Source organism: Gopherus evgoodei, chromosome 9, assembly GCF_007399415.2.
Source record: "Gopherus evgoodei ecotype Sinaloan lineage chromosome 9, rGopEvg1_v1.p, whole genome shotgun sequence".
NCBI lineage: Eukaryota > Metazoa > Chordata > Testudines > Testudinidae > Gopherus > Gopherus evgoodei.
The window spans coordinates 38,300,130-38,423,490 of record NC_044330.1 but is presented as its reverse complement, the minus strand read 5'-3'; the positions used below and the strand labels follow the sequence as shown (position 1 = coordinate 38,423,490).

At 41.3% G+C, this 123,361-nt stretch overlaps 1 protein-coding gene across 13 annotated transcripts; it reads left to right on the top strand.

Moving 5' to 3' along the window:
- The first annotated feature begins 1,946 nt into the window (after nucleotides 1-1,946).
- On the top strand, nucleotides 1,947-119,931 carry ACSL3 (acyl-CoA synthetase long chain family member 3). 13 transcript variants are annotated; one of them, XM_030575132.1, is made up of 18 exons: nucleotides 2,017-2,171; nucleotides 17,326-17,443; nucleotides 24,224-24,254; nucleotides 34,677-34,781; nucleotides 42,735-43,160; nucleotides 57,071-57,248; nucleotides 65,733-65,842; nucleotides 75,324-75,462; nucleotides 80,934-81,084; nucleotides 82,253-82,376; nucleotides 82,684-82,755; nucleotides 83,774-83,913; nucleotides 87,427-87,599; nucleotides 104,262-104,336; nucleotides 105,775-105,966; nucleotides 108,495-108,609; nucleotides 113,331-113,500; nucleotides 117,796-119,931. In XM_030575132.1, the coding sequence occupies exons 5-18, from the start codon at nucleotides 42,810-42,812 to the stop codon at nucleotides 117,954-117,956; spliced, it is 2,151 nt and encodes a 716-aa protein (XP_030430992.1). In that variant the 5' UTR covers nucleotides 2,017-2,171; nucleotides 17,326-17,443; nucleotides 24,224-24,254; nucleotides 34,677-34,781; nucleotides 42,735-42,809; the 3' UTR covers nucleotides 117,957-119,931. The 13 variants fall into 13 exon arrangements, 11 of the variants coding, with proteins under 11 accessions (XP_030430990.1, XP_030430995.1, XP_030430991.1 ...); XM_030575129.1 differs by lacking the exon at nucleotides 24,224-24,254 and adding an exon at nucleotides 8,471-8,545; XM_030575130.1 differs by lacking the exons at nucleotides 2,017-2,171; nucleotides 24,224-24,254 and adding an exon at nucleotides 1,947-2,006.
- The last annotated feature ends 3,430 nt before the right edge of the window (nucleotides 119,932-123,361 follow it).

The following is a 123,361-nucleotide window of genomic DNA, read 5'->3' as shown; positions in this document are numbered from 1 at the left end:
ACTTCAACTCCCTGCTTCTGAAATGATTAAATTTTTTTCCTTCCTTTGGACAAGAGGGTGACTGGTTCTTCCATTTCCAGGCACATAGCTTTTTATTGTTCCTTTTTCTTATCCCCATTAGAATAGAACTCTTGAATTTTTAATCTAATATTGTGATATTACCTATATTGCTGCTATCATCTGTATTGGCCTGTGATCCTTCATGCTGCTTATAGCTCACAAATCTCCCCTATACTATTTCCATCTTGCAGTATTTTTCTCCCTTTCTGAAGGAGATTCATGTAATTACAAGGACACCTCCACAAATCACATATGTCAGAAGAAGGAAACCATGAAGCAGGCAGACCAAGCCAAGTTATGAGTCTTTCTGGCGCCTATAAGTCACAGGAGAGAACAGGAACATTCCCCTCAGATCATCTAAGATTAAAGAGTCCTTGTACTCTGAGAAGACAGGAATACTAGATCAGGGTACTAGGATCATTTCAGTTGTTTGGTGTGGACTGTGCCCAGCTAAAAATTAATAGGCGCAACCAAAAAAAAAAATGGAGAAAGTGTCTTAAGATGAAGTGATTCTCTCCATATCTCTCCACACTTACTGCTTTTAAATAAGTATTTTGAAATAAGATGTTCGTATTATAGTGTATGCATGCCGTAGAAGTTAAAAAAAGCATTCTGCTTCATTTTGTGTTCTTCTGATTGCAACCTTGTTGCACTGATATTTATTTTCAAATAGCACAGCATCTGTAAACACAAAATGAATCTCCCTAATTTAAAATGTTGCTTCTTCCTTAAATTAGCTAAAATGACACAGTTTAACTGTTTGTATATCTTGGAGGTTTTTACAGCAGTTAGCATATGGGTTTACAAACTGATTTGGGATTATACTAGTATGTAAACTGGAAAATTATGCTACCCTGGCTGGCTCCCTGAGAACGAAGGGCTATGAGGTGCAGATGGACACTCTGATCGTCGGAGCCCTGGGCACATGGGACTCCTGCAATGAGCATGTGCTGTGGACCTGCGGGATCGGCGATGCTACGCAAGGCTCATGCGGCACCTCATGGTTTCAGACACCATCCGATGATCTAAAGACATCTACACTGAACACATCATTGGCCGCCAACAATATCAGGAGGCATGAGCTGGAGCAACATCCTGCATCGACTACAAGAAAGGGAACAAGAGACGTTATCTGTTGGACCACATGAACTGGAACTATAAACTCACTGAATGTTAAATCTCACCAAATGAGGGTCAATCCATCCTCATCATCGTACCCACTCATTATACTCTACACCTGAACATAGCCATTATATGAACAACATACCCTCATATCTCAACGTCTGTACTTTGACTTGTTAGCCTTTTACCCCCAATTGGGAATATTGCAGATTATGTATTCCTTATGCCATCTGATCTTAAACCAAATTTTGCACCTCTTGATCCTCTGTACGTTATTCCCTGATAACCAGATAACTAGGCTTAAACTCTGTACTGTTCACTTTTTTTTAAAAAAACATCTTAATAAAATTTTTAAATGTGGAAATAAATAATGTTTATATTGCAGTATTAAATGAGGGAGGCTGACTGCAAGGCAATAGTTGTTTATGTAATTATTTACACAATGTGCAGTAACATATTTGCCTAATACATGACACAGTTAACATCATTTGCATAATAAATTACTGCATGGTGACTGTTACTTGTAGCACGTTGTCAGTGAAAATCAGTTACTCGCACTCCCAGCCCCCCCATCATCCTAGTTCCTCGTTCCAGCCCCCCCCCCCGACTCTGGAGCGCTGCCCTGCGCACTACAGCGCCTGACCCCGGCAGCGAACGCCCTGTAGTAACCCCTGTGCAGCTCGCGCGCTCCCCTCCTCTGCGTGGCAGCCGTTTACAACGTTACAGAGCCGGCCCCTCGCGCGCCACCCCGCTCCGGCCAATCACTGAGCGCCGCTCATGAATGTGGAATGAGGATGCTCCGCAACTGCGTTGGCTGGTGCGAGGTGCGTGCGGTGAGGGGGAGCTAAGCGGAGTCTGGACAGGCTCCGCGGTGCCGGTACGCGGGGCTGCGGGGGGTGGGTAGCGAAGGCAGCCGGCTGCCATTGTGGGCACAGACCCTAGGCTGGACCCCTGCGTCGCGGCCTGGACACCGGATCCGGCAAGGCGCGGTGAGAGCGGCCGGGAGCTGCTGTTTTGCTTGGGTGCATTTGCGCTAGCGGGGGGCAGGGGTGAGTTGGTGGGAGGGGGCGACGATGCTGGGGGTGGGTGTGTGCGTGGGGGCTCCAGGAGGTGGGGGGGGGACAGGGGTGAGTTGGTTGGAGGGGACTTGTTTTGGGGGGGCAGCGATGCTGGGTGTGTGTGTGTGTATGTGTGTGTGGGGGCTCCAGCTCGGGTGGAGACGGGTGAATTGGGGAGGTGACGATGCTGAGTGTAAGTGTGTGCGTGGGGGCTCCAGGCGGGGGGGCAGGGTGAGTTGGTGGGAGGGGACTTATTGTGGGGGGTGACAATGCTGGGTGTGGGTGTATGCGTGAGGGCTCCAGGTGGTGTGTGTGGGGGAGACAGGGATGAGTTGGTGGGAGGGGCGTTGTGGCTACAGTGCTGGGGGGGGGGTGCTCCAGGAGCTGGAGAGTTAGATTTGGGGTGTGTGTGTGGTTGGGGGGTACTGGGGCTGGGATTGGCAGGTGTGGTAGAGCTCCAGGGAGAGGAGAGTGAGGATGGTGGGTGCGAAGGGGGCTGCACAGGGGTGTTTGGCGGATGTGGGAGATCAGTGGGGTGGGGAGTTGAGTGAGGTTGGTGCAGGTGAGGAGGGTGGATTGGGGGCTGGTTGAGGGTTTAGGTTAGCTGGGGCTCAAAGAAGTGGGGAATGAGGTTGGTAGGTGTAGGAAAGGGTTGGTGGGTGGCTGTGGGAGGGCTCGAGGGGGAGGGGAGTGAGGATGGGCTGGGAGGAGAAGTATGTGTGGCCCATGTGTGGGTAAGGTGTGGGGTTGATGGCGGGAAAGAGAAATGGCTGGATGGGGATGTTGAGGATGGTTGAATGTGGGAAGTTGTTAAAATTGGGCTACAGCTTCAGTGAAGGGCAAGCAAATAGGAATTTGGGAATGAGTTAGGGAGCTGGGATCATAATAATAAATAATAATAATTGGAGATATACCTGTCTCCTAGAACTGGAAGGGACCTCAAAAATTGAGTCCAGCCCCCTGCCTTCACTAGCAGGACCAAGGACTGATTTTTTTTGCCCCAGATCCCTAAGTGGCCCCCTCAAGGATGGAACTCAAAGCCTGAGTTTAGCAGGCTAATGCTCAAACCACTGAGTTATTCATCCCTGAGTTATCCCTCATGAATGGCTTCCTTTTGCCTTAGGATCTGCTTGCTGTAAGTTCCAAAGTATCCCTTCAGTTTCCTTCCCTGATCCTCCAGTGCAAAATAACAGTCTTAGGAAATTAAGCTACAGACACTGCTTCCCACATGGAATTGGTCTAATGACATGTGTGACTCTTTAAAGGGACAATAACTTAGGCCTTGTTTACACCTAAAAATTGGATTGACAGCTGCAGCACTCAGGGCTGTGAAAAACTTTGTGCCCTGTGCAACATAGTTAAATTGACCTAACCACAGCTGTAGATGCAGCTAGGTCAACAGGGGAATTCTTCTGTTGACCTAGTTACTGCCTTTTAGAGAGATGGACATGGACAAAAATACTCCTCCTCTTGATGTAGGAAGTATCTGTGCTACAGCGGCACAGGTGCAGTGCTATAGTGTAGAAATATCCTTAGCCTCAGAGTAAGTCTCAATCCCAGCTACAGGAGGTCTCCCAACAGGTCAAACCTAGTGGCGCTGAAATGGTGTTGCAAGAGTGAGACTTGGACTGTGTCTGCACTTGCAGAGTTTTTCCGCTGGCAATTTCACCGGTGATAAGGAATCGGTAAAAGAAATGCACTGGTTTGTGTTCTCACTTTTTTTGTCTGATTTTGTAAGCAACTGGTTTTTAAGTGAGGTGAAACTTGTGGGTACACAAGACAAATCAGACTCCTGAAATGGATACAGTAGTCGGGAAAGGTTGAGAGCCACTGGTGAAGACTAAGGGCATGTCTACACTTGAAAAAACCGAGGGAGTGTCTACACTTGCCAGTGACTTTTTGCGGTGAAACTCAGAAGTTTCATCACAAACAGAAAACTACCTACCTACACTGGTATTGAAAAATTGCTTACTTTCTCATTTTTACCATATAATAAATAAATTAGAATATAAATATTATACTTATTTTGATATATAGTATATAGAGCAGTATAAACAAGCCCTTGTCTGTATGAAATTTTCATTTGTACTGATTTCGCTAGTACTTTTTATGTAGCCTGTTGTAAAACTAGGCAAATATCTAGATGAGTTGATGTACCTCCTGGAAGACTTCTGTGTACCCCCAGGGGTATATGTATCTGTGGTTGAGAACTACTGATCTACACTACCAGTTTCTGTAGGTATATCTGCTTCACTCAGGGATGTGGAAATCCACACCCCCTGAGCAATGCAGTTATACTGACCTAACCCCCAGTGTAGACAGCACTATGTTAGTGGGAGGGCTTCTCCTGTTGACATAGCTATTGCTTTTCAGGGAGGTGGAGTACTTATGAGCTCTCCTCTCAGGCCTGGTCTACACTAGGGGGCGGAGTCAATGTAAGATACGCAACCTCAGCTACATGAATAGCGTAGCTGAAGTCGAAGTATCTTATTTTGACTTATGTCCTGTCCTCATGGCGCAGGATCGACGGCTGCGGCTCCCTCTGTCGACTCTGCTACCGCCGCTCGCCCTGGTGGAGTTCCGGAGTCGACAAATGAGACATGATATATCGATCCCTGATAAACTGATCGCTATCCGGCGAGTAGTGTAGACATACCCTCAGTGTAGGTAGTGTTTTCTTGAGGTGCTACAGCAGCGCAGCTGCACCGTAAGTGTAGACAATCCCTGAGAATTTTTTTTTAAAACTTCTAATTACACACAGAAGCCTTGAAGTAGAAGTAGTGAGAAGGGATGGGGATGCTCAATCATGTCTATTGTGGTGCTCTAGTTGTTCTTTTGAAACCTGTATTTGAGGTGAGTAGACTTTTTTTTTTTGTCTAGGCTGAGAGGATTTCAGGGGTGATTTTACTGGTGCTGTGTCTCCCTACACAGTGGGAGTGGTAAATATAATGTAGCTTATTTCAAGGAAAGCGTTTGGTGTTAATGACACATAAAAAGACAGACATGAAGCAGAAGGTTTTCTTCTGTCCTGAATATGCCCTGTCAGATGGTACATCTTGTTTTTTTCTGTTTTTGCAGGGTAGGAGAAGGAGAGCAATTGACTGGAGAAGAGAGATTCAGGGACTTGAAAGAGACAGGCCCCTAATTTGGTCCAGCATTTAGATTGTATTTAAAACAACAATGATGAAAACAAAACAAACTCAAAACACCTAACTATATGATTTCGCATTCCAGTGTAACTTTTTAACAAATAAATATTCCCAACCAGTGGCTAATGTAAACATTGCAGCATTGTACTAGTGCATGAGAACAAGGAAGTGAAACTCATTTGGCAGTGTCTAAAAAGAGAAACCAGATAGTCTATTTACATTGTCCAAATTGAAAAAATATAGAAAACAAAAAGTTTAAGTAAGTTATATGTGTAAAATTTTCAATTTTGCTAGTTCTTTACCTTTAGGTAAGGGAAAGGAAATTTGTAGATATTCTCCAGTCTTGTTGTGCCTTTCTAAGTACAAGTACAACTATGTGACACCCATAAAATGTACTAAAAATGATTTTTCATCAGCACTTTAAAATTGCATATTACTGTATTTCTAGTGGTCATCTGTTACTTAATTCAACACTAATTAAATTCTGTGAGGTAGCTCTTTTATAAAATTGAAAAATGTATAGATGATGGGGAATATACCAGATTGAAATAGCTAAAATACGGTTTCAGATAATTCCATAAAGGTGGTGCTACACTTCCAGACTTAGAAAATGGAGCTTTTGGTTTGCTTTTAACATTTTGATTTATTGGTCTGAACTTTTTTCACTCTTCGATCATGCACTGAGAGGCTTCGGTGAGAGTCAAAAGGGGCTTTGCATGAGCACGGGGTTCACTCACACAGTTATTAGTATAGGACTGGGGCCTTAAAATCAGTCTCTGCAGTTGCAGACAACACTACAAAAATCTGAAAGTTGTGACAAAGTTTGAGTTTCTGCATGCTCTGACATCTTCTTTAACTTGATGGGCATGGTAGCTGTGGAAACTATAGATCTGTTTTAGTTTAATATAGGCTTTCCCCTCAATTAGTTTTTTTAATTGGCAGTGTTACATCCTCATTAAAGAGTGTTAGGTTCTAGAATGTGTGTTCTGGCCATGGTGCATAGACCCCTAAAACAGTATGGTAGCTGATAATCTAAACATCGGTTTAAAACTTTTTGGATGGTGGTTTTCACTGGAGCTGCATGCACACCCTGCATTTATCCTCGCATCCAGTACCTGGGCGTTTAGAAGGAGCTACAGCACCAACTGCTACGTAATTCCTTCTTATTGCTTCTGGCGATGTAAGCAAGTACTCACTATTGTCTGTTGCTGCTCCTGTAGGTCCCTCTTCTTGGGAGGGGGTGGGTGGGTAGTAAACTGCTCTTTTGTTTTCCAGTTCATTTTAGGGTAATTAGTGCAGTTGAGATGCTTGGCCCAGATGGTTACTTTTTTGGTAACTTCACTGAGCCTTGGTTGTTCTGCCATGATTTTGTGCCTGTAGGAATGATTGAAGTTAAGCTCCAGGGCCTCAAGTCTTGCCACTTATGTGAAGGTACTATATACACCTCTACCCTGATATAACGTGGTTGTGGGGAGCCAAAAATTCCTACCACGTTATAGGTGAAATGCTGTTATATCAGGGTAGGAGTGGCAGGGCTGCAGAGGTGATTTAAAGAGCCTGGGGCTCCTGCTGCGGGGAGCCCCAGGCCCTTTAAATCACAGGCAGAGCTCCATTGCTGCAGCCTCAGGGTAGTGGTGATAGGGCTCCAGTGGTGATTTAAAGGGCCCGGGGCTCCCTGCAGCAGCCAGAGCCCCAGGCCCTTTAAATCGCCGGTGAGCCCTGCTGCTACCATGCTATATGTGAACCCGTGTTATATTGGGTCATGTTATAGCAGGGTAAAGGTGTACTTAATGGATCAGTGTATGAGTGCTTGCTATGACTTAGAGGGGTAATACTTAGGATCTGTTTTAGCCTCACAGAGAGCCATAGAATGCCAACTTGAGCTTAATCTTAATGACTCCATTACTAGACTGTGCTATTCACCCTATTACTTCTGGCTGTATTTGGCTCCATCACACATGCTGAAGCTCAAGAGCTCTGAAAAATGTCTAGAGTCACAATCAATGACATGGATCTGCATCCGTCCTGGTTGGTTGGTTAAAAGCAAGCAAAACCACAACTGTGCAAGTCAGTGCCTCCTTCAAAGATGCATACATACCAAATTCCTTGAAAAATACAAGGTCTCTTAGGGCTTGGCTACACTGGAGAGTTGCAGCGCTGGTGGTGGGTTTACAGCTCTGCAGCTTACTCACCGTCCACACTTGCAAGGCACATACAGCGCTGTATCTCCCTGGCTGCAGCACTGGCTGTACTCCTGCTCTGCCTGGGGTATAACGATTGCAGTGCTGGTGATACAGCGCTGCTCCGCCAGTGTGGCCACCAAAAGCGCTGTAATTGGCCTCCGGAGGTATTCGGAGGTATCAGAATGCCTGTTCAGCCACTCCCAACAGCGCTGCAAATGTGGCCACACTGCAGCGCTGGTAGCTGTCAGTGTGGCCACACTGCAGCGCTTTCCCTACACAGCTGTACGAAGACAGCTGTAACTCCCAGTGCTGTACAGCTGCAAGTGTAGTCACAGAGTTAGAGAGACTTGGCAACTTTGAACCTGAAATTGTTGGGGTTTGAAAAATCTCACTGACTTTTCAACATTGCCCAGTTCAAGCAATTGAGAAAGGGAAAGCCACTGTCTCAACAAATATATTTTGAAACTAGCCTTCAGTCCACCTTCCAAAAGTGCTGACCATTTTTACCTAATGCTCTAAAAAAGGATTAAAGTACTTTTATACAGATCCTGTTCCTGGTTTTTGTACTGAATCTGCAGCCCACAGTAGGTCAAGTTAGGCTGATTTCCGTTGCTTAGTCCTATAGAAGGAAGAGACAAAGTGCAAGATATGTAGGGGACGAAGTCATGCTCCTCAGCTATCCTCCATATGAACATAGTTAATTACCAAGCTGTAATAGTTCAGTAAAATATCTTGTTGTGGAACAAACTGACTCCTTTGCATGAAGAGGCACAGAAGGCCATCACAATGAATTGATGAATTCTGAATTTACAATTTATACAGCTTCAAACAGCGTCTAGAAAATGATTGTAGTTAATTGCTGCTTGTTTCACTTAAATTTAACCATGTTTTTGTGTAGTTGTATTGCAGTAGTGCCTAGAGACCACAACTGAGATCAGTGCATTGTTGGGCTAAGCACTACCAAAAAAAAAAGGTAAGACAGTCCCTGTCCCAAAGAGCTTACCATCTAAATAGACATGGTAGACAACAAATATGGAGGGGCAAAGGTGTGGGCAGTCCTTGGTGTGGTGCTGCAGGTGTCAGGGTGGATTTGATTTAAATCAAATGGATTTAAATCATGATTTAGGTCACTAGTCAAGAAGACTCAATTTAATCATGGATTTCTATAAAAAGTGCATTCTTGTTGGTAGTTATAACCTTAATACATATTCTCCACAACTCAGAGATAGATATAGGTTTAATTTTTAGAGGGTACACACTATGCATTTTTTAAATGATTTATTTTGAAAACTTTTCAGATTAGTTTTTCAGCTATATCAGAAAATGAATGACTGGTTATTTCATTTACCAATGGTAATTGAAGCAGATATTTATGAAATCACTGGGAGGTGAACTATCTCCAATTCAACAGGTTAATCATTAATATTTGGAGGATTTTCTTGCCATGCTGTATTAGGAGGAGAACATCACCAGACAGACATTTAAATTGTTTTATTTAACTAAAACAACAATGTTAGTATTCTGGATTTTTTTCTTCAACAGCAAACATATAATATTTTAACAAAACAAGTATATGAATTTTTGAATTTAGTTAAACATTCAAGTTTTTTGAAAATCAGGTTTGTTTTTGTTAAAATTCTTTTTAACTAAAATAGTTAAATGAAATTTAAAAAAAAAACAAAACAAAACAAAAATTAATTCGACATGTCAGCCAGGTCAATATGAGAAACTTAAAATATTGGCTTCTGCAGCTAACTCAGTGTCTTCACCTTCATTTTCATACCTCCACCTTTCATAATCTGGAAAAGAAAAACAAGATTTCCTGCTTTTTCAGGTCCCAAACGATTTCTCAATTTGGAATGAATTAGTCCCAAGGAAGAAAATATTCTTTCGACACTGCCAGAGGAAGCTACTTCTGTTAAAAGTGAGATTATCACTTCAACAGTCTCTGAATCCAAGTGCTTAATTGACTTCCACCAGTTCACTGGTGTGACTTTCTTTAAAACGTCATTAGAAAACATATTTCTTGAATGGTTCACTCTTAGCTCTGAAGTTTATTATAGTTGGCATTATGGAGGGATGGTTGCTGGCTGTCCATGTCATAGCCGACTCCTCTTCTTCAGCAGTTAAGGTTTGACCCTGGTACTGAGTATTGAGAAATCATTGCAAGAAAATGAGCTGGCAATAGTGCTTGTCTCATTCATTTGTTTTAATGCTTGTAATTTAACTCTGTCATTGCATAGTTCTCTTTTTAAGATCTCACTCCGTTCCTTCCAAATTTCAACAGGATCAGGAATCAAACAGCTATTTCCCTGCATTTTGTTCAAGGCTGCAGAAATAGGCTTCAGGGTACTCGACGTGTTCAACATTTCTCTTACGCCTAGCGTTGAGAACCATGGCTGTGACAGTGCCATCTATTTTTTCACGATTTTGTTCATGAACTGTCATCAGATTAGGCTAGTTCTTGATATAGTGTTCAAAACAGTCCGCTGCTGAGTTCTATCACACGTCTTGTGGAAGAGTTAGCTTGGTTCTTCCCCATTTTTTGGAGAACTGCTGCGAAGTGGTTGTTACAGAAGTATTTTGCAATTTCAGCAACATTAGCTTTTATTTCTGGAATGAGCACTGCACCCATATGTTATTAGCTTGGGACTCTCTTCTAAATAACATCTTCTCATCTTGGATATATTTGCAGCATCGTCTGTGACCAAGCTGCATACTAGACATTTGATTTTTTTTTTCAGTTTGTTATAGCTTTTACTGCTACTTCTTGTAAGTATTCTGCTGTGTGTGCATTTCCTGATATATAAATTGTTTCTGTAAGGAAGACATTCCCTTCTTCTTTTGTACACAAGCATATACAACAGGATCATTGTGGACATTGCTCCACCCATCAGGACTCAGGTTAACAATTTTTCCCTCTAGAGTCTAGACCTTTTGCACACTGCTCAATTTCTCTTTCATACACTTTATCCAGCAATTTGCTTGCGACATCTGCTCTGTTGGGTGGACTATATCCTGGTCTTATTGACTGAACCATGTTAATGAAGTGTGGGTTCTCAGTCATATGGAAAGGAGAGTTTGTTGCATAAACAACCCGGGCAGTTTTTTCATCAATTACCTCTTTTTGTAATCTGCTGATTCTTATCACAAATTTATCTATGGTTGTTTCTGGATGATGGAGATTTTTTTTTTCTTTTTGCTACAGGTGATATACTGTGGCTATGTGGTATAGGTGATGTGGCAGAAACATTATCACTGGCAGATAACTCTGAAACTATAGAAAATGATGGTGATCTTGAAGGTTGATAGTCTTCAGAATCCTGTATGTTGAGGATGGATTCTCCTAAACAAAATAAGTCAAAGCAGTTACCATATATACTCATTCATTAGCCCGTTCATTTTAAGCCGACCCCCCAAGATGATTAAGTAAAAATAGCAAAAACTGTATGACCTTTTAATAAGCCGACCCTATATTTCAGGGATTGGCAGACTTTGGCTCTTGGCCCGTTAAGGTAAACCGCTAGTGGGCCTGGACGTTTTGTTTACCTGGAGTGTCTGCAGGCATGGAGTCCCTCAGCTCCCAGTGCAAACTGCAGACACTGGGAACTGAGGGGCTCCATGCCTGCAGACGCTCCAGGTAAACAAAACGACAATGTATTAGATATTCAATTCAATGATTCTATAGAGTTTAAAATTGTCAGATTTTGGTGGAGACCCGTTTATAAGCCGACCCCCGCTCTTTGATGCATCACATTTTTACCAAAAATATTCTGCTTATGAATGAGTATAGTATTTAATTATTATTACCATACCGCTCATTTAGTATTACTCATTGCATTCACTGACAGTCAGTACTACTTTAAAGGTGAAATTGTAAAAGGAAGATCTGCCTATTTCAGCTATTTATTTTTCATTACAACTGCATCTAAAATGATGATAACAACTATTTTTTTTTGCTCAAACTTGAGAATTGAAGAATAGTCCAGAAGGAAGACAGGCAGTCCTTAAGAAAGAGGTATGAAATAAAAAAAAGTTTACCAACCTGAAGATCCTGCACGTTGATCATCTTCAGTGCAGCTTCCTCCTGAGAAGGAACACTTCTCATGATGTTTCATTCGGGCAACCAGGCCTTGCATTTCTTTGTTGCACTCTTTGCACACATGCCTGTCTTACCCACAGGTAGAGGAACTTCATTAAAATATTCCCAAACTGGGTCTCTCTTATGACCTGCTGCCATTATAGGTTTCCCCTTCTAGTGAGAGAATGGTACGATAGATCTCAAATCAATGAAGGCTACACTCAGAAAGACCTCAAGACTTCTGGAATATACTGCTCAAATAGTTTCACTTTTGTTTTTACTGCCTGTCCCTCCCTTCTCACATTTTTGTCCGGACCTCTTCTCCTTGTCAAGATCTATTCTACCCCCAACAATCTTCTGTTCATTGAACTTTTTGAAACTTTGCACTTCTAGAGAGAGGTAAGGGATTGACTCTGTGCACACAAATTTGAAGAGGGACAATAGGGTTGAGGTCTGTTATTTCTCACATCTATTTATTTATTTATTTATTTAATTTTATTTGTGTTAAAACATTTTTGCTGTTAACAAGCACGTTATCTCTGGAGACACAAATCCACAGCTTGAGAACTGCAAAACTAAGCATCTCTGATGGTATCTTCTAGACTGAACACTTCCCATTGGGTAGATAGAAATATTAACCTAAATAATCTATACAGAAGCCCCTGGAGCCCCATAAGATTGGGTCCATAATCCGTGAACTATTGGGACTCTTTTACAAAACTTTTCTTAAGCATTAAATGAATATATTCTCTCATACTATAGAATTAGAATTTATAATCCCTATTCCATGATGAGATATCTTTGAGCTGTAATGCATCTTAATTAAAACTATCTTTAGATAGGTTTTTTCCTCAAAAAGCATTTTATCAAAATAATCTGATTTAAATAAAAAAAAATACGATTTTTATCCACCCTGACAGGTGTGCACCATTTTAATTTCCCATAATTGGCAGCAATATGTTCAATTTAATAATATGGGCAAGGAGAAGTCAATACACATTAACAAAATAGCATATTCCCTTTTTAATAAGGCTTCAGGACAGGAAGAATTACAGTAGATGGTTCATAAGGTCCCCACATCAGGACCCAAACGTAACATCTGTAACACCAAATCTCTGAGGCCTTATATTGACCTAATTATGTGAGTGTACACACTACAGCCTTGCTCCTGCCAATGTAAGTGCCCTACTACACTGACATAATAATTTCCCCTCCACAAGAGGTATGGGACTTATGCCTGTGTAGTTAGGGCAATGCAGGGTAGACACTGCATTACTTACATCTATTGGCTGTCATTCTTATCAAACAGGAGCCGTGAAATTGACAAAAAAGCTGGCTCCCACCCAGGCTACTACCTGGTCTCCGCTCCAAGCTGGGCTGCCATGCAGGCTCCCGTCTCAGGCTCCCTCCTCCCAGTTGGGCTGCCGCCTGTGCTCTCGGTTCCCTGCTCCTCGCTGGGAGCATTGCAGCTGACTAGGCTCTGGGTGTGGAATTCGCTGCCAGGAGCCCGGCTGCCCCTCTACCCCTGGCTCTTGGCTCCCTGCTCCCCCCCCGGGAGCACAGCTGTGCCTGGCTGGGAGCTCCATTCCCAGAGTCTGGTTGGCTGCCCCGTTCTCAGCGGGGAGCAAAGTGTGTGGGGGGGCAAGTCAGGCTTCCGGTGGGGAGCTGCACGCGGAGCTGAAATTCCTGGCTCTCAACACCGCACACTGCCCCTCTTAAATCGATGGAAGTGCTCCTGGTGAGGACATGCAACACTGACAGAAAAAGGGCAGTGTGGACACGAACCTCTGTAGTAAGTTGATCTAACATAGGTCCACTTAAGTTTATAGTGTAGACATACCTCAAGGGTAAGTACACAGGGATAAAAAATCCACGACTGATCCTCTGAGAATTGAGGGTCCCAGAGCACAGGCTCCAGCCTGAGCCCAAATGGTCTATACAGCAATTTTTAGCCCCACAGCGCAAGTCCCATGAGCCCAAGTCAGCTGACTTAGGTCAGCTGCAGCTGTGCTGTTGATCGTTTATCCTTGTGTAGACATACTCTGATTACGCTTGTCTAAAGATGGAGAGAATACATTGCAGCTTGCATGTCCTTTCCTTCCCTCTTCCTGTTTATGTAACCCAGCCCTAGTTTGGGGCAGGGCCTCCTTGATTACACCCCAGGCTCTACTTAGCTGTAGGCTCCACTTTGTTCCTTAAAGGAGTAATGCATATCTTCAGAAGGGGAAATAGATGAGGAGCAGCCAAGTGATTTGCTCATGAAAACACAACAGGTTAGCATCAGAGCTGGATATAGGACCCATTTCTCTTGACTCCTGGATCAGTGCCCAATCCATTAGACCACACTGCCTCGCTTGGTATTCTGAGGGAGAAAATATTTGGAAAATTGAATTGAGCTATGTGTGTTGCAGAGAGAAGCTTTGTTTTGAAGGTAGTGATATCTTGTGATCAGTCTGTGTTCTGGAAGTGAGTTCCATGTTTGTGGGCCTGCTACCTTGAAAGTTCTGTCTTCAGCCCTTACTAGCTTCTCTCTTGTGAGTTAATGTTTCATTCTAGTACAGTGGTTCTCAAACTATTTTACTGGTGACCCCTTCCACATAGCAAATCTCTGAGTGCGGCCCCACCTAATAAATTAAAAGCACTTGTTTATATATTTAACACCATTATAAATGATGGCAGCAAAGTGGGGTTTGGGGTAGAGGCTAACAGCTTGCACCCCCTGCCTTGTAATAACCTCGTGAACCCCTGAAGGGTCCTGACCCCCAGTTTGAGAACTGTTCTAGTAAGTGCAACTGCGGAAGGCAATCATGTTCATGGAAATTGAGGTTGTCTGTTAAAGCTTGGGTCCTTATCATGGAAGACTTTTAAGAGCAGAGCTGGAACACTGAATATGTGCTGTTCAACAAGGAACCATTAAATGACAGGGGGTGGAACATTAGTCTGATATGATTTCAGATTCCTTGCTAAGTAGGTGGCTGCTTTCTTTGGTATTGGCTAGAGCCTTTTTAAGCTGAGTAATTTAAACACAACATACCTAAGGATGCAATAGTCAAGTTGAGGTAACAAACAGAGCTGGGTGGGAAATGGTTTTTCCATCATGCAAAAATGTTTGACATTTCAAAATTTTCCTGTTCTGAATTGGGATGAAGGTTTCACTTTTTGACATTTTTGTTATGAAAAACCACAGAGAGGCTTCCCCACCTCATTTCCCTTCTATGGAATAACATCCCAATGGTGATTAGGGCAATCAAGTGGGATGTGGGAGACCCAGGGTCAAGTCCTTGCTCTGACTGATTCAGAGGGATTTGAATCTGGGTTTCCCATATCCATGTAAGTGCCCTAACCACTGGGCTATTGGCTATTCTGGAGGCCAGGGTGGGGGTTGCACGACTCTTTTTTTTTATCAGAAATTCGATCCTGGACGTAAGAAAACTTATTGACTGAAGTTTTTTCAAAACTGATCAGTTCCTGTGAAAAGCTTTGGTTTTGGTGAATCTGCATTTTTGACAAAATGATTTGTCAAAAAATTCACAGCCAGCTTTCATTATAGATCACCATGGTCAGATCGGAGTGTGACAGGATGGAGCAGCATACTAATAAGGAGTAGAAGAGACCTATTTTTGTTTTGCATCCATAGCTATTGTGGATCCAACAATACTGAGGACTCTAAGAGAGCTATGGACAGACTTGAAGTAGATATTTTATTTACAACCTTACATATTGGTCCTGAAGGAAGTTAGATTGGGGTTTTCTTTCTTACGAAAGCCTTCTAAAAATTAAACAATATTACATGTTGAACATTATATTTAACATTCTAGCTTAATAGAGTCATAGATTTTTTTTTAAAGTCCAAATGAGGCATTATGATGATCTAATCTCCTGCTTATTGCAGGCCAAAGAACCATGTCCAATGTTTGCATCTGGCCCATAACTTCTGTTTGAACAATAGCATATCTTTTAAGAAGATTTCCAGTCTTGATTTAAAGATGTCAAGGGAAAGAGTATTCACAGCATCAGCGGTTAATTATTCTCACTGTTAAACATGTGTGCCATATTTCTAATCTGAATTTGTCTACTTCAGTTTCCAAATGTTGGATCTCATTGTACTTTTTTAAACATTAACTATATCTCGTAAAATAAATAGGAAGTGTTAGCACAGCCAAAACAATGCATCTTTAAGAACCTTACATTTTGTTTCCTGACTTTAATGTTTTACTCTTAATGTTATGTTAACAGACACTTTGTTCTAAGGTGAATATTTTTACTTTATAGAAGAACTGGGTTCCTTCATTCTGCAAGAAACCTCACCTTCCTGTTATCTTGTTAGTGAACAACATTGTATTCCATTTATATTATCTTTTAAAAATAGTTGGACACTTCTCATTCTTTCCTTCTCCCACCACCAGCAGTTATAGACAATAAGCATTATCTTCTTTGATTGGCCCTTTCCAGACATGCATGTGTGGTCTACAAAGGGGTAGTGGGGACAATTTTTGTTTTTAAATTTCTTTTTCATGAAGTATAAGAAGGTCTAAAACTATTTTAAAAGGTTTGTTCCTGTTACCCCCCTTGCCTCCTCCTTTGGTCATCTATAGAATTCCAGAGCAGACGAGGACTATTTTAACATTACCATGTAAACTGCCTTTCTGTGGAAGAGCCCTCCAGACTAGAATCTGAGCTGCTGCTCCTTTTTGCACTGTTTCAGAATAAAGAATGAGCACAGTCGCTAGGGCTTAGTGTATTGGGGCAGTTGAAACTGGTTAATGTGACAGTCTTGAGGGGACCTTCCAGAGAGTCCAGCTTGGGAACTGGGGCCTTTTGGACCAGCCTGATGGAAATGCTGACACTGCCAGTGCTGAGAACAGGGTTGAGAATGTGGTTGTAGATCTACAATTATGCTAGAGAAGTCCCCAGCCTTGCCTCAGGAGCTCGTGTGAAATTCCTAATTAATAGTTTAGTATGTGGAGTTTGAGATGTGTTATTTGCATGTATTCTACTTCTGGTGTGCGTGTGCGCCATGTGCTAGAGATTGGCCCTGAGTGTAGGGGGTTTTAAGTAACAATTATGATTCCACAGTTAAGTCTGTTAGAAAATATTCTGGCCTAAACCCTACTTGTAACACTTTACTATTCTCACAGTATATTAAGGTTATTATAAACAAAAACATATTTTGGCATGCAAATTCAAATGCTGTGCATCATTCCACAAATGCATTTTTTTAAGATTGAAGCAAATCAGCCAAGGAACTTCAGAGGTATAATGTATAAGGCTCTGAAAAATTACCAATTTTTCTATTTTCAGGGGGACAGTGACATCATTTTTGGTGTATTGTGATATAGCTAATTTATATATTGTTAGTGCTAAATGAGAGCTAGTATAGAGGACAGATTTGAAAAATATTTTTCTAAAAATAAGTTACTCAGACGTTAATTGTGGAGGACTGGTATTGGTTACTGTAGAGGTTAGTCTTCATAAATGACTGCAGTGTAATACAGATACTGATGTAAATTGGAGAAAACAGACTTTGTGAGCAGATTGTAATCTGTAGCACCAGATAACACAGATTATCACAAGCGCACAAGAATGTTGCATTTTCATGTGTCTGGATAAGACTCAGCTCCCCAGTCTTGCTAGGGTTATGACGCCACAAATTATTTCTGTTTACCTTTTAGGAGAAAAACTACCTGAATACTACTTCTCTAGTTCTTGTGAAGGGGTGAAAGTGTCCTCTTGGCTACCTGACTCAATGAGAAGGAAGAATTTTTCCATTCCACCCAGCCGGACCACTAGGTGGGTTGAGGAGTGCCTTGTGGCAATCTTCCATGTTTCTCATGAGAGAACTCCCAGCTCATGCCTTCGATTCTTTCAGATGAGATTTTCAACAAAATGGGGATGATAGTGCTATGGATGTCCTAATTCCTTTTGAAACTGGTTGTGAAATTCCTCCTCAGTTGGTCATTCATCTTGTCATTGTTATTCCTATATGGATCCTGGTGAGGCTGTTCTCTGCAAACCTTATGGAAAATATCCTTGATGTCTTATCTGAAGTACGTTAAAGCACTTTATCCATCCAGCTTGGTTTCTTTGCAGTTGCTGCTGCTCATTCTTATAGGGTTCTTAGGTAATGTATGATTAAGGCTACGTTTTAGTCACAGATATTTTTAGTAAAAGTCGTGGACGGGTCACAGGCTATAAACAAAAATTCATGGGCCCGTGACCTGTCCATGACTTTTACTAAAAATACCTACCCTGACTAAAACTTGGGCAGGGGGCCATGGGTGCTCTGCCAGAGGTGGGGTGGAATCTGGAGGTGCTGGGGGGGGTGGCCTGGGACCAGTGCTGATACTGGGGGAGGGGGAGTTGGGCTGTGGTGCGTGGCCCCGGACCCCTGGTGGTGCTGGGGGAGAGGGAGTTGGTGGGGCTGGCAAGGGCTTCCTACCTGGTTCTGTGTCCCTACAGCCCTTAGGTGGCTGAGGCAGGAGCCAGGGCAGGGGCTTCGCTGCTCTTGGCACAAGTGCTGGCTACCTCAGCTCCCATTGGCTAGGAACTGCAGCCAATGGGAGCTGTGAGGGTGGGTAGTGTGCAGTGCAGAGACCCCCCTCTGCCGTGTAGGAGCTGCTCAGGGGCTATGCCAGTGGGAGCTGGGGAGCCCCCTGCCCCGAAGTAAGTGACCCCCCTGCTCTCCTGCCCCTAGCCCTGAGCCCCCTCCCACACACCCAAACTGCTGCTTCTGGCAGCCTGAGACAGCACCAGCCGTTACGAAAGTCACAGAATCCGTGACCTCCGTGACAGACTTGCAGCCTTACGTATGATTATGCCAAAGCAAAAATTTTAAAATTAGTTGGTTTGTTTTTTTTTAAATATGCGCAATGAAAATACCTGAAACTTCTATTTCTTGCTGTGTTAACAAATGTTACAAAGTGGATGGCAAGATCTACAGATTTCCCAAACTCACTTGCACGCTTGGGAGTGCAAGATTTTGAAGTGGGTGAGTGGGCTATTTTTAAAAATACATAATTTAAAGAAGACAGTAATTAAATAGTTTTTATTCTTAAAAATGAGTCATAATTTGTCTAAAATAAGTAGAAATTCTCTTTAAATGCATTTAAAGAAAGTTTGTAATATTTAAATATGTGCACTGAAAAAAGAACAAACCCCTCAAAGCTGCACCCAAGATTTTAATAAGCTGTGTATCCATCCTTTCAGATCCTTCAGGACTAATATATGTTGCTGAATTTTTTTCAGTCTTCTAGTCTTTGCTTTTCAAGACTTAAGTAAATGTTTTGCTGATAAATTTTAAATCAATTTCTGTATTGACTCATTCCCTTCACCCACATTGTTTGTTTGTTTGTTCCCATCTCACTATCTTGACCATATGTTTTCAAATCTCCCTAAAGGACTGCTTCCTTTATCCTGGGGCTTCTAGAAAAAATGGGAGAGAGAGTTTGGAGAACTGATCAAATAATAAGTTGTATGACAGAAAAGTTCTTTAAACAATTGTTTTCCCCCTCTCAGTTCATGTGAAAGCAAAGTCTGCCACCCAGTGGAAATACTTGTAAGGAGACTCTTAGAATATGATGATGATAACAAAATCTCCATAATTCTTATCTTCATAGTTTTCAGAGAGGATGTATTCATTCTTTAGTTGTCTTTCCCTCTGCAGTGTGGCTCAAAGCCCTGGGGTGGCTTTCCCCCAGAACTCTTTCCTATTTTTTTTTTTTAAATTTTTTTTGGGGAAGGGAGTGTCTTCTAGTTGTAATTTGCTTCCATATGTTTCATTAATCACAATGATTCATAATCTCCTAATACTGTACACATCCATATTCTGATACTATATCATAAAGTACTTTCCTGCCACCTCACTTTATTTATGCAATAGTAGAGACTTTGTGCACTGTATTATTTGTGTTAGTATTTCAGTACCACAATGTACCTTGACCTTCTGTATGTCAAGGACATTGGGAGTTAGAATTCTGAGATATTACCAGAAAAAAAAGAAAAAAGAAATAACATACAGTGTAACCAATAATTTCTCAAATAGCGAGGTTCCCTCTGACTCAAAATGGTATTTCATGTTGACCATGAATCTGTTTTTCAGGATTTAAATTTGCATATCAAACTTAGCATCTCAATATTGATATACAACTTTAGCCCAAGTAATAAAACATGTTCCCCATGCCTTCAAGGTATAGATCATTAAACCTGTTAGAATTGTGTGACTTTCTTGAGTCTGTTATCCTGTTGAATTTTGTTTTACTTTTTTGTACTTTTCAGAGTTACCTGTAAATACTATTTTCTCTTTTGTTCAAAGTGTTTTAATAACTATTTTTAATAGGAAGTGTGGGGGGGCATGAATTAGTAAGGCTTGATAAACTCACTTACCTAATAACAGTGAATAATATGTTTTCCTTGTCTAAGAGGTAGTATGGCCTACTTTGGCGTAGGACTTGGGAGACCTGGGTTCTGTTCCTGGCTATGCCATTGCTGGGTGACCTTGGGCAGGTCACACCCCCTGTCTGTAAAATGGGGATAATGGTACTGACCTCCTTAGTAAAACACTTTGAAATCTACTGCTGAAAATCACTATATAAGAGCTCAGTATTAGGGAGCTTGTTTACCAATTTCTGCAAAATTAAACATTTTTTTTAAATGATCAAAGGTTTCTAGCCTTTTTAGTTTGGAGAAAAACCTTCCAAATGTACAATTGGTTGCAGTGTAGACCATACTGCAGAGTATAATTTTCAGATTGTGCATACTTATCTATGGTACCTTTAATCTAGTTAGTTTGGTAAAGAAAAGCACTGAGGATGTGTAGTGGCATAGGTTTCAATGTGATCTAGCAATGTAAGTATGCATCTACGGGGCTGCCTTCTATGCTGTCGTGTCCTTACTGCTATTTTGAGCAAGCTAGCTAGATTAAACCAATGCGGATATGTCCACATGAACTAAATATTACATCCAAGGTTGCAGTGTAGATGTAGCCTTAGTTGGCTGACAGAATCTTTGCCTACCTTAAGATATTTACCTATTGCAGTCAGTGGCTGTCAGTAACAGGTGCCAGTCTAACTGTCATTTCTGAAATGTTGCTGAACACAGTTTGATCTGATCTGTGCTTCCACTTGATGGGTGAGTGAGTGAATGCTGTTTTAAGTGCACAGTCAAAGGGTATGTCCAGACTACCCGCCGTATCGGCGGGTAGCGATGGATTTATTGGGGATCGATATATCGCGTCTTGTTGAGACGCGATATATCGATCCCCGAATGCGCTCTCCATTGACTCCAGAACTCCACCAGAGCGAGCGGCGTAGCGGAGTTGACGGGGAAGCCGCGGCCGTTGATCCCGCTCCATGAGGACGGGAGGTAAGTCAGAATAAGATACGTTGACTTCAGCTATGGTATCTTGTAGCAGAAGTTGCATATCTTACATCGACATTCCCTCCCCAGTGTAGACCAGGCCTAAGTAACTTGACTCTGCACTGGGGAGTTACTGTAGTGGGATGGGGACATTTTGCGGTTGTTGTTTTAGCCTTCTAGGTAAAGTAACCTCCACCACTTTTGCTGTGTCTGTGTGTGTGTGTGTGGAGAGAGAGAGAGAGAAATAAGACTTGTCTACATGGGAAAGCTTTTGCAAAAGAAACTAGGGTGTGAATTTAAAACACAATAGTTATTCCACACTAACTCAAAGGCCATGCGTACACTACAAAATTAAATTACTGCCTCAGTAAATTAGTGCCGCTTGTGTGTGACTACACTTTCCTCCTTTTGTCAGTAGTGCTCGTCCTTACCAGGAGCACTTGTATGAATTGTACTAACTATGTCGACCTTGACTCTACGCTGCTCTTGGAGGTAGAGTATTAAATTGGCATAGCAGGGCAGTTATGTGAGCGGGAGCAAAATTTAAGTATAGACACTTCCATAGTTAGGTCGATGTAAGTTGCCTTGCGTCGACCTATCTGTAGCGTAGACCAGACCTTACAGTGCACTAAGGGTGCCTTTTGTGTGGTTTAGTTTAATCCCACTTCCCAACAGGGTGGATTTATATAAATCAAAGTGATTTAAATCACCAAGCAGGAAACTTTACTTTAAATCATCAAATTGAATTATGTTTTGAAATTGTACTTTTAACATAAGAACGGCCATACTGGGTCAGACCAAAGGTCCATCTAGCCCAGTATCCTGTGTTCCGACAGTGACCAATGCCAGGTGCCCCAGAAGGAATTAACAGAACAGATAATCAACAAGTGATTCATTTCCTGTCGCTCATTCCCAGCTTCTGGCAAACTGAGGCTAGGGAAACCATCCCTGTCCATCCTGGCTAATAGCCATTGATGGACCTATCCCCTATGAATTTATCTAGTTCTTTTTTGAATCCTGTTATAGTCTTGGCCTTCACAACATCCTCTGGCAAAGAGTTCCACAGGTTGACTGTGCATTGTATGAAGAAATACTTTGTTTGTTTTTAAACCTGCTGCCTATTAATTTCATTTGGTGACCCCTAGTTCTTATATTATGAGAAGGGGTAAATAGCAATTCCTTATTTACTTTCTCTATGCCAGTCATGATTTTATAGACCTCAATCATATCCCCCCATAGTTGTTTCTTTTCCATGCTGAAAAGTCCCAGTCTTATTCATATGTAAGCCGTTTCATACCCCTAATCATTTTTGTTGCCCTTTTCTGAACCCTTTCCAATTCCAATATACCTTTTTTTGAGATTAGGCAACCACATCTGCACTCAATAGTCAAGATGTGGGCGTACCATGGATTTATATAGAGGCAGCATAATATTTCTGTCCCACTATCTATCTCTTTCTTAATGATTCCCAACATTCTGTTTGCTTTTTTGACTGCCCCTGCACATTGAGTGCATGTTTTCAGAGAACTATCCACAATAACTCCAAGATCTCTTTCTTGAGTGGTAACAGCTAATTTAGTCCCCATCATTTTATATGTATAGTTAGGATTATGTTTTCCAGTGTACATTACCTTGCATTTATCAACATTAAATTTCATCTGCAATTTTGTTGCCCAGTCACCCAGTTTTGAGAGATCCTTTTGTAGCTCTTCACAGTCTGCCTGGGCTTTAACTATGTTGAGTAGTTTTGTATCATCTGCAAAATTTGCCATCTAACTATTTACCCCTTTTCCCAGATCATTTATGAATATGTTGAATAGGATTGGTCCCAGTACAGACCCCTGGGGAATACCACTTTTACCTCTCTCTTTTCTGAAAACTAACCATTTAGATCTACCTTTTGTTTTCTGTCTTTTAACCAGTTACTAATCCATGAGAGGACCTTCCATCTTATTCCATGACAGCTTACTTTGCTTAAGAGCCTTTGATGAGAGACCTTGTCAAAGACTTTCTGAAAATCTAACTACGCTATATCTACTGGATTGTCCTTGTCCACGTGTTTGTTTGAGCCCCTCAAAGAATTCTAGTAGATTGGTGAGGCATGATTTCTCTTTACTAAAACCATGTTGACTCTTCCCCAGCAAATTATGGTCAACTATATGTCTGACAATATTGTTCTTTACTGTAGTTTCAACCAGTTTGCCTGGTACTGAAGTCAAGTTTACCGCCCTGTAATTGTAGGGATCACCTCTGGAACCCTTTTAAAAAATTGGCATCATGTTAGCTATCTTCCAGTCATTTGGTACAGAAGTTGATTTAAATGATAGGTTACAGACTACAGTCAGTAGTTCTGCAGTTTCATATTTGAGTTCCTTCAGAACTCTTGGGTGAATACCATCCGGTCCTGTTGACTTATTACTGTTTAATTTATCAATTTTTTCCAAAACCTCCCTCCTCTGACACCTCAGTCTAGGACAGTTCCTCAGATTTGTCACCTAAAAAGAATGGCTCAGGTTTGGGAATCTCCCTCACGTCCTCCACCATGAAGACTATTGCAGAGAATTCATTTAGTTTCTCTACAATGGCCTTATCATCCTTGAATGCTCCTTTAGCATCTTGATTGTCCAGTGGCCCTACTGATTGTTTAGCAGGCTTCCTGCTTCTGATGTACTTAAACATTTTTTTTGCTATTACTTTTTGAGTCTTTGGCTAGTTCTTCAAATTCTTTTTTGGCCTTCCCAGTTATGTTTTTACACTTCATTTGCCAGAGTTTCTGCTCCTTTCTGTTTCCCTCACTAGGATTTAACTTCCACTTTTTAAAGGATGTCTTTTTGCCTCTCACTGCTTCTTTTACTTTGTTTAGCCATGGTGGCACTTTTTTAGTTCTCTTATTATGTTTTTTAATTTGTGGTATACATTTAAGTTGAGCCTCTATTATGGTGTCTTTAAAAAGTTTCTATGCATCTTACATGAAATTTCACTTTTGGCACTTTTAATCTCTTTTTAACTACCCTCCTCGTTTTATGTACTTCCCTTTCTGAAATTAAATGCTACAGTGTTGGGCTGCTGTGGTGTTTTCCCTGCCACAGGGATGTTAAATTTAATTATATTATGGTCACTTTTACCAAATGATTCAGCTATATTAACTTCTTGGACCAGATCCTGTGCTCCATTCAGGACTAAATCAAGAATTGCCTCTCCTCTTGTTTGTTCCAGGTCCAGCTGCTCCAAGAAGCAGTCATTTAAGGTATCAAGAAACTTTATCTCTGCATCCCGTCCTGAGGTGATATGTACCCAGTCAACATGGGGATAGCTGAAATCCCCCATTATTATTGAGGTTTTTTTATTTTAATAGCCTCTTCAATCTCCCTGTGCATTTCACAGTCACTATCACCATTCTGGTCAGGTGGTCAGTAATGTATCCCTACTGCTATATTCTTATTAGAGCATGGAATTACTTACTATCCATAGAGATTCGGTGGTACAGTTTGGTTCATTTAAGATTTTTACTTCATTTTATTCTATGCGTTTCCTTCACATATAGTGTCACTCCCCCACCAGCATGACCTGTTCTGTCCTTCCGATATATTTTGTTCCCTGGTATTACTGTATCCCATTGATTATCCTCATTCCATCAAATTTCTGTGGTGCCTATTATATCAATATCCTCATTTAATATGAGGCACTCTAGTTCACCCATCTTATTATTTAGATTTATAGCATTGGTATATAAGCCCTTTAAAAACTTGTCCCTTTTTAGCTGTCTGCCATTACATGATGTAATCGAATGGGACTCTCTCCCATTTGACTGTTTCAGATCAGATTATACCTGTATTTTATCATTTTCCATCCCTTCCTCCTTACTAGGGCATAGAGAATCTCCATTAATAGATCCTCCCCTTAGGGATGCTTCTGTCTGAACCACATGCTCTTCCGCACATGTCAGCCTTCCCCCAGCCCTTAGTTTAAAAACTGCTGTATGACCTTTTTAATTTTAAGTGCCAACAATCTAGTTTCCTTTTTAGCTATTTTCCTGAAGCAAGTTGATTCTTGTTGGTTGGTAACCATTAAAACATTGTAAAGGCTACATTTATAACTAAATGTAGCCTTTACACTAAATTTGTTGTTCCTTTTTGGTAACCAGGAGGATACGCTATATCTTTTTTCATTTATTTAAGCAGTTCTATAGCTTAACTTGGATTTATTTAGATTCTTAACGTCTACATTTTTTATTATATTTACTAGGTTAATTTTTTTGCTTATTGTTTTCATTAAACTCTGTCTGGGTGGAAATTCAAATTCAATTAAGAATTAACAAAACCAGGCTTTTATTTTATTTTTTTTAAATTAACTAAATGTGCTGGATGCATAAGAGAAAAAAAAAGTTTACCAAAACATGTTTTGCATTTAAAACTAACTGGTCTATTAAACAAAAGAAGTATGATTTTGTAGCTAGTGAATTGAGATGGTTGCTTTTGGTCACTATATCCCTCAAGGATTTAGAACTAGTACTGTACATCATGTTGTCTCTCACTAGTGGAAGAAGAAAACGAGCGTTCCTGCTTTTTCTGCTCCCAATTGGTTTCTTAAATTTCAATAAACCAATCATTGAACTGAGCTAGTTGAATAAACTGAAATGAAGAAAATTATATTCTCTCTGTACCTGGAGAAGACATTACTATTGTCAAAAGCTGATTTAGTGTAATGCCGAGAGACCCCCCCCAGTTGGTGGGTGGGATTGAACTTGGGACCTCTGGAGCTTAGTGCAGGAGCCTCTACCATGAACTAAAAGCCAACTGGCTGTTAGCTAAGGCTGCAGAGCACACTCATTAATTGCTCTCTCTCTAAGTGGTCTCAGTGCCACTAGATCAGACAGTACACCAGACCCAGAACGTGTAGGGATTACATACTCCCCCTAACTGAGAAAGTGCATCCCGAACTTCAGAGACTTCCCAGTTGAAATCCCAGACAAGACCCACTTGTAACACCAACAGGCCCTGGTCATTGGTGGGCAGGATTGAACTGGGGACTTCTGGAGATTAGTGCATGAGCTTCTACCAGATGAGCTAAAAGCGAACTGCCTGTAGGGCAGACTCATTTTATTTCTCTCTTTCTCTCTAAGTGGTCTTGGTGCCATTAGATGGAACAGAACACCACACCCAGGAGGTGTGTAGGTTACATTAGCACTTAAGCAAACTCTGATTCAGTCCCATCCACCAGTTCAGTGGTTTGATTTTCTTTAAAACTTTGGCAGCAAACATGTACTGCTTAACATATTAATTTAAATGATTTAAATATGTTTAGACCTTAATGTAGATTGTCAGTTTTAAATGTAATTTTAAATAGATTTATTTAAAAACAAACAAAACTGTTTAATTTAAATTTAAAAAATCCCCTGCCCCTCCCCCCTTTTTAAAATCATCTATTTTTATCAGCCTTGCTTCCAGAGTGGAATAAGCTAAACACAGACACTCTTAGTGCAGAATAAGAGTATTTACAAGGGGAGCTATTCTCCAGTAGCTCTTCAGGTTTCCTCCCCCCCACCCCATGGATAGTAGATTTATAGATCCACATTTTCTGCTACACTGCAATATGGAGGTTTACTCCATGGAGCTGGGCTGTGCAGTGCACAGAGGATAAGATTTCCATGCATGGGTTGCCCAAATCCTTCTCTGTTTCCTATACTGTACAATTGAACTTCACTGACATGGTACAAGGGGCTGCACTCCCCTAAAGGAAGGAGCAGTATTTGCCTGTTAGAAATGTGAATTGCTTCCATTTATTTCATTGATGTGCTATCTGAAATTTTTTTGTCTCTGGAGTCCTGCCTATACTGGTGAAATTTTTTGCAATGTAGATGGGTCCAAAGTGCAATTGCACTAAGAAAAAAATACCAGTATTGTAGTAATGGTGTAGCTGGGTTCATGTATTTCTTACAAACATGCTATAAAAATGTCTTTGGAGAAAGAAGTGCTTAAAGCACTGCTACAACCAGTCCTGACACGCTGCTGGTAATTATGGTATGAATACAATTGGAACTGAGGCCTTTGCCAGAGGTTTAGGCTCTTTGCCTCATCTCTGCCCAGGCAGCTATAAAAAGTAGTGGCAGATCAACAGCATTTGATTACAAAGGTTAAGAGCCTGCTTTCTGCTGTCAGTGTTTGGGAAGTAAAGCTGTTGTGGTACTATAACTAGAGAGGGAAGCAGTGCTTCATTTTGCAGTCAGAGGGTAAGAGGTAATTGGAGGGAGGAGCAGACAGGAGAAAAAAGAAGCTGACCCAACAGAAAGAGGAGGGGGCACAAGTAGGGGAAGTGGTCAAGCAGGAAATGCACAGGGAAACAAAAACATTAGTAGATGAAAACCAGGATGGAGGAAAGCGATGCAGAGTAAAAATAGAAGCAAGCTACTTACTCTTAAGTTTGTTGGCTAGCTTAACTCATCCTATTAATTATTCAAAAAATTCAGAAATAAAACTTGCACCTTGCCCTAAAATGTTGCAGCACAATTTGGAGGTCTACCTTGTTTTCCAGCAAGTTAACTCCTTGCTTATCCTAGATGGCTTTCTCTCTACTTATATAGCCCCATACATTGTAATATCTGAATACCTTACAAATACTAATACACGTATCCTCAAAATACCGCTGCTGAAGTAGAGAAATATTAGCTTTATTTTAGATAAAGCCTCATTCAAAACCCATTGAGGTCAATAGGACTCCCTAAAGGATCAGGCCCTTTTGTCACTTTTGGAAGTGCAACTTAGCAGTCTTAGTCACTTAAACCTTGCAATGCTGAGCGTAGCAACACCTAAATACCTTTAAAAATCCTGGATCTTAGTGACTTGCCCAGGGTTACACATGTGCAGAATGTGCCAGAGCTGGAATTGAATCTAGATCTTTAGAGTTCCAGTCCAGTACCATAACCACAAGATCTTTCTTCTTGCAGACTGTTCTAAGCCCTTGTTGATGCTTTGAAATAGCACTATTTCAGTAGGGTTTTTTTGTCAGCAGTCAGTTCAATGAAATTTGAGCTGACCATGGATTTGTTCTTGTCTACACTTGGAGGTCGACACAGGTTCAGCTGAACAAATTGATCGAATGATGTTGTTTGTACACATAGGAAATCTCTCACTTGTTTTTTATGGCGTAAGTTCAAGGAGACCAACCAGAGTGGAACATGATAAAAGTAAATAAAATAATATAGAGAAAGTAGATCCAGGGCTTCTGTTCTCCCTATCTCATAACACAACACCCAGGGGCCATTTAATTAAATTTAAAGATAGCAAATTTAGAGCTGGTAAAAGGAAATACTTTTTCACAGGTCATTAGCACATTGAACTCATTGCTACAGGAAGTTGAGGCCAAAAACTAAGGAATATTTAATAAGAGATTGGACACATATATTGATGATATAACTTTGGATATTTGGTAACATTTTGAAAGAAAGACTTTATGTTTCAGGGCTTAAGCCAGTCTCTAGTGATTAGAAATTAGGATAAGAGCCTATATAGAGACCATGTTATCCCACAATTACCTGCTGCATGGTTCTTATATCAGAGGAAAGATAGTCCAGTGGTTAGACCATTAGCCTACCAGTTAGGTGACCTTAGTTCAGTTCCCTGTTTTGCCACAAACTTCCGTTGTGACCTTGGTCAAATTACTTAGCTTCCCAACGCATCAGTTCCCCATCTATAATATAGGATTAATAATACTTGCATATCTTACTGGGTGTTATGAGAATTAAACCCATTAAAAATTGTGAAGCACTTGAGATCTATTGAAGAAAAGTGCTATGTAAGAGCAAGTTATTCACTGAATCATATGGAATAGATGACTGTTAGACACAGATGACTGGATGGACTTGGGATCTGATCCAGTATGGGAGTTTGTATGTCCCTATGGATGCATTTGTTTCTATTATTGTGTCCAGTAGTTCTTCTGATAGTAAAAAATGTCTGTGCCCTTTCTACACAAGAGCTTACACAATAGTGAGAAATTTTCTGGTGCACCTGGCATACATGAAAGTTCCAAAACTTAATCACTGGAGTGTGAGTAAAAGTCAAACTGCCAGGCTGCGTTTTCTGGTCACATAAAACCATGTTATTTTCTTGTAATCAATACATTCATAAAAAAAATAGAGAATGAAGCCTTGAAGCTTAGAAATGTTGCTTGAATGGCTGTTTTGTTGCTGAACAAATTGTTCTGTTTCCTTGGTTAGAGGATCTGCACTTTACTTTCATGCAGAAATATATTAAAAGCTCTGATAAAGACTTAATACTCAGATTTATTTATATTTGTGTTTTTGGTGCTAGTTTTGGTGCTTGTTTCTGGTATTCCCATGATGATCCTACCAGTCCCACTCTTTCATTGCCTCTCTCTGTATGACGTGCTGGAGTTAGATATGGATTCATTGGCACCTGCAGCAGTTGATTGGGCTGAATAATGAAAATAGGGATCATGAGAAGTACTTTTTAGTGGGTTTTTTAAAATGTTAATATTAAGAAAATTATAGTTGATTACTGAAATACAAATGCAGGTACAGACATTAATCTTGCATCAAAATGAGCAAATATAATTGTTCTGTAAATGTCCTCAACTAGCAGAATATCTGTGCAAGACTTGTTTTAATGTCTTTAGGAAAACCAAGTTTGAAGTGCGTAGTAACTTTGTCATTTGTATGTACCTTTTCCAATGTAAACTAATAATTTCACACACATGCACACGGTGCTGGGGAGGGGTGGAAAGTCTTCTAACCATGTATTTAGTTCAGATCTTACAATGAGAAGGTAGGGGTGGAGGAGGGTGCAGAGAAATATTTCCATTGTGAAGGCCAGGTGATGGGGTTGGCAGGGATTGTGAAAGCCAGTTAGCTTCTTGACTGCAGATCACTTTCTCAGGCTTTCCTGCCCTTCAGAGCGAACTCTCCTTACTGAAAGGTTTTAATAAATTTTAATAACCTATGTATGGTCAAGTAGAATTGTTTAAAGCATTTGTTGTTGATTGGAAGTGACTTTGGCAGTCTTCCTAAGTTGATGATAGCGTAGGGTACGTTGCAACACTGATAGAAGCATCAAGACTGTAAACAGCAGATTTGTCCCAAACGCACTCAGTTGGGGAATTCATTTTAAAGCGATGTTTAATGTTTTATTGAGGCCGCGAAGAGTTTGTTCTGTGTTTCAGTGAGGCATTTATTACCCTCATCAGGTTCTGAAATCACTGAATCTATTTGTAATTTGTTATTGGAGGCACTGCGCAGAGCACAAGCCGAAGAGGAGAGAGAGAAATCGGGGTTCCTGTACATAAAGGATCTGGGAGTCGACAGCATTCTAGAAATTACACGGAAATGATTGAGGGGATGGGACCGCGGAGGGGTGGGGGCGCGAGCGCTAGGACTCCTGGGGAACGTGATGGGTCTGAAGAGAATTGGATAGACCTTAGCACCAGCGCAACTTGCGGCAACATGTAAGAAAGACCAGCTGCCTTTGTCTGGGTCACAGGTGGGGTGGGGGCCAGGGACAGGAGGGAAGCGGGCGCGTGTGAACGCGTCACAAAGCAGATTTTCCGTTGCTATGGAGACGCTGCCCGGCTCAGAGCCGCTTTTAACCCCGATCTCCATTACTTGAATGGCAGTTGTAGGAGCTGCCTGCCAGGCTTCGCGGGGTGTGTGCGGGAACGCGAGGGGGCTCCTCGGGAGAGGGCCGCAGGTAAGGTCAGTGGCTGAGGCGCCCAGACCTTTCAAGCGATTGCAGGGTAAAAGATCGTTGGGGAACGGTGGGAAAAGGGGGGCCGGGGTTCAGTTACCCCCTCTAGCGTTGAAGAGAAGCGTGGTTTGACGACCGCTGCCGTCTTCTAGTTCGGAGGTCTGCTCTGCTCCTTGCCTTCAATTTCCTTTCACTTCTCTAAGGCTGTGCTTGCGGCAGAATTCAGGAAAACGGACCCTGTGCCCCGGCCATCGTTTAAGGACAGTGACTAAATACTTCCTTCCATTTCCTGGGGAGAAGATTTTGCTGTGTGTCTCAGTGAAATGTTTTGACTTTGCTAGGTTTTTTTTAAAATAAGAAAACATTTAAAAACAGTTCTAGTTCATATTTCAAGACTGGGCATCAGTTCAGACCTGGTTATTTTGACAAAAAGATTCTTTCCTTAGGACATCCATCATACTAGAGGCCCTTTTTTACCTCATTGTATTTAGAGCAATTACCCTGGTGAAATGTAGCCTGATAGTCACTTTTGTATCTGTTTCCTCCTTGTATGTAGAGACTGGAAAATAGAGAGTGTATGAGATTTTTACCGTAAAGACAAACTGTGAGCTAAGCAAGAATATATTTTAAATCCCAAAAGAGGAATTTTAAACCAGGAATTAGACTAACAGATTTTGAAAAGTTCAGTAAAACAGTAAATTTCACTGCATGTTAATTGAAATTGGTTGGTTGGTTGGTTGGTTCGTTATTAAGAATTGCATTAGCAAATGTTATGGTGGTTATACCTTAAAACACTGGAAAAGTATACCCAATGCAGTTTGCTTCCCGCCCCCCCCAAACCCACAAAAAACAAAAAAAAACGTAAGCTGCTGACAGGTGACTGCAATCATCTCAAAATGTCAAACTCAATTTTTTCAAGTGTCTGTCCACTTAAAATAATAGTTTCCAAGTATTAAAATATGGTGCTGAAACTTCTTAATGTGGTTACTCTTAATATGTGAATTTAGTAATCAGGCTTAAGTAAAACAGATTTGAGTGAATTATCAAAGTAATCATAAATATGGTGTTTCTAATAGAAATCATGACTTAAATAGTATATCTTGTCTATCACTTCATCACCTCTTGGTAATAGTTGCTGGAAATCAACTAAGAAATATTTTGGCTAGCAGCTAGAATGGGGGATTTCTGCTGAAAAATAGTAGAATGAAATGCTGCAATAGGTCACTACTTTAAAAAGGGGTAGTGAAAATGAAAGTGAAAACTAGTAGAGACAAACTTTTTTACATTTAAATTTGTGTATTACAAGTGTTATGTTGACTTGGGTACCTTGGTTAATTATTTAAAAATAGATCTAGGTGACTAAATCAAAGTATTCAAATGCTCTTTTAAATAAAACCTATATTCTCAACTCCTTTTCTTTGTTTTGTGTGAACGTTCATAAAAAGCAAATTAATTTTTATTCACAAGGTTCACTGAATTTGAAAGCATTATGAATATTCATGCAAATGTATATTGGGACCAAAATTGTACGTGTGGCCATCTTGAAATCTTTCTGTGGGTTTGTGTTAGGTCATCTAATAAGGATGCAGAAACAAAACTATGTGAGTTAGGTAACCAGTGATCCATCTAGAACATTGAGTACTTTCAGCAAACAGTAAGCCACCCATAAGCTGAAATTCTTTTGTACAAAATAATTATTTCCACAGATATGGATAATGAACTAATCTGTAAACACTGTTACAGATGATTCACAAACAGGGAAAATGTCTACATTTGCTGACTAAATTAATTACAAATTTAAAGTTTAAAGCAAGGATCAATATTTACCTCAAGGGATAATAAATAAAAACTTCATGTTTACTGAAACAGTATTTATGCATTTATTATGTTCCAAACTCTTCCTTAGCAGTAGCTGGAAATATTTCCTTAGTTTCCGTAGACTGAAATGCAATGATATAGATAATTCTAAAAGATGAGGTGAAATAAAAGATTTGAGGGGGAATATAAAAAAGCTAATTTTGATTATCAAGGAGCCAGTGAGGCAGTAATCTGCATGCATATGGTTAATATTTCAAATCTCTTGACTCTCATGACTTTGTAGGTGACCATGAACTATGAGTATTTTTATTACATTACTTCCTCATTTTTATGAACTCAGATTTTGTTGGGCAGGTTTCTTGAAGAGTGAAGAAACATAGCATGGATGAAGTGAATACTTTACATTTGTAGTCAAATCATATTAGAAGTATACCTTTTTTTTTTTTTTACATGCACACCTGTGAAATGTACTTGATGTCCTGATTTTGAAAACATGTTCCTTCAAATATTTGTTGTTTTTTTTTTTTAAATGCATTTTAAAAAGTTTATCCTGCTTAAAAGGAAGAGAACCCCTTTTGATTTTAGTCTGTCAATGTGAAATTGCAGAATTTCTAACTGTTGATGTAATGTCTGTGTGGTAGGCAATGTCTTCAGTAATTACACACACTTCGTCATTGTTCTGTATCCATTTTACCCCAGGGTAAAGTGGGTGTAAGGTAAAATGCTTCCAAGTCAGCCTGGTGGTGTTTCTCTCTCACTATGTCCTGTCTGAACAACTACACTAGATGCAGGACAATGGTGAAAAATCTCCATGTTTCTTGGGCGTAGTCTACACTTAAAAAGTTTTGCCGGCAGAGCTATGTCAGTTATGGGTGAGATTCCCCTCTCTTCCTCAACATAGCTATGCTCGCAAAAACTACGATGTAGACACTTATACTTGCAAAACTCCTTTTGCTGGTATTGTTTATTTTGTTTGGGGAACTAGTGTAAGTTGTACCAGCAAAAGGAGTCCGCCGCAGGATTTTCTTTAAAAGTGCTCAGAATGAAGTACTGAAGAGGAGGGGATACAAATTTTACTGTCTAAGGCTCTTGCTACTTTGCTACTTTTTGGTGACAAAAAAGATTCAAGTAACAACTGCTGGGATTTCATTGTTCTAGTTCTTTAAAACAGTTGAATGAAACTTATTTTCCCATAGAAGTGTATTATTCACTCCAAATGAATTCAGAATTCCCTCACAATTTTCTTAGTGAGTGCTCAACTCTTTTGTTATCAGTCATCCTTGATTTCCACTCCCCCCCCCCAAGGCTATGTTTAAAAACAACCAACATTCATCATTATTTCTGTGGTGATTCCACCTAAGAACCTGCATGAAGCATTGGGATCCCATTGCAATAGGCACCATGCAGACTAACACCCAGAGTGAGTCTTTGAGAGTTCATTGCCTATAATTTGCAACTCAGTTGAACCATCTTGTCCCTGTGGCATTATCATCCCCCAACAGACTCACCAAAACGTGCTAGAGTAGAGAAACATTAGAACTGGGAAGAATCTGAGTTATAGTAAAAATAGAATAAACTTTCAGCGTAAGTGTCTTAAACTATTTTAAGAAATAAGTTCAATGACACTTGTAACTTGTTAAGCGGAGAAAAGTAGTCCTTGGTTTGGAGTCAGCAGTCCATGTGACTACTTTTTTTTTTTTTTTTTTTAAATTTCAAATTCAGTCAAATTCTTGAGAAAAGCATCACTGTCTTCATGATTCTTCAAGTCTCTCTGTAGAATTGATTGTAATCTAGGATTTCCTTGGTCTCTTATTACCACACAGAGCAATTGTACATTTCATTTTGTATTGCCATTGTGTTATCGCATCTGGCAATTAGCGTATTGAATCAAACAAGACTAATATGGTATTTTTAATACTTTTGTTTTTACCAAGGTACAACTTCTACTAGTAAATCATCTTGCTAAATTTTGAAAAAAATCTGATTTCTCAGTTGCTATTGTTATGTAACATATATATATATATATATATATATATAATTGCTTGGAAAATTACACATCTTAAGCTACATAAGTGATTTGGGTGAAAGTACAACAGTTAAAGTATATTATACTTTTATAATTTCCTTATTTAATTGGGATTTTTCTTCTGTAGATTTCACCACACTTGCCTGTGGCCGCTCCTGTGGGATAAGCTGAGACGGAAGCATCCAGCAGTGGCTTTCACATCTTTACCTGCCATGATGAAAAGTTGCATAAGGTTTCTTTTTTTTTTTTTGACACTGTGCATTTATTCTACTGTAATTGTCACAAGATTAATAGACTCACAGACTTTAAGGTCAGAAGGGACCATTATGATCTTCTAGTCTGACCTCCTGCACAACGCAGGCCACAGATTCTTACCCGCCCACTCCTGTAACAAACCCTGACCTATGTCTGAGCTATTGAAGTCCTCAACTTGTGGCTTAAAGACTTCAAGGTGCAGAGAATCCTCCAGCAAGTGACTCATGCCCCATGCTGCAGAGGAAAGTGAAAGCACCCAGGGCCTCTGCCAATCTGTCCTGGAAGAAGATTCCTTCCCAACCTCAAATATGTTGATCAGCTAACCCCTGAGCATGTGGGCAAGACTCACCAGCCAGACAACCAAGAAAGAATTCTCTGTAGTAAATCAGATCACACCCTATCTAGTGTCCCATCACAGGCAATTGGGCATATTTACCACTAATAGTCAAAGATCAGTTAATTGCCAAAATTAGGCTATCCCATCATACCATCCCTTCCATAAATGTATCAAGCTTAGTCCTGAAGCCAGATATGTCTTTTGCTTCCCCTGCTATCCTTGGAGGGCTGTTCCAGAACTTCACTCCTCTGATGGTTAGAAACCTTCCTCAAATTTCAAATCTAAACTTCCTGATGGACAGTTTATGTCCATTTGTTCTTCTGTCCGCATTTGTACTGGGTTTAAATAATTCCTCTCCCTCCCTGGTATTTATCTCTCTGATATATTTATAGAGAGCAATCATATCTCCCCTCAGCCTCCTTTTGGTTAGACTAAACATGCCAAACTCTTTGAATGTCTTTTTATAAGACAGGTTTTCCATTCCTCGGATCATCCTAGTAGCCCTTTTCTGTACCTGTTCCAGTTTGAATTCATCCTGCTCAAACATGGGAGACCAGAACTGAACACAATATTCCAGATGAGGTCTTACCAGTGCCTTGTATAACGGTACTAACACCTCCTTCTCTCTACTGGAAATACCTCACCTGATGCATCTCAAGACTGCATTAGTGTTTTTCACAGCCATATCGCATTGGTAGTTTATAGTCATCCTGTGATCAACCAATACTCCGAGGTCCTTCTCCTCCTCTATTACTTCCAAGTGGTGCGTCCCCAGTTTACCTTCTCAAAGAAGGAGATCAGATTGGTTTGGCACAATCTACCTTTTGTAAAACCATGTTGTGTTTTGTCCCAATTACCATTGACCTTAATGTCCTTAACTACTTTCTCCTTCAAAATTTTTCCGAAGGCCTTGCATACTACAGATGTCAAACTAAAAGGCCTGTAGTTACCTGGGTCACTTTTTTTTTGCTTTCTTAAAAATAGGAACTGTGTTAGCAATTCTCTAGTCATACAGTACAACCCCCGAGTTTATAGATTCATTAAAAATTCTTGCTAATGGGCTTGCAATTTCATGTGCCAGTTCTTTTAATATTCTTGGACGAAGATTATCTGGGCTCCCCAATTTAGTCCCATTAAGCTGTTTGAGTTTGGCTTCTACCTCGGATGTGGTAATATTAACCTCCATATCCTGATTCCCATTTGTCATCCTACCATTATCCCTAAGCTCATTAGCCTTTGTTTGTTTAGATATTGAGCCAGGCCTAAATTATCCTTAACCTCCACTCCATCCTCAATGTTTAGCAGTCCTACTTCTTTGTTTTCTTCTTATTTATATGGCTATAGAAACTTTTAGTATTGGGTTTAATTCTCTTTGCAAGGTCCAACTCTACATGGCTTTTAGCCTTTCTCACTTTATCCCTATGTGTCATAACTTCAATAAGGTAGCTTTCCTTGCTGATCCCTGCCATCTTCCACTCCTTGTAAGCTTTCTGCTTTTTCTTAATCACGTCTCTGAGATGCTTGCTCATCCAGCTTGGTCTGCAACTCCTGCCTATGAGTTTTGCCCCCTTTTTTGGGATACAGGCTTCTGATAGTTTTTGCAACTTTGACTTGAAGTAAATCCAGGCCTCCTCCGCCTTTGGATCCACAAGTTGTTCAGTCTGATCCACTTCCCTAACTAATTTCCTTAATTTTTTAGTTAACCCTTTTGAAATAAAAAACCCTAGTCACAGGTCTATTTTTATTTATCCTTCCATTTAGTTTGAACTGAATTAGCTCATGATCACTCGACCCAAGATAAGCAGATCAGTTAGTAAACACATTTTTGTAAGGATTTCTTTCTTTCATCACAAAAGTTTACTTTTGAAAGTAAAGGGTAGAATAGTATTAGCATGGTAAGTACATCACCAGGTCAAATCACAGATTATAGTCTAAGAAGGAAGGATCAGCGCTGGAAACTGCCAGTCACATTTCCCCAAGATCCAGAATAAATATGCCTGACTTGCATTGACTTGGAGAACTGAGGGAGAGAACAGAGAGGATTTCTTGTTTTCTCTCTCTCACATTTCAGTACTACTCCAACAAAAAGTATCATGTACAGCTGTTTAGTGATTGTGTGTGCATGTGCACGTGCACATAAGTCTGTTTATCTCTTTAACTTTTCTGCAGTGTTCTTGCATTGATTAGTAGCATCTTTTCCTCAAAGATTTTAACTGATGCTGCTGAGCTATCTTGCATCTCATACTTAATACAGGATCTGATTCCAGAAACAGTTCTACCACTCCAGGACCAATATGGCTTCTTGTTACTCCAAAGCCAAATGTTTGGAACCAGTCCTACACAAAATGAGACAGTCTGACTTGCATTTGGCCTTTATATTCAGCAACTGCTCACTATTTAGTTACATTTTCTTACTTTGAATTTCAGGAATATCTGATGTTACAGTCACTATCATGTAGTTCATATTAAAAAATTAGTCTGTTATATAGAACAAATTAATCTACAAACATTTGTATCTTAATGAAAATGATATTTTATTCATTTTTAAAAATGTCAATATAAAAGTATTTTTTGTAGAGAGGAGAGAAAGTGATTTTTCTGTGAAAACAACAATGTATGCCTCTGTGGTTGGCTGCATTGAGATAAGAATCATATTCATATAAGAATTGCTGAGTCTATACATAAAAAGATGTTTGTTTTTTTTGTAATTGCTACCCCTAGAAACTCAACTTGGCTTCTTCACAGTAAAGCTGGATTCTTTCCTTCTCCTACACCATTATCATTAATAAAGAACCTACAAGCATTTGGGGTCGCCTGAAAAATATTCTTACATGCTTGTTTGAAGATAGTGGACAGTGCTGTGTGCACTGAGCGTCTTTCAGAGTCTTGGTATCCCACAAATCGGTTTTGATTCAAATGAACAGTTAGACCATCACATTGTGAATAAATTATCAGGAAAGAATAGGCGCATATCTCCTCTTGCTGACAGTCCATCAGTTCTGAGATTGGATTGTGTTCTGTAAGGCCTTCTTAATTGCTATTAACCTGGCAAAAAGGGGAGCTGGCTCAATAATATACCCACATGAGTGGTCCCTGGGTTGGAGATAACAGTTCAGATATTTTTCCAGTGAGAAAAAACATAAATATCTGTTTACTTTACCTATAAATATGACCATCTACTCAAGAATCACTGTCCATCAATGGCTATTAGCCAGAATGGGCAGGAATGGTGTCCCTAGCCTTTGTTTGCCAGAAGCTGGGAATGAGCAACAGGGGATGGATCACTTGATGATTACTTAATATGCTGGGAGATCAGCTCAGCAAGGACTTCTCCTCTCGTCATGAGTGGTAACGCCATACAGAAGTAGCCTGCTTGATCTTCCAAAGGTGGGAAACTCCCCAAGTGGACCTGTTCGCTACCAGACAGAACAGGAAATGCCACTGGTTTTGTTCCCAACAGAGTCTGAGCAAGGTCTCCGATGCCTTCCTCCTGTGGTGGTCATGGAGCCTGATGTATGTGTTCCTTCCAATTCCACTCATCAGTAGAGCACTGGCAAAGATAAAGAGAGATGGGAGCAGATTTTCATGATCACCCTGGCATGGCATTGCGAGCATTGGTTGGGCATGCTCAAAATCCTGTCAGCGGCCCCTCCCTGGACCCTGCTCAACCGACTGGACCTGCTGTCGCAGGACCACTGTTAGCTCTAACACCCCAACCTCAGTTCCTTTCACCTCTTGGCATAGATGCCGTGTGGCTAAACCCGGAGGAGCAGACCTGTTCAGAAGGAGTCCAACAGGTCCTTCTGGAAAGTAGGGAGCCCTCAATTAGATTGCTTACCTGGCAAAGTTGTTGACGTATTCCTGCTGGGCGTCTGAATGGGGCAGCTCTCTCCCTCTTGCTCCTTCATATAGAGTGTCCTGAACTACCTGCTCCATTTGAGGAACCAGGGCCTGGGACATTCTTCCATTAGAGTGCATCTTGCGGCCATCTCCGCTTTTCAGCCACCGATCCAAGGACAGACAGTGTTCTCCCATGACATGACGATCAGATTCTTGAGAGGGCTGGAGAGACTCTTCCCACAGGTGTGGGCTTTCTTCCCCCAGTGGGGTCTTAACTTGGTCCTTTCTAGGCTCGTTGGCTCGCACTTTGAACTGCTGGAGTGCTGCTTCCTTTCCCATCTGTCATGGAAGGTCATGTTCCTGGTGGCAGTGACATTGGTGAGACGGGTCTTGGAAATTAAAGCCTTGATCTCATAACCACCGTATACGGTCTTCTACAAAGATAAGGTTCAGTTGCAGCCCCATCTGGCCTTCCTGCCAAAGGTAGTCTCCACCTTCCATATGAACCAGGACATCTTCCTTCTGGTGTTCTGTCCTAAACTGCACAAGACCACTGAAGAGAGTCATCTTCGCACTCTGGACATCCAGCCTTGGTTTTTTTTACTTAGAATGTACCAAGCCTTTCCGTAAATCGACCCATTTCTTCATCACTACAGTTGATAGGAAGAAAGGTCATCTGGTGTTCTTGCAGAGGATTTCCAATTGGATCACCTCATGCATAAGGACCTGTTATGATCTGTTGGGGATTCCGCAGCCTCTAATTGTCAGAGCTCATTTGACGAGAGCTCAGGCATCTTCGGCAGCCTTCCTGGTGCACAGGACATCTGTAGAGCTGCAACGTGGTCCTCTCTTCACACATTTACTGTGCATTGTGCCATCACTCAGCAAGCCAGGGATGATGCTGGGTTCGGCAGAGCTATGTTGCAATCTACACATCTGTGAACTCCTGTGTTGGCCTCCTCTAGGGGTAGTGTTTTGGTGTCACCTAATATGGAATGGACATGAGCACGCACTCGAAGAAAAGACAGTTACCTTTTCTGTAACAGTGTTCTTCAAGATGTGTTGCTCATGTCCAATCCATGACACGCCCTTCTTCCCCATTGTTGGTGTTTCTGGCAAGAAGGAACTGAGGGTGGGGGGGAGCCAGCGGTGCCACTTATACCGTGCCATGTGGGCACGATGTCAAATGGCGTCAGAGCTAGTCCCCTGTGGATACTGCTGAGGGAAAAACTTCTTGCACCGGTACATGTGGCGAACGTGCGCACACACCTAATATGGATTGGACTTGAGCAACACATCTTGAAGTACAGCAGTTATGGAAAACGTAACTGTCTTTTCTTGGCGTCATCAACATACAAGTTCCTCCACTTTGCTAGTGAAGGAATCTACTCCTGCATAATTTAATCTTGTTAATTCCATAAGATAATGGATAACTTGTGCTAGAAGAATAAAGTTTTTCATTAGGTTTTCAAAACATAAATGAGCACATTGATCAACTAGCAAAGAAAGCTGACATGTCCTGACTTGGACTACCTCTTCTGTGGCACCCTCACCACCTTTGGAGATTGAGTTATAAACATTATTGAGAGAGAATTATCTTATCTATGTAAAATAAATACATCTCTATATTTGCACACTTATTTTTTTGTTTCTGCATGATTAATCAGCCCTCCAAAACAACGCTGCAGAAATCTTAGGGCTAGCTTTGCAAAGGGGATTTAGATTCAGTGTTGCAATGGCTAATGTTTCGGCACTCTGCCACATAGTGGAATCCACAGTCCTATGTTAGGTGCCCAGGCTCTCTATACAATGCAGGGTTAGAGTTAGGTGCTCAAGTAGGTGATGTACAAAAAACAGCAAGCTGAACAGTCAGCTGTCTAAACTAGCCAATAGGAAATCCTAAGGAGAGGAGTGGGTTCTGAGCCCTGTCCCTCAAAGGGACTGAGTGCTTGTTTATACAGGACTTTAATCTGCACCACAGGGGTGTAAATTTATTCCATGCTAGCATGTCATGCACTAACTGACTTGGCTGGACTCTACTGCTGAGCACTAAAAGTTCTTTGGTGTGTTAATATAATATTGTTTGAAATAGGACTATATTAACATGCACTAGTGAACTTCTAGTGCACATCAGCAGGTTGAATATGGGCTAGTTAGTATGTGACATACTAGTGCGGACTAATATTTACATTCCTCTAGTGTGGACTAAAAAACCATGTAGACAAGCCCATAGGTGTCATTTCCACTTGGGATTCACAGCTCTGAACCTTCTCCTGGAGTTAGGTTCCTAAGCCTTTTCTTGCAAAAAACTGAAGAGGTGTTGGCCTCCCTATGACCTTTAGCCCAGAAGTTGGGGCACTCACTCAGGATATGTGTTCTTCTGCCTGATGTGGGGCAGGGACTTTTATCTGGGTATCCTACATTGCAGGTGAATGCCCTAACTACAGTGCTATGGGGTGTCTCTCTCTTTGTCTCCTGTTTGAAGCTGTTCTACTTTGTATGAATAATAAAATAGCCCTTGGACCAGATAGTGAGAATGATCCAGGGGGTAGGGTGTTGATGTTGGGTACCCAGCTGAAGGCCCTGCTCCACATCAGGGAGGAGGGAGGGATTTGAGCCCTGGTCTTCCACATCCTGGGTGAATGCTTTAACAACTGGGCTAAACGTAATAAAGACAACCATTTTTTGAGAGGCCTGATCCAGTAGGTAGCTTCCAAAAACTCCTACCAAATCGGGCTCCGCTGTAGAGATAGCCAGGGCAATGCCTACTTTGAAGATCATGCTGGAGTTCTGGCATGAGCTAAGTGTACAAGTGTCACACGCTCTTGGAACTTATATGTGTACCCTTTGCAAAGATTTAGGCACCATGGGGATTTCATTGATTGAAATTTAGGCACCATTGACTTCAACAAGGGCAGTATTTAATTTTGTCCATAATGATATGGTTAGAACCTTAATTCCTCTGTCATGGTTCCATGTCATTAAGTGTCATTACGGATGGTTGTGTTTATAGTAAAAATGCACTCTTTGCATACAAGTACCAAGGATGAAATCCTTTAGGCCATGTAATGCTCTCATGTAGAGGAAGCAATATAGTTCCACTGCATGAACTGTGCCATACAGAGGAATTGCATAGTTTCCTGTGTACCTTGGAATAAAGCTCTGCAATAGCCCAATTCAAGGTAATGTGTAGGGTTGTATAGGGACTTGACCAACATACTAATTTGATGGCATTACTGATGACTGTGTGAGGAGCAATGGGTGTGACTATTTTTTTCACAGGCTCTTAAGTAGGTTGATAGTTCAAAGGTGAAGGAATTAAAGATTGCAGGTTAACATCTATGCACAGAATCTTATGATATTCTCATGTGTAGGGTAGCATGTCTTCAGTTTTTGTGGGTGCATCTGTTTGAAAATTGGACCTGGAAATTTGATTAAATCAAGATATTATATTGAAAAATAAGATTGTTTAGTAAGTCATTGTAGATTTTGGGTGTTCCTGGATTTCTGCATAATTGCCAGAGTAATCAAAATAAACACTGCAAGTCATAGATTGGAAGAGAAGAATTATTATCCCCATTCCTATGCTGGTCCCTTGTGTGATGCTTGATCTTTGTACAAAGGAACTAGGATTTTAACCTAAACTCTTAAATGCATAAATCGACCTAATTACTTTGTTAAGTCTTAATCACAAAATGCGAAATACATACTTTTTTAATAGCACTGCAAACAGACATTTTCTTTCTCTTTCAGATCTTCCCTGATCTACATGTAATCAACAAATTTGTCAAACTCCTGTGTGATCTACAACCTTCACAAGTAGACAAAATGAAGCTAAAGCATACTATCAATCCTGTTCTTCTTCAGTTAATACACTTGATAATATTGGTATACTCATTTATAACATACATTCCATGGTACATACTATCTGGCTCAAGACAGACTGTAGCAAAATCAAAACAAATTAAAGCCAAACCTGTGAAAAACAAACCTGGTAGTCCATACAGGTCTGTTAACAGTTTGCATTGCTTAGCTTCAGTTTTATATCCTGGATGTGACACACTTGACAAAGTTTTCAAGTATGCTAAAACTAAATTTAAGGACAAAAAACTCTTAGGAACACGTGAAGTCCTAAAAGAGGAAGATGAAATCCAGCCCTCTGGAAAAATTTTTAAAAAGGTAAGTAATTTTGTTGTCTGCCTTTAACTAATTTTTTTTTTAACCAGTAAAGACTACTCTCCATTGCAGCAGTTCTAACTAGTGATACAGACTGAAAAACTAGGTTTCTTTCTGAGATTAAGTAGCGATGGCAAAGGTTATAATTCCCTCTTTCATTAATCGCTGTTTAAGACAAATCTAAACATCTCTTTTTGCATTCTTTAGATACCCTCATTTATGGTTCCAGTGAAACTGGAAAAAGTGATGGTGAAATTACTGTGCAAAATTGTTCTCTGATTTTTGGGGAATGTACTGCTTGTTGAAAATCTAGAGATGGAGGAGGAAATCGGTTTAAGTTTTGTATTGTGATATTTTTAGTCACTGAAAAATCTTACTCATGTTTCTCTAAACTTTCATAGACATATATGAAAAAATGAACTAGTATGCGCCTTTCTAATAAACTAAAGTGTAAATGAAGAGTCCAGTTATGCACCAAACATGCAAGATTTTAATGGGAGTTTTGTTTGCATAAGGACTTCCAATCTGGCATCACAGATCATAATTGCAAGGTCTAGTTTGTTTGGTTTTTGGTGTAGTCACCTTTAAAGGTGAACTACATATTTAAAAAAAAATGTAAATCATTCCAATAGTACATTTTGAACGACTCAAATACTATAAATGGATTGTTTCAGTACAGTAGCCTTTTCCGTAGTTTTGTAAATTCAGGCCTCCATTAATGATGATTGACTCTTGCTTTTTGTCAGCTCCTAGGAAGCATGCCACTGCTTAGGGGATAAGTCAATATTTGCTCCATTATTTCACATTATTTTAACTCTCTAATAACATAATTTTGTGATGGTATTATCGGGACTTGCATATATGTACATGAAATCTGCATGCTTCAGTGCAGTTCGTGGCAGATGTGGTATCCTCAATCAAGTGTGTGCTGATCAGGAACCAGTAGACGGCAGTATTGTGCTCTTTAGGACTTCCAGGAAGGGTAGAAAGGGCTGCTATTGTCCAATAAAAAGATTAATTTTGGTGATGATAATCTCTTTTGGTGGGGAACGTGCTTTACTTTGAATGTTAACAGGGATTTTTTTAACAATGCACATGTGGTGTTTTATTTATAAAAGCATGAAACATTGTTAAAATACCCTGTAGTAACGTGTGTGTATACATATGTGTATCTATAAACCAGGGGTAGGCAACATACGGCATGCATGCCAAAGGCAGCATGCAAGTTGATTTTCAGTGGCACTCTCACTGCCTGGGTCCTGGCCACCAGTCTGGGGGGCTCTGCATTTTAATTTAATTTTAAATGAAGCTTCTTAAACATTTTAAAAACCTTGTTTACTTTATATACCACAATAGTTTAGTTATATATTATAGATTTATAGAAAGAGACCTAAAAATGTTAAAATGTATTACTGGCACGCAAAACCTTAAATTAGAGTGAATAAATGAAGACTGTGCACACCACTTCTCGTTAGCATATATTAGTTTGGTTTTAAATTGTCTTACAGAGGAGCTCTAACCGATGGGGAACCTTTTCCCCAGCTCTGGAGATAATGTCCTGGTAAAAGGGAAATACTGTACAGAAACATTTGCTTTCATAAGGAGTGTGTACATATAATCTATCTTGATGCACAGTTCCCAACTTTGTTGGGCTGTAAAGTAAGCACAAGAGCAAGTTAATGTTTCATACAAACTGGGCCTGCTTCTGAGTACAGATTAACATTTTGGCCACAAGTAGTCTTTCTGGGTTTGTTTTCTAAGCATAATTAATGCCATAAAGTTTAAGCATCAGGAAGCTTTAGACTATTCTGTTATGCAAGTAAGTGTCTGGAAGTAGCGGAAAGCTGAAAAATGTGTAGAAATTGACCTACTTATTTGTTTTTCTCTCTAAATTTTCAATCAGGAAATTTTAACTAAACTTGAGACAACAGTTCTTTATGATAAGATTGCCATACTTGATGCTGTGCTGCTTTGGTCCATGAGGTGGCAGTGATGGATAAGATTCTTTGTTTTTAGAATTTCTTAGCATTTTCATTTTATGTTAAGAAATGCTGTCTTTTCTTTAAAATGTGGTATAAAATGTTTAGCAAACAAATCAGACTGTAAAAGTTTTACAAGGTACTTTGCACATTTTTCTAGTAAGACTCCTGTTTAAATCAGTGAGAGTTTTGACAATGAGTTTCACCAGGAAGGACAGCAGGAATTGGCTCGTACATTTTTTGAAATGGGACTTAGGCCTAATTATTGTCTCTGAAGTCAATAGTAAAACTTCCCATAGATTCTACTGTAATTCTCTGCAACTCTGCTGTAAAGAACAGATTCTGAAAATTGTTTGAAGACTAACATGCATCTGCCAGACATACTACAACAAATCTAGATGTAATGTCTTTATAGAAACCTTATTTTTCAACTAATTGATCTAAAGTCAGAAAGCCTATCCCCTACAACAGTAGTTCTCAAACTTTTGTACTTGTGACCCCATTCACATACCAAGCCTCTGAGTGCGACTCCTCTTATAGGTGAAAAACATAATTAAATATATTTAATACCATTATAAATGCTGGAGGCAAAGCAGAGTTTGGGGTGGAGGCTGACAACTTGCGGCCCCACACCCCCATGTAATAACCTTGCAACCCTCTGAGGGGTCCTGACCCCCAGTTTGAGAACCTCTGCCCTAGAACCTATCACTACTTTAGTTGAATAACTACTAACTCTCAGTGGTCTTTTTGCTAGTTTTCGTATTTAAAATCATTCTATATCATCTAGTTCTCTTTGTAAAGACAGCTTGTCACTGTTCAGAGTAAGCTTTTGAATATTTACATAATAATTTGTAACTTTTATGTAAGATTGATGAGTACATCATATAAATTACTTACAAAGGATAGTAATTATTATTGCCAGTTTGGAAGCTGAGTACAGACTGGTGAGAAATGACTTGCTTTGGGGTCACTCAGTAAGTCAGTGGCAGATCTAGGCATAGAATCTAGGTCTCCTGAAAGCCAGTCAAGAGCCCTGTCTACTGGACCATGCTCTCTCCCTGAAGAGGCATTTTGCTTGTGCAGATGTCAGTAAGTTGAGTTAGATCCTCTTTAAAAAGTAAAAAGTTATGCTTCTGATTTTCAGAAGCACTGAGTAGCCACGATTCCATTTGAAGTCACTAGGAACTGCAAGTGCTCAACATCTCTGAAAATCAGACCTAATATTAATTTGCTGTTTATTGTGAAGTGGACTGATGTCACTGATAGCACATGCAAATACTGATTATTAAACTGAGTGTAAAGGGATACTAAACAGAAAATCACATTTGTTTGAAAGATTTGTATATTCTGTAGCTGAGAACAATACCCAAGACTACTATAAATGAATGCAGTTAGAAAAAATATAATTTTTCTCTTTTTCTTTTTTTTGCGTTTGACAGTACTGGATCTGTATTCAGTTTTCCAGTTCCTTCTGTAGTGACAGGTGTTTTTTCTTTCCTGATGAAAATACCTTTTAAACATCGACAAGGGAACTGGCAAGCTTTTTCCCTTCTCCTGGAAGGATTTTTTCAAAAAGCCAGTATGTGATAATCTTGAAAATAGTTGAAAACTTAGCTGGAAGCCTAATTTAATTGGAAAGATTCAGTGAATTTAGGTTGTGAAAAGGACATTTAGGATTGGTTTTCTTCATCTTGTATGCTTTTGTGTTTGAAAAAAATAAATTGACAAATCTGAAGTGGAACAAAATGTGACGGTTAGTTCTAAACTGTAAATTGGACCACATATTTATGAGATTATAAACAAGGCATAAAATTCTGGCCTCGTTGAACTTAATCACAAAACTCATGTTGATTTTAACGGAGCAAGGATTTCACCCCATAAATTTATTTTTCATAGATCTTAAATGTTCCATTAGTGCAGAAAAGACATGGGGGAATATGTGATGGCATGTAAAAATATAAAGGTTTTATCAATATCGAATGGCCTCACTGCTCATCAGTGGTAAAGAGAACTATGCGGACCATCTAAAACAAGTGCTGACAAACTTTTATACCTCAAAACACCCATTTAATGTATTTATACCACAGAAATACTGTTTTACAAATGTATTAGAGAATTTTAAAAAGTTATATTGGGATACATTTGTTTCCATCCTCCTCCAGACACAGGCTCCCTTAGTTACTAGGAGTCGGTCTTCAGAAAATCAAAAATATTCAGAAGATGAACATAGCTTTTGTAGACTTAAAAATGTTGTGATTTTAAGGCCCATTATCTCAAAGACCTTCCAGGACTAGACGTAGATACAGGATCGTGTTCTAAGTTAGTGAGGCCAGTCCATCTGGTTGATCTAATATTGAGTCACATGCTTCAAAAGCAATAGTAATAGACTAAATCCTCTATTATTTGCCTACTGGTTTAGTCTCTCTAAATGTAAGAAAAACAAACAGAAGAGAATTTATTGCAAGATTTGAAATAAAAATGTAACGGTGGGAATCTTCAAACCCACCCAATGTTGGTCAGGCTCTGCTGCCATTAAAGTTAATGGTAAAAATCCCCTTGACTTCAGTGAGAATAGAGCTTGGCAAATTCTGAGTGTTTTTTTTTTTGTTTTTGTTTTTTTTTTTTTTTTTTTTTTTTGAAATTCACTTCACACAAAAGAACAAATAGGTCACCATATACATACAGTTATGGGAAATAGTACCTGTCAGTGGTCCTGTCTGGCAGACCTGCAGTTTGTGCTCTAGGCACTCTCTAGGGGTGACTTGGGTTTGAAATGATCTCATAGCCTAGAAAGAGAATGTAGAAAAATCCTAGAGGTGGTCCATGTTTGTGGGTCACTGGCTTCCATATGAAATTTGTCCAGCTTACAAGAGAACAGTGTTTTTTCAGTTTCTACTCCTGCAAATAACCTGGATTCTGAAAGTCAAACTAAGATCTTTCCTTTTCATGCATAATCAATAAAGCCATTGCAGCTCAGATTTTGCCATCAGTTACAGGTGTAACCACACTAGCCTTTAGTTTGGGGTTTCATAGGTATAACTCCATAAGTGTTTATTTTAACAAGTAATTCAAGTTTTTTTGTATGTTGGTAGTGTGTGTGTGCGTGCACGTTTTTTGAAGAAAGAACTGGCTTCAGATGAAATTGTTTTAACATTGGCAATAAATGATTGTGAAGACGGAAGGAATTTTTTTTTAATAAATAATTTGAAAGCAGCATTCTACCTTTTAAAATCAGAGAAATGCAAATTAACTTATTGTTCGTAACAGGGTTCTTGCTTGCATCTTTCAACCTCTGTTCATCTAGGTGCCAGCCCTGCCACAGACTTTTTACAGGCAGACCTGTTGGCCTAAGTGGAACTCTGCACAGATGAAGGGACTCTATTTGTGTGGAGCCATTTGCTCAAGATCAGGGCCATATTTATTAAAAGGCTTAAAGTCTCTTTTTGAGAATTGCCATGAAGTTGCTGTTTTGCTCTAGCTTTCAAAAGCCACACACAAGTGTTTTGGCAGAGTTTTTTTGTAACTTTATTGTATCACTGGCTGTTCATGTGGTTAGTCAGTAGAATTCAGTCTTTCTCAAAACTGTGAGCCAGATACATAATGACATTATGACTGTTTACACCATCTGAGGATCTGGCCCTTGTGTATTTAAAGTTAAGAGGAAATATGCACATGGGTTTTATATGTATACATTTGTGTTTTAATACTAATATAAATATGATGTGGCCCTTTTTATAGTGGTTAGATGATTTTCAAGTTTGTGAAAATCTCTTAATTCACCTTTGTGCCTCAATTTCCCCATCTTTAAAATTGCTTGGAGATCTGCAGATGAAAAGAGCTTAGTATTACTAATGAACAACTGAAAACAGATGTTTTGTATTTATGTATTTTCTAGTATCTCTGAACATATCAATTACTTAGTAGATTAAGGAGACCTGGTTGACATAATTTATTTAGATTTCCAAAAGGTCTTTGACAAAATCCTGCACAAGAGGTTACTAAAGAAGCTAAGTTGTCATGAGTAAAAGGCTAAGTATTGTCATGGATCAAAATTTGGCTAGGAAATAGAAATCCAAGAGTTTAAGTAAATGGTCAGTTTTCATCATGGCAATAGGTTAGTAGAGTGCTTCAAAGTTCTGTACTGGTCCAGAGTTTAATATGTTAATGATTTGGGAAGGGAGACGAGTAGTGGGATAAGAGTATTTGAAGATGATGCAAAGTTATTTAGATTTGACAAGTTCAGAGAGGGCTTTGAGGAACTGCAGAGGAATCTAACTAGGCTAGATGATTGGGCAGCACAATGGCAAATAAAGTTCAACATGCAAAAGTAAGGCACACATTGGAGAAGGAAAAAATCAAACAACTCATACATCTTACAAGGTGCTAAATTAACTATATCAACTCAGGAAAGGAATCTGGGTGTTATTTTGGAGGGTTCAACTAAGACCTTAGCCCACTGTGCAGCTGCAGTCATGAAAGCAATTTACATGTTACCATTCATAGATTCCAAGGCCAGAAGGAACCATTTTGATCATTTATTCTCACCACCTGTATAAAATCAGCCATCAAACTTCCCCAAAATAATTCCTGGAGCCTACCTTTTAGAAAAATATCCAATCTTGCTTTAAAGATCACCAGTGATGGAGAATCCACTGTGACCCTTGGTAAATTGTTCCAATGGTTAATTATTCTGACAGTTATAAATTTACTCCTTATTTCCAGTCTGAATTTACCTAGCTTCAGCTACCAGTCATTGGATCTTATTATACCTTTCCCTGCTAAATTAAAGAGCCCATTATTAAGTATTTTTCCCCATGTAGATACTTATATACTGTAATCAAGTTATCCCTTAACTTTCTCTTTGTTAAACTAAATAGATTGAGGTCTTTGAGTCTGATCTATAAGGCATGTTTTCTAATACTTTATTCATTTTTGTGGCTTTTCTGCAAACCCCTCCAATTTATCAACATCCTTCTTGAATTGTGGGCACCAGAACTGGACACAGTATTCCGGTGGCAGTTGTACCAGTGCCAAATTCAGGCATAAAATAACCTCTCTTCTCCTACTCGAGATTCCCTTGGTGGTGCATCCCAGGATCGCATTAGTTCTTTTGGCCATATCGTCACTCTTGGGGCTCATGTTCAACTCATTATCCATCACAACCCCAAAATCTTTTTTAGAGTCACTGCCTCCCAGGATAGTTTCCCATCTTGTAAGTATGGCCTGCATTCTTTGTTCCTAGTTGTATGCATTTACATTTAGCCATATTAAAACTCATATTGTTTAGTGGCTTCCAGGTTATCAAGCGATCCAGATTACTCTGAATCAGTAATGTGTCCTCTTCATTGTTTACTACTAGCCCACTTTTTGAGTCTTCTGCAAACGTTATCAATGATGGATTTTGTGTTTTCTCCCAGATAATTGTTAAAAATGTTAAATAGCATAAGACCAGGAACTGATCCCTGTGGGACCCCACTGGATACACACCCACTCAGTGATGATTTCCATTTACAGTTGACTTTTGAGACCTTTTGGTTAGCCAGTTTTTTAATCCATTTAATATATGTTAATTTTATATCATTCTAGTTTTTTAATTTTAATTTTAACAATTTAAAATGTTGTGTGGTATCAAGTAAAATGCCTTACAGAAGTCTTAGTGTATTATATCAACACAATTACATTTATTAACCAGATTTGTAATCTCATTTTAAAAAAAGAGAGTTTGACAGGGTCTATGTTCCATAAACCCATATTGATTTATATTAATTACACTACCCTCCTTTAATAATCAAGTCTCATATCAGCCACACCATTATCTTGCCCAGGATTGATGTCAGGCTGACAGGCCAATAATTACATGGGTCATCCTGTTTTCCCTTTTTTAAAAATTGGCACAACATTAGCTTTTATCCAGTCTTCTGGAATTTATCCAGTGTTCCAAGACTAATTGGAACTCATAATTAACGATCCAGCAAAATCCTCAGCCAGCTCTTGTAAAACTCTTAGATGCAAGTTGTCTGGACATACTGATTTAAAAATGTTTACGTAAGTAGTTGCTATTTAACATCATCCTGAAATACCATTCAAATGGAAAGAGTGTTATCACCATATAGTGAGACTGTCTCATCTGTTTTTTTCCCCAAACACAGAACAGAAATAATTATTGAATACTTCTGCCTTTTATGCATTATTATTGATAATTCTGCCATTTCCATGTAGTAATAGACCAATACCATTGTCAGGATTCTTTTTGTTCCTAATATATTTTAAAAGTTCCTTGTTGTCCTTTACTCTGCTGGTCCTAGATTTCTCCTTATATCCCTTTGCTTCCTTTAACTATTTTCTGTAGTTCCTCATTTCTGATTTATATTCATTACTATTATTTGTTATATATTATTTATTTTTATAGCTATTTTCACTTCCCTCTAAACCATATTATTTTTTAACTTGAACTTTGTTCTTTCTCGATTTTGTGGCTTTTTGGGCATCTGTTGAGGCTTTGTTAAATGGTTCCCAATTATTATTCACATTTTTCTGATTAAATTCTTTCTCTCAGCTGATTTGGCTCAAATTTGTTTTCAGCTTGGTGATATCGGTGCTATTAAAGCAACAAGTATATGTATTACTGGTCTGAATGTTATTCTGCTTGCACATTGTAAATGTGATTGTCATGATTAGGTGTACCTAAGCTATCATTAATTTTTAGTTCTGTGATCAGTTCCTCTTTATCAGTTAAGACAAGGTCTAAAAAAGAATTTCCCTGTGTTGTCTGCAAAACTTTTTGAGTTAGGAAATTGTCATCTATAATGAAATTGTGCAGCTATGTTCATGAAAGTGAACTAGATGTTAGGATGCATAAAGAATGAGATGGAGAATAATACAGAAAATATTTTAATTCCATTATAATCAGTGGCAGTTGCCTTATCTAAAATATTGCACATGGTATTGGTCAGCATGTCTCAAAAAGGATATTCCAGAATTAGAAACTGTTTGGCTGTTCATAAAAAGGCGACGAGACTGATTAGGGTAATGGAAAAACTCTCATATAAAAAAAGTAAAAAGATTGGAATTGGAAGACTGAGAGGTGACATGGTAGAAGTATATAAAATAATGAATAATATAGTTATTTGGTCCTGCCATGAGGGCAGGGGACTGGACTTGATGACCTCTCAAGGTCCCTTCCAGTTCTAGAGTCTATGAATCTATAGAAAAGGTAGCTCAGGAGCTTCTGTTCTCTCCATCTCATAACACAAACAGAGGGACATGCATTGAAATTAAAAAATGGGAAATTAAAAACTGCTAGTAAAAGGGAAATACAATTTTCACACAACGTGGGACTGTAGAACTCACTGCCACATGATATTATTGAGGCCAAAACCTTTGCATGATTCAAAGAAAGATTGGAGATTTGTATGAATAACAAAAATATCTGAAGTTGTAATAGTTCATGCTAACATAATTTTTGGAAGAGAGATTAAACCTCATTCTTCAGGATTTAAACTGATCTCTAATTATTAGGAAAAGACCTAATGTGGAGGGCAGATTAGCCTGCATGTGCCTGTTGTGGGGTTTCTTAAACCTTTTCTCTGAAGTATCTGATACTGACTACTGTCAGAAACAAGACATTGGATGAGAATGAGATGGACTATAGGTCTGATCCAGTATGGCAGTTCCTATGTTTTGGATATATGCGTGGTGCTTCTATCTGAGAGTGTATATATAAAAAACTGCATTTGGATTTGTAGCAATGAATGTGGAGAAGCAAGAGTTGGTTTTGTTTACTTGAGTTTTTTATTTATTTTTTATTTTTTTTAAATAAAATAATTATGTTGGAAAATATACTACTCTAATGTTTGTAGGATGATATTTTCAAAAGTGCTCAGACTTGGCTTAGCCCAGTTGACTTTAGTGAGAGTGGAGTTGTTCCAAGGCTGAGCACTTTTTAAAAAATCCCACTCCTAATATGTTAAATGTCTGGACAAATATGTAGAGAGGCAAGGTGTGTGAGGTAATAACTTTTATTGGACCAGTTTCTGTTGGTACCCTTTCCAGACCTGAATAATAGCTCTCTGTAGCTTGAAAGCTTGTCTCCCTCACCAACAGAAGCTGGTCCAATAAAAGCTGTTACCTCACCCACTTTGTGTCTCTAATATCCTGGGACCAGCCTGGCTACAACAACACTGAATGGACAAATGTGTGAAAGAGATTTGTCCAAGAACCACTAAATGGTTATTCTCTAATGTCATAAAACATTTCCAGATATTATTTGTATATGACATTTTTTTCTGTTTAACTAAAAGTATTAACATGTATATTAACTTTCCTAATCAGTATAATTTTAGCAATTATTTTGCTGTTTAGATAAATGAAAAAATGAGATGCACTAGAGGGCAGTATTTATTTTTTATTTTCCACTCTTAAGATTGACTGCTTCTTCAGGAGACCTTTAAACACTGCCTCAGCACCTAGTATTTCTGGCAATGTTTGGATATAAATATCGGATAAAAGAGAGATTCTTCTATTACTTTTGACCTCCTAGAGACTAACACAACCTGTGTGCACACTTAATTTTACATATATGAGTAGTCCCCATAGGGCCTACTGAAGTGTGTAAAGTTAAGCGTGTACGTAAGTGTTTGAAGGATTGGGATCTTTATACAGTAAACTGATTATTAAGTTTGGAGCTAAGTGCTGTACACTGGAAAGTACCTCTGTAAACATTCACACTTTGTTGTTGTTGTACTCTCTGTGGATTAAGAACCAAAGTTATTGTAAATTTGTTTTAAAAATCAGAAAACCCTTTTCTTAACAATGACTAAATTAATGACATGCATCTGAGGAAGTGGGTATTCACCCACGAAAGCTCATGCTCCAAAACGTCTGTTAGTCTATAAGGTGCCACAGGATTCTTTGCTGCTTTTACAGATCCAGACTAACACGGCTACCCTCTGATACTTAAATTAAAATGCAAACTAACCCATCATAATTTTAAAAATCCATTATAGGCATTACCTTACAAAGGTTCTGAAATATGGATTTCCAATTACTTTTTTTTTTCTGAACCATCAAGGTAAATGATGAGGAAGAAAGTATCATTCTACCCTACCCCATTTTAAAAAAATACTGAAGCAGTGCAAGGGAAATTCTACATTTTTTTTTTTAAAATTCCAAAATACTGTTTTGATAGGTAAATATCTATACAATATTTTTTGTATGCCTTGAGGAGGAAAAATGGCTTTAGTAATCTGAGTAGTGTTAACTGGTGTGTGTGTGTGTGTGTGTGTGTATATATATGTATATGTATATATTGGGGAGGGGAATAGGAGGGTCATAGTGCTAGAAAAAATATAAAGAGTTGTCTCCAAGTGGTTAAAGAACAACCTCTTATAAACTGATCTTCTAACTTAATCTGATGAAGTGTGGCAGTTTAGGTAGGAGTGTGAACATGAGGTCAGGTGATTGGAAGGGAAAGCTATTTGGAATTAGGGTACTTGGAGGCAGGGGTGGCAAAATTGGAAGGGCAGTGGAAATATTTTGTGGGTTCTGCTCCTACATAAATACACGGAGATGAGAATGGGATCTGGAGAGGCTGCTGCAGCACCCAGGATCAGGTCAAGGAGCAGGTAGGAACCACTGGGATCACGCTTCCCATCCTGGAGCAAGCAGCCTCTGTGCTACCGAGAATCTAATTCTCCTTGCTCTCCCTTCCTGTCACACACACACACACACACCCCAGCTGTCTTCTGCCACACTGTTTGGGAGCCTGGACGGGGGAGATGAGTCTTTGATTCACATCCTCAGAAAATGTGTGCTTGGGAAGGCAGGAGGAAGCAGTATATAGATGGTGGCAGGACATTGGCATTTCATGGAAAGAGAAACAAACAAGGATGCAGGGGACTGTGGGGTTTGGGATAAGGAAAATGAGTTCTTCATATGTGTATGTGCGGGGAGATTAAGGATATATCTGCATGGCAATCAGGTGGTGTGGTTTCAGTTCATGTATATGTACCCAAGCTAGCTTTGATCTAACCAGCTGAGGTACGATTTGTGAAGCCACAACAGCATGTGCTGTTACCCAGTGTTCCATGTGGGCTTGTACAACGTGTGCTGGGGTGTATGCTGCTGCATCTTCACTGCTTCCTGAGATAGCTAATAGAGGTAAAATTTCCTTTGTTAATAAAAGCTCGTCCCAACTCCCCAAACACACCTGTATCATGGCTAACCTCTGGTGGAGGAAAGCACTGATTTAGTTTGCATCATAAGATCTACTGAAGCAGGACTCCCCTTGTTCAGATGTTGTACACCAAATTAATTTAAACTTTAAATATAACATGTAAACAAATATCTGTGTTGAAGGGCTTAAGTTGAAATTCCATTGCTTATTTAAAAGATCCCTTTCCAGTCATCTAGTAATTTGTTGTTTTGACCTTCGCATGTATTTCTGCAAATTATATTGGCAAGTGTGTTAAGTTTGAGTGGATGGTGTAAATCACACAAGGAGATAGCGATAAATATTACATGGCAGTAGGCCCCTGCTTGGAGCCTTTAGTATAATAGGATGAGAGAAAAGTTTAGTGCTGATGATCCTGAATGAGTCCTGCTGCTCATTGCTCCAGGCAACTTTCTGGCAATGAAACTGATTTCCAGGTCTGCAAAGAATGCTGAGTCTTTTGGAAACTTTTTCATCCCAAAACAGAATGAAAATCCAAAAATTTGAAATTTTTTACAGATCAGCTAAATGCGTAATATTTTGTTTAAAAGACACAGACAGCCGGAATATTTTAGTGTTTCCAAAATGAAATAAGATTTATAGGCTCCTGGGCTCCCTGGCTTTGTGGCAACCAGTCAGGTGATCTGCTGGGAGTTTGGGAGCTAGAGCTACCAGGCTCCTGATTCCTTGGCTGCCCATTTTTTGTTGAGGTTGTTGTTTCTTTATGAATAACCCCAGTACCTGCCTCTACTATTGCTCACAGCTTTGTCGAAAAGCAGCCTCTAAATGAAGTTAACTAGAGTTAGGTCAGTTTCACAGCTGCTATTTAATGGTGGATAGTCATGAAACTGACAACCATCATGTCCATTTCAGTCAGCTTTCTGAGCTCCTAGGCTCTGTGGCTCTGCAGTAATCCAGGTTTCCTAGGTCAAGGCTGGGGAGCCCAGGCTTCTCAGCCAAATGGATGCTATAGAACTGGGGAGCCTAGATTTCCCAGAAGCCCTGAAGATAGGCTGCTGAGGTGCTGGGAAGGGTGGGTTGGCAGATGGGTGAATTGATAGGAAACCAGTAAAGCAAAAAGAATATTTGAAAACATTTTTTACTGCTAAGCTTTTATCCTTTTCTTAACATGGAATAAACTTTTTAAAATCTTAAATACGTAAGGGTTAATTACTGTGGTGTTTAGCATGGCCTCAGAAGACCCCAAGTGCGGTAGACATATCATGCTTCCCAAGTGGGGAAGCAGAAACAAAAACTGTGATACCTATTAGCAGATGTCACAGTCTTTGTAAATTGTGGAACAGAACTGTGTGCCAGTTCTCTGGGGTGGTAGTGGGGAAATGTTTTGGGAGGGACAGTAGAGGAGGAGAGGATGTCCTAGCATTTTGAACTACATCTATGTTGTGCTTCTTGTACATGGGGTTGTGGTCCACAGTATGCCACATCCACCCTACAGCCAATTTCTATGCGCTCAACAATCACATAGTTTCTGTTTACCAAGCCATTTAACTTGAACTTTGAGGGACAAAACGTGGAACTTCCACAATGCTATAATTTGTTTTAATTCAAGAATGATATCCTTTGGCAGACTTTGATAATTATATTTTTAGGCTTACATCGTTCATATTTTCACGTGGGTTAAGGCATAATAAGGATCTTCACTGAAGCCCGGGGGCCTACCCTTTTATAAATTACACTTATATAAATTTATATTGCTTTATTAGGTCATCCTTGGAAAATACGCTTGGCTCTCATATGATGAAGTCTATGTTAAAGCTACTAATTTTGGAAATGGCTTAGCAGTATTGGGGCAGCAATCGAAGACTAACATTGCCATCTTCTGTGAGACTAGAGCAGAGTGGATGATTGTTGCACAGGCCTGCTTTATGTGCAATTACCAACGTAAGTACTTTTTTTAATTGACCCTATGTTTTTAATTCCTTTTGGTCTCATAACACAATCTGAAAATTCAAATTGATTTTGAGATCACTTTATGTATTAGAGGTTTATTATTTTTACATATTCTATAAAATAAAATATTTTAATCTCAAATGAAATATAGCTATGATGCTAAACTAAGTCTGTCAGATTCTGTTCTGGTATGTTACATTACAAACTTCTAGATGCAGAAACTTGTGTATGTTCTATCAAGCCTGGATCCACAATTGTAGTCAAGTCTCAGTAAATATATAAAAGTTAAATAAGTATATCTTCCTCAGACCAGTTTGTACCCTGCTTCTCTGTAAGAGATGAGCTATGAGGAGAAACAATCTTCAATTTTTTTGCTGTTGAATCAATGCAGGTTCCTGTAGTTCCTTCACAATAAAATAAATACATTAAAAAAACTCTGTAAGAATTAATTGAATTAAGCGAGTCAGATGTATACCTACACTTTATATGGTTTTAGATTTCAGATTGGACACTTGCTATATTTTGCATTATAAGCTGACTTTTTCATTGTTATAAATTTGATTTGAATTAGGATTTATGTTCATTTTATTATATCAGACCAAAACTATATATCAGTGTATCTGAGATTACCTAATTTTCTTTCAACCTTATCTCTTATCCAGCACTTCACTGTCATGAATTGACCTGTCAAATTAAGTTTCCTGGTGTAAGTAAAGTTAACTAGATTTAAATCACATGCACTTTAATTAGCTACATTGTTCTGGTTAGGACTAATAGTGTTTGTTCAGGAACCCATTTTGTTGGCCATGTAGGTCTCCTAAACCTCATTTATCTGTCTTAATTCTCAAGTTTCTTCATCTTTTCGTCTCCTGCTGCATTTATATTCCCACTGGTCTCTTTCATTTCCATCCACCACTTTTCCTCAATCCGTCGAAGAAATGGCTGCTCTGCCTCAAGTGATCATATTGGTCTAGCCATTTCTTGAGATGAATTTTTCACACACTCCAGTAAAAGCAGAATTTGAAAGATCTATCTAAGTGAAAACAAAAGAAAAACTAAATAAGAAGAAATATTACAAATGTTGATTCTGTTTGGAGATCTGTCCGCACTATACTATAGGATTTGCAGAAGGTCTGTATTGGCACCAAAACTCTACACCAGAGACCAGCCATTTCAGAGTCAAGGCAATGTCAGGAGCTGTCATGAGTCACTGCAGCCTCATTGCTTACATTTCACATTTAATATAGTGATAATGTAGGCTTTATGGCACTGTATTTAAATTTGTTTTCTTAATTCTTTAAGGATGTCTGTTAGTTACTTATGGTGTCCTAGTAGTGGTTAGCTTCATTTGAAGGCGTGTGGTAACATTTGTTAGGATGTATACATTTTTTAAGGGCAATTGTAAGTACACTGTTTTATTTGACGTGCAAGAGGAGACTTTCTAAGGCACTGTTATAAACTGAGCACCTACGTCTCCTTTTTGCCTTTTCACAATATTCCTCCATAATGATGATGTTCCTGTTCTGTTGCCTGTTTCACTGCAACAATTGTTACAAGGTGAGCCTCTTGAGTGAAGGTGTAATCCTGGACTCAGAATCTTTCATTCGGGAGACCTCATCCAGAAGAGATTAGACATTGTAAGAACTCAAGAACACACTTTTTTCATTGTGAAATCTGTGTTGGTGGTTAAGTATGATTTGCTGGCCCCAGCAGGATGAAATTCAGGCTCTATTGAACACACAGCAAGGTATTGTAGATTCCCTGCCATGATGGACTTTTCTGGACAGCTGTTGTCAGGGAGCACCATTTTCTCTTCCTACCTGAGCTGTACATGTAACAGATACATCCAGATTTGGCTGGTGGCTCACCTGAGTCCAACTGTTCATTTAGCAGGAAGAGGCCAGACTCATTTTATTGGAATAAAGGGCAGTGGAGGGCCATACACATCTCTCCATCTGCTAGGCAAAGAAAGCATCCTAGCAGATCACCTGACTCATGCTCATCAGAGACTGTGGTCTCTGAAAGATGCTATAATCAAGTCCATATTTCAGAAATGGGGGACCCCCCAAATAGATTTATTTTTCCATTAGACACAACACTCTCTTCAATTCTCTAGATTCTTGTGTCAGAATTTCCTGTCATCCCTCTTATGCTTCTACTCCTCAGTGTTATCAGGAAGATAAAAGCAAGAAAGAATCCATGTGATTTTTTCACAGCTCCACAGTTGAAATAGCAAATATAGTTCACAGACTTGTTGTCTTATGAAAACAAAACCCTCCATATCATCTATAACCTTTCCAATATCTTGGTCTTAGAAATGGGGTCAAATCTTGCATCCAGAAGATTGGAACATGTTTCCTCAGTAGAAATAGAAAGCAGTTGTTTGTTGGAGATGCAGCAGGTATTAGTGGACAGTCAAAAGGCCTCAACCAAGCCCAATTCTTTTGAAATGGTAGAGAATTTTCAACCTGGGTGTACAGAAGGAGAAACAACATGGTCCAGTGGATAGGTCACTGCATTGGACTGTAACTTGGGAAACATGGTTTGTTGGTGCGGCCATTGAACTGCTTGATGACCCTGGATAAATTGCTTATCCCTCTTTGTGCCATCCCATCCCCAGTCTTTAATGTTTGGATTGTAATCTCTTTGAGACACAGTCCCTTCATCCCTAAATATCTGTACAGTGCCTAACACAATGGGGCCTTGATCTCAGTTAAGATCTCTAGGCACTATTATAATACAAATTATAACAATATTAGCTAAAATTGGGCAATTCAGTTGACTTATCTGATATTTTTATGCAGTATTCTTTTGCTTTTAAGGTTTGAGTCTACACTGTCTAGGGAAGCAATCGTGTAATCTTTAAATATCCCTGTTGCTAGATAACAATAAATATGCCTATTGTTAGGTAATCTCCCAAGGATAGGGATCTGCACAGGCAATTCTCCAATGAATAGGGTTACTCACCTCTAACTGGAGACCTCTGATTATGTTACCTGTGCAGATCCATATTCCTCCACTTCTGTTGAATCCATTATTTTCTGAATGAACACCCAAGGAAATAAGATACACATGCACAGTTCATTTATTTTGTCCTTGGAAATGAAATAGATTTACAAATTTTAAAAAGTCTTTAAAAAATTCTAACATAGTGAAATGTCCCAGTGGATGGTGTAGCGCAGGGATCGGCAACATTTTGGCATGCGGCCCGCCAGGGTAAGCACCCTGGTGGGCCGGGCCGTTTTTTTTTACCTGCTGCATCTGCACATTCAGCCGATTGTGGCTCCCACTGGCCGCGGTTCGCCACGCCAGGCCAATGGGAGCTGCGGGAAGCAGCGCTGGCTGAGGATGTGCTGGCCACCACTTCCCGCAGCCCCCATTGGCCTGGAGCGGCGATCTGCGGTCAGTGGGAGCTGCGATTGGCCGAACTCACGAATATGGCAGGTAAACAAACCAACCCGGCCGGGCAGGGTGCTTACCTTGGCGTTCCACATGCCAAAGGTTGCTGATCCCTAGTGTAGAGTGGTGTGTGGAATTATTTCATTTGGCTTAATGTTTTAAATTCTCTCATTGAGACGTGCTTCAGCTCACTGTCTGACATATTATTTAGTGTCTAAGCAGTATGTGATCTTGTGTGAACTTGGCTGACTTTTTTGTTGGCAGATGATATTATCATACACTGTTCACGTAGTCACTTAGAACAGAATGAATTATATTTTAACTGACTTTAGCAATATGGTAAATGATTCACTTATTGTACCGCTGCTAAATTATACATACAAGAATTAGTATTTTCCCAATTTGCAGATATGGAAAGGAAGACTTATTCTTTCAGTACTGTGCCATGCACTTGGAATGTAAAATTTAATATCTTTTATGGCACAGTATGAACAAAATAGGCTAATGAACGCAAGCTTTATACTCACTGACAGTCTGATGATGGATACATTGTTTTTATGGATTTACTTCTATATTTTGGGGTATTTTATATATTTCATGAGTTGCAGAAAATTAAGATGATTTGATAATTAGAAAAATCCTACATATTCAATTTTTTATACTTATCTTTTATTTCAAGATCTGTAAATTGTTTAAAGTTTCAAAGAAGTTGTGTGTATGTGAGAGAGTGATTTACACAACTAGTTTAAATTGATAATGTAGCAGTTGCATTGAACTTTTTCCCTCTTTCAAAATCTTTTCATGCACAAAACCTCTTACCCAACCACTTGGAACAACTGAAAGACCTGAGTCAGAGTTAAGTAATACCACAAAAACATAAGGTCATGTATTGCATTTTCCCTAATAGCCTCCTAATACATTGATAATCTGAGGTTGGGTGTCTCTGGGTTTTTCTTTTAGGATGGATTTGACTCCCTCACAGAAGTCTTTTTAGTGAAAAATATACGTTTAAAAAAAAATCTGTTTGACACATAGTAGGGAGTGAATGAGTCTAATTTTAATATGTGTGAAATCTTAGTCTCATGGAAATCAATGAAAAAAATTCCCATTGACCTCAATGGAGTGAGGATTTCACCCTATATCATTAGCTGAGAAATTTAGTGCTTGGAAGTTTGTTTTTGTTTTCTGACTATACCAAAAGCAAATATACAAATAGAAGTTAAATGTCAGACTTAATATTGTATATGTAATGCAGTCTCAGGTGTGCCTCAGAAAGTGTTAGGTATCTTTCTTTGCTGAGAAGCGATGACTTTGCAGATCAGCATTGGTGACAGTGGTTAGCAGCTGTCATAGCTCACTTTTTCTTTCTGCATGACGTCAGTGCAGCATCTTGTAAACTATGTAAACCTCTCAGCCTAGTCAGCTCTCTCACATAACTAATTTGTTTTTCACTTGTTTGCTTTGTAGGTGAATAATTATACAAATTATTATTCAAGAGATTATACTTTTCTCTCCAAGTACTGTGGAGTTTCAGTACGCTAGCTGGCTTGGGGAAACTTAATTTTTGCTAAGTTGTTTGTATAACAGGGGTCACTGGACTAAGTGGAGAGAGCTCGTGGGAACTAGAGGCACTCTTGTGTACTTTTCTCCCACCAAATTAAAGAAAACAATGTGCATGTGCATTTGCCCTGCAACAGTTCTAAACTATGATAGACTTTTTTAACAAGAAAAAAATAAAGGTCAACGATTAACTTTTTTGATTAAAAGAAACTGGCTGTTTTGGCATTTTCCACTGATAGGCTGAGACTTTTTCTTTGGTGGTATTGGGAACTAATTCTACTAAAATAAAGCTAATGCAATAATATAATAATATAATTAAATTGTAATGGGTTTTTCAGCAAACTAAATCCAGATAAAAGCCCAAGTGAAATTTAAAAATAAATAAGAGTCCTGTGGTACCTTATAGACTATAACAGATGTATTGGATCATAAGCTTGCGTATGACAAAGTGGGTATTCGCCCACGAAAGCTTATGCCCCAATATATCTGTTAGTCTGTAAGGTGCCAGAGGACTTTTTGTTGCTTTTTACAGATCCAGACTGACAATGGCTACCCCTCTGATACTTAAAAATATCTGATTCTGATAATGGTGCAAACCTTCTGTGCTTGAACTTGTCATTGTAAATAAGTGAATAATTGTGCCAAAGGTGAAAAGAATTAGTGATCTTGCAACTTGTTGAAGAGGTGAACTGCACTAAACTCTCTTCACTCTTCAGTTGGTATTCCATTTTGGAAAAGTAAAGTTAGCTTTGCTTTTAGAGTTATACTGTAGATTTTTTTTTTCTTTCTCTCTGACTGGTTCTTTCCGCCCTTTCTCCTCTTCTGTTCTCTTCCTACCCAAATTGTAAGTATGAAGTAATTTCTGAGGTTTCCTACTCATGAGCTACTCTGGCCCCCAACCTAGGGACCCTCTAGTGACTGCAACTTACTGTCCTTCTCCAACTCTCCTCTTCTGCCTACTTTCCTGGGTCACTTCCCTGTAGCCCCAGCATCTTCTCTCCCCCTTTGTGTCAGGGTCCCAGTCTGGCAGTCATCAGTCTAGAGCTCTCCCAGCCTCTGCTGACCCTGCCCAGTGCTGCTCTGTTTTAGGTGCTTCTCAAAGAGCCAGTTCTTATCCCTTTGCCCTCCAGAGAGAGACTGCGCTCCTCTCTGCCCTGCATCCTTCTTGTAGGGCCCAGCCTGGCCCTGACTGGCTTTCAAGCCTCTACTTGATTGGCTTCTAATAAGCCCTTTCAGGGTTGGCGGGGGCTCTGTGCAACCTCTCTGGCTTGCTTGAGCCCCATCCATGCCAGAGTGGGGTAGTTGCCCCACTACACAAGGACAAAAAATAGTATATTGTTTTGCTCATACACATTCAAAAATACCCATCTTCCCCTCCCTCCTTCCTCCTCCAGGATTGGTGTTTCGTGCATTCTTTTATTAGCGTTCTTCCTACCATATGAAAAAACAATTCTTCTCTGATCATGCTGTTGGATCGCCACATATGAAACCAGAGAGTCCTTTTGACTTCATTGGGTCTACCACAGAAGCACAAGAGTCTGCATAATGCAGATCTGATTGCAGAATTGGAATCAATGTTTGAAAAGACCAGCAGTAGTCATTCAGATCTGTAGTTTTTAATGTCATCTACTAAACACAGCAAAAATAAAAAAGATAACTGATTTGTTATCTACTTGTTATCTAAGTCGTAGTTGCGGTTTCGAAGAACAAACATATCAAATAATTACTTTTTATAAAGTGTCACATCCTATATATTCTACAGCATGCAAATCAGGAAATAAAAAAATATATATTTTTTCCACTTCATTAGCAGATAACTGAATTAGACTTTCAATATTAAACATTTATTTACTTATGTAATTTATAAGTAAAAGCAATGATGTTTATGCAAATTTTTATACTTTGTTCAGTGAGCCCTATTTGAAAGACACAAATCTGCGGTGAGTTAATTTAAATAAAATAATACTTGAATTTGGCACTTAGCGAATGAGAAAACTTTTACCTTTTAACTACTAATACCTCTGAAGACTACAGTTATGCATATTATAATTTAACTGAATGTTGCATGTAATTAAAAATCAGTGTAGAGTCTTGTTTAATAGTAATAATATCAGTATATGAATTTACTATACCATTTGTATAATTGCAACCAGTGCTGATCCTCCCACTCAGACTTCTATTTCCTCATTACAGCTGGAACTGATTTGGGGCAAACTCACACAAAGTGTGGGTTTAAAGACTGTGAATCAGGCTTGTTTCCATTTAATTGTTTTCAGATGTTTAGCTATATATCATGTACATGGATAGTAGTAATGGGAATCATTAGGAGTACATCATGTGATAGAGCTTTATAACTTGACCCAATATAACACAAATTTGGATATAACGCAGTAAAGCAGTGCTCCGGGGGGAAGGGGGCTGTGCACTCTGGTGGATCAAAGCAAGTTCAATATAAGGCGGTAAGATTTTTTAGCTCCTGAAGCCAGCATTATATTGAGGTAGAGGTATATGTATATATATAGAGAGAGACTGACTGACTTGATGTATACCTGACTAGGTAAGTAGGGTTTGCCATACAGAATCAGACTCCTTGTGTATCTAATATGGCAATGCTCTCTGGTAGGAGAGATTTCCTGTTGCTTCAGAGGAATGCAAAAAAATTCCCCAAATTCTTCTATCCATCTGTGTAAAATTGTATCCAGGAGAATCAGGATTTTGTACCTCATAGACAATCAATATGCACCTTAAAAGTTAAATTGAAAAATGAGCGTTGGTGTCAGTGTCATAAACTGGTCAAGTGTGCATAAGTTTTATTACCTGGTGCAAGAGGTTCAAACCTACATTCAGAGCCTCCCAGGTGCAGTTTTTTTTCACCTATACCAGCCATACACAGAGAAAATCTGTATATTTGACAGAAATTATAAGTGCTGTTTGTCAAAATAGTTTGAAGGGAAATTCTGGACCCATTCTTAAACTAAGATAAGTTCAACCTTGTATTAATTACAACTTACAAATAGCTTCTGATCAGTCACCAGTTCAAAAAGTCTAATAATGGAATGTATGATTTTTTGGAACAAGAATTGATCAATTAAACTTAGTCTTCTTCTATGGAGAAAGATGAAGTACAGTGTAAAATGTTAAAAATTAAGAACAGATTCCTGAATTTAGAATGATAAAAGCCAGGAAGATTGAGGAGCAAGTCAAGAGAGGGTTGCACAGGCTGGTATGATTTTTGGAATATTCAGTTATTGCTTGTTTAATTACAAATACTCATGTAAGCAACATTTGTTCTCGATTCTCTCATAAGCAAACTAAAACTTGCATTCACTTCTTTTAAATGCATATAACATACTTTGTTGTAAGACTACATATCTTCTTGGCCGTTACCTTAGCTGGCAACGTGGGTTCTGATTCCCTTGCCAGAGTTGGTTAATCTGAGGCCCCTTTTTTTTTCCTCTTTGAAGACCTTTGAAATATCTTGAATAAAGGATTCATCAAGTTTATTTTTCCCCACAGTTGTTACACTGTATGCTACGTTAGGAGGCCCAGCAATAGTACATGGACTAAATGAAAGTGAGGTGACAACCATCATTACTAGTAAAGAACTGATGCAAACAAAATTGAAGGTAAGGAATATGCCTTTTCTTTTTGAATAAATCTGTTGTAGTGTATGTGATCTGGTGTTTCTGGAGACTAAAGGCCGATGTTGATGGCCCAATTTATTGATTTATTTGTCTTTCATAATGCATGTATGTAACGTATTACAGATTTGTTTCTTTTTTCACAATATAAGAGAAAAGAAACATCAAACATTTTCTAAAGCAAAATGTAGGGCGTGATTTTACACTCCATGACTCTTGTGCATTATCTGTACCATTACCAAGTAAGGCTTTAATCTTTTTAATGTACAATGCCTGGGTGGAATGGTGAGCCCATACACAACCCCACTGAAACTAGAAGGGCTGCTGCTTCTTCCAGAGATGTCTCTTTGGGTGCTCCACTCCAGGGGTTCGTGCGTCCCTGCGCCTTTGCTCAGCGATTTTTACAGCAGTACTCCTACCAGTTGCGCACTCGCAGAGTCTGCCTCCCAGCTCTGAGTGTACCTTAATAGTACGCGTGCGTGACCGGTCTCCTCAGTTCCTTCTCTACTGTCCCTAGCTTGAGATGGAGCTCAGCAGACTCATTAGAGAATTTCTTCTCTCCCTTGTTCAACTTTTTTCCCTCTTAGTTTAGCTTACCTGTAATAGTTAGGTACCCTTTTCCTGTCTCGTCTCTTCTCTTTAAAGCAAAAAAAAAACAAAAACAAAAAACTTTTTTTTTTTCCTGTCAGCGCTGCCGCTTCCGACATGCCTGGCTCTCCAGGTTTTAAGCGCTGCTTTAACTGTAATGACGCCATCCCTCTTTCAGATGGCCACTCTAAATGTATTAAATGTTTGGGGGAGTCCCACATGCCCCAAAAATGTGCCCACTGCAGCAAGTTGAAATCAGGGCACACAAAGACAGGGAGCTGCGGCTAAAACTGCTTCTGCTGCAAAAATCTCTCGAACCAGCCTCAGACCTGAGCTCTGATTCTACTGTACATCGCAGCCCCCCTGCTTCAAAGAGACAAAAGAAAACTTCAAAAAAACTTCAGTCTCTCACCCGCAATGGGTATTTGCAGGGACAAGCCTTCTCTGGGTACTTGTCCCCTCCCTGTGCTCCCGTGGCTGAGTACCTTTGTCGTGTTGGGCTCCTCCAGTGCCATGCAAAACCTGCCTGCAACTATGGTGGTCGTGCTAACCTCTGGTGCTAAGGCTTCAGGCTTTCAGTTGCCTGCCTGTCACAAGGCACCGTTCGGCACCGCAATGGAAGTGGTGTCGATGCATACTAGCCTGCCTGACCCACCTCAGGCTCCTCTCACTCTCCTGGCACCATCAGCCTTTGAGCTAGCCAGTAGTGACAGAACACTCAGGACATCCATGCAGAGGAATCCCTCCTCACAACAAATTCCTCTCGGTCAGCCCTCCCCTCACAGAGGCACTGTGGCACCGCAGTTCACACACTCAAGGAATCTCCTGGTGTAACCTATCTTGCAATCACCCTTACTTAACACTGATTTCTCTCCGGACCCTCAGGCAAGATCTACCCAGTTTTCCTCCAGTGATGAGGAACCTGGGCTGCAGGGAGAATTTTCACCTTATCAGATCTCCTGTCCATAGACCCCAGTCAAGAGAGGTCATAGAAAAGCTGCCTTGTCCTACTCTGAGGGTCCTGCCCCATTGTTCATGAATCCCTGGATGGCACCACCCATGCCCTTCCCACCACAGTGGCAATATTGGGCTCCATGGGCTCCTTATACTCGGCACCACACTCGTTATACCAGTGTAGCTAGGCATGAGACGTAAGTACCAGCAGCTGACGACCCTGCCACTGACTCCAGACACCAGGCAGCCCTGTCACAACCGCAAGTGCAAATATGGCCTGCCTCTAACCCGGTAGAACCGGTTGTTCTGCCTGATGAAGCATTGCGTCCTCCTCCTCCGACGTCTTTGGATGACTTCTTAAAATTTCAAGACCTGTTTAAAAGAGTTGTCATTGAGCTACGAATTAACCTGGAGGAAGTTCCTGAATAGCAGCATGAGCTAACTGACATCCTGCAGCCGTCTTCTCCTTCTAGAATTGCATTACTTATCAACACAGCCCTTTTAGAACCTGCCAAAGCCATTTGGCAAACCCCGACAGCAAGCCTGCCTACCTGTAAGAGACCAGGCCGAAAGTACTTTATTCCTTCCAAGGGCTCGGAATTCCTTTTTACTCACTCAGCACCAAACTCACTGGTAATAGACGCAGGTAACCAAACACCAGTTTCTCTGCTCCACCCCTTCTGACAGGGACAGTAAGCGATTAGATCTGCTCGGACACAAGGTATATGCTTCTCCCACATTGCAGTTTCGCATTTCTAATTATACAGCCGTTCTAGCAAAGTATGATGACAAAAATTACAGTAAATTCATGGATTTTATTGATCACATTCCAGAATAAAAGACACAACAATTTACAGCCACAGTTCCTGTGGGACAAATTTTCTCCTGCACTGCTCTTCAAGCTGCCCTTGATGTGACCAATACTGCGGCACGGTCCACTGCCAGTTGTGATGCGCCAAGGGTCATGTCTCTTGTCCTCTTCCTTTCCCCGAGAGGTCCAGAGTACCATTGAAGATCCCTTTGACAGTGACAAACTATTCACCTCCACCACAAATGACATACTCCATTCCATGAAGGACTCCAGGGCAACTCTCCGATCTCTAGAAATTCAAACCCCTATGACCAGAAGGCGACAATATAGATACCATCCTTACCAGCGACCACGCTACCCCACATACACCCAGCAATTCCATAGGTCTCACGAGCAACAGCAACAACAGCAGCGCCAGAGATCCAGATACCAATACCACCGTCGCAACTCCTCAGCAGTGTTTCAACCCCCTACGACCAATAAGCAAATTTCAAGCCTTGGTCGAGGGTATAGAAAACAATATTCCCCCTTCAGTGCTTACACCACCTGCCTCTATATTTGGACACTGCCTATGCCCATTCTCCCTGTGACAGGTTGGGTCACAGAAACCCCCTTGGAAACTGCCAACTGATGTGCCAAGACTGCTTCTGCCCCTGCTTTCCCTGCCAGCCTGGGACTCCAGCATCCTGTCTTGTTGAGCAAGACATGCCAGTCCGCTCCAACACAGATTCAGGATCTGAACCACGTGCCCCAAAGCTGCAGACTTAACTGAAAGCAACTTACAAGAAGTGTTCCTGTCTTTAACACTCAGATGCCCAACTCCCAATGGGGTCCAAACCCCAAATGAATCTGTTATACCCTGTATAAAGCTTAGACAGAGTAAACTCATAAATTGTTCACCCTCTATAACGCTGATAAAGAGATATGCACAGCTGTTCCCACTCCCCACCCCCTGGTATTAATACATACTCTGGATTAATTAATAAGTAAAAAGTGATTTTTATTAAATACAGAAAGTAGGATTTAAGTGGTTCCAAGTAGTGACAGACAGAACAAAGTGAATTACCAAGTAAAATAAAATAAAACATGCACATCTAAGCCTAATACAGTAATAAAGCTGAATACAGAATCTCATCCTCAGAGATGTTTCAATAAGTTTCTTTCACGGACTGGACACCTTCCTAGTCTGGGCACAATTCTTTCCCCTGGTACAGCCTTTGTTCCAACTCAGGTGGTAGCTGGAGGATTTCTCATGATGGCTGCCCTCTTTTCTCTGGTCCATCCACTTATATATCTTTTGCATAAGGTGGGAATCCTTTGTCCCTCTGGGTTCTTCCCCCCCTCTCCCCCCAAATGGAAAAACACCTGGTTAAAGATGGATTCCAGTTCAGGTGACATGATCACATGTCACTGTAAGACTTCATTACCCATTTGCTGGCACACACGTATACAGGAAGACTCACAGGTAAAACAGAGCCATCTACAGTCAATTGTCCTGGTTGATGGGAGCCATCTAGATTCCAAACCACCATTAATGGCCCACACTTTGCATAATTACAGTAGGCCCTCAGAGTTGTATTTCATATTCCCATTACTTCTTAACAGAAAAGAAAACCGGGGGATGCTAACCGATCCTTGACATCAGGCAGCTAAACAAATTTATCAAAAAGCAAAAGTTCAAAATGGTTACCCTAACCACCATAATCCCAGTGCTGGAGCAGGGCAATTGGTTTTCAGCTCTTGACCTACAAGACGCTTATTTTCATGTGACTATTCACCCAGCCCTCGATTTGACGTATTTTCAATACAGAGTGTTGCCCTTCGGCCTATCTACTGCTCCCCTGAATTTTCTCCAAACTCCTAGCCGTGGTTACTGCCCAGCTCAGGAAGCAGGATTATAATACTTCCTTACCTCGATGATTGTCTCCTCAAGCCCTCAACGTTCAGCAAAGCTCTTGGATCTACGCAGCTTACCGTCATCGCTTGCTTCCTTTTCCTTGGACTGCAAATAAAAACAAATCCACCTGATCTCCTACCCAACAACTGGAGTTCATAGGAGCGCACCTCAATTCCCAAACAGGAATAGCATCTCTCCTGCTCGACCATTTCAACACCATAAAACTCTTGGTTACAAAACTCCACAACAGTCCCCAGGTCACTGCATGAGACTGCCTGCAACTGTTAGACCACATGACCTCATGTACTTTCTTGGTAAAAAATGCACGCCTATACATGAGGTGCTTCCAAGCTTGGTTGGCCACAGTTTACAGACCAAACATACACGCTCTAAACAAGCCTCTATCCATATCTTTCAGAGTCAAAGACTCCCTTCTATGGTGGACCATTCCTTCCAACCTCTACTCAGGAGTCTCTCTTCTCCAGGACTCCTCATCACTCATAATGACTACTGATGCATCCCTCAAAGGATGGGGAGCGCACATGTCCCACCACACCCCCCAAGGCCTATGGTCTTCCACCGAAGCCTCCCTGTGCATAAACGTCCTAGAACTGTGAGCCGTACACAGTGCCTGCTGTCACTTCCTCCCATTTTTTCAGAGCCAACATGTTTGGATAATGACAGACAACATCACATGTGTGTTCTTTGTCAACAGGCAGGGAGGGGCTCGATCTTACTCACTTTGCACAGAAGCCATGAAGCTCTGGAATTGGTGCCTTTTGAACAACAACTATATATCAGCCGCCTGTCTTCCTGGAGCCCTGAATGCCACTGTGGACGAACTAAGGAGACTTTTCTCCTGGGATCACAAGTGGGAGCTAAATGGCACGATCATACGCAATATATTCCGTGTTTGGGGCTATTCAACCCTGAACCTCTTTGTGACTGTGAAGAACAAGAAATGTCCCAAATTTTGCTCCAAAGTGGTATTGGGCAAACATTCCCTAGGAGATGCGTTCTCATGGGCTCAGCACTTAATGTATGCTTTTCTCCCAATACTGGTTCTTCACAGAGCTCTGAGAAAGATATGAACAGATCATGCCACAATAATTCTGATTGCCCCGTCGTGGCCCAGACAACTGTGGTTTCTGTTCCTCACCAGAATGTCACTTTGCCCACCGATTTTGTTCCCCCTCACTCCGAACCTTGTATCACAGCAACAGGCCGATTTCTTCACCCCAGCCTGTCCATGCTCCACCTCAAAGCTTGAGTCCTACATGGTTCTACCAGAACAAACTAGCATGCTCTGAGGAGGTTCAAAGAGTGCTCCTACATAGCAGAACACAATCTACTCACATCACTTATCTCTGAAAGTGGAAGCGATTCACACAATGGTGTTCAACTAAACTTCCTCCTACTTCTGCAGCTCTTCCACCCATACTTGACTACCTATTAGACCTTAAGCAATCTGGTCTTTCTTTCAGCTCCATCAAAGTCCACTTAGCTGCTATTAGAGCTTTTCATGACAAGATCGACCATACCCCTGTTTTTGCTCATCCAATCACCAAGCTTTTTCTCAAAGGGCTCGAGTCCCTATACCTGGACATTAAACCTTCTACCCCTCCATGGGACCTTCACTTAGTATTACCCTACTTAACTCAATAACCATTCGAGCTCCTAGCCGCTTGCACCCTCTTACACCTCTCCATGAAAATAGCATTCTTAGTGGCAATCACCTCCACCAGATGTACAGGAGAAATAGCAGCTCTCATGGAGGACCCATGGTACACGCTATTTTTTAAGGACAAGGTTACCCTCAAACTACACCCCAAATTTCTTCCAAAGGTGCATTCGTCATTCCACATCAATGAGCCAAAACACTTACCAACCTTCTTTCCTAAACCACATGCAAACTCTCTTGAATCCACAATGCATACGTTAAATGTACTCAGGACTTTGTCCTTCAGTTTGGCTAAAACCAAACCCTTTAGAAACTCTTCTAGACTCTTTGTCTCCATTGCAAAGCACTCCAAAGGGACACTTATTTCTACCCAGAGACTTTCAAACTGGATTTCTGAGTGTATCCGACTGTGCTATCAGATAAAGAAAGTTACGCCTCCAGCCGGCATCAGAAGTCACTCCACTAGATCTGTGGCTACCCCCCGTGGCTTTTCTATGCAAAGTTCCTCTGGCTGACATCTGTAAAGCAACCACTTGGACTTCTGAACACAAATTTGTTGAGTGTTATGCCCTTGCTCAAGGCCCTCGCTCTGATACACAATTAGGCAGATCTGTATTATCTGCTGCATTCCTACCAAATCTGAAGTCCCTACCTCCTTGAGATACACTGCTTTTAAGTCACCTGGAGTGGAGCACCCACAGGGACATCTCTCTCTTGAAGAGGAGGTTATTCACCTGTGCAGTAACTTGTGTTCTTCGAGCTGAGTGTCCCTGTGGGTGCTCCACTACCCACCCTCTTTCCCTCTACATCGGAGTTGCAGTAGCCTCCATTGTAGAGAAGGAACTGAGGAGACTGGCCGCGCACGCGTACTATTAAGGTACACTGAGAGTGCGGGGACAGGCTCTGCGCGAGCGCAACTGTTACGAATGCTGCTGTAAAAATCTCCGAGAGATGGCGCAAGGATGCACCAACACCTGGAGCGGAGCACCCACCGGGACACTCATCTCAAAGAACATCAGTTACTGCACAGGGTAAGTAACCTCCTCTTACAGATAGCAGGAATCTGCCTACCTACTGTATGTTGCAGGGTTGAGGTATAAAAAGCTACCAGTCTGATTTGTTAGGGGTTTACACATACTTTATAAGCCCATTACCCTTTTGCAAAGCAGTGCAGTGCAGAATCAGACTCATAAGTTATATAAGTAAGCAAGAAAGCATGTTAATTTATCCATCTACTAACATCTAAAGTAACCTAACAAGACATAAGAAAGTGTTACCCCAATGATTTAACACTTACTAGTGTTGAGGCATTCAGATCCTAAGTTGATGGTTTCAGAAGAATTTGGATGGGATAGTGCCACTACACTGGGAGTATTAATAATAATTTTACTTGCACTGGTGCAGCTATCCTGGTCCTACAAATTGAGGATGCTATTATGTAGACAAGGTGCAGGCATTTTTAATATCTTATTTAACCTTACTGAGCTTGGTAACTAAAATACCTCAATACAGAAGAGCTGGATTGGTGCAGAAAAATGCTCACATTTGTCTTGTGAAAACAATGCCAAAGAAAGTAAAAAAGTTAGTCTTGAATCTGTCACCTTTAGCAGAAAACGGGGCAGGTAAGGTTAGATCTATTTGTGTTCTGTAGAGCATTCTAGGATCATCGTTATGTACTTTTAGTATTCTGAGTGATCAGAAATGAAGCAAATGGCAGAGCAGAATAATGCATAAAGTACAAATGCAATAATAAATGTGACAAAATTCAGCACTCCTAGTTCATTATTGTTTTCCCAGCAGACAATGGATTGTGCAACGTGGCAGCCCTTGTGTTTGAGTCAGTGTCATTTTTAGAAATGGGAGATCAACCTATGCATTTTTATTAAAATAGCTTAAAGGTTAAACCGCTCAAGTCTAATAGCATCCTTTTTAATTACAAATAAGAATATGTTAAATTTAGCATGGTAGCTGGAAAAATAAGTAAATTTGATGAGAAAATTTTCCCCAGCTTAAAAATGGCCACACTCAGCATGGAATCAATTTTACATAAACAAAAGTCAGAGTGTTTTGTCATTAATTCATGGATTCAGTTTGAAATCTTAAATAATTTAAGTTCCAAAAACTGTCTAATGCATATATGCAGAAATGTAACTACCTTTTTATAAATTCTAAAGTAGTATAACTAACTACTGTATTTTTGTAACTATTTCCACAAAGAGGTTTGGATAAAATTAAAAAGGAAAGCATTTTTCAGAGGCTTAGTGAAAGCTATTTGTGAAATAGTTAATTCCTCCCACTCAGAAATGAATCTAACCCTGGATTGTATTATTAAGACTGGTTCTTAATATATACCTAAGAGTTTGTTAGTCATTAGGACTATTGGATTGGTCTTTAAATTACATTTTTCTCCAGAAGCTGAATGCAGAATATTCAGTGTTCCGAGACCTTACTGACTCAGAAGATATGATGAAGGGACTTCTAATTTGCATTGCACACTTAGTAGCACATTGTGCAGCCATTAGACCCCTGAGCTGGCGTAACACTTTTTTTTTTTTTTTTTAAAGCCAAAAATTGTGGTGTTCCATTTAGAGTCAGGAATCCCTAAACTGTATTTTTAAATTTCCTTTTGGATAGTTACAAGAATTTGTCCTGAACAAATTAAAACTAGAATGAATGGAGTGTTTATGTGCGCATGTGTGTTAGACTTTTCTCTGATCAGCATTTTACATTTTGTCTTGGATCCTTAGAATTATGGTAAGTATTCTTAGTTGCACTAAAACTTAGATTTTTTTTTTTTAGTAATAAAGGCTATTTGACTATTCATTTTGCTAGATTTCTATTTGTTGCAGAGCATATTTTAAATACTGTACTAAACATTGCATTACAACAGTGTTTCCCAAACTTGGGACGCAGCTTGTGTAGGGAAAGCCTGTGGCGGGCTGGGCTGGTTTGTTTACCTACTGCGTCCGCAAGTCCAGCTGATTGCAGCTCCTGCTGGCCGCTATTCGCTGCTTCACGTCAATGGGAGCTGCTGGAAGTAGCGTGGGCCGAGGAACGTAAGCCAGGGGCTTTCCCTAAACAAGCAGCGTCCCAAGTTTGGGAAACACTGCATTACAAGAAATAGCAGAGAAGACAAACTGAGTCATCCATTCTGAGCTCAGTGTTACATATGAATTTACAAAGTGATCCTTTTCATCAGTATTCGGTGGGAGTGGCAGGTGGCCAGCACATCTGAAAATCAGACTTCTAGTTTCAACAAGAGCACACAAAAATGAAGGCACCCAAAATTAGCGGAAGGTTGTGAAAATTTTGGCCTTAATTTTATGTTTAAAGAAAAGCTTAGATTAACCCTAATGTCCCAGAAATCTGACAGTGGGAAGCTGCAGTTTTTACCCAAAGACTGACTTTATTACAATTTAGTCGTTTACATCATTAATATTGTAACGTGCAGTAAAAATATTTTGTTTCTTTCCTGGCACAAACTTTTGCACTAGCTTTCTGTGCAAAATGAAACATATGTATCCATTTTCCACAGGAAATTGTTTCTCAGGTTCCACTATTGAGGCATATTATTACTGTGGATGGCAAACCAACAACATGGTCAGAATTCCCGAAGGGTATCATTGTTCACACTATGGCTTCCGTGCAAGCAATGGGGGCCAAGGCAGATAATGGTATGTACTTTTAAAATATTTCAGTTGGAGAAACTATAGTCCAACTTCCAGGAGAGGAAGATTATAGCTCTTTACTGCTGAAAATCTTGTTAAATAATTTATGTATAAATTATATATCTAACAAATTGCTTTTTGATGCAACTTATTATTGAAAAGTTTTAATTTGAAAAACACAGAAATATACAGATTTTCACATTTTATTTATTTATTTATTTTTGACCATATGGCTTGTTTTTTGACATATTGGGTGTTTCAAAAAAGCAGGGTGGAAAGACTTGCATTAAAGCTGTTTTTTTTCCTGTCCTTAAATTTCATATCAATTGAACAATACTTTGTAGTATGGTCATTTTTCCAACATTGATGAAGAATCATGCATTAATTTGTAGCATTCAAAGTATTTTGAGACCATACAGTGTAAATATAGTCTATTTTATTTACCCTTTGGTATATTACTAAATTTGGACATAAATACACACTTGAAGTAACATGTAAAATCTATTTTAAATCTAGAGCCATTATAACTTTGTTTAAATTATTTTTACTGTATTTTAGAACAGAGGTGGGCAAACTTTTTGGCCTGTGGGCCACATTGGGGTTGCAGAACTGTATGGAGGGCTGGGTAGGGAAGGCTGTGCTTCCCCAAACAGCTTGGCCCCCACCCCCTGTACGCCCCCACCCCTCACAACCCCTGACCCATCCAACCCCCCCTCACTCCTTGTCCCCTAACCGTCCCCTCCTGGGAACCCCACCCCAACGCCCCCCCGGGACCCTACCCCATATCCAACCCTACTGTTCGCTGTCCCCTGACTGCCCCAATCCCTATCCACACCCCCACCCCCTGACAGGCCCACCAGGACTCCCACACTTATCCAACCCCCCGTTCTCTGTCCCTTGGCCTCCACCCCCTCTCAGAACCTCCGCCCCATCCAACTGTCCCCTGCTCCCTGTCCCCTGACTGCTCCCTGGGATCCTTTGCCCCTTATCCAATCCCCTGGCCCTTGCCCCCTTACCATGCTGCTCAGAGCAGCATGTCTGGCAGCTGCGCCACCTGGCTGGCGCTAGACATGCTGCCGCGCTGCCCTGCAGGAGCACGCTGCCCTGCAGGAGCACACAGCTCCACTGCCCAGAGCGCTGCCCATGTGGCTGCGAGGGAGGGGAGACAGCAGGGGAGGAGCCGGGGGCTAGCCTCCCAGGCCAGGAGCTCAAGGGCCAGGCAGGATGGTTCTGCAGGCTGTAGTTTGCCCACCTCTGTTTTAGAAGGTATCAAAGTATATTGTGCCAATTTCTTGAATTCTAGTTTTAATTTCTTTAACACCTTCAAAAATCTGAATTTCCTTGACATTAAATGTTTTAATGCATCTCACTAAGTAGCAGAAAATTCTCACTTTTAGTGCTAAAAAGTTGGTTAATCTGATTTCTTCAGATGTCATGCATTGAGTTCCTCTGAATCCCTCCCCACCCCATTCCGAGTATTGTGTGAGGTTTTTTATTTGTGTTACAGAATCCTTTTAATCATTAGGTCATGTGAATGTTAGATGGAATATGTTTTAGGAGGAGGGGTATGTGATTAGTACATCTACTGTTGATTATGTGGGAATAATATTTTGGGCAGTTTTGTTCCCAGTATTACAGGTGCTTAATTTCTCCATTTAAGGAGAGATTGTGTTCCTTTTTGATTAGCTAGCTCTATGTGCTATTAAAATTTTAAGCCCTCTACCAGCAGAACTTAATATAGCTATACTTCATATTGAATCAGTTGAATATTGTTCAAAGTACAATAGAACCTCAGAGTTAAAAACATCTTGGGAATACTCTGAAATGTTTGTAATGTTATGGTTATTCTTTCAAAAGTTTACAACTGAACATTGACTTAATAAGGCTTTGAAACTTTACTCTGCAGAAGAAAAATGCTGCTTTTAACCATCTTAATTTAAATGAAACAAATACAGAAACAGTTTCCTTACCTTGTCAAATCTTTGTTAACTTTCCCTTTATTTTTTTTAGTCGTTTACAGTTAACACAATACTGTACAGTATTTGCTTTTTTCATTTTGTCTCTGCTGCTGCCTGATTGTGTACTTCTGGTCAATGAGGGGTGTGGTTGACTGGTCAGTTTGTAACTCTGGTGTTCATAACTCTGTGGTTCTACTTGACTAAATAAAAGGCCTTATGTTTTACCTTGCTTTATTCTGTTTAATATTGCATACAAAAAACTCCATTAAAAGAATGATAATGTTGCAAAGTAAAGCTTTCAGAAGTTGGAACCTTAATTATGGCATTTTCTTTGTGCAACCTTAATTCAACCCCTTTGGTCGTATGCATTATGATATGCTCTTTAATTACATGAACACCTTCTTTTTTCCATTGTACCCTGTTTTATTTATTGCCCATGATGGACAATATTCACTGATTGGGTAGTTATGCAATACTTCTTTTTATACTCCTCAGTGCTCCATTCCATATTTACTGCACACAATGCAAACCCTTCTCTGAATAGAGAATTATAATTTTCCTCATGGTCTTTTCTGTAGTACTCATCACTGTAATATTTGAGCATTTAAAAACATAAATGGGCTTTCCTTAATAACACTAAGGTTTTGTAGAGATTAAGACCACGATTGTCAAAAGTACATGCTAATTTTGGGTGTCTAATTGGAGATGCTTAAGGCCTGATTTTGGTTTTTTAGAGTGCTTAGCGTTTGTATAGCAGTTCATATGTTCAGTGCACAGCCTTGCGTAGATTACAGTTGCAATTTTAAGTGTTCAGTACTCTTGCAAATCTGAACCTGTGTGTTCCAAGTGGAGCATCCATAAAATAAGGAACACACAGTTAGTGGGCACTTGTGAAAAGTTTTGGTTTAAGGTCCAGATTTTTAAAGGTATGTAGGTATTGCTATGCTCAGCATTGCAACACTTAAACAGATTTAGGAATCTAAATCTCATTTTCAAACCAGATTTAGGCACTAGGAAACCAAAATCCCAGTATCCGAGGGGTAGCCCTGTTAGTCTGGATCTGTAAAAAGCAATAAAGAGTCCTGTGGCACCTTATAGACTAACAGACGTATTGGAGCATAAGCTTTCGTGGGTGAATATCTACGAAAGCTTATGCTCCAATACGTCTTTTAGTCTATAAGGTGCCACAGGACTCTTTTGTTGCTTTTTACAAAATCCCATTGACAGTTTTAGTCCCTTTTGAAAATGACCTTTAGGCTCCTTAATCAGTTAGGCATTGCAATAGTGACACCTAAATATCTTTAAAAATCTGGTCTAAGTGACTTGCTAAATACATAGGAATGTGTGACAGTCAGGGATAGTATTCAGTTCTCCAAGGAGCCGTTCAGCTGCCTGAATCACAAGAATATCCCTTTTCTCCCTGCAATCCCTTGCATTGTTCACTACGCACCTTGCAGCCTCTCGAGCAGATAAGTCAGGGTCCTGCAGAGGGCTGTCTCATTTACTACAGAACCCTGATTTATTCCCTGAGCAACATCTATCCTGGGCACTGAATAAGACACAAGTTCTGTAGAAAAAATATTGTGTAATTAGATAACTAAAGAGTGTGTCATAATGCATACATGCAAGGGGACTGAGATATGGTTGTGTCGGCAACCTTAATACTGCTATTTCCTAACTTTTGAGTGTTTGACTTTGCAATCTTAGCATTATTTAAATGCAGTATTTATTTTTTTTAATGTAATTTCTTAGGTTTAAAAAAAAACTCTCTAAAAACCCCCACAGAAATTCTACCATGTGGGGACAATATTGACCCTCCATATGGGTCATCAGCAGGGTTAGTGCCTTTTGATCTACAGTACGGACCTCTACCCATTCAGCTAATGGATTAATGGATAGTGTGGAGTAATCCCTAGAGAGTGATGAGAGACACGCTCTGCCAATGTGTTTTGTAGCCATTTGCTGTGCAGCAGAAGAATATATTGACTCTGAAATCCCGGGTTCTATTCCAGGTTCTGGAAGGGAGTGATAGCTACTGATTACAGGCCCTTCTTTCCCTAGCTACTCAGCCTCTGTTTTCCCCTTTGCTCACCCAACAGATATTTCTGTCACACCTGCTCCTAACTACTCTTCATTCCAGTCAGGCAGTTTCCTCTTTTGCTTGTATGTCAGTAGTAGGAGCATTGAGAGCATGTGTCCTTGCTTTATCCCTGTGCCTAACACCACAGTGGCCCTGGCTGCCAGAATGAGCAGTTACAGGTATAGCCCTGTTCTGCATAGATGGGATCTTCTGAGATGTTAATTGCCAGATTCTAACAGTAGCTTAGAAATGGCACAAGTTTTTTCATGGTGGCAGAAAAAGATACACCTCTGACACCAGGGAGATTGCTTGCCCATATTTCAGATTCCTGCTCCAAGATATATAGGCACTGAGCTGCTCTACGAAATGGTTGTAAGACTTTTTTTTAACATATGCAAAACAGTGTATTTTCCATCATCTCATTCTTAGAAACAGCTGAACCGTTTTTTCATAAACATTAAAAATATAGTCAACCTCCATTAGACACCTGGCATGGAGCATTTGGTAAAGTTATAAGCAACTGAAAATAGGGTCTTATAATGGAAAGTGACTTACTGTTACCAACTCTGCCTATAAAACAGAACTCCGGACAGTATGCAAGGGCAGAAGAATAAACAAAAGGTGAATTAGTCTGCCCAATACTAGTAAACTTACAAATATAGCAAATATAATTTTATATACAAATAGGGGCCCTAATTCTACAAACACTTATGCATGTGTTTAACTTAATGCATTGGAGTCAACAAACTACTCAAGCAAAAAGATAATTTACAGGAAATAAATTGCAGGATTAGGGCCTAAATTCCTACGGTTTAGTGTGGATTACTTATTTCAAATGAATTACACCATCTTCATAGAAGTTATAGTAGGTGAACAGAACATGGTTTCGAGAACTGACATTGTCTCAATTTTGGCTCTCCTGAGCCCTGTGCATGGGGCAGTGTGTTGCTATGCCCCAGGAGCACACAGAAGCAGACTGATTCAGTCACACTCCTGGTTCCTCACCCTGCTCTGGTGGGAATATAGCCTTCCCTATATCTGATGCAGCAGACATCTCCTCCAGGCCAGTGCAGCTGTGCTGTCCAGCACATTGAGGGTGGGAACAAAAACTTTGTTCATTCCCCATTCTTTCTACCCGCTTCTATCCAGGTGTGTAGTTGAGATGTAGTAAACTCGCAAAGTCTGATTTTTACCCTACTGTAGCTCCACAATATTCATAGATGATGCAGAGAAGTTAGGGGGCACTTTAAATTTTCTTTCTCCCTGTGAAGGTGTCTGGGATTGGCCACAGTTTGGCCCACTGAATGTAAATTGTCGCAGAAGTAGTAATGTCTAGTTCCTTATCAGAATAATCACTATAATATGTTTTAGTATTTAAGATATTAAATTTTATATGCTTTCTATACATTGTGCATAATTTTTTTTAATAAAAATTACAGTAAGCAAACAGCAGGCCAGGCCTGTACCCTCAGATATTGCAGTAATCATGTATACAAGTGGATCTACAGGACTTCCAAAAGGAGTCATGATTTCTCATTGCAACCTTATTGCTGGTATAACTGGGATGGCTGAAAGAATTCCTCATTTGGGGTATGTACCAATAGAAATTTTAATTAAAAATGGCTTGTAATTGCATGCAATCATAGATTAATTGTTGTGTAACTAGTTATTCTATATAAAGTGTTATACTGCACTCATTAGTACCATAGTATCTTGAGCATTTTCCAGTAGTGCATTATTATTCTGACTAACATCTGTCATGTTGGTGTTTTTCACATACTTGTGTTAGGGATGGCAAGGTCAAAGAATGGGGACTTGCGCTTGGAATAGAAAGTGGTGAGGTTTGTGGTGGTCTTTAGTTCCATTGGGAGTTCATTCCACAGTCTTGGACTGACCCCCAAGTAAGTTGTAGGTCCCACATGGATGATCTTTCCCCTTAATGTGGAGAGTTTCATTGTATCAGCAGCGAAGTTGTTGACCACAAGCATGCATACAACTATTTTCTCCAAGTTTTTCAAAGTGCTGTTGATTATTTGTCCATTTACTATGTGGTAGATCTTAACTTTAAGTTAAGAGAATGACATCTCACTGAAATGTAAGTTAAAGCATTTACTGGGAATATTCTGAATAGAGTGACTTATTTTTATTTATTTATTTTTTAAAAAAATCCAAATGACTAGCAAAAATCTAAATAGCAAGCCAGGGCAGGAGAGGCTTATGAGGGTCAGAGTTGTAGCATGCAGTGCTGCAGAGATTCTGGGAAGCACTACGGCTCAAAGGGCAGTCTGTGGAAGCTGATGTAAGTTAGTCCCTTAGAGCTATCTATATTATTTTTCGGGATTGTTGAAGCCCTGAGCACCCCAGAATCAGGAGAGCACAAAGGCAGGGTAAAGCCCCCTTCTCCTCTTTTCCCCTCTAGCTGTAAATTCTATGTTGCACCTTTAGTAGGTATAGCATAGACTCTTCCCTCTGGAGAAGTCTTTGTGGTCTTAATTATAAGTGATCACTTTTTGAATCTTTTGTTCCCTGATAAGTAAATAACATTCTTTCCTCAGTGCCCCTAAAATTAAAGTGAACATTTCACAACTTTTGAAACCACACACACATGGTCAAGAATACTGAGGTTGGGTCTCAGGCGCACATACATTCTTTAACCTTTTCTGGTTCTTTGGAGGCTGTAAATACAGTTTGGCTTTAAATGATTGTCCTGAAGACACTAAAAAGTATAATATGAATGTATCTTTTCAAAACTTTTCAGGGAAAAAGACATTTATATTGGATATTTGCCTCTTGCTCATGTTCTGGAATTAAGCGCTGAACTTGTTTGTCTGTCTCATGGATGCCGTATTGGCTACTCATCGCCCCAGACGTTAGCTGATCAGGTACATAAGTTTTGTATATGTCATACCATAACAATAAAAGATCAACTTTTGATGGATATCTTAATAGCTGTTTAAAAATTTTTAATAGGAAAGCAGTAAGAAAATCATTGTATACCAAAATATAAATAGGTATATTTTTTGTTACATATCAATACATTAGACTAGTTTCTAAGCAATTTTTAAGGTGAAGGATCTATAAACTGACATCACTAATTAATTTTCTAATTAAATAAACTGTAACCTGTCTGTTTACATATTAAAACCTTGCACAAATCCTCCATTTAACTTTATTTTCCTCCCTATTTAGTCCTCTAAAATAAAGAAAGGAAGCAAAGGAGATGTTACTATTCTCAGACCTACACTAATGGCATCTGTACCGGTAAGTTTAATGCTTTCTTTTAAAGATATTTCATCATTCACGACAAAGAGGAATAATATCTTGATAGTTACTGTAAATTACAAGGATCAGAAGACCTTTAGCTTTGATAGTTTACATAATGTACTCTGTATTAAAAAAAATTGTATAAATATTTACATGGTGTGAACATTCTTACATACTGGATAACTAACACTATTTGAAAATGTGAAACCAGCTGCAGAAATTACACATCTTGGCATTTCAACTTTTATCACACTGTCGCTAATAGTAGGTAGTATAAATACAATTTAAGTAAAATTAGCTAAATATGCTCTGTAGAAGGCATTTTATTCTATTGGTCATCAGTGTGCTATACTATTGTTTCCTATTAAGAAATGTTCCTTATAGAGCAATGAGTCTGCCAGCATCATGTAAAAAGAATGTGGAAAATTGGCTTTGGCATAAACGTTCATTCATTTGTTGATTTAAAGGGAAAAAATGTACAAGCTAGTTAGGCCTTTTGTGGGCAAAGAATGTAGTGGGTATGCTTTGCACCTTGAGGTATATTACTTACGAAACATTTGAAAGGTGGTATTTAGCAGTAATTAGGTTTTATAGGAAAGGGATCTGGGGGGGGACCACATCCTTGGATAAACAGAAGAAGTAAACTCCATAGCATTTAAGAACACTGAGAGTTAACAAACATGTCAGCTTGCACACCATAGCCAGTGCAGCATAAGATGCTGGTTAGGAGATGTCTAGGCTTCCAGCTATGTAGCACTTAAGCTGCAGGCAGCAGGTAAATTAGGATTGCACATGCACCTGCTCAGACTGCGAGTTCATTTTACTGCTGCTCTTTCACCTTGGTCCATCCTAGAGATTCTGTCCCAATTACAGGTATCCTGTAGAAGTGGGAGCAATATGCAAGGATTTGTGCCTTGAAATGTACTAGCATTTCTTTGTCTCGTGTAACTTATTGCACTAAATTTAGTATTGCTATTCACTTGCTTATCGGTATTTAATCCTTTAATGTAACTAGGAAATCATGGATCGGATCTACAAAAATGTCATGAATAAAGTGAATGAAATGTCCAGTTTCCAAAGGAATCTGTTTATATTGGCCTACAATTACAAAATGGAACAGATTTCAAAAGGCTATACTACGCCTCTTTGTGACAGGTAGATTTTCAATTCTGTTTTTATTGGGATCTTTTTAAACTTTCATCAAAATGTTGCTATACGTGCAATATCTGGTCTTCAGTGAAGTCATACTTTTGTTTAGTTTTAAAGCTTACTGTTTGATTGGGGCACAAGTAAGTCCATTGACTTGCCTAAAGTCACATGATGAGTCAGTAGTTCAGATGAGATTACTTCAGCTTTATTAATATAAATATAATATATGTATTAAGTTAATTATTTTTCTTTCAGTAATTTGCAAGCTTAGATATATTTTCCTATTCAAGGTATTGTGTTGCTCCTTTTAGCTTTTAATCAGGGGTTTATACATACCTGGAGGGAAAAATCTATTTCTGTAAACTTGCAAGATTTATCATATTTTCATTTTTAACGTAATGTGAACCTTATCATAAAACTGGTCTGTAAGTGTAACCCACACACCTGGGTGTGGTGTTCTGTCCTATCTAGTGGCACCGAGACCACCTAGAGAGAGAGAAATCGAGTCTGCTCTACAGCCTTAGCCAACAGCCAGTTGGCTTTTAGCCCATGTGGTAGAGACTCATGAACTAAGCTCCAGAAGTCCCTCGTTCGATCCCGCCCACTGACAACCGGGGTCTGTCAGCTTTACGTAAGGTCATGGGAAGAAGATCTAAGGGAAAAAAGAATTGAGGGCAGCAGTTTCTCAACGAGACAGTATTAAAAGCATAACTGCAAACTATCCCAAAAGTAAGGAAATATACAAAGAACAGTAAGAGGCCCATATGGCTACATGAGGAGCTCTTTAATAACCTGAAAAGCAAAAAGAAATCCTATAAAAAGTAGAAACATATACAAACTCCCAAGGAAACTCAAAAGAATAGCAAAAGCATATAGGAATAAAAGTAGAAAGGCTAAGGCATGAAATGAGTTACACCTTGCAAGGAATATAAAAGGCAGTAAGAAGTTGTTCTTTAAAAACATTAGGAACAAGAGAAAGATGAAGGAAAGTATAGGTCCTCTATTTAGTGGGGAAGGAGAGCCAATAACTGAAGACATCAAGAAAGCTAAGGTGTACAATGCCTATTTTGCTTCAGTTTTCCACTAAAAATGTTAATGGTGACCAGATACTTAACATTATTAATGTTAACAACAAGGGGGAAGGAATGCAAGTCAGAAAAAGGAAAGAAAAGGTTAAAGAACATTTAGGTAAGTTAGATGTGTTCAGGTTGGTAGGAAGCAATCTTTGAACTGTTAGCAATTATTTTTGAGAACTCCTGAAGAATGGGGGAGGTCTCAGAAGGATGGAGAAGAGCAAATATAGTACTTGTCTTTAAAAAGAGGAACAGAAAAGATTTGAGGAATTATAGAGCAGGCAGACTAATTTCGATACCTAGAAAGATACTGGAACCAATTATTAAACAATCAGCTTGTAAGCACCTAATAGCCATTATGGATTTGTCAAGAACAAATCATACCAGACCTACCCAATTTCCTACTTTGACAGGGTTCTGGCCTAGTGGATATTGAGGAAGCAGTAGATGTGATATATTGTGATTTGTTTTAATAAGGCTTCTGACACAATCCCACATGACGTTCTCAAAAGCACAGTAGGGAAATGTGGTCTAAATGACTATAAAGTAGGAGCAGAACCGGTTGAAAGACCACGCTCAAAGAGTAGTAATAAATGGTTCATCATCAACCTGGGGGGACATATTTAATGGGGTCTTGCAGAAGTCAGTCCTGGATTCAGTACTGTTCAATAATTTCATTAATGTCTTAGATAATGGAGTGGAGAGTATGTTTATAAAATGTTCAGATGACACCAAACTGGAAGGAGTTGCTAGGACAGCATAAGAATTCAAAATGGCCTTAGTGGAAAGTATTTCACTTAGGAAAGAAAAATCAAATGTGCAACTACAAAACAGGGAATAATTGGCTAGGTCATAGTACTTCTGAAAAGGATCAGGGGGTTATAATGGTTCACAAATGGAATATGAGTCAATAATGTGATGCAGGTGCAAAAAAGGCTGTTGTCATTCTGGGATGTAGTAACAGTAATGATGTTAGAAAGGCCTTAGCTGAAGTACTATGTCCAGTTCTGGGCACTGCTCTTTAAGAAAGAGGTGGTTAAATTGGAGAGTCCAGAGGAAATCAGCAAAAATGGTAAAAGGTTTAGAAAACGTCACATACGGGAAAAGATTAAAAAAATTGGACGTTTAGTCTTGAGAAAAAAAGACTGAAAGGCGACCTGATAAGTTTTCAGTTATGTTAAGAGCTGTTGTAAAGAGGACTGTGATCAATTGTTCTCTCTGTCCACTGAAGATAGGGCAATGAGTTTAACCTGCAACAAGGGAGACATAGGTTAGATCAGTGTTTCTCAAATTTGGGACACCGCTTGTGAAGGGAAAGCCCCTGGCGGGCCAGGCCAGTTGGTTTACCTGCCCTGTCCGTAGGTTCGGCCGATCATGGCTCCCACTGGCTGCAGTTCGCTGCTCCAGGCCAATGGGAGCTGCTGGAAGCGGTGCAGACTGAGGGGCATACTGGCCGCCACTTCCAGCAGCTCCCATTGGCCAGTAGCCGTGATTGGCCGGACCTGCGGACACGGCAGGTAAACAAACTGGACCGGCCGACCAGAGGCTTTCCCTACATAAGCGGCATTCCCAGTTTGGGAAACACTGGGTTAGATATTGGGAAAAACTTTCCAACTCTAAGGGTAGTTAAGCTCTGAAATAGGTTTCCAAGGGAGGTTGTGGAATCCCCATGACTAGATGTTTTAAAAAACATACTGAGAAACACCTGTCAGGCATGGTCTAGGTTTACTTGGTCCTGCCACAGTGCAGGGGACTGGACTTAATGACTTGTTGAGGTCCCTTCCAGCCCTACATTTCTGTGATAAGTTCTGATGGGATCAGGGCCATCAAGATTCGGGGGGAAAAGTAGTCACTCACAAATGCAGACAAAAAGATAGTCACATCAAGCTAATTCAAATCCTCTTGTAAACCTCAATTAAAACGAACATACAAATATTTACACACTACTGCTAATGTTTTCTGAGCCTTTTACATACACAAGATACATGGATAATTCAGATTTAACTCTGCAAGAGTGCTTAAATCATACAACTTATCTCCAAGCTCAAGTCACTTGTAGGATTTAAATGATTTCAGACCTGGATGAGACTAAAAGATACAGTATAATTAAACAGATTTCTGCAGTTTGTTTTCCTTTTCAATAATGTGGGCAAATAGACATTAGAACTTTGCTGTCTCAGTAAAGAATATTCAAAAGACTTTTGCATTTTACTCTGCAGGATAAATAAGTCAAAGTAAAACCTGAAAATTTTCTACATAAACATTGTTTTGAAAAACTTTAAATTTTAAGTGTAGTGTTTGTGGATCTAATCCTGCATTTCCTGCACATCTAAAAATCTCTGAAGTTAGTGGAAGTTTTTGATGCCCATGCAAAACAAGATAATTCCCTTGGTCTTCTATTTTTTAGCAACAAAAACATCCTCTTTTCTTAACTTTGCATTTTTAGCCTTATTTTCCGGAAAGTACGAATGCTGCTAGGTGGTAAAATTCGCACCCTACTTTGTGGAGGAGCTCCACTTTCTGCTGCAACTCAGAGATTTATGAACATCTGTTTCTGTTGCCCTGTGGGACAGGGATATGGACTAACTGAGTCAGCTGGGGCTGGAACAATCACTGAAGGTTAGTATTGGCATGTCCAAATGGATGCAGTGATCTGTGTTTGTATAAACTTCAGCAGAGTATTCATTTAGGTTCATGTCCACAAACTGGCAAGTGAGTAAATACTGAGAGTAATTTAATTTTAGAAGGCATAATCTGGAGATTTTGTGCTAAAACATAGGAATATATAAATTGATGTTCTTATTGTAGCAAATAAAGGTGAAATGGTCTGAACTGAATTTTGGAAATGTTTGTGTATACTAGCTGAACTGAATTTGATCCAAGAAGCCCACAGAGCAGGGAGGCCAGCATTATGATGGGAATAATGCACTCATCAATGACCTGGAATCTTTCTTGGGTGTGCACAGGCTCCAGAATTTGATTTTCTACTTTTTGATAGAGAACATATAGTAATTAAGTTAAATATATAAGTCAAATATGTGAATGCACATTGCTGTGAATGTGCAGTCACATTTTTTTCAAGATCTGCAGTAACTCATCCAGTGTTTCTGAGATTTGAATCAAGCCAATAGTATTGACTTGGATAGGAAAAAAACAGATCTACTTAAAAATATATATTACGTACAGTAGATAACTCACTTGAATCGTCAGTATATACTGCACTTGACAACGGGATTCTTGAAATACCTTAAGTTACAGTGAGTGCTGGTTAAAAAAGCCTTAACATATATTCTTGAAGAATATAGAAAGTGTGCACTACGAAGGCTAGTTCTTCTTTGAGAGATGTCCCTGTGGGTGCTCCAGTCTAGGTGTCGGTGCGCCCCTGCGCCTTTGATCGGAGATTTCTGCAGCAGTACTTGTAGCGGCCACGCATGCTCAGAGCCTGGCCCCCGCTCTGAGTATACCTCTAATGAGCATGCACGGCCGGTTCCCTCAGTTCCTTCTCTACCGTCCCTGGCTTGAGATGGAGCTCAGCAGACTCCTTAAAGAATTCCTTTCCTCATCTTAAAATAACTTGTAGTTAGACAGTTTCTTGTTAGTTAGTTATTAGTGTTACCTACCTTTTTTCTACTGTGAAAAAAAATAAAAAATAAAAAATTTGTTCTCTCAGCCGCTTCAAATATGCCTGGCTCCACAGGCTTTAAGCGCTGCTCCTCCTATAAGGACGCTATCCCTCTCTCCGATGGACATTCACAATGCATAAAACGTTTGGGGGAGCCCCATGTTCCCCAAAAATGTGCTCACTGCACTAAACTAAGCTCCAGAGTGAGAAAGGACAGGGAGATAAAACTTAAACTTTTATTTTACTTCAAAAATCCCTAGGGTCTGCCTCATACCCTGGCATGGACTCTGCCTCCGCTCACCGACACAGCTCTCCCACTTCTAAAAAGCAGAAGAAAGCAGCAAAACGAGGACACCTTCTGTCAAATTCAAAAGAAGCCCTTAGACACTAACCTTCTCCAGTCAGATCCACAGTCTCCTTACCGGTGCTCCCTCGCCTGAGCACTTTTGACGCGCCGGGCTCCTCCGGCACCGTGTTAAACCCGCCTGTGCTTTCGGCAGCAGTGCGAGGCTCCGGTGCTGAGGCAACAGGATTTCAGTTGCCTGCCTCAATTATGGCACCTATCGCGATGCCGACAAATCAGGCCCCCCCGAGGCACCGCAGCTTGCTATTAATAGCGCAGCACCAACTACGGCACCGGCATTAACAGTGCTACTTGGCCCGGAGCCAAGACTTAGAACTCCGGTGCAAGCCTGGGTTTCCTCACAGCAATTCTATCAGCCTTCACCTTCAGCTGCCTCAGGGCTGCCGTTTACCCAGTCAAGTGACCTCCTAGTGTCACTTACGCTGCAATCGCCCTTCCTTAAAGACTGCGTCTCCTTTACGAATGATTCAGGGTCTGAACAGCCTTCCTCCAGTGAGGAGGAGTCTGAACTACAGGGTGATGTTTCAATACAATCAGAATTCCACCCTCGGAGTCCTGTCACCCGCGGGCACAGGAAAATTGTCTCAGACCACCCTCAGGACCCTACTTCCTGGTGTGTTAACCCCTGGATGGCACCACCTATGCCTTTTCCACCACCATGGCAGTATTGGGCCCCATGGGCATCTTTCCCTCGGCCGCACACCCGCTATTCCAATCTGACGAGACGCGAACATCCAAATCATATGACTCACTTGGCGGCACCCTGCCATTCTCAGGATCAATTAACTCCTGCTCCTGACCCAGTACTAACTGAAGTACCAACTGAAGCAATGCCTGAAGAAGCTTTACTTCCCTCCCCTCTACTGCCCTCAGACGATTTTTTGAAATTCCAAGGTCTCTTTAAAAGGGTTGCCAGTGAGCTTAGACTCAATCTAGAGGAAGTACCGGACCAACAGCATGAGTTAACGGACATCCTGCAACCCTCTTCTTCATCCAGACTGGCATTACCAATTAATGCAGCCCTTCTGGAACCTGCTAAGTCCATCTGGCAGGCTCCAGCCACAAGCCAGCCTACCTGCAAACAAGCGGACCTTAAATACTTCATTCCCTCTAAGGGCTCCAAATTCCTTTTCTCACATCCTGCGCCAAACTCCTTGGTAGTGGACGCAGCCAATCAAAGGAACAAACAACAATGTTTCCACTCCGCCCCAGCCAACAAGGAAAGCAAACACTTGGACCTCCTTGCTCGCATAGTGTATGCCTCTTCAACCTTACAATTTTGAATTGCCAATTATACTGCAGTTCTTGCAAAGTATGACCACAGAAACGATAACAAGTTCATGGACCTTATTGAAGACATTCCAGATCAAAAGAAACAGCAATTCACAGCTTTAGTTTCCAAGGGCCAAATCATATCACGCACGGCTCTTCAAGCAGCTCTGGATTCAGCCAATACCGCAGCAAGATTCACCGCTGCGGCGGTGGTCATGCGCTGAGGTTCATGGCTCTTCTCTTCCCTCTTTCCTTGTGAGGTTCAGAGCACCATAGAGGATCTCCCTTTTGATGGTGATAAACTCTTTGCTTCCATCACTAATGAGATGCTCCACTCAATGAAGGACTCAAGGGCAACTCTTTGATCCTTAGGCATCCAAACCCCTACAACCAGAAGGCGACAGTAGAGATATCAACCTTACCACTGTCCACACTACTCCCCATATACTCATAGACTCATAGACTTCAGGGTCAGAAGGGACCAATATGATCATCTAGTCTGACCTCCTGCACAAAGCAGGCCTCAGAACCCTACCCATCCACTTCTATAACAAACCCCTAACCTATGTCCGAGTTATTGAAGTCTTCAAATTGTGGTTTGAAGACCTCAAGCTGCAGAGAATCCACCAGCAAGTGACCCATGCCCCACGCTGCAGAGGAAGGCGAAAAACCTCCGCATTTCCCAAGATCTCATGATCAACAACAACAACACCACCAACGCCAGAGATCCAGATACCAGCGACGCCGCCCCAATTCTTCCGGGATGCCCCAACTTCCTCCAACTAATAAGCAGATTTGAACCTTTGGTCGAGGGTCTCGTAAACATCGTCCCAACTTCAACGTATGCACTGCCTACAACTATCTTTGGACATTGCCTACAGCCATTTTTGCACCAATGGCAGAATATTACCACTGACAAGTGGGTTCTAGAGGTCATCACAACTGGGTATTCTATCCCCTTCCTCTCCTTACCTCCCACCCACCCACCCTCCCCGTCCCTCTTTAGGGACACCTCTCATGAGCCACACGTCCAGCAAGAAGTACATCATCTTCACCAGGGTGCTATAGAACTTGTGCCCGAATGCCACAAGGGGAAAGGGTTCTACTCCCCTTATTTCTTAACAGAAAAGAAAACTGGAGGATGGCGACTGATCCTCGACCTCAGGAGGCCCAACAAATTTGTCAAAAAGCAAAAGTTCAAGATGGTTACTCTCACCACCATAATTCCAGCCCTGGAGCAGGGCGATTGGTTTTCAACCCTCGACCTACAAGACGCCTTCTTTGACGTCACTATCCACCCGGCCCGCAGACGTTTTCTTCGGTTTACCCTCGGCTCAATGCATTTGCAATACAGAGTTCTACCATTCGGCCTTTCCACTGCCCCTCGAGTTTTCTCCAAGCTCCTAGCGGTAGTCACTGCCTACCTCAGGAAAAAAGGAGTCATAATATTCCCTTACCTCGACGATTGCCTCCTGAAGGTCTCCACATTCGACGAGGCCCTCTGCTTCACACAAATCACCATGGAGCGAGCCTCGACTCCACAACCGGACTGGCATCTCTCCCACCCTACCGATTCAATACCATAGAACTGCTGGCTACAAGACTTCGCAACAGCCCCCGGGTCACTGCCCGAGACTGCCTCCAGCTACTAGGGAACATGTCCTCGTGCACTTTCGTGGTCCAGAACGCACGTCTCCACATGAGATGCTTCCAAGCTTGGCTGGCCACGGTTTATAAACCAAACGTGCACTCACTAAACAAACAATTGGCCATACCTTACCGAGTCAAAGACTCTCTCATATGGTGGACAGTCCCCTACAACCTCTGCTCTGGAGTCCCCTTCCTCCAGACCCCCCCAACTCTGATGATGGCGACCGATGCATCCCTCACTGGTTGGAGGGGCCCACATCTCTCACCAAACAGTCCATGGGCTATGGTCTCATTCCAAGACCTCCCTGCACATAAACATTCTAGAACTTTGAGCTATACGGAATGCTTTGCCGCTGCTTCCTTCCACTAATCAAGAATCAGCATGTACGCATAATGACAGACAACATTGCCTGCATGTTCTACATAAACAGACAAGGAGGGACTCGTTCCCACTCTCTTTGCTCAGAGGCCATAAAACTCTGGAATTGGTGCCTTGCGAACCGCACCCGCATATCAGCTGCTTATCTCCCAGGTGTGATGAACACCACTGCCGATGAGTTAAGCAGACATTTCACTTCGGAGCACGAATGGGAGATAGATGAGGGAATCATTTACAACATATTTCGAACTTGTGGTCACCCAACCATAGATCTCTTCGCAATCGCAAAAAACACAAAATGCCTCAATTTCTGCTCCAGGGCGGGACTGGCAAACACTCCCTTGGAGACGCATTCATGATCTCATGGCACCGGGACTTAGCTTATGCATTTCCCCCAATACCATTGCTCAACAGGGTCCTCATAAAGATACGAATGGATCTTGCCAGCGAGATCTTTGATTGCACCTTCATGGCTGAGACAACCGTGGTTCCCTTTCCTCACCAGAATGTCAGTTCAACCACTGATCTCCCTGCTTCTCATCCCGAACCTTTTATCACAGCAACACGGCCAGCTTCTTCACCCCAATCTCTCCATGCTTCATCTCAAAGCAAGCCTGGTACCTGCATGGTTCTCCCAACGAGAACTAGACTGTTCCGACCAAGTTCAGAGGGTACTTCTACACAGCAGAACACAATCCACCCATACCACCTATCTTCGAAAGCGGAAACGATTCAGAAAATGGTGCTCAACTAAACAACTGTCTCCTACCTCGGCACCTCTTCCCTGCATACTCGACTATCAGTTGGACATTAAGCAATGCGACCTTTCCTTCAGCTCCATCAGAGTCCACTTAGCTGCCATCACAACCTTTCATGGTACAGTTGACAATACCTCGGTCTTCACTCATCCCATCATCAAGCGTTTCCTGAAGGGACTCCAAACCCTATAGCCAGACATTAAGCCACCTACTCCTCCATGGGATCTTCACCTAGTATTGTCCTATTTAACTCATCAACCCTTTGAGCCCTTAGCCACCTGCTCCCTCTTGCACCTCTCCATGAAAACAGCCTTTTTGGTGGCCATCACCTCTGCCAGACGGGCAGGCAAGGTAGCAGCCCTTATGGCAGATCCACCATATACGCTCTTCTTCAAGGACAAAGTTACTCTACGCCTACACCCAAAATTCCTTCCAAAAGTTCACGCTTCATTTCACATCAATGAACCAATACATCTACCAACTTTCTTTCCGAAACCACATGCAAACTCCTTCGAAGCCACAATGCACACATTTGATGTGCGCAGGGCCTTATCCTTCTATTTGGACAGAACCAAACCCTTCAGAAACTCTCCTAGACTTTGTCTCCATTGCGGAGCGCTCCAAAGGCATGGCTGTCTCTACCCAGAGACTTTCGAACTGGATCTCCGATTGCATACGACTCTGCTATCAGATAAAAAATGTTATACCTCCAGCATTGATGAGAACACATTCCACTAGATCTGTATCTACCTCTGTAGCCTTCTTACGTAAAGTACCTTTGTCTGACATTTGTAGAGCAGCCACTTGGTCCTCCAAGCACACATTTGTCAAACACTATGCCCTTACTCAGGGCCCTCTCTCTCTGACACTCGATTAGGCAGGGCAGTATTATCTACTGCATTCCTGCCAGACCTGAAGTCCCTACCTCCTTGAGATACACTGCTTCGAAGTCACCTAGAGTGGAGCACCCACAGGGACATCTCTCGAAGAAGAAGAGGAGGTTACTCACCTTGTGCAGTAACTGACATTCTTTGAGATGAGTGTCCCTGTGGGTGCTCCGCTACCCACCCTCCTCCTCTTTACTTTGGAGTTGGGGTAGCCTCCGTTGTAGAGAAGGAACTGAGGGAACCGGCTGCACATGCTCACTAGAGGTATACTCAGAGCGGGGGCCAGGCTCTGAGCATGCGTGGCCGCTACGAGTACTGCTGCAGAAATCTCCGATCAAAGGCGCAGGGGCGCACCGACACCTAGAGTGGAGCACCCACAGGGACATTCATCTCGAAGAACGTCAGTTAATGCACAAGGTGAGTAATCTCCTCTTTTTTCAAAAAAGCTAAAACTTATAAAATTTGTTACTATGAATGAACTGACATTCATGCTACAGTTGTGTGAAAGGCTTATTTAATAGGTTATGCTGCTTTATGTATAGTATGCGTGTACTTAATAAACAGGGAACACACAATGATGTGGTGTAAAGACTTCATTGGCATACTGTTGGAATGTCTACATTACTCATGAGTGGCAAAGTTGTTTTGAGTTGTGCTGGTCATTCCAAAAAAGCGTTACATAAAATTTAAGGCCAGAAGGGACCAGCATATCCTCTAGTCTGACCTGTATATCATAGACCATTACATTTTACCCAGTTACCCATATACTGAGGCCCCTGCAGTAAATTGTTCTTTGAGTGATGGTCCCTATGTGTACTCTACTTGATGTGCACATGTGCGACGCGTGCCTGAAACTGGAAGATGCTTGCTAGCAGTATCCATTTGTCCACTCATGTGCCTCTAGCCTCCTTATACTCCAAACTGGAGGGAGAAGAGGTGTCATAGACCGACCATCTTGCCAATTCCTTTCTACTGCCTGTGTTCTGAGACTGAACTTCTTCAGTATCTGTCTGCAGTGTTAGTTAGCATTCTTCAGAATTTTTAGTTCTTCGAGTGATTGCTCACATCCATTCCAGTTAGGTGTACGCGCCGCGCGTGCACGTTCGTCGGAAACCTTTTTACCCTAGCAACTCCAGCGGGCCGGCAGGTCGCCCCCTGGAGTGGCGCCGCCATGGCGCTCTATATATACCCCTGCCGGCCCGCCCGCTCCTCAGTTCCTTCTTACCGCCGTGTCGGTCGTTGGAACTGTGGAGCGCGGCATAGCTGTCCTCCACGTCCCTAGCTCTCCTAGTTATCTATCGTTTATCTCTAGCACTATCGTAGTTGTTAATTAGATTGTTAAATAGTAGTTAAGTTAAGTAGTTTGTAAATAGTTCTTCGCCGGGGGCTTAGCCCTTCCCGGCACCCGGCGCCAGGCTCATGCCTGTTTCGCCGGGCTTCAAGCAGTGTGCGGCCTGCAAGAAGCCCATGCCCACCAGCGATCCCCACGAAGCGTGCCTGAAGTGCCTGGGGGAATCGCACAGATCCGACAAGTGCTGCATCTGCAAGGCTTTTAAGCCAAGGACAAAGAAGGAGAGGGATCAAAGACTCCGAACTCTCCTTATGGAGGCGGCACTTGACCCGACGGCTTCGCAGGCCGTGATCTCGGCACCGGCACCGGGTCGCACCGGCACAGAGAAGACTCCCCGGCACCGACCTTCTCCGGCACCGGAGACAGAGCCAAGGCCGTCGAAGTCCACTACTCCGGCCAGGCAGACCCGGCTAGAGCGCCCGGCCTCGACATCGGCCGCGGCGCCACCGGCACCGTCGACTCCGGGCCCGGCGGGTCCGTCGAGTCCGGTGCCGCCGAGCTCCCCCATGAGATCTGGGGTTGAGATAGTGGTCCCATCCACACCGGAGACCTTCGCCTCGGCTCGGGACCTAATAGCCCTGACTGAGCCCACTCGGCTGCCACCCCCAGTACCTCCGGTGTGGGTCGTGTCCAGAGGCAAGCCCATGATGTCGGCACCGTCTCGGGACTCTCGTTCACAATCCAGGTCCCGACGTCATGGTCGCTCCAGATCCCACCGCCGCTCGCAGTCCCGGCACCGCTCCCCTCAGCGGTACCGGTCGCACTCGCGGCACCGGTCGACATCAAGACGATCGCGGTCAGACTCCAGCCGCCGATACTGGCACTGCGATTCCAGGAGCAGGTCCCGACGTTACTCGCCGCACCGGTCGACCTCCCGGCACCGAGCTGGTGGCAGGTCCCGATCCCGGCAGCGAAGCGGCGCCCGGTACCGATCCGGATCCCGGCACCGTGACAGAACCCGGTCCCGATCCCGGCACCGATATGACTCCCGGCACCGGTCCCCGGCACCGAGACGATCCTCCGTGCCGACCCGCGCAGACCCTTACCATCCAGGGTCGGCCCCACCATGGCCCTCTAGACAGCCGTCCGTATCCTCGCAAACGGACAGCAGATATGCGCTGGGCACCGACCGGCAGGCGGCGCTGTTCGGTGATCCGCCGCAGCAGGACCAAGGCCCGCAACAATGGGGATTCTGGACACCCTGGGCATACCATCAGGCCCAGGGCCCCCAACAGCTCCCTGCTAGGCCGGCGACTGCGGAGCGTAGGGCTCCTGAAGCCTCGTTGTCTCGCCCCCCTCCCTCCCCGGATGGGGAGGAAGGGTCCAAGCAACAAGACTCCGCTTTGGCTCCTGAGGCAGAGGCGAGGGCTGAGGAAGACCCACAGTTAGACACTCTCTTGCCTGGGGTCTCCTCATCCTCCTCCCCGGATGAAGCGGTGGCTGGTACCTCCTCCAACAGCCCCCCCCCCCCCCCGCTGGATCTCAGGGCGCACCAAGACCTCCTCAGGCGATTAGCTCAAAATCTGAGTCTGCAAGCCGAGGAGGTCTCGGAGATAGAGCATCCAATTGTTACCATCCTCTCATCTGATGCTCCCACCAGGATCGCCCTGCCCTTCATACGAACCATCCAGGCCAACGCCAACACCATCTGGCAGTCTCCGGCCTCCATCCCCCCTACTGCGAAGGGCGTCGAGAGGAAGTACATGGCCCCTTCTAAAGGCTATGAGTACCTCCATGTGCACCCGACACCGGGTTCCCTGGTGGTTCAATCCGTGAATGATAGAGAGCGTCATGGCCAGGAGGCTCCAGCCCCCAAATCCAGAGAAGCCAGGCGGATGGACCTCCTCGGCCGTAAGGTGTACTCGGCTGGGGCGCTGCAGCTCAGGGTCTCCAACCAGCAAGCCCTGCTGAGCAGATACGCCTTCAATTCCTGGGTGGCAGCAGACAAATTTAAGGAGCTGCTGCCACAAGATGCTCGCCAAGAGTGGGCGGCCATCTCGGATGAAGGCAAGAAGGTCGCACGCACGGCCTTGCAAGCCTCTTTGGACGCTGCAGACTCGGCTGCCCGCACCCTCGCGTCGGGAGTAACGATGCGTCGCATCTCCTGGCTGCAGGTTTCCGGCCTTCCGCCGGAGCTCCAGCATAGTTTACAGGACCTTCCTTTCGAGGGCCAGGGCTTGTTCTCTGAAAAGACAGACCCCAGACTCAAGAGTCTGAAAGATAACCGAGTCATTATGCGGTCCCTCGGGATGCACACTCCCGTGACGCAGCGTAGACCCTTCCGGCCACAGCATCAACAACAGCGCAGGCCGTATTCCCAATTCCGCCAGCGGCAGGACCTTAACAGGCGCCGCGGCAGGAATGGAAGGCGCAGGCATTCGGGGAACCAAGGGGGGCAGAACCAAGGCTCCTCTAAGCCCCCGCCTGGACCTAAGCCTTCATTTTGAAGGTGCGCCCGAGGGCGCAGTAACAGTTTTCCAAATGGATCCTTCCCCCCCGTTTTCCAACCACCTTTCGTTTTTCTTCCCGGCGTGGTCCCAAATAACATCGGACCGCTGGGTCTTAAGCACGGTGCGGACGGGATACCGCCTGCAGTTTGTTTCATTTCCTCCTTCCCGCCCCCCTTCCTCGTCCCTTTTCAGGGACCCCTCTCACGAGCAATTCCTTCGGCAGGAGGTGCAGACGCTCCTCAGCAAAGGAGCTATAGAGGCGGTTCCGGAAAACGAGAAAGGCAAGGGGTTTTATTCCCGCTACTTTCTGATCCCCAAGGCCAAGGGAGGCCTCAGGCCTATCCTCGACCTGCGAGAGCTCAACAAATACCTGGTGAAGTTGAAGTTCCGCATGGTATCCCTGGGGACCATTATCCCATCCCTGGATCCGGGAGACTGGTACGCCGCCCTCGACATGCAGGACGCGTATTTTCACATTGCCATTTGGCCACGCCACAGACGCTTCCTCCGCTTCGTTGTGGGGCCTCTTCATTATCAATTTGCAGTCCTCCCATTTGGCCTGTCCACGGCCCCGAGAGTGTTTACAAAATGCATGGCAGTTGTTGTGGCGCATCTTCGGCGCAATCGTGTCCACGTGTTTCCTTATCTGGACGATTGGTTGATTCGGGGCACGTCGGAACAACAAGTCTACAGCCATGTCCGCGTGATCACCGGCATGTTCGCAAGTCTGGGCCTCTTGGTAAACGCAGACAAGTCCACCCTGATTCCCACACAGAGGGTGGAGTTCATCGGGGCCATCCTGGACGCCAATGTAGGCAGGGCCTTGCTGCCTCAGCAGCGGTTCCAGACCATGTCGGCGATCGTTCAGTGTTTGCGGACGGCCCCATTGACATCAGTGCGGACATGTCTAACCCTGTTAGGCCACATGGCGGCTTGCACCTTTGTGGCCGATTACGCGCGGCTCCGCATGAGGCCCCTCCAGTTGTGGCTCATCAATCATTACAGGCCGACAAGGCAGCCGCTAGACATGTTAGTCACAATCCCCCAGAGGGTATTAGATTCTCTCGGCTGGTGGCTAGACCAGTCCGTGTTATGTGCGGGTCTCCCTTTCCACTCCCCTCAGCCCTCGGTGTCCCTAACAACGGATGCCTCAGATCTAGGCTGGGGGGCCCACCTAGGGACCCTGAGGACGCAGGGCCTGTGGTCCCAGGAGGAGGTGGGACTACACATCAACATGCGGGAGTTGAGAGCGGTCCGCCTTGCTTGTCAAATGTTCTGTCATCAGCTTCAGGGTCGTTGTGTCGCGGTGTTTACCGACAACACGACGACCATGTACTATATCAACAAGCAGGGCGGCACCAGATCCTCCTCCCTGTGCCACGAGGCGATACGACTCTGGGACTTTTGTGTAGCCCACTCCATTCACCTCACGGCTTCCTTCCTCCCTGGAGTACGGAACACGCTGGCGGATCGATTGAGCAGATCCTTCCTGTCACACGAGTGGTCCCTTCGCCCGGACGTCGCCCTCTCCATTTTCCGGAGGTGGGGTTATCCCCGGGTGGACCTCTTCGCGTCCAAGAGGAACAGGAAGTGCCAAGCGTTCTGCTCCTTTCAGGGCAGGGAGCCCGGGTCGATAGCGGATGCCTTCCTCATCCAGTGGTCGACCCACCTGTACTATGCATTTCCCCCGTTCCCTCTGGTCCACAGGGTCCTGCTGAAGGTGCGCAGGGACAGGGCTCACATGATCATGGTGGCCCCCGCATGGCCCAGGCAGCACTGGTACACCATGATGCTGGACCTGTCCGTAGCCGACCCAGTTCCCCTGCCCCTTCATCCGGACCTGATTACCCAGGAACACGGGACCCTCTGTCACCCAGACCTGCAGTCGCTGCACCTAGCGGCGTGGCTCCTGCGTGGCTGACGGGCTCTGAGCTGCGCTGCTCCACGCCGGTGAGGCAGGTGCTCTTGAGCAGCAGGAAACCGTCCACAAGAGCGACATATTCAGCCAAGTGGAAGCGCTTCTCCTGTTGGTGCGTGGAGAGAAATCTCCGCCCTATGGAAGTTTCGGTAACCGACATCTTAGACTACATTTGGTCCCTCAAAGGGCAAGGTCTGGCCATATCATCATTGCGAGTCCACCTAGCAGCTATCTCCACCTTTCACCCGGGTGTGGATGGTCGCTCTGTTTTTTCTCACCCAACGGTGTCTAGATTCCTTAAGGGGCTGGAACGTTTATTCCCTAACGTCCGTCCCCCTGCTCCAACCTGGGATCTTAACCTGGTGTTGTCCCGGCTCATGGGGCCCCCCTTTGAGCCGTTAGCTACTTGCTCCCTGCTTTACCTCTCTTGGAAGACTGCCTTTCTAGTAGCTATCACCTCAGCTAGACGGGTGTCGGAACTCCGGGCTCTTGTGGTAGACCCCCCATATACGGTCTTCCACAAGGACAAGGTGCAGCTGAGACCACACCCTGCCTTTCTCCCCAACGTGGTCTCAGCCTTCCACATCAACCAAGAGATATTCCTCCCGGTTTTTTTCCCGAAACCTCACTCCTCAGGCAGGGAGCAGCAGCTCCACTCGCTTGATGTCCGTAGGGCTCTCGCGTTCTACGTGGAGAGGACTAAGCCCTTCCGCAAATCCCCCCAGCTTTTCGTAGCAGTAGCGGACCGCATGAAAGGGCTTCCTATCTCCTCCCAGAGGTTATCCTCTTGGGTAACGTCCTGCATCAGGACCTGTTATGACTTGGCCCATATCCCTACGGGCCGTGTGACTGCGCATTCTACCAGAGCGCAGGCGTCGTCGCTGGCTTTCCTCGCCCGTGTGCCCATCCAGGAAATCTGTCAGGCAGCGACCTGGTCATCGGTCCACACCTTTGCTGCCCACTACGCCCTGGTCCAGCAGTCGAGAGAGGATGCGGCCTTTGGAACTGCAGTGCTCCATGCCGCGACTTCTCACTCCGACCCCACCGCCTAGGTATGGCTTGGGAGTCACCTAACTGGAATGGATGTGAGCAATCACTCGAAGAAGAAAAGACGGTTACTCACCTTTGTAACTGTTGTTCTTCGAGATGTGTTGCTCACATCCATTCCGCACCCGCCCTCCTTCCCCACTGTCGGAGTAGCCGGCAAGAAGGAACTGAGGAGCAGGCGGGCCGGCAGGGGTATATATAGAGCGCCATGGCGGCGCCACTCCAGGGGGCGACCTGCCGGCCCGCTGGAGTTGCTAGGGTAAAAAGGTTTCCGATGAACGTGCACGCGCGGCGCGTACACCTAACTGGAATGGATGTGAGCAACACATCTCGAAGAACAACAGTTACAAAGGTGAGTAACCGTCTTTTAGTTGTACATAGTTTTAAAACATATTTTTAGATAGTTTGAGTTAGTGGCAGTAGTTTAGTAGTCTTTAGGGCTTTGCCTCTCTACCCCACTGGAAACCCCCTCTACGGCTGCCTAGTATGTCCAGGATGCCAGGATTCAAGATCTTTATGTCTTGTCTGTGGGCTTTCCCAGCTAGCAACACCCATGACTTGTGTTGTTGCTTCAGAGAAGCTCATATTCCCTGGACTGTTCCCAGACAAACTTGTCAAGTCCGTGCGTACAGGCTTAAAAAGTTACAAAGGTTCATGTGATGAGGCCCCGGTCTGATTCTGGCGTGTCACCCCCACCACCACTGCTGCCCTTCCCCCATCCAGTATATCAGGCAGCAGCACCAAGAAGTGTCCCTCTGAGCATGGTGGTCTCTGAATTCAAGGATAATCTGAGCAGAGCTAACTATCCTGCCAAGCAGAGACCCGAGGAGGGTAAGAGAGAGAACTTCCTCACAAGAAATGTGAGAAATCTCACTCAAGCTCACCTTCCAAATAGATGACCTTCTCTACAGCACCTTTAAGTTGGGTGAGATTCTGTGCCCCAGTATAAAAGTGTCAGAAGCGCACCAGGAGCATGGAATCAGTTTCAAGTCACTGAGAGGCAAGAGTATCTCTCTCAAAACCATCCTTAGCCAAAGGGGTGGGGCCGTCCTCAGTCCTACACGGATGCTTCCTATGCTGTCAGTACTGACAGTAAGAGAAAAGGAATTGGTACCACCAGCACCACAAAGGGACAGAAGCCCAGTTCATTGTCCAGTGTCAGGCGTTAGATACACTGCCCTGGAGGACACTTCTATCTAAACAGATTCAGAATTGCCAATGCTGTTGTACCTTGCCCTGAGCATCAGTTCAAAATTCACTGGTACCATAAAACAGGCAAGATGTAAAAAGACTTTTTTAATATTGACAGCACTACACATCAGTATAAAAGTCTTCTTTTCGGCTACCCAGCATCTCCCACAATTCTTAACATCTGGGCTACTCTTCCCTCTCTGCAAGCTATGCAGGCAGATCAGGGTTTTGGAGCCACATGATCTGGTCATGCTCCTTCAGCCACTGCTTGCTTCCAGGTTCTCTGCCTATGTTGCAATGGTGTGGCTAGCAATTTTTACAGCTCCTGCTTTCACATATACCTAAGGGTTTTTTTGGTCAGATTTAGGGTAGTGGAGAGCAGTTATCTCCCTCCCAGCCCCTGTTTCTTCCCCCTCCCCTTAGTCCCCCAAACCTCCGGGCCAGTTTTTTAGCCAGGTGTTGGAACTCTTTTTGTCTGCAGCCCCCTTTGTCTTTACAGTGATGATGGTGGTAATCATATTCAGACTCAGGTCACAAGGAATCCACCTATATTCCTTCTTGGATGACATTAATCAGAGCTCTTATCCCCAACAATAGCCCATAGACATCCCTGACCTTGAATCTCCTTCAGATGCATGGTTTTATTATCAATATCAAAAAAAGCTTGATTCTGTTCCCCCAAATAACTCACTTGGGAAGGGACATAGATATATTTTTGCTATCAAGGTGTCTATCTTTAAGAGGTTCCAGAAAATACAAAACCTCCTTGGGTTGTTTTGGAACTTCAAAAGGCATGCTATTGCATTGAGCCTTCAACTGCTAGGCCTCCTAGTATTGTGCATAGGGATCACTCCATGGATGCAATCACATATCATGTGCATTCTAGGCTTCGTTTAAAAAATATGCATCCACTCCCTGGAACTCATGAAAGTTTAGCTGAGGGTTCCAGTGCAGGTGATCAACTACTTAAAATGGTGGCCATCGCAGAGCAGTGTCAACAGCTTGTTCATGGGTACACCATATAAATTCTGGATGACAACTCTGATTCTGCTCAGATTCCTACACTCCTCAGGACTCCAAGTAAACATAAAGAAGTACATTTTAGCTTCCACACAAACTATAGACTTTATTGGAGCAACCCTAGATTCAATCAGAGCTAAAGCGTACCTACCCAGGTATAGATTCCAAGCTATAAAGGACATCATCACTCAGCTTTGACTGAGCCCTCAGACAACAGTTTGAACCTCTCCCAACCTGTGTATGTATATAACACTCTTCGTGAGACTTGGACTTCGATGTCTACAGGCTTGATTATGGACAGTGCTGAACAAACACAGTCCAGACAAACTGATCTTGCTCTCCCCCCCTCACATTCTGAGAGTTCTGTGTTCTCTCTCTTGATGTGAAGAAAGGAAAACTGTACATGAGGCTTCCCTTTCCCTCAGAAAGATTGACTACAGACCCCTCCCTTACAGATCCCTCCCATCTGTGCAAACATGTTGGACAGGGTACCTGGACCCAACAAAAATCCCAGCTGCACATAAACCTTCTGGAGCTGTGTGCAGTGCACAAAGCCTGCAAGTGATTCCTACTTTTTATTCAGACCTTGCATGTTCAAGTCCTGTTGGATAACATGACAAGAGATTATTACACCTCTACTCCAATATAACGCAACCCGATATAACATGAATTTGGATATAACGTGGTAAAGCAGCACTCCAGCAGATCAAAGCAAGTTCGATATAACGTAGTTTCCCTTATAACGCAGTAAGAATTTTTGGCTCCTGAGGACAGCATTCTAGCGGGGTAGAGGTGTATATCAACAAACAAGGGGGAGCAAAGTTCACTCCTCTTTGCACAGAAGCAGTCAATCTCTGGAACTCCTGTATTTGCAACCAGATCACCCGCTCAAGTAGTGCACCTTCCTGGAGTGCACAGTGCACAGCCAGAGCAGACATTTTCTCTGGAGATCGCAAGTGGGAACTACTTGGTAGAGAGCATCATTTGGCAGTGGGGATTCCCATCTTGGGATCTCATGTCTGTTCAAAGGTAATTCAGAAAATAAATTCAATATTGATAAATTATTGTGAATTTTTTTTATTTACTGTTGACTTAATCAGCAGGCACACAAGCATCCCATTTACAGGTGTAGGCCCTGGTCCTGTAATGTGATTCATGAGGGTGGACTGCTGTGACTACCCAGAGCCATATTGACTTAATTTGAGCTTTCCACCTTGCTCCCCCATTGTAGGACCAAGGTCCTAATCAGTATGCTTGTATGTTAATTGCACATTTTGAAAGCTGTGTTATTGTTCAGTTTTGATAAATAAAATTTATTTCTAATGACTACTTGCACATTTTTAATTGAAAATTAATTTATTTTTAATTTTAGTTTGGGACTACACTACAGGGAGAGTAGGGGCTCCTTTGGTTTGCTGTGAAATCAAATTAATGAACTGGGAAGAAGGTAAGAAAATTCTTATGTAATGAGACTCAAATGCATGTAAGAACTTTGTCAGTATTTATTTATTTGGCTGCACTATGCCCGATCCTCCACCATGTAAGTTTAAGCTGTTCCCTGGGTGGCACAGGATCAGTGAGCTGCAACCAAGCTCACTTACAGAGCTTGCTCAAGCAGGATTGAGAAAAAATCTGCTTCAAGAAGTACAGTGCATGTGCTATTTACTGAAGAGGAAATAAATAAGAGTGTTTAAATAAATTAAATGTAGACAATAGACAATTATTGATATTTGCTTAAATAGGTGACGGTTAGTATATTAAAACAATGGAATTAGTCTATTTTTGTTGTTTCACAATGAAAGGAAACCTACTGTGTTTCAATAATTGTTTGTTTTTTATCTTGTTGCACACAAGTTTGATTTTTAAAAAATCAGCTCCTAAGCTGATGTAAAGTTTCATGAATATTTACAGATTTGGTTATTAGCACACACACACTATTTTTGAACAGTTCTGATTTACAGCTTGTGTTTGTACAGTGCCTGCCACAATGAGATGCTGGTCCATGACTGGAACTCCTAGGCAATAGGATGATATAAATAATAATAATCTACTATACTATTTTTCTTTTTGTTAGTCACATGATACATGAACATATATCTTGTGTGTTTGTGTGTGCGCATTATTTAATGTCAACACACTGGAATGAGAGACAACGCTCTGAATGTGCCAAACCAGGGGTATTGGATTTACTACAGTTCAAGCTAAACTAAAAGTGCATATTTTCTCTTCTCGGTAGATGTTAGAAAATTTCACAAAAGGCATAGTGCAGTTTACTAGCATTAATGTAATAAGAAAGAAAGAGAAAGAAAGCAAGCAAGCAATGGCCAGTGAAATGGAAGCCTATTAAGTTAGATGCCCAATCTAATGGGTCTAATTAGATGTTTAAAGTACCTCTTTCAGTCCTTTGCCTCCCTTCACAGTCTCTTCTGATTTGGATGGTGGAGCTTTTTTCTCACAACATTGAATGAAATTCACCTTTTGTTGTGGGCCAGTGTAAGACTTATGTCTAACTTAAGTCCCCTGAACGGGGCTGAGTGATACATATGCCTTGAGTTGGCCCTCTGCACACATAGGAATTTCACTATTAATGAACAATGCCTACCTACCTCTCTAACTAGATGCTAAAAGTGGTTTGGATACACTTATACTCTAGTTAAATTATTCAGAAATTTATTGTAAAAAAAGATATCTCCGAAAGTAATGATTCTAATCTAAACTAATGATCTGCTCTATAAAACCTAATTTGAATAAAAAACCAAACACATTGAATCCATTGAAAACTGTATATATTTGCTTGGAATAGTTTCTATTTTGTAGGGTTTTTTTGTTTAACTTCAGTTTTTTTAAATCAACATCATATTTAGAAAATAATTATCTGTTTTCAGGTGGATATTATAATACTGATAAACCATATCCTAGAGGTGAGATTCTTATTGGAGGCCAAAATGTGACCGTGGGCTACTACAAAAACGAAGAACGAACCAAAAAAGATTTCACTGTGGATGAGAATGGACAGAGGTGGCTCCATACTGGAGACATTGGGGAGTTCCATGCAGATGGATGTCTAAAAATAATTGGTGAGTTACCTAAGGAATTTGATTAATTTACTTATATCAATTGACACAGTTCAGGTAAACAACATACTTGAACTGCTGTACAGTGTTGTTACCTACAATTCTCAAGTGCTGGACTACTTGGCATTTGGGCTCATGTTGTTCCATGTATTCAAGGAATATGTTTATCCCTCAACCTTAAGCTCCAGTTCATATTTTAAACTACAACTGTTCTCCCTCTTTTAGAATATTAATGTAGATTTAGCTGTGATATTGAGTGCATCAACAGAGGCCTCTACTTTCCTAAATCAAGATATATGAGCTATTTAAACTATTGTATTAAGTTTTAGAGATTTTTGTTTGTGTTTTGTTGTTTTTTGATGAGTGTGGGTGGGGGATGTTGTATTGGTATTATGCTGTCAGTAATTCTATGGTGTGTTTCTTTGTCTTGGTATTATTTGGACATGCAGGCAACACTTTGTTTAAACATGTGCCTAAAGTTAGGCTCCTAAGGGCATATTTAGGCTCCCAAATAGTGGCATGACTTTCATGAATGTGAAGCACATCCAGCGAATTTAGTGGGAGCATCTGGGTGCTCAGTAATCTTGAAAATCAGAGCACTTGTTTAAGAGTAAAATGAGGACTGTTGCTATTGACTTCATTTGTTTTGTGGTATGGGCCAAGTCCTAGGTCCCTTTGCAGTAGCTGCAAAACTAGCTTACTTGGCTGCCCCAGAGAACATGTTTAGGTATGATCAGGGAAAGGGGGTTTGGCCAAAGTGCCATTGTACTTGGCAATTTCTGTCTGCTCCAGCAGCCCCTTGGAAGCCATTACAGCTGGTACAAGATAGAACAGCCTTCAAGTTGTTCTCACTTGTATCAATCACTTGTACTGAATCAACCCCTTACCACACACAGGATTGGGGGGGGCACTTTACCATCCTCCTCACTTTGGTCCTGTATTAATGAGACCTCAGGCAGACCCAAGAAATGTGTCTCTAATTATTGTGCCTTGAGCAATAGATGAACTGTTAAAATATAAATTACAAGAATAAATAATAAAATACAACAAAATGTGCATTCCCTGCATATGTTTCTGGTCATATGTATAGAAGCCAAGCAGCTTGAAACATATAGTTCTTTGAAGAGTGTCCCTGTGGGTGCTTCACTTGAGGTGAATATACACCCCTGTGTTTGTAATCAGAGATTTTTAGTAGCAGTGCCTGGTTGGATTGCACATGCATTGTCCCTGTCCTGTTCTGCTCCTGGCGGTTACATAGTGCTATGTGAGACACCCATCCCCTCCCACCCCCAGTTCCTTCTCTACCTCCCTCAGCTTGAGACGGAGCATTTGGCAGCATCTATGAGATTTATCTTTAGCCTGGCTTTACTTTAGAATACTAGTTAGTTAGTTTAGTTTACTACCCTAATTACTATCTTTTCCCCTTTTATTCTTAAAAAAAATTCTTTTAACTAAAACTTAAATTCCTAAGTTATTAGGATACCCCTTAGTATAATATAGTTACCCTTCCTCACAGGAGAAACCCTATTCTAAGGGGCATGCCCGGCTCCCCAGGTTTTAAATGTTGCCTCACTTGCCAGTCCTTAATCTCGGTGTCATGAGGAGAATTCTCTGCACTTGGCATCCATTCAGGGATCATGGACCCCTCCCCGCCCGCCCCTGCCCCCGGACACCATTCCCCAACCCTGCTACCCTCTCAGAGGAAGGACCACTTTGCCAAAAAGGTGACAAAGAAACGGGCTCTGACCTCCCCTCTTCGGGAATTTGTCAAAAAGAGATGCTCTCCAACCTATCAGACCCCATCAGTAACGACCACACTGAGACCGTACACCTCTGAGGTACCAGGACTCCACTACCCTTTCTCTCTTCCCTCTATTTTGAAGTTTTCCTGCTAGAGAATCTGTGGTAGGGAGGGAACCAAGGAGGGGGTTGGTCGCACAGCACTATGTAACTGTCAGAGGTGGTGTGGAATGGGAACAGCGCATGTGTGACCCAACCAGGCACTGCTACTAAAAATCTCCAATTACAAGCGCAGGGGCACAGATTCACCTAAAGTGGAGCACCCACAGGGACAACCATCTCAAAGACCTCAGTTACTGCACAGAATGAGTAACCTTCTCTTTCAGCCAAACACTGTTTTTCACTTAATTCTAATTATGGTCTAGTTATATTCGCTTACACTGCTGATAGATATTGTTATATCTGATAAGGATACCATATAACTAGAAGGTCCAGTTGGAATAAAACATATAGTAAACATAAACATATTTCTTTGGGGAAAGGTTTTTGTGCAGTTTTAAAATATGGATCACAGTTGGTAGAAGGACACATCTGATAATCTGTGCAGATTGCTTTTTGTAAATCTGTGCAGTGCCAAAAACAGGAACTTGGCCATAAATTTATCCAATTTAAAACACACAGAAATATGTCTGTTGCCCTTATACATTTAGATCTCAGCAATAGGTATAAGCAAGCCCTTGGTGTTTTCATTTTGCAAATAACATTTATTTAATTTTTCTCTTTATCCATAGATCGTAAGAAAGATCTTGTAAAACTCCAGGCTGGAGAATACGTCTCTCTTGGCAAAGTTGAGGCAGCTTTGAAGAATCTGCCACTGGTAGATAATATTTGTGCATATGCAAGCAGGTAAGAGAGCTGATGTTTCCAAGACTTCGGAGTCAACGTTTTCTAATATCTAAACTACAGTAGTTGCACATAAAACATTTTTGCCGACTTGCAAGTTTTTTGCCCATTTGAAAGAGATTTGATATGAAATATAAACCAGCACAAATTTTTAACCGTAGAAGTTTTTCAAGGGCACCTTCTTTTTGTTGTTGTTTTGTTTTGTTTTTTTTGTGTTTGAAATTTTGCACTCGGCTCCAGGTATAACCATGTCTAAAACGTGAAAAGATTAAGCGTTAGCTATCTCTTATTGATGTACAAGTATTTGTTCATGACCAAATTAATACATTGGTAGCCAAAACTGGTTTCATATATCTGCTGCAAGTGACTGAATACATTGAGAATCTCTGCAAGAGTGAAGGGAGAACCCACCTGACCCATCCACCATTAGACATTGGGGCAGCAGTGGAAAACCTCTCTTGAACTACTAAGTTGTTGCAACTCACTGAGGGCTTGACTACATTGGGTTTTTAAACCGGATCAAATCCAGTTAATCTGGTTTGAAAATTCCTGTGTATGCATGATGCAACTCATCACTGCATTCTTTACTCCACATTTCCTGGGAACTCTGGAATCCTCCTGCAAGTAGATTAGGTTTGCTCCTAATTGAATTAGTTTGGTCTTTTGTTTGTGTGCTTACAGTTGCTGTCCACCTTTTTGTGTGCTTCCAGTGGCTATCCCACAGTGCTTTTCAGGTCAACCATTACTGACCTGTTCATTTACTCGTGTGTCCTCCCTGCCCTGGTGTTGAGTTTCCAGGATGATCCTTCCCCTCTTTAAAGGGTGGAGCAGAGCCAGATTTTGGCCAGTTGCTCCTATATTCCAGAATATCATTCTTCTGATGATACAGACATGCTAGCACACGAGAAGCCCCACAGCATGTTTCGTACAACTGTTTGGAGCCATGTTGAGACCCTGGATCTCATCACCACTGGGGGAGAAGTGTCAGTTCAGAAAACTCTTGTGGCTAGCCACAGGCATAAGGACCTTTCTGTGGACATTGCAAAGCATATGTCTGAGAGGGGTTGTGACTAGGACACCGCTAAGTGCCACATAAGAAGCCAAAAGCTCAGGAGAAACATTGAAATGAGAGATAAAAGGAGACAGTCTGGCAGGGGGCGTGTGACCTCTCCATTTTTGAACTAGACAGGATTCTACCCAATTTATAGTACAACCTATTCCAGGCATTATTCTGAGAATGTTGCCTGCACTGAGGACGACTGACTAGACCCATCAGCGGATGAGCAGGAGGATGCCAAAGGGGAACTGCCCCCTGAGAGCCTGTGACTCGGGAACCTGACTATGGCCTGCTGGAAAACCAGCCCCAGTCATGCCCTGCTACAACAGACCCTTGTTCGTGCCCTGCATCGGCTGAGCCTGAATCCTAGACACAAACCCAGGCCAGGCCTGAAGAGTTGTATCCTGTACAGGGAACTTCAGCACGTAAGTATCTATGTTTATAATTAATTATTTATTATTATTGTTGGCAGATATGAGCTAGAAACCCCCTTCCCCCATCTTGTTTGTTACAGCTGCAAAATCCAGCCAGGATAGTGCAATTGCAGTCAGTCCCTCTTTCTCCTCTGGTTCACCCCCTTCCATAGCAGATTTCAATAACAAAAGCATTCATTTGTGCAAAATTAACAGCTGATTGATAAAAGAAATTTGGTTAGTTTTCGTAGTTTATGTGAAGTATAAGTGCACATTGCCTGCCCAGTCAAGGCATGAACAATACTGCACCCTTCTAAGGTACAAATGTCCTGTAAAACACATTGTAACTGATGATCATTGAAGGACCCTGTTCTTCTCTGCACCTTCTCCATGTCTGCAGGGGAGATATAGCAAACCTTAAGATTGCGAAATAGCTTGATTTTTGTTTTGCATATTACAGGGAATAGCCACACGCCCATGCCTCCCAGTATAGCTTGTCAGCGCCTTCTACTCCTACAGTGCTTTTGGGGGGACCATCCTGGTGAATAACTGACCAGCAAGATACTGTCCTTTGCCTTTTTGAATAAGACCATTCTCTGCCTCCTAGTCAGCCACATCAGCATAATGTAATAGAGAGTGAGGACATCTTAAAGGGGATGTGGAGGGAATTGCTGTCCAGTTTGCCCTCCATAGTCCCTCCTTTACACCTCCAATACCATAGAAGCACCTCCAGGGCACAAACAAAACTGCAAAACCAAACCTTGATCATAGCTCCAACCGCATCACCTCTAGCAGCATGAAAGCAGATACAGTAGATTGAAATCCAAATGCACCAGATTCCTCTGTACATGCAGACCACTTACCATCTCTGAGGTTCCTCCTGAATGGCAAAAGTCTGAGGAGGTAAAGTCACATATACATAGCAAAAAAAACCGGTCATGATTTGTCTGAGGTATGAACAATAAGCAACTGTTCTTTCCCCCACCCCTTCCTCCCACAGCCCCTGCAATAGCCAGATCATCAAGGACCAGCTGTGTATTGCTGACAGACTGGTCAATCTGAAGGGGAGAAAAAAGAAGACTCAAGACAAGGTGTTTACAGAACTCATGGCAGAGAGACAGGGAAAACCAGGCTGGCTGAGAGCTGGAGACTGTATATGAGAGAGGGAGAAAGAAGTGCAGCTGCCTCAGAGATTGTGGCAGTGGGCAAGGACAGCGTCGCAGTGACCAGTGAAAGTATGGCTGTGGCCAAGGACCACATCACCATGATGAAGGAAAGCATGCAAAAAGGCAGAGAGATTCAGAGGCAACTCATGGATGCTATCCTGAGACAGAACATCCTCTTGGAAAAACATGCTTCTGCTAAGCCAGCAGGCCCTGCAATCCCATAATTTGGGACCTAGTCATGTTCTTCAGACCCTGGACAGCACTAACTCCTACCTCTGCATCCCCAGAGCAATGCTTCCAGCAGTTTCCATTCACCTCTCAAATCCAACCTCGAGGCAATGAGACACTTGCACTTGGGAGTCCAGTTCTTTTGAGCCCTACAATGCCTCTGAGAATTTTGAGCCCAGGCACTCAACCTGAGAACCTACGTGGATGAGAAGAGCCAGGGGCAAGGCGTATACTTGCCTTTAACTTTCTGCATCCCTCCTCCAAATTGTTGCATTTGAAATTTCTTACTGTTGCACTTGTTAAAGGGTTTTATGCAGTTAGTTATTTAAGAAGATTGGTTAGTTAAATGGGGTTCCAAATAAAATTTTTTCCCATTTGTTCCATTAAAAGGTTTGTATTTGGTGTTTTTGTTTTTTCATAATAAAACTATTTATACATAATACATCCATTGTGAGTCATCAATGCATTTAACATAGAAAATCCTTTAAATAAACCTGAAATAATTCATCGGTTTTTACAAAAGCATATAGGGACCATTCAACTTCAGCCACCCACAGCGCTCATAATGTTTGCATCCAAACGCACACGCCGCTGGCTAACGTGTTCAGGCATGTGACTCATAATACAAACAGTAGGCAACCCTAACAGCAATCCCCGGGTGTTTGTGTTCTGTGTAGGATGCCTTGCTGGTTGCTCGAACCTCTGAGCAAATCTCCTCACCTCAGTCTCCCACCCACCTATAAGGCTTTCCCCCTTGCTCGTACAAATATTGTGTAAAACACAACAAGCAATTAAAGTGGACCTTTATTCCCCTGCTGCTTCCAATCTGTTACATAAACTATGCCATCTGCCTGTCAAATGACCAAATGCACAATCAACTACCATAGTACAACTACTTATGCAATAATTAAAATGTTCCTTCCTTCTGTCCAAGCGGCCTGTATATGGCTTCATTAGCTAGGGCACCAAGAGATAAGTTTTGGTCTCCCAGAATAACTAGACAAAACTTCACACCATTAATGTCCATGGTGCTCCTGGGGGCAAACAGTCATTTCCCCATTAATTTCAAATAATATTGAGTTCCAAAAGATCTTGGTGTCAAGGACACTTGTAGACCAGCCTGCATTTATGTCTGTAAACCTGCTATAATGGTCCACCAGTCCTTGGAGCATCAACGAGAAATACCCCTGTCAATTACCTCTTTGCTGTTATACTCTACCTCCCCAGGGAACAGTGGGTAGTGGTTCTATCGAGGGAGGGATTCAGCCCCACATACTCTAGTGTGACAGGTGCAGACGAGACCTACTAGAATTAGTATCCTCCTTGTGCATGAGGTGTGCACATCCTGCAAATGCTGAGCCCTTCCTCCCCTCACCTTAGTATAGCAGAACTGCACTGATTCCTTTGCAGGAGGACTTTCCATATCTGTAAAGGACAGGTTACGATTTGCCCCTCAATGAATTATTTGAACCCAATATGCCTTATTTTTATTCATTATGTAAATAGGCAATCCAAATTATCTCATCATAAGGAAATTACAGTTACAAATGGCTAATTTGACATTATACTTAGCGTTTACTATGTATTTAATACCTAAGTTGTGTATTTTCTGCCAGTATCATACTTACTTACATGGGTCTGTTATGGCATAAGTAACTATATTCAGTAATACAAACTTCTGCTTATTTAGAAAAGGGCAGAGGTACAATTCCATGTACTTATTCTGTGAGATTCTAGATGAACAAAAGTTAAAAATCAATATATATTAAGTAGAAAAAAATTAAACTTTAATATTATTTTTAAATAACGTAATTGTTAACTCTACAAAATTCATACGAAAGTACATTTTATACTTCTCAGTTTCCAGTCGTATGTCATTGCATTTGTTGTGCCAAATCAAAAGGAGCTTACAGAGCTAGCTCGGAAGAAAGGATTTAAAGGAACCTGGGAAGAGATCTGTACCAGTTCTGAAATGCAAAATGAGGTACTGAAGGTAGTAGCTGAAGCTGCTAGCTCAGGTGAGCAGTCAGGTAATTTGTATTTGCTTTGTGGAGCTTAATGTATTGTAAAAGTGTAAAATATAAAACAGTAGAAACAAAATATGCATATCAATTTATAAAAGATGTTTTATGTGTAATTTGTGTCCAAAATAGAATCTGCCTATAATGAAGTGTTTGTGTTTTCTGCAAAACTTGACTTTAACTGGAGGATGCTTTTTGTGTGTGGGAGGGGTGGGGGACACAGTCTACATAAATATTCTTAGAGTGCTGGTCTCTGTGTGATTTCCACACATGGGTACATATGTGCTTCCTGTGTCTGAGACTGGATATTTCTAGTAAGTAATGTCTCTTGGTCTGCACCTGCACAGTTGCTCCCCTTATGCCCAATAATGACTGTATAAAGAGTGGTAAGGACAGATGCTTTTCCAGTTCCTTCTTACGGACATGTGGCCTCAGTCAGAATCTTCTGTGTCTGAAGCTATCTTTATCTTTCATAACCAATATATATATAACTGTATATAGTTGTAACATTTTTAGTATTTTATAGTCTAGTTAGTGTAGTTTAGTTTGTCCCCACCTTAGGAACCATGACTATTCCCAGAGTTCCCAGGATTTAAGAACTATATCTCCTGCCCCCTTCCTGCATCTTGGTTAGCAATGGCCAGCAGTACTTACTGTCCTTACTGTCTTGTGGAGTCTGATATCTACTTTAAGTGCAGCATCTGCTGCTCCTTTCCTCTCGGACCTGTGAGAGACGAGAGCTCCAACTGAGGAAGGACCTCACAGAGAAGGTCATGAGACACAAGTCTGATCCAGGTCAGAGGGAACCCTATGTACCTTGCCCTCAGTCTGTGAGTAGCCATGATCAAAGACCATTCAGACTATTCTCAATCACAGCAGAAAAGACTCCACCAGAAAATGGTATTTAGCAGAATGGAGGTGTTTCTCTACGTGGATGCAACAGGGCCAGTTATCCTCAGAAAAAGCAGGCATTCCTGCTATTTTAGACTACCTCCTTACCCTCAAGATGTCAGGACTTTTCATTAGCTCACTGCAATGAATGTCTTCTATTCTCCAGTAGAGAGCTAATCCATTTTTAGTCATCTGACAATAGTCAGATTTCTGAAGGGTCTCACTAGGACCTTCCCTCCAGTAGCAATGCCAACATTGCAGTAGGACCTCAGGTTTGTACCATAGGCACCGATTTTATGGGTGCTGCGAGGCTGGAGGACCCACGGAAAAAACAATAGCCAGTGCTCAGCACCAATCAGCTGTTTGGCAATGCTCCTGATGAGCTAGTTGGGAGTGCCGCCAAACAGCTGTTCAGTGACCCTGCCAAACAGGTGTTTGGCAGCTCACGGAGGGGCTTGTGGGAGGGCAGTAAGCAGCAGGCAGGCAGGCAGGGGCCTTGGAGAGGGGTGGAGCAAGGGCAGGGCATTGGGGAAAGGAGCAGAGTGTGGGTGGGGCCTCAGAGTAGAGCGGGGGTGAAGTATCCCTGGAGAAAACTAGAAGTCTGTGCCTATGTTTGTACTGTCGATACTTACTGGGCCACCCTTTGAACCATTGCCATATGCCTGATGTCTCCTTTTTCCGTGAAGGTCATGTTTCTTGTCACCACAGCAGCCAGCAGGGTGAGTGAACTGGGAGCACTATGTTTCATAAGGAGGTTTCCCTTTGCCTTGACCCAAGAATCACCCCCAAGATAATTTCTGAGTTTTTCATGTGAAACAGTCTCTTCACTTGCTGTATTCTTCACTAAAACTCATGCTTCTAATGAGGAAAGGAGATTTCATTCCCTTGATGTCAGATGGGCTTTAGCATTCTGTGTGCAAAGAATGAAACCAATGAGGAAAATTCCTAGACTATTTGTCACTATAGCAAAGCATTCACAAGGACCAGCATTTCTGCTCAGGGACTCTGTAAATTAATATCTGTATTGCTCTTTGTAATCAGCTGGCACATCTCCCTTCTGCAGACAGAGTGAGGATCAGGCAGCAATCTGGCGTTCTATCCATATTTCTCAAAGATTACATCTTAGTCCAGGCATCTTCTGCAGATGCAGCAGATGGGATAACAGTGTTACAGACATCTATATTGACTGCATGCTTACACCACCCTCCTCTTCTAATACAGCTTACCAGTCACCCCCATGTGGGATACACATACGGTCCAGCACTCGGTTACTCTACCCGTAACTGGAAGTTCTTCAAGATATGTGGTCCCTCTTTGTATTCCCCTTCCTGCCCTCCTTCTCTGCTTTTGATCCTCTCGGATTCGCAGTAAGAGGATTAATTGGAGAGGCGTCCATCTGCACTACTATGTATGCCTTTGATATGAAGCATATGACAAGAAACTGCCCACGTGTGGACCAACAGACTCTACTTGCTAGAAGTCTCTGGTCTCAGACATAGGGAGTGTGTGTACCCATGTATGAAATATAGATAGGACTACAAATCTTGAAGAACTTCCAGTTACGGGTAAGTAACCCCCATATTTCTCCTTGCCCGTCTCAAAAACTTTAATAGATAATATAGCAAGTTAAATATTGTGTAAGCTAATGAGTATAATAGAGTATGCAATACACTGATATTTGTTTTCATTTGCGCAGTATTCCATTGACTTTACTTTTACATTACTTCATAACCTTAGCCTCCACGCTAAAAAGTAATAGTTAAACACTCCTCTCCATTGTGTTCCATAGAGAACAAAAAGGGTAGGAAAACAATGAAAGAAGGAAAGTAAAATGTAAATTACATTCTTCCTCTCTCCCTCTTCTTCAGTTTTCCTCACTGGTGAGTTCACTGAAGATCTACTGTACAAACAGTATATAATTGGGGCTGTGCAGGGTTGGGAGTATATTGTAGCAAGGGTGTCATAAACAGATAGTAGGAGTTAATAGAACAGAAGTACTTTATATCTCTTTTGCCTATAAAGGGTTAACAAGATCAGGTAGCCTGGCTGTCACCTGACCAGAGGACCAATCAGGGGGCAGGATACTTTCAAATCTTGAGGGAGGGAAGTTTTTGTGTGTGCTGTTAGTTTTTGGTGGTGGTTCTCTCTGGGTTCTGAGAGGGACCAGACGTGCAACCAGGTTTCTCTCCAATCTCTCTGATTCAGGCTCTTATAAGTTCAGAATAGTGAGTACTAGGTAGATAAGGCGAGTTAGGCTTATGGTTGTTTTCTTTATTTGCAAATGTGTATTTGGCTGGAAGGAGTTCAAATTTGTATTTTGCTGAAAGAATTTTAATTTGTACTTGTACACTTAGGCTGGAAGGGTATTCCCAGTGTCTATAGCTGAAAGATCCTGTAACATATTCCATCTTAAATTTACAAATATAATTTTTACTGTTTTTCTTTCTTTAATTAAAAGCTTTTCTTGTTTAAGAACCTGATTGTTTTTTTATTCTCGTGTCAGATCCCAGGGGACGGGGTCTGGATCCACCAGGGAATTGGTGGGGAGAAAGGAGGGAAGGGGGAGAGAGAGGTTAATTTTCTGTCTGTGTTAGGATTACTTTCTCTCTCAGGGAGAGTCTGGGAGGGGGAGAGCGAAGGAGGGGGGAAAGTGAATTTTCCTCTCTGTGTTAAGATTCAAGGAGTTTGAATCACAGTAATCTTCCAGGGTAACCCAGGGAGGGGAAGTCTGGGAGAGGCAATGGTGAGGGAAAGGGTTTACTTTTCTTGTGTTAAGATCCAGAGGATCTGGGTCTTGGGGGTCCCTGGGCAAGGTTTTGGGGGGACCAGAGTGTACCAGGCACTGGAATTTCTGGCTGATGGCAGCGCTACAAGTACTAAGCAAGTACTTGAGCTTAGAGGAATTCATGCTGGTACCCCACCTTTTGGACGCTAAGGTTCAGAGTGGGGAATTATACTATGACAAAGGGAATCGGCTACTGTACTCAACATGTTCTCCCAGCAACTTTCTAGAAATATCATCAGAAATAAACAGCAGGAAGTAGCACTATTTTGAGCCTAAATAAATTCAATTCCATGCCTCCTACTACATTCAGAGGGTTGGGGTCAGAAAATAGGCCTGGCAGCATAGATCTTGGGTGAGCCCTTCTGCTATATGTATGTACATGCATTTGCAAAGCCAGTGAGCAGCACAAAAGCCCAAGCACATTGGGCATATTCCATGGTGATGGAATATAATTGTCCAGAGATCATGTGACTCCACATGCTTTCAAGATCTCTCTGTGTGGCTGCAAACTAAAGTTTGAGGAGTACTTTTATCCCCTTAGCCTTGTCTTTTCTGTGTGAAAGCATGATTTAGCCCCTTAGTCTGTGTTTGAAATCTTTCTCATACTTGTATTTTTTTATCATTGCAGCTCATCTGGAGAAATTTGAAATACCATTGAAAATTCATTTAAGCCCTGATCCTTGGACTCCTGAGACTGGTCTGGTGACAGATGCCTTCAAATTAAAACGCAGAGAGCTCACATCGCACTACCAGGTGGACATTGATCGAATGTATGGAAAAACAAAATAATTTTTTTCCTGCTCTTCTTTGCTACAGTGAGCTCAGATCAAATAGGAAATACTTGAATCTCATGTCTCTGTACTTGAGACCAACACACAAAAACACCATTCCTCATTTTCAGCTTAAACTGTTACTTCTGATAACATCAACCTCTTTACCTGTCAGGATTAGTAAAATGTTAAGGCAGCAAACTTGTGTCTGTCTCCTTCTTTCCAGTATTCTCTGTTACCCTGTCAATATGTAGATTTTCCTGAGTTCTTTTGGGAAACTGTGATTTTGAAGCCTCAAGTTTTTAAATATGATTTATAAATCCTGTATAATGTTCTGTTTGCAACTTTTTAAAGTTTGGATGTATAGGCAGATAACTTGGCTATGTAAGAAATGGTTATTCTGGGGGCCTTTTTATATAAATATTTAAATATAAAAAGTGATTGACGTGAAATTATGTAATCTGAAAATGCTTATAACTCAAATCACTGTTGGACGGAAGACCAGATTATTTGTTGCTGTGCAATTGTTCTTTGTAAATTTAAGAAAGAAAAAGTCTGACATTCTGACTTGTGAAATACACCTGAAATATGTGCCTGATGGTTGATCTTAAATATTTTATTTTTTACCTAAAAAAGAAAGGTGAGCATGGCACAGCACTGTATATAAGTAGACAGCCCTGGAGAATGTGTTGTTTGAGGCTTTATTAATGCAAAAAATGCTATTTAACACACCAAAAACTACACCCGTGAATAATCTGTCTAATATTGAAATTCACGTTTAAAATATCTTCAGGCCATTTTGTACAGAAGTTATATTGTTTAAAACTTGTGAGAACTTTTAAGTGTTAAGTAAAATGAATTTAGAAAGTTTGCCGGGACTTCAACAAAAATCATCTCTTTTCTCATCAGCCTTACATACACAATTCAGGTTTTCTGTTTTGTTGCTTGTAAATCATTGATAATAGTCATGTTCAAACCTAGCTGCAGCCCAAATCTTTTGGAGGGAAATTTCTTAAAGGCCTAAATGTCCAGTTAGGTACCAGTTGGAATTGGGCACCTAACTCCCATTTGTGCCTTTGAAAATCTCCCCCTAAATTAATAATTTCACGTTCTTTTGTTTATATTTTTTCTTTCTTTGAAGGCAAATTCTCTGAAGTATTGTCAGTTAAGAGTCATATTTATTTTACCTGCTTGGTTGTTTAATTGTTGCAACCAAATTCTTGAGTTAGTTGATTATAAATAGTCCTGTGAAGCTTTCATTTTGAGAATTCTGGGTGCAAGCTAGGTCTAAAGTGGGAGCCTCTAGATTGGTTTCAGATATGTATTTTATTATTAGTTTTTTAATATATTAATTTAGAGAAAAATTTTGTGATGGACCAGATATTAAAAGGGCTTTAATTTGCTGAAATGTCTTTCCTCATATGGTTTATGTAGTTACAATGTAAAAAGTCAGGTCTTTATGCTTGCTTGATGCAATAGTTTGATAACAAAGCATTGGCTGTACAAAAGACATGAAGTACTTAAAACCACCCTTTTCTGCAGTTAGCATTGGTAAAGCTTTAACTTGGGAGTTTTTGGAGAAGGTTTCACACACACTCTGATGAAAAAAATTAATTCTGAAGTATATGAAAATTGACACTCTGTGCAGTTGTATAGGAGACCAAAGTCAAGTAGGTTCCTTGTGCTGGTGAAAGCTGAATGTATCATACCTAGTTTCAGTCACTTAAATAACAGAAGAGTGAGCTGTATTTTTAATAGCTGTTACTGAATTGCAAAGGGTTTGCACTATTGTTGGTGCTGGAGAACTCTCTGCACCTTTTGGTGAGGTTTGGTGTATTTAGTCAAATGGAATTGTCAGAATTAAAGGGGTTCAAAATCACATTTGTATCAGAAATGAGGTAATGAGGCTATACATCATACATATGTAATCCAGGCTGTACATCATCTGAATGTTAAGGAAGTTATAAACACATGATAGATATATACAGATAAGACTAAACGTAGGAAAGTGATTGACTGAAGAATGGGAGCCATGAGCTGCCAAGTTCAAAGGAAAAGTATCATCCTGTTAGGTATAGAAAAATGTTTTATAAAATATGGATTTGCACTCTGTCAAATGGCATCAAGAAGCAGTAAGGTTCATAAATAGAGCCTGCATTTGAAGCAAACGATATACTTCGCTCAAGATTGCAAATGTGTTTTTTGTGATCCTAAAACAAAAGTAATCCAAAATATGGCTAACAAAATATGTCCAGAATCTCAAGACCACTAGTTGTACTCTGTAGTATATTAATAAAATTCTAAATTTGATTAATCCAGAAGAAGAATTCTGAAAGAAATAGTATTTTAAAGTATACTGTTAAGTTCTTAAATGCAGTTTGGATAAATCACCGTAATGAACAGATGTTTTAACATTAGTTTGGAAATAAGTCTTCACTTTCCTTCCAGCTCTGCCAGAAGATTGGGCTGTAATCTAACTCTGCATCTGTTTTTCAATCCAATTTTCTTTTCTGATGTACTTCTAAGTTGATGTAGACAAATTGTTCCAGTTTTTGTTGAGATCAGATTGGTTTTGTAAAAGATAAAGCTTTTGTTTCCTCTAAGTGAAAATAAACCACTAGAACAATTTTAAAGAGAAAAAAGCCTTTGAATTTTTGGGTGGGCCTAAAAAACATTTTTTGGTAAGTAGTATTATCTTGTCTATAATATGGGGGAACAAATGGCCTGATTCTATGAGGTTCTGAATATTTGCAACTCCTGTTGAAGTCACTTGTTGTGGGTTCTCAGATCTTCTCAAGAGCAGGCTGTAAGGCAGAAAAGTTACGTTAAATGACCAGGGCCACAAAAGGAGCCCATATCATAACTGAAATTAAAATGGACGTGTCCCTTGTGATTGTAGTACATCGAGTAATGATACCTCTTGGGTGCTTGAGCTGCCACCATCCTTTCATCTTGTGATCATGGGCCATGCTAACTGCTCAGCAGAGGAATAATTCAATTGGGAGGCAGTTCACGGGAACCCTAATGGTAACAGGCTACGTGATACCAGACACCAATTATTTGAAAAATATCTAGCAACTTGATGCAATGGATTTAGTCTCCACATTTTCAAGATTCTCATAATAAGAATATGGAGTGGGAACTGCAGCTGAGAGTCTATTCTGGCCCTAAAATTTGGCTCTGGAAAAGAAGCATCTTGACAAGGCAATTTAAAATGCCTAAAATTCTGAATCAGTGGGATAGTAGTGATCATTAGCTACTAATCCTCATGTGAAAATGTACATAGCAATGAATTTTGAGTTGCATTATAAAAGAGGACTAACTGACCTAGTAAGAACCAGGATTGGAAGATGAATAGTTGGCACACATCTTCTGGTGTTATTTTCTGAAATGCTTCAAGACTTTAGACTGTCACTTCAATCCAGATGTCACAAGTGTTCTTTACAGGGAATAAACTAAGGTTTTTTGGATGTGGTTAGGAAATTAAAAATTAGAGGTCAGAAAAGACCTGGCAAGTTTACTGATACTGTTATTATTGCAGTTTACAGAAAAATTGACTGTACCTCAAGGGGAAGCAGTGTCTTCTCAGCAGTAAAACATTTTGCTGAAGTTGAAGTTAAAAGCTGTGCGCAATTGAAATTAAAAATATAGCACATAGATACGTGATATCAATTTTATAAATAGGATGAAGATAAATGTATGGAATTGAAACTCTACATAAAAACATCCTACAAAGTTTGTAAATTTAGGCAGAAACTGCCACAGGGGATAAGCATCCATGGCAGTAAACTTTTATATTTATGCTGCTGAAATTCGCAAGCTTTTATTCTGTATTAGAACTCCACTTAGACCTTGTGTTGCAGCATTTTTTTAATAAATGTGGTGTATTCATTCGTTTGAGCTTGTAAGAAAATTGTATACATCTGTGTCTTCCATATTAGTAAGAGGAGAGGTCTCTCTTTAAGTTTGTACACTTTAGACCAGTCTGAAAATGTAATTGAATCACCAGTTGTATATTACTATAATTGGTTATTTAATGCAAACTCATTTTCAATGTCATCTTGGTTTGGTTGTTAATATGAACTGCCTGAAAAAGTGTATATCAACTGATTTATATTGTATGAATTATTTATTTGTAATTGGACATTAAGTTTCAAAAATAAAGAAAGGTAAAATTGAGTTTCATAAATTAAGCCTTGCACTTCCTGTTCTTCACCTTTTCAGGGTGTTGGTTTTTTCCCCCCAACAGAAAATCACTCTGGACCACAACCATAGCAAGTGTAAATTAGGGTCACTCCATTGACATGACGGAACAATATACATATCCATCAGCTGAGGACCTATCTAACCCTTCACATTTAAACTATGTTCTTGCCACTTTTAAAAATGTTAATGAATTAAGACCATTGAGGCTGTTGCTATTTTCAAAGGGGACATGCTCTGAATTTTTCTCCTTTGTTGGAAACCTTTTTACACAAGTGTGTGACAGACTATATCATTCCTGTCTCCCTCTAATAATTCTTTCCTTTCCTGCTTACATTTTTATTTTCTATTACATTCAGACCATGCAAGCTTATTTCTATAACAATGCTTGTAGTGTTGTGTGATGCTGATATTTAGTATTATAACACTGTGCTTGCAATTTTTATGTGATATGTAGATTTCCTGTATTCCAACCTTGGTTGCAATGATTAGTTTTACTTTTTTAGACCATGTTATGGTACCCATTGTGTTGGAGAGCTGGAGTCTCGTAAATGAATGCTAGTAATCTTGAAATCAGTTTCAAAGATTTGAGTCAATCTCAGATACTGTCCCATTTATATTGATTACGTGGCAAAGGTTCAGGCTGAGGGCCAGCGTGTCAACCATGTGATCTGTCTACTTTTAAACTTGGGGGTGAGTCCACTAGCCCTATATTTCTGTATTAACCACAGTAGTATCTTCTTGCTGTAAAACTGTAGTTCTATTATTCTTCATATTGAAATGCACCCACTCTCACAGTAGGTTTTTAGCCTCCATGGACCTGGTGGGACAGAATTGTCGCTGGCTGGATGCTAAGCCCTTCCTGCTGAACAGACAGCCCATTTATCCATCCATGAGTGAGAGGACACCAGACTCCTCCTGGTACACACTTGTATTCAAAACCTTCAAAGATGTTATTTCTAAAGCTGGAAACTTTTTTAGTTTAAACCAGGGGTTGGCAACCTTTCAGAAGTGGCTTGCCAAGTCTTCATTTATTCACTTTGATTTAAGCTTTTGCGTGTCAGTAATGCATTTTAATGTTTTTAGAAGGTCTCTTTCTATAAGTCTATAATATATAACTAAACTATTGTTGTATGTAAAGTAAATAAGGTTTTTAAAATACTTAAGAAGCTTCATTTAAAATTAAATTAAAATGCAGAGCACCACTGGACCAGTGGCCAG

Coding starts and splice junctions, on each gene's coding strand:
- ACSL3 (XM_030575135.1), top strand. CDS start 42,810: ATGAAGCTAAAGCATACTATCAATCCTGTTCTTCTTCAGTTAATACAC. Junction 57,249..65,732: donor CTTTATGTGCAATTACCAAC/GTAAGTACTTTT, acceptor TTTTCCCCACAG/TTGTTACACTGTATGCTACG. Junction 81,085..82,252: donor GAAAGAATTCCTCATTTGGG/GTATGTACCAAT, acceptor AAAACTTTTCAG/GGAAAAAGACATTTATATTG.